Source organism: Sebastes fasciatus, chromosome 17, assembly GCF_043250625.1.
Source record: "Sebastes fasciatus isolate fSebFas1 chromosome 17, fSebFas1.pri, whole genome shotgun sequence".
NCBI lineage: Eukaryota > Metazoa > Chordata > Actinopteri > Perciformes > Sebastidae > Sebastes > Sebastes fasciatus.
In genome coordinates this window covers 1,708,475-1,852,653 of record NC_133811.1, presented here as the reverse complement: position 1 = coordinate 1,852,653, position 144,179 = coordinate 1,708,475, and the positions used below count along the sequence as shown (strand labels likewise).

General features: G+C 41.4%; 2 protein-coding genes and 1 long non-coding RNA gene across 3 annotated transcripts in view; all 3 read left to right on the top strand.

Annotated features, from left to right (window-relative positions):
- Positions 1–40,346, top strand: part of LOC141754572 (uncharacterized) — a 99,486-nt gene extending 59,140 nt beyond the window's left edge. The window contains exons 2-16 of the mRNA XM_074613715.1: positions 5,026–5,091; positions 5,707–5,735; positions 17,727–17,783; positions 20,452–20,721; positions 22,713–23,000; positions 23,190–23,304; positions 23,543–23,634; positions 27,316–27,564; positions 27,654–27,795; positions 28,915–29,063; positions 30,714–30,911; positions 31,032–31,080; positions 31,697–31,838; positions 34,520–34,593; positions 39,226–40,346. Coding sequence (XP_074469816.1) covers positions 5,026–5,091; positions 5,707–5,735; positions 17,727–17,783; positions 20,452–20,721; positions 22,713–23,000; positions 23,190–23,304; positions 23,543–23,634; positions 27,316–27,564; positions 27,654–27,795; positions 28,915–29,063; positions 30,714–30,911; positions 31,032–31,080; positions 31,697–31,838; positions 34,520–34,593; positions 39,226–39,611 — 2,306 coding nt within the window. The 3' untranslated portion in view covers positions 39,612–40,346. The remainder of the gene's footprint in view (positions 1–5,025; positions 5,092–5,706; positions 5,736–17,726; positions 17,784–20,451; positions 20,722–22,712; positions 23,001–23,189; positions 23,305–23,542; positions 23,635–27,315; positions 27,565–27,653; positions 27,796–28,914; positions 29,064–30,713; positions 30,912–31,031; positions 31,081–31,696; positions 31,839–34,519; positions 34,594–39,225) is intronic.
- A 33,330-nt stretch (positions 40,347–73,676) lies between these two features.
- erf (Ets2 repressor factor) lies at positions 73,677–132,917 on the top strand. Its single transcript, XM_074612883.1, has 5 exons — positions 73,677–74,460; positions 106,760–106,994; positions 122,265–122,377; positions 126,365–127,257; positions 127,459–132,917. Exons 1-5 carry the CDS (start codon positions 74,439–74,441, stop codon positions 128,083–128,085), a joined length of 1,890 nt encoding a protein of 629 aa, XP_074468984.1. The 5' UTR covers positions 73,677–74,438; the 3' UTR covers positions 128,086–132,917.
- Positions 132,918–138,872: 5,955 nt separating this feature from the next.
- LOC141754299 (uncharacterized) lies at positions 138,873–143,793 on the top strand. The gene is made up of 4 exons (XR_012590591.1): positions 138,873–140,166; positions 140,537–140,588; positions 142,625–142,963; positions 143,568–143,793. It is a non-coding gene; the product is annotated as an uncharacterized LOC141754299 (long non-coding RNA).
- The last annotated feature ends 386 nt before the right edge of the window (positions 143,794–144,179 follow it).

Here is a 144,179-nt window from a genome sequence, read left to right as displayed (position 1 = left end):
CTAATGTTGGTGTAGTATTAGTATAGTAGTAGATCTAATGTTGGTGTAGTATTAGTATAGTAGTAGATCTAATGTTGGTGTAGTAGTAGTATAGTAGTAGATCTAATGTTGGTGTAGTAGTAGTATAGTAGTAGATCTAATGTTGGTGTAGTATTAGTATAGTAGTAGATCTAATGTTGGTGTAGTAGTAATATAGTAGTAGATCTAATGTTGGTGTAGTATTAGTATAGTAGTAGATCTAATGTTGGTGTAGTAGTAGTATAGTAGTAGATCTAATGTTGGTGTAGTAGTAGTATAGTAGTAGATCTAATGTTGGTGTAGTAGTAATAATACAGTAGACCATTTTCCTTATTACTCACTATTTTAGCTGAATGTTGCCACAGACACTCATATATGAGGTTAGTAGAACTGTAAATACAGTACATCTGTGTGTGTAAAATACAGCTTAGTTAATTCAATATGAAGAAAAGTTAATAACTGAATATTTTTAAAACATAGGGTTCGATGTGTTTTTTTGGTTATTTGATGCCGACAACTAATGACCTAATAAAGAAGATGATTTGATGCTGGAGGTCACAGAAGTGAATTGTGTTTGTAACCAAGGAGGACCTGGTACAGCATAAAATGCCTATTTAAAATGTTTCTGTATTTTGAATCATCTTTCCATCTGAGAGATTAGTGTCTAGAGAATCTGATTACAGTTTTAGTTTAGTTTATTTATGTCTCAACGTACCTGTGACTGCAGCCTTTCACACCCTCCACCACCCAGTTATTTTACTTAAAGGATTCAGATGACTTGTTACTGTGTAAGGTGCTGAGTACAACACACACACACACACACACACACACACACACACACACACACACACACACACACACACACACACTCATAGTTGTGGCTCAGCATTTCCAGGAGGGTGCTGCCACCATCTGGCTGTGTTACGTAACTGCAGCCCTCCACTAACTTAGGGTTTACTCAGGCCTTAAAGAGAAATGGATTTCCCTTTTCATTCTAATAATGCAGGTGGATTTTGATTCATGCATTTTTTATCTCAGACTTACAAACAATTATTTCCATTTAGTTTATTGATGGAGGCTTCTGACGTATAAGACAAATCAAATGAATGAATAAATATGTCACAAGCTGCCATCAGCTACTTTCTACTCATACTGAACAAAGAACAATTATGACCTTGTTTTAATAGCTAATATTGGTGAGGAATTACAACCAAGCTCAACATTCATGTGTATTATTTAGGGCTGTAAATCAATTAAAATAGTTAATCATCCATTTATTGCACATTAATCACACATTTTTTATCTGTTGTATATATTTATTATTGGAAATCAATGAACAACACAAAACAATGACAGATATTGTCCAGAAACCCTCACAGGTACTGCATCTAGCATAAAACAATATGCTCCAATCATAACATGGTAAACTGCAGCCCAACAGGAAACAACAGCTGTCAGTGTGTCAGTGTGCTGACTTGACTATGACTTGCCCCAAACTGCATGTGATTATCATAAAGTGGGCATGTCTGTAAAGGGGAGACTTGTGGGTACCCATAGAACCCATTTATATTCACTGATCTGGAGGTCAGAGGTCAAGGGACCCCTTTGAAAATGGACATTCCAGTTTGACCCTTTCCTTAGCCCAACTTTGAAGCGTTATTTAACTTTCTTCACGACAAGCTAGTATGACCTGGTTGGTATGGATGGATTCATTAGGTTTTTTAGTTTCATATGATATCTTCACTCTAACTTTAAAACTGAGCCCACTACAACCTAAAAATGTCAAGTTGCATTAAAGAAATTAGTGGCGTTATTATCGCGTTAACTTCTACGACACTCCCGGTATTATTATAGAGAAGAAAAAAGAATGAAGTCAATAAACTGAAAAGAGAGAAAAAGAGAAGTATGTGATAAAGTTTGCATCTCATCTTCAGTGCACAAATATTTTCTTCTCTCGTCTTTTTTCTTTCATTTTCATTTTTTCTAAAATATAATCTTTCCCTTTTTTTCCTCTGATTCTAAATGTTTTCCGTCCTTCCGCTGCTCCATCTCTTTCCTCTTTGTCTCTCTTTCTCCTACACCTTTATCCTGCTCCATCCTTCCTTTCCACCTTCTCATCACTCCTTGAACTTGTCTGTGACCCTGATGATAAGATTACCACACACACACACACACACACACACACACACACACACACACACACACACCAAGCTTATATATAATTTGCAGTAAGCCCTTCTTCTTCTTTTGTTTTCAAGTATTTATTCTTTCCTCGTCTCACATTTCCTATATCATACACAAAATGTGGCTTTTCCTGAATGTGTGTGTGTGCGTGTGCGTGTGCGTGTGCATGTGTCCTCCATAGGGTATAAAGGAGGCAGTGAAGCAGCAGGACAGAGGCTGTAGTTGTAATTACAGCGAGGAAGAAGAGGAGAAGGGTAGAGGATGCTAGCTGTGGTTTTATCAGGTGTACTTTGATTATTTCCACAGCTTCAGCCTCCTGTCAGACACATGCACCTCATGCAGACAGAACGTGTGCACTAAATCACACACAGCTTATTTTTTTTTTACCGTGTTTTCTCTGCTCTTGTTGAGCCGGCGCCATAGATGAGCCGTTTTTGGCAAAAGTCCTGAGCTGAAGAGGGAAAATGAGTCATAAAAGCACAAGATAGACAGAAGTTAAGAGCGTAGCGAGGGGGTTGGTGAAGGAGTTTCTCCAAGATGGCGGCGGCGGTAGTGCTGAGTAATGTCTGGTGCTCAGGTAGCAGTTCTTCTGGCGTCGGTCCTCCTCAACCAATTAACTGCTGCAGTCCCAGAAGTGACCACAAACAGGAGGTACAGCGAGGGTAGTTAGCATGATGTCTGCCACGAAAAGCTGATTCTTAATCCCAGTCCCACATCCTGGGTCAATAAAGTTCACATTTAAAGGGCTACAGTAGAGGATGGTATCATCACTTTTGTTGGTCAAGTGAGTTTTTGCTTATCAGGGTTTTCTCTCGGTTGTTTGCAGGTTGTATTTAAGGAAAACAGGATGAAATGCAGAGTAGAAAACTGCATGGTATCTTCTTTTTAGGAACTAAGTAGAGCATATTTGTTTTTTTGTTTATCTCGACGGAGATGTATTTTGGATTTTACCAATACTGGAGTAATAAGATTATTATCACAGTCAGGAAAGTAGCTATATCATATGCACTTCAACAATACTCCAGATAAGTACACTTTTACAAATAGTTTACTGCTTGCAATTATTTGTTGCAGTCACACCAGAATTTGCTCCCTATTCCTGACAGCATTGATCTCGGTTTGAACTTTGACCTGCAAATATAGCGAGATTCACCAGAGACTCACCAGCATCCAGACACTCAGACAGAGGAAGTACTGTAGGACTGACCTCTCATTCAGACACTATCAAGTGTTTGTTCGTGTCTCTGAATGGTGAAAGAGAACCAGCAGCAGATGAGTGTGAGGACAGGGACAGAGTGTGTGTGTGTTTCTTTATCTTTTCATTTCACACAGTAATTACTAAACTTGACTAAAATGTTAAAACTCGAAAGTCAGTCGATTCTCATTGAAAAATTAAATATATATATATATGTACGTATATATATATATATACGTACATATATATATATACGTATATATATATATATATATATATTTCATTGTATGTATATATTTAGTAGTTTGACTCTGAACTGCACCTTTTTTTTGTTGAAACTAGCTTTTAAGGGGATCAAAAGAATTCCTACCATTTCAATTTGTTACCAAATTGAGTGGAATATGAAATTATGAAATATACTACTGCGCAACTATAGGCTTAATGCAATGTGCATTTGAAATATTCATATGTAATCAGAATCACCTTTATTGGCCAAGTATTTGTGCTCATACAAGGAGTTAGGAATTGAACTTTGTTTTTCCATCTCTCTTAGTGTACTTACACAGAATTAGAAATAGCAGCTAGGGACGAGGACAATAAAGCTGGACAAATAAAGACAAATAATAAACAGGACTGTGAAAAATAGGTGTATATAAATATATATATAAAAAGCACCAATGACCAACAATAACATAAGAAAAAAAACGTCTATACAAGTCAAGTCAAGTTGTAAACGATACAAATAGTACAAAGAAATAAATAGTGAATGGATACATATGGGCTGCATTATATACAGTATGTACATGTATACATGTCTACATACTGCATGTACAGCATGTAGGATTTATACTGACAGTGACAGATGATATGTACATATTAAAATATTTAAACTGTCAAATCATTATCCATAACAGCAGCAGTGGATATTTTAGTGTTGGAGGGTTATTGACGGTGTATGACTGATTAAGTGTTCATCCGAGCAACGGCCTGACGGAAGGAACTGTTCTTGTGTCTGGTTGTTAGTGTTGTGTAGCGCCTACCAGAGGGGACAAGTTCAAACATTATGCAAGTTATGATTATTAAAATGCTTGGAGTTATTGCAAATAAGGAAATAATTAACTATGTTAAAAACAGATAACATTATTTTGTTTATTAGCGTTTTATTCAGGATTCGTAATTTTTTCAGTCAGTAACGCTTTCACTGCTACTGGGATGAAAAGATGCAGCATTTGTTTTTATTTCACAATAAAAGCTGAGAAACTGTCTGTCTGTCTGTCTGTCTGTCTTTCTGTCTGTCTGTCCTCCTGATTTATCAGCATTAGAGTGTGTGTGTGTGTGTGTGTGTGTGTGTGTGTGTGTGTGTGTGTGTGTGTGTGTGTGTGTGTGTGTCTGTGTGTCTGTGTGTTGCAGCGTGTACCCAGTCTTCCTCTCGTGACATACCGCATGGTGGTCAAATGTTTCAAGGGCACCTGGACGGTAGCGAGAGTGTGTTTCGGCGTCGGCCAGGAATTTGAACAACAACCCTCTCTGCTTCTCCAACTACGTAGCATCGCCTTATGAACCACTATTATTTCCCTTAACCCTCTCTGATGTGTGTGTGTGTGTGTGTGTGTATGTGTTTCTTGCAGATATCAGGATGTCTAAAGCAGCAGAGGAGGAGAAGCCTGGGGCTGAGTATCCAGGGGACAGTTCAGGTACACACACGCACACACACACACATTTATATATAGTATGTCAAGATATGAATAATAATGACGTTTTATTTACACATTTTCAATCATCATATTTCAATTCAGTGAGAAACGGGAATTAATCTGAGCAGTTTCCTCTGTTTTTGCGTGACGTTACATCCTTTAAGTTATTGATATTATACAATTTCTACAACCCAGTGAACACTCACACACACACACACACACACACACACACACATAGTATACATATACACACACACACACACACACACACACACAAAGTATACATATACACACACACACACACACACACACACACACACACACACATAATATACATATACACACACACACACACACACATAGTATACATATACACACAAACACACACATAGTATACATATACATACACACACACACACACACACACACACACACACACACACACACACACACACACACACACACACACACACACACATAATATAAATACACACCCACACACACACCCACACACCCACACACACACACACACACACACACACACACACACACACACACACACACACAGTATACATATACACACTCTGTCTAATAAGCGCTCCCTCTGTGTTTCAGACTCTGACAGAAACAGCCCTGATGACCAGGTTGGTTTTTTACTTTTATTCTTAACACTGACAATAATAATAATAATAATAATAATAATAATAATAATAATAATAATAATAATAATAATAATAATAATAACAATAATAATAATAATAACAATAATAAGAAAAAGAAGAAGAAGAAGAGTAGCTACAGTCTTGGAAAGAGTCATTGTGAATAAAATAAGCGTAGCACTGTGTTTTATGAACTTTGCTTTTTGTCTCTAAAGTAAATCCAGTTTTATTGTCACATAAACAAGCGTACACAGTACAAGTGTATGGTTGTGAAATTCTTAGATGCTGAGCTCCAGAACAAATCTAACAGATAGATAGAATAATTGGTTATTATGTAAATGATCTCAGTACAGTAAATGTATAGATAAATTAATTAACCACAGCAACACTATCTGCATCAAATCATCACAATAATATTTAATGTTACTTATCTTTTCATTAATCAATCAGTGATTTGATTTTAGTGGGTAGAAAAATATACTTCAAATTCGGGATACCGGGCCGGTACTGACTCACATAGCTGGATCGGGTATTGGTGACAGTGGGGCCAATCTGTTCAATTCAACTTTAGGTTTATATAATATATACATTATATACTGGAATTTAAAGTCCTGTTTAAGTTTTGACCAATTTGTCACTGCGCTGAAAAGTTTTACACTTGAATTGTAATTCTTCTTAATTTTGAAGATTCTTTTACCAAGTTGCTGTTGTATGATTTATTATTTTAATATTAAAAAATACAATTCTGTAAATTTATATCTATGCAGTTATTGATTGCATTTTGTTTTACGTTTTAAGTTTGGAAAGCAATGTTTAAGTCAAGCCTGACACATAAAGAATGATCCCAGTCACTTCCACACAGTGAGGCATACAGCTGATTAATTAAACACTGGTATCAGATCGGTACTCGGTATCGGCCGATACCCAAAGTCCAGGTATCACTATCTGTATCGGGACTGAAAAAGTCGGATCGGTGCATCCCTACTTCAAATCCTGCCACATGATCGTGAACATCAATATTAAAATGAACTACTACTAACTTCTTATGAGCTACAGAACCTTATTGGTGTTATGTGATAGAGCTCCTCTCCTACAGTAGCAGTGTTATGTGATGGATCTCCTCATACAGTAGCAGTGTTATGTGATAGAGCTCCTCTCCTACAGTAGCAGTGTTATGTGATGGATCTCCTCATACAGTAGCAGTGTTATGTGATAGAGCTCCTCTCATACAGTAGCAGTGTTATGTGATAGAGCTCCTCTCATACAGTAGCAGTGTTATGTGATAGAGCTCCTCCCGTACAGTAGCAGTGTTATGTGATAGAGCTCCTCATACAGTAGCAGTGTTATGTGATAGAGCTCCTCATACAGTAGCAGTGTTATGTGATAGAGCTCCTCCCGTACAGTAGCAGTGTTATCTGATAGAGCTTCTCATACAGTAGCAGTGTTATGTGATAGAGCTCCTCTCATACAGTAGCAGTGTTATGTGATAGAGCTCCTCATACAGTAGCAGTGTTATGTGATAGAGCTCCTCCCGTACAGTAGCAGTGTTATGTGATAGAGCTTCTCATACAGTAGCAGTGTTATGTGATAGAGCTCCTCCCGTACAGTAGCAGTGTTATGTGATGGATCTCCTCATTCAGTAGCAGTGTTATGTGATAGAGCTCCTCATACAGTAGCAGTGTTATGTGATAGAGCTCCTCATACAGTAGCAGTGTTATGTGATGGATCTCCTCATTCAGTAGCAGTGTTATGTGATAGAGCTCCTCATACAGTAGCAGTGTTATGTGATGGATCTCCTCCGTACAGTAGCAGTGTTATGTGATAGATCTCCTCTCATACAGTAGCAGTGTTATGTGATGGATCTCCTCCTGTACAGTAGCAGTGTTATGTGATAGAGCTCCTCTCATACAGTAGCAGTGTTATGTGATAGAGCTCCTCTCATACAGTAGCAGTGTTATGTGATAGAGCTCCTCATACAGTAGCAGTGTTATGTGATTGAGCTCCTCTCATACAGTAGCAGTGTTATGTGATAGAGCTCCTCTCATACAGTAGCAGTGTTATGTGATAGAGCTCCTCATACAGTAGGAGTGTTATGTGATAGAGCTCCTCCCGTACAGTAGCAGTGTTATGTGATAGAGCTTCTCATACAGTAGCAGTGTTATGTGATAGAGCTCCTCCCGTACAGTAGCAGTGTTATGTGATGGATCTCCTCATTCAGTAGCAGTGTTATGTGATAGAGCTCCTCATACAGTAGCAGTGTTATGTGATAGAGCTCCTCATACAGTAGCAGTGTTATGTGATGGATCTCCTCATTCAGTAGCAGTGTTATGTGATAGAGCTCCTCATACAGTAGCAGTGTTATGTGATGGATCTCCTCCGTACAGTAGCAGTGTTATGTGATAGATCTCCTCTCATACAGTAGCAGTGTTATGTGATGGATCTCCTCCTGTACAGTAGCAGTGTTATGTGATAGAGCTCCTCTCATACAGTAGCAGTGTTATGTGATAGAGCTCCTCATACAGTAGCAGTGTTATGTGATAGAGCTCCTCTCATACAGTAGCAGTGTTATGTGATAGAGCTCCTCTCATACAGTAGCAGTGTTATGTGATAGAGCTCCTCATACAGTAGCAGTGTTATGTGATAGAGCTCCTCCCGTACAGTAGCAGTGTTATGTGATAGAGCTTCTCATACAGTAGCAGTGTTATGTGATAGAGCTCCTCCCGTACAGTAGCAGTGTTATGTGATGGATCTCCTCATTCAGTAGCAGTGTTATGTGATAGAGCTCCTCATACAGTAGCAGTGTTATGTGATAGAGCTCCTCATACAGTAGCAGTGTTATGTGATAGAGCTCCTCCCGTACAGTAGCAGTGTTATGTGATAGAGCTTCTCATACAGTAGCAGTGTTATGTGATAGAGCTCCTCCCGTACAGTAGCAGTGTTATGTGATGGATCTCCTCATTCAGTAGCAGTGTTATGTGATAGAGCTCCTCATACAGTAGCAGTGTTATGTGATAGAGCTCCTCATACAGTAGCAGTGTTATGTGATGGATCTCCTCATTCAGTAGCAGTGTTATGTGATAGAGCTCCTCATACAGTAGCAGTGTTATGTGATGGATCTCCTCCGTACAGTAGCAGTGTTATGTGATAGATCTCCTCTCATACAGTAGCAGTGTTATGTGATGGATCTCCTCCTGTACAGTAGCAGTGTTATGTGATAGAGCTCCTCTCATACAGTAGCAGTGTTATGTGATAGAGCTCCTCATACAGTAGCAGTGTTATGTGATAGAGCTCCTCTCATACAGTAGCAGTGTTATGTGATAGAGCTCCTCTCATACAGTAGCAGTGTTATGTGATAGAGCTCCTCATACAGTAGCAGTGTTATGTGATAGAGCTCCTCATACAGTAGCAGTGTTATGTGATAGAGCTCCTCATACAGTAGCATTGTTATGTGATAGAGCTCCTCATACAGTAGCAGTGTTATGTGATAGAGCTCCTCATACAGTAACAGTGTTATGTGATAGAGCTCCTCTCATACAGTAGCATTGTTATGTGATAGAGCTCCTCATACAGTAGCAGTGTTATGTGATAGAGCTCCTCATACAGTAGCATTGTTATGTGATAGAGCTCCTCATACAGTAGCATTGTTATGTGATAGAGCTCCTCATACAGTAGCAGTGTTATGTGATGGATCTCCTCATACAGTAACAGTGTTATGTGATAGAGCTCCTCTCATACAGTAGCAGTGTTATGTGATAGAGCTCCTCATACAGTAACAGTGTTATGTGATAGAGCTCCTCTCATACAGTAACAGTGTTATGTGATAGAGCTCCTCTCATACAGTAGCAGTGTTATGTGATAGAGCTCCTCTCATACAGTAGCAGTGTTATGTGATAGAGCTCCTCTCATACAGTAGCAGTGTTATGTGATAGAGCTCCTCATACAGTAGCAGTGTTATGTGATAGAGCTCCTCATACAGTAGCATTGTTATGTGATAGAGCTCCTCATACAGTAGCAGTGTTATGTGATAGAGCTCCTCATACAGTAACAGTGTTATGTGATAGAGCTCCTCTCATACAGTAGCATTGTTATGTGATAAAGCTCCTCATACAGTAGCATTGTTACGTGATAGAGCTCCTCATACAGTAGCAGTGTTATGTGATGGATCTCCTCATACAGTAACAGTGTTATGTGATAGAGCTCCTTTCATACAGTAGCAGTGTTATGTGATAGAGCTCCTCGTACAGTAGCAGTGTTATGTGATAGAGCTCCTCTCATACAGTAGCAGTGTTATGTGATAGAGCTCCTCGTACAGTAACAGTGTTATGTGATAGAGCTCCTCTCATACAGTAGCAGTGTTATGTGATAGAGCTCCTCATACAGTAGCAGTGTTATGTGATAGAGCTCCTCATACAGTAGCATTGTTATGTGTTAGAGCTCCTCATACAGTAGCATTGTTACGTGATAGAGCTCCTCATACAGTAGCAGTGTTATGTGATGGATCTCCTCATACAGTAACAGTGTTATGTGATAGAGCTCCTTTCATACAGTAGCAGTGTTATGTGATAGAGCTCCTCATACAGTAGCAGTGTTATGTGATAGAGCTCCTCTCATACAGTAGCAGTGTTATGTGATAGAGCTCCTCATACAGTAACAGTGTTATGTGATAGAGCTCCTCTCATACAGTAGCAGTGTTATGTGATAGAGCTCCTCATACAGTAGCAGTGTTATGTGATAGAGCTCCTCATACAGTAGCAGTGTTATGTGATAGAGCTCCTCATACAGTAGCAGTGTTATGTGATAGAGCTCCTCTCATACAGTAGCAGTGTTATGTGATAGAGCTCCTCATACAGTAGCAGTGTTATGTGATATAGCTCCTCATACAGTAGCAGTGTTATGTGATAGAGCTCCTCTCATACAGTAGCAGTGTTATGTGATAGAGCTCCTCATACAGTAACAGTGTTATGTGATAGAGCTCCTCTCATACAGTAGCAGTGTTATGTGATAGAGCTCCTCATACAGCAGCAGTGTTATGTGATAGAGCTCCTCTCATACAGTAGCAGTGTTATGTGATAGAGCTCCTCATACAGTAGCAGTGTTATGTGATAGAGCTCCTCATACAGTAGCAGTGTTATGTGATAGAGCTCCTCATACAGTAGCAGTGTTATGTGATAGAGCTCCTCATACAGTAGCAGTGTTATGTGATAGAGCTCCTCTCATACAGTAGCAGTGTTATGTGATAGAGCTCCTCATACAGTAGCATTGTTATGTGATAGAGCTCCTCATACATTAGCAGTGTTATGTGATAGAGCTCCTCATACAGTAGCATTGTTATGTGTTAGAGCTCCTCATACAGTAGCATTGTTACGTGATAGAGCTCCTCATACAGTAGCAGTGTTATGTGATGGATCTCCTCATACAGTAACAGTGTTATGTGATAGAGCTCCTTTCATACAGTAGCAGTGTTATGTGATAGAGCTCCTCATACAGTAGCAGTGTTATGTGATAGAGCTCCTCTCATACAGTAGCAGTGTTATGTGATAGAGCTCCTCATACAGTAACAGTGTTATGTGATAGAGCTACTCTCATACAGTAGCAGTGTTATGTGTTAGAGCTCCTCATACAGTAGCATTGTTACGTGATAGAGCTCCTCATACAGTAGCAGTGTTATGTGATGGATCTCCTCATACAGTAACAGTGTTATGTGATAGAGCTCCTTTCATACAGTAGCAGTGTTATGTGATAGAGCTCCTCATACAGTAGCAGTGTTATGTGATAGAGCTCCTCTCATACAGTAGCAGTGTTATGTGATAGAGCTCCTCATACAGTAACAGTGTTATGTGATAGAGCTCCTCTCATACAGTAGCAGTGTTATGTGATAGAGCTCCTCATACAGTAGCAGTGTTATGTGATAGAGCTCCTCATACAGTAGCAGTGTTATGTGATAGAGCTCCTCATACAGTAACAGTGTTATGTGATAGAGCTCCTCATATAGTAGCATTGTTATGTGATAGAGCTCCTCATACAGTAGCATTGTTATGTGATAGAGCTCCTCATACAGTAGCATTGTTATGTGATAGAGCTCCTCATACAGTAGCAGTGTTATGTGATGGATCTCCTCATACAGTAACAGTGTTATGTGATAGAGCTCCTCATACAGTAACAGTGTTATGTGATAGAGCTCCTCTCATACAGTAGCAGTGTTATGTGATAGAGCTCCTCATACAGTAGCAGTGTTATGTGATAGAGCTCCTCTCATACAGTAGCAGTGTTATGTGATAGAGCTCCTCTCATACAGTAGCAGTGTTATGTGATAGAGCTCCTCATACAGTAGCAGTGTTATGTGATAGAGCTCCTCTCATACAGTAGCAGTGTTATGTGATAGAGCTCCTCTCATACAGTAGCAGTGTTATGTGATAGAGCTCCTCATACAGTAGCAGTGTTATGTGATAGAGCTCCTCTCATACAGTAGCAGTGTTATGTGATAGAGCTCCTCTCATACAGTAGCAGTGTTATGTGATAGAGCTCCTCATACAGTAGCAGTGTTATGTGATAGAGCTCCTCCCGTACAGTAGCAGTGTTATGTGATAGAGCTCCTCCCGTACAGTAGCAGTGTTATGTGATGGATCTCCTCATTCAGTAGCAGTGTTATGTGATAGAGCTCCTCATACAGTAGCAGTGTTATGTGATAGAGCTCCTCATACAGTAGCAGTGTTATGTGATGGATCTCCTCATTCAGTAGCAGTGTTATGTGATAGAGCTCCTCATACAGTAGCAGTGTTATGTGATGGATCTCCTCCGTACAGTAGCAGTGTTATGTGATAGATCTCCTCTCATACAGTAGCAGTGTTATGTGATGGATCTCCTCCTGTACAGTAGCAGTGTTATGTGATAGAGCTCCTCTCATACAGTAGCAGTGTTATGTGATAGAGCTCCTCATACAGTAGCAGTGTTATGTGATAGAGCTCCTCTCATACAGTAGCAGTGTTATGTGATAGAGCTCCTCTCATACAGTAGCAGTGTTATGTGATAGAGCTCCTCATACAGTAGCAGTGTTATGTGATAGAGCTCCTCCCGTACAGTAGCAGTGTTATGTGATAGAGCTTCTCATACAGTAGCAGTGTTATGTGATAGAGCTCCTCCCGTACAGTAGCAGTGTTATGTGATGGATCTCCTCATTCAGTAGCAGTGTTATGTGATAGAGCTCCTCATACAGTAGCAGTGTTATGTGATAGAGCTCCTCATACAGTAGCAGTGTTATGTGATAGAGCTCCTCCCGTACAGTAGCAGTGTTATGTGATAGAGCTTCTCATACAGTAGCAGTGTTATGTGATAGAGCTCCTCCCGTACAGTAGCAGTGTTATGTGATGGATCTCCTCATTCAGTAGCAGTGTTATGTGATAGAGCTCCTCATACAGTAGCAGTGTTATGTGATAGAGCTCCTCATACAGTAGCAGTGTTATGTGATGGATCTCCTCATTCAGTAGCAGTGTTATGTGATAGAGCTCCTCATACAGTAGCAGTGTTATGTGATGGATCTCCTCCGTACAGTAGCAGTGTTATGTGATAGATCTCCTCTCATACAGTAGCAGTGTTATGTGATGGATCTCCTCCTGTACAGTAGCAGTGTTATGTGATAGAGCTCCTCTCATACAGTAGCAGTGTTATGTGATAGAGCTCCTCATACAGTAGCAGTGTTATGTGATAGAGCTCCTCTCATACAGTAGCAGTGTTATGTGATAGAGCTCCTCTCATACAGTAGCAGTGTTATGTGATAGAGCTCCTCATACAGTAGCAGTGTTATGTGATAGAGCTCCTCATACAGTAGCAGTGTTATGTGATAGAGCTCCTCATACAGTAGCATTGTTATGTGATAGAGCTCCTCATACAGTAGCAGTGTTATGTGATAGAGCTCCTCATACAGTAACAGTGTTATGTGATAGAGCTCCTCTCATACAGTAGCATTGTTATGTGATAGAGCTCCTCATACAGTAGCAGTGTTATGTGATAGAGCTCCTCATACAGTAGCATTGTTATGTGATAGAGCTCCTCATACAGTAGCATTGTTATGTGATAGAGCTCCTCATACAGTAGCAGTGTTATGTGATGGATCTCCTCATACAGTAACAGTGTTATGTGATAGAGCTCCTCTCATACAGTAGCAGTGTTATGTGATAGAGCTCCTCATACAGTAACAGTGTTATGTGATAGAGCTCCTCTCATACAGTAACAGTGTTATGTGATAGAGCTCCTCTCATACAGTAGCAGTGTTATGTGATAGAGCTCCTCTCATACAGTAGCAGTGTTATGTGATAGAGCTCCTCTCATACAGTAGCAGTGTTATGTGATAGAGCTCCTCATACAGTAGCAGTGTTATGTGATAGAGCTCCTCATACAGTAGCATTGTTATGTGATAGAGCTCCTCATACAGTAGCAGTGTTATGTGATAGAGCTCCTCATACAGTAACAGTGTTATGTGATAGAGCTCCTCTCATACAGTAGCATTGTTATGTGATAAAGCTCCTCATACAGTAGCATTGTTACGTGATAGAGCTCCTCATACAGTAGCAGTGTTATGTGATGGATCTCCTCATACAGTAACAGTGTTATGTGATAGAGCTCCTTTCATACAGTAGCAGTGTTATGTGATAGAGCTCCTCGTACAGTAGCAGTGTTATGTGATAGAGCTCCTCTCATACAGTAGCAGTGTTATGTGATAGAGCTCCTCGTACAGTAACAGTGTTATGTGATAGAGCTCCTCTCATACAGTAGCAGTGTTATGTGATAGAGCTCCTCATACAGTAGCAGTGTTATGTGATAGAGCTCCTCATACAGTAGCATTGTTATGTGTTAGAGCTCCTCATACAGTAGCATTGTTACGTGATAGAGCTCCTCATACAGTAGCAGTGTTATGTGATGGATCTCCTCATACAGTAACAGTGTTATGTGATAGAGCTCCTTTCATACAGTAGCAGTGTTATGTGATAGAGCTCCTCATACAGTAGCAGTGTTATGTGATAGAGCTCCTCTCATACAGTAGCAGTGTTATGTGATAGAGCTCCTCATACAGTAACAGTGTTATGTGATAGAGCTCCTCTCATACAGTAGCAGTGTTATGTGATAGAGCTCCTCATACAGTAGCAGTGTTATGTGATAGAGCTCCTCATACAGTAGCAGTGTTATGTGATAGAGCTCCTCATACAGTAGCAGTGTTATGTGATAGAGCTCCTCTCATACAGTAGCAGTGTTATGTGATAGAGCTCCTCATACAGTAGCAGTGTTATGTGATATAGCTCCTCATACAGTAGCAGTGTTATGTGATAGAGCTCCTCTCATACAGTAGCAGTGTTATGTGATGGATCTCCTCTCATACAGTAGCAGTGTTATGTGATGGATCTCCTCTCATACAGTAGCAGTGTTATGTGATGGATCTCCTCTCATACAGTAGCAGTGTTATGTGATAGAGCTCCTCATACAGTAACAGTGTTATGTGATAGAGCTCCTCTCATACAGTAGCAGTGTTATGTGATAGAGCTCCTCATACAGTAGCAGTGTTATGTGATAGAGCTCCTCATACAGTAGCAGTGTTATGTGATAGAGCTCCTCATACAGTAGCAGTGTTATGTGATAGAGCTCCTCTCATACAGTAGCAGTGTTATGTGATAGAGCTCCTCATACAGTAGCAGTGTTATGTGATATAGCTCCTCATACAGTAGCAGTGTTATGTGATAGAGCTCCTCTCATACAGTAGCAGTGTTATGTGATAGAGCTCCTCATACAGTAACAGTGTTATGTGATAGAGCTCCTCTCATACAGTAGCAGTGTTATGTGATAGAGCTCCTCATACAGTAGCAGTGTTATGTGATAGAGCTCCTCATACAGTAGCAGTGTTATGTGATAGAGCTCCTCATACAGTAGCAGTGTTATGTGATAGAGCTCCTCATACAGTAGCAGTGTTATGTGATAGAGCTCCTCTCATACAGTAGCAGTGTTATGTGATAGAGCTCCTCATACAGTAGCATTGTTATGTGATAGAGCTCCTCATACATTAGCAGTGTTATGTGATAGAGCTCCTCATACAGTAGCATTGTTATGTGTTAGAGCTCCTCATACAGTAGCATTGTTACGTGATAGAGCTCCTCATACAGTAGCAGTGTTATGTGATGGATCTCCTCATACAGTAACAGTGTTATGTGATAGAGCTCCTTTCATACAGTAGCAGTGTTATGTGATAGAGCTCCTCATACAGTAGCAGTGTTATGTGATAGAGCTCCTCTCATACAGTAGCAGTGTTATGTGATAGAGCTCCTCATACAGTAACAGTGTTATGTGATAGAGCTCCTCTCATACAGTAGCAGTGTTACGTGATAGAGCTCCTCATACAGTAGCAGTGTTATGTGATGGATCTCCTCATACAGTAACAGTGTTATGTGATAGAGCTCCTTTCATACAGTAGCAGTGTTATGTGATAGAGCTCCTCATACAGTAGCAGTGTTATGTGATAGAGCTCCTCTCATACAGTAGCAGTGTTATGTGATAGAGCTCCTCATACAGTAACAGTGTTATGTGATAGAGCTCCTCTCATACAGTAGCAGTGTTATGTGATAGAGCTCCTCATACAGTAGCAGTGTTATGTGATAGAGCTCCTCATACAGTAGCAGTGTTATGTGATAGAGCTCCTCATACAGTAACAGTGTTATGTGATAGAGCTCCTCATATAGTAGCATTGTTATGTGATAGAGCTCCTCATACAGTAGCATTGTTATGTGATAGAGCTCCTCATACAGTAGCATTGTTATGTGATAGAGCTCCTCATACAGTAGCAGTGTTATGTGATGGATCTCCTCATACAGTAACAGTGTTATGTGATAGAGCTCCTCATACAGTAACAGTGTTATGTGATAGAGCTCCTCTCATACAGTAGCAGTGTTATGTGATAGAGCTCCTCATACAGTAGCAGTGTTATGTGATAGAGCTCCTCTCATACAGTAGCAGTGTTATGTGATAGAGCTCCTCTCATACAGTAGCAGTGTTATGTGATAGAGCTCCTCATACAGTAGCAGTGTTATGTGATAGAGCTCCTCTCATACAGTAGCAGTGTTATGTGATAGATCTCCTCTCATACAGTAGCAGTATTATGTGATGGATCTCCTCCTGTACAGTAGCAGTGTTATGTGATAGAGCTCCTCTCATACAGTAGGGCGGCTGTGGCTCAGAGGGTAGAGCAGGTTGTCCACCAATCGGAAGGTCGGTGGTTCGATCCCCGGCTGCTCCGGGTCACATGTCGATGTGTCCTTGAGCAAGACACTTAACCCCAAATTGCTCCCGGAGGCATAGCCATCGGTGTGTGAATGAGTATTTAGATTAAATCCTGATGGGCAAAGTTGGCACCTTAGTAGCCTCTGCCATCAGTGTATGAATGTGTGTGTGAATGGGTGAATACTGACATGTAGTGTAAAGCGCTTTGAGTGGTCGGAAGACTAGAAAAGCGCTATATAAGTCCAAGTCCATACAGTAGCAGTGTTATGTGATAGAGCTCCTCTCATACAGTAGCAGTGTTATGTGATGGATCTCCTCTCATACAGTAGCAGTGTTATGTGATGGATCTCCTCTCATACAGTAGCAGTGTTATGTGATAGAGCTCCTCATACAGTAGCAGTGTTATGTGATGGATCTCCTCCCGTACAGTAGCAGTGTTTTGGGGAAACTTCTTTCATATTGAGCAAATTAACAGGTTTTTTTCTTGACAGAATCTTTGGGAACGTCATGTGTCTCAACAGCTATTTTGGTTTCACATGGATCTCCACTTATGATGTTTGAATACCCATCCCCCCCCCCATCTCCACAGTCCACTGTAGTCTGACAGTAACTGTAACTGTGATTCACTTGGGAGCATGTTGACACAGATTACAGGGCCGCTCTTCATCTGAATCTGTCAGCAGATGATTATATTTGTATTACTTGTATGTGCTGCTGCAGGTCCAGCCGATGAAAACAAGCCCCTTCAGCGTCTCTCCCACACCGGCTGGCAGCAAGGTGAGCCACATCTGACATGCTGCGTGTGTGTGCGTGTTGTTTTGGTCAATCCCAGCTCATAACCTCTCATAAATATTGGCTGTCAGCAGCTTCAATACCAAAAATCTGTATCAGTCAAACCTTTATGTGTGTGTGTGTGTATACACGCTATCAAGAGCCCAGTCATTATTTCTATATCCATTCACCCAAAAAACACTGCAGCTGTTGATGTAACGTAGCTCTAATATGCAACAATACCTTTTGTTGACTATCGCGCACGGTTCTTCATTTTCTTATAAACTTCTTCTTTAAGGACAATCTGTTGTCTGTGCCTGTAGTTTGAAATATTTGTGTGAATATGAACATAACTATTAGAGATTGAAAAAGGTTGCTGTTTAATTTCCATACTCTAATTACCATTTGGAGTAAAGTATTCTATACAGTGTGCTTATAGGTAGTGAATGGTCATGGACATTTTATTATGGGTCCTTGAAAAGTCAGGGGAAGGTTTGGAAATGTTGTCCATGAAGATGTGTTGGAAGCCTAAAGGATGTGAATGAGGTGGCAGTGAGTGATAGACAGGTAAAGATGCAGCACAGTGCAGCGGTGATGGATGGGTAATGACAGGTACTGACAGCTAGAGGTCAGAGGTCAGCAGCTTTAGAACGCTCCTGACAACGTGAAAACGAGGAGGATTGACTCGACCTTCTGGACAGGTGACGGACTAACACTTCAACCTGTGAAGCAGCAGTAGATGGAGGCTCAAGCACACAAAGTCAAACCAACTTGACTTTGTCTTTTTTTTCTTTTCACCTGCACAATCTGGTTTGTCTTCTAACGCTTCTACATTCTGAGGAACCTGTTCCCTGGCTTTATGAGATGGGGTTCAAAACTGGTTAGCACTTTAGCTTTGCAGCACTCATAATTATAATTATAATCATAATTATGCAGCTGCTGAAAGTCGGGTCTCTGTTGTTAAATATTGCATCAGTCTGTACTGTGTGTGTGAGAAAGCAAAATGCAGAGGGAAGGCAGACATATAGCGGAAATGAAGTCTGAAGTTTGCAGGTGCAAAATGGTCCCAAAAATGATGTGTTAAACTAGCTGTGATCACTGTGTGTGTGTGTGTGTGTATGTGTGTGTGTGTGTGTGTGTGTGTGTGTGTGTGTGTGTGTGTGTGTGTGTGTGTGTGTGTGTGTGTGTGTGTGTGTGTGTGTGTGTGCACAAGTTGATTGACATTTTCTCACAGTGACTTGAAATGCAGCCATTTATGCTCACAAGCAGGGTCTGAAATTAGCACCCGCCACTCGCCAAATGCGGGTAAATTGTTGGCAGTGGCGGGTGAAATCATCGGGACATCTGCCACTTTGGCAAACAGGGAAAACGCTAGTGATGGGAATAGAGAACCGTAGTTTTCCGCTTTCTTGGCGTCTCATGCCTCCGTGACTATAGATTCTTCTTATTGATGCTTTTGGACAGTTATGCTGCACAGTGACGCATACGCACGCTGTATGATGTTTCAGTTTGTTTGGGACCAGAGACACAGTGGAAAGAAAAAAAAGCCCTAAATAACGTGGCGCTACTTAACATGAGGGGACGTATCCTATTTTTCCCTGATAAAGAGACACCGTGAACAACAAACCCGTGTTTAAATCAGGAGGAGGAGAGTTAGTAACGTTAGCTGTTAGCAGCCGTTAGCAGCACACTCCTGATTGGATAAACAGCGGAGCTACTAATGTTAATGGAGGTGCCATTTAGTTATTATTATGAGGTGTTCAAAGTCTGCTCAGGAAAAAGGACTATTGGGTGAAGGTAAATTACATTGTTATCATGATGTGTTCAAATGTAATCTGGTAAAATTAAGTTTTTTGGCGATAAACCTGAATAAATCCATTTGTTTGAAGGAGATGTTTTCACATCAATATCAAATAGATATTAGAGAGAGGATTATGACCTGTTTAACTTCATAACACTAGCTCTAAGCAGTTTGCCAAGATTGTTTTTAATCAAAGCAAATATTTAAATAATCAAAATCATTTGAATTGTGTGTTTTTATGGAAATAACCACTATAGACGACAACAACAAAGTACAGTATGGTACTGTGTACAGTACAGTACTGTGTACAGTACCCTCCCTCCACGGTGTAATTTGAACACTGTAATTTACCGCGTATATAATGTTTTTTGTGTAAAATATATCAAACATTGAATGACATCAGATCTAAAATGTTATTGCTTCATTTAGCGCAGAGATGTCAAAAGTCGCAGATAAAATTTCTGAGTGGCAGACAAAAAAAAATACTTGTCTGCCGTCAGTGGCAGGAAGTGAAAAAGTTAATTTCAGACCCTGCTCACCTTGTGCTTCTGGTCCTCCTCTCATTTATAAGATGAATCATTTTTGGGGTCAGACTTGCAGGATTTCAAGAGGATTTGTGCACTTATTTATTTGTTATTTTCTATTTACTTGGACTGTAAAAAAAAAGTTTCACGGTTAACCCCGTGATTTTGAAACTTGGCCATCTAGAGTTGAATGTCTGTAATATTCTTGTTGTGTTTAACAGCAGTTTGATCTTGTGCAGAATCTGAATCATTAGAGTTTACATGAGATTAGACAACCTTTGGCTGCACCAGTCAGGTTGTCAGTAGTAGACGTTGCTAACAGAAAATGTGCCTTTGTGATCTACTTTAGGGAAAGAGCGAGGAGAGCTCTGAGATGTCCCACAGCACCGTCCCTCCTGCTCCTCCTGCTCCTTCTGCACCTCCCTCCCTACAACAACAGCAGCAGCAGCAGCAGCAGCAGCAACAACAGCAGCAACAGCAGCAGCAGCAGCAGCAGCAGCAACAGCAGCAACAGCAGCAACAGCAGCAGCAACAGCAGCAGCAGCAGCAGCAACAGCAGCAGCAGCAGCAGCAGCACCACCACACACAGCTGATGCTGGCTGGCAGTCAGCTGGCAGGGGTGAGACAACACATACACACACACACACACACACACACACACACACATAGACACACACACACACACACACACAAACACATTTAAACTGTGTTTACGTGGAAAGATTTGACCCCCTTCTTGGCCGACATGGTAATTGTCTAATGGATTTCAAAGCTGGACAGTTCTCCTCGGTTCATTTTTTCTGTGTATCAATGATGCTTTTCTGAACTTCACATGAAAACTGCTACTGAGCACAGTTTATACAGAACATTTACATAAAACATGGAGCTGTAATCTACAATCCAGAAGTATTTGATCTTTTAAACATTGAGTGTCATCATAAGGTTCTTTCTGTCATCTGATCTAAAGTGAAAAACAAATTTCTGTTAACTTGACTCAATTACAAGTAAATCACGACTTTAAGCCAAAGTTGCATTTAGCCACATTGTTTATTTGACAGACAGTTAGAGCTGCAATGAGCAGTCAATCAACAGAAAAATAATCATCAGCTATTTGATATTCGTTAAAGTAATTTTTCTGCTCTAGGATTTTAAAAATGACCAACTGCTGGCTACAAGATGTCCACATCTGTCTCTAAAATCTAAAGTAGGGCTCTCAATCATTTAAAATATTTAATTGCCATTAATCGCAAATAAATCACACATTTTTTATCTGTTCAAAATGTACCTTAAACGGAGATTAGTCAAGTATTTAATACTCTTATCAACATGGGAGTGGACAAATATGCTGCTTTATGTAAATGTATGTATATATTTATTATTGGAAATCAATTAACAACACAAATCAATGACAGATATTGATCCAGAAACCCTCACAGGTACTGCATTTAGCATAAAACAATATGCTCCAATCATAACATGGCAAACTGCAGCCCAACAGACAACAACAGCTGTCAGTGTGTCAGTGTGCTGACTTGACTATGACTTGCCCCAAACTGCATGTGATTATCATAAAGTGGGCATGTCTATAAAGGGGAGACTCGTGGGTACCCATAAAACCCATTTTCATTCACTGATCTGGAGGTCAGAGGTCAAGGGATCCCTTTGAAAATGGTCACGCCAGTTTTTCCTCGCCAAAATTTAGCATAAGTTTGGAGAGTTATTTAACCTCCTTCACAACAAGCTAGTGTGACATGGTTGGTACCGATGGATTCAACAGGTTTTTCTAGTTTCATATGATGCCAGTACCTTCATTCTGAGCCCGCTATAAACTCGGAAAGATTGGCGGCCCGTCGGATTTTTAAGAGGTTAATTAAAAATCACAAGTTGTGTTAATGCGTTAAAGAAATTTGCGCCGTTAAAACAAATTTGCGTGAACATGTTGTTATCGCGTTAACTTTGACCGCCCTAATCTAAAGCATTTGTTGTCATTTCAGTTAGTCTGAACTTTAGCATTGCTCTCACCTATTAAAATGAACCAAACTCAATAGTTAAAGGCTCTATGAATATAATAAGCAGCTCCAAACATTCATTTGAGTGAATGTCCCTTTATTTAGTTCTTCATTTGAAGTTCAGAGTAATATCGTGGTAACTGTCATGCACTAGCACACAGGAAAATATTCAGTAGAAGTACATAACTGCCCTGAAGGACAAGAAAACACGTGCACATGTAGAGTAGGAAGAGAAATACCTAAGCTAAATGTTGTCTAAGTTAAGTGGATGGCTTTTCTTGCTTGTCCTGCTCTGGCATGCTTTTACTGTCCGCTAACAGATTCTCCTACACCTCTACTCCTGGAATGTGTAGCTGACACCGCTCTTTCTTCTCTCTCCTGACTTTCTTTATGTCTCCACTTTCGTCTTCATTTCATTCTTCCTTTATGTGATGGTTCTCTCGTCCTTTTGTTGTCATACCTCGACCCGTCCTTCACCTCTCCTTTTCATCCCCTTTCTGCATCTTTACATTTTCATCTCATTTGCCGTCGATGTCCTCGTTTCTTTCTCGCCTCATTGCCATCGCCCCATCCCTCCTCCTCCTCCTGCTCTCCCCCCCAGCTTGCCGCTCTCCTCCCGGCCCAGCAGCAGCTGCTCCTCCAACAGGCTCAGGCCCAGCTCCTGGCGGCCGCCGTTCAGCAGTCCAACGCCGCCCACGCCGCCCACGCCGCTCACGCCGCCCACGCCGCCCACGCCGCCCACGCTGCCGCGCAGCAACAAGCCAACCAGCAGCAGCAGCAGAGCCAATCACAATCCCAGCAGCAACAGCAAACCAAACAGGAACAAACTGTCCATGTCCCGCCTCCACCGCAGCTGGCCCTGTCGCAGCCAATCCAGCTTACCGCCCAGGTATGAGCAGCCAATGATTTAATGAACAGGATGTACCTTTTTACTGAATCACCGCCATAGTTAACAACTTATTGGAACACATGAAGTAAAGCATGTTAGTGTTTTTCAAATCTTCAAATTGACTTCTGTTAGCTTTAAGCCCAGTGTATTTGTGCTGTAAAGTGAAACATGTCTGTGTCTTTGTTGCAGGACATCCAGCAGCTGTTGCAGCTCCAGCAGCTGGTTCTGATGCCGGGTCATCCTCTCCAGTCTCCAGCCCAGTTCCTCCTGTCTCAGCCAGCACAGGCACAGCAATCGCAGCAGGGTGAGGTCAACTTCTGCTCTTCACTTTTCATAATTGCAATGAAACACACACTGGCAAGCACAGAAGAGTTACTCCGAAGAATCCAAAACAGAAGTTTTTAATCAAAAGTAAAGCACACATCATTTAAGGGTCATAAATCACTCTTGTTCTGTTCCTTACCGGTCTGATTGCTTCACTGGTTAACTCATGTAATGATTTGGTTGACCGGTTTGTTAATCGGTTGCTCTTCCTTTCACAGGTTTGCTCTCGACACCAAATCTGATCCAGCTACCTCAGCAAAGCCCAGGGGGACTACTGACAACTCCACCTCGCCTGGGACTCCAAGCACAGGTAGAGAATGTCTTTGTGTGACAGATATGGAGTGGGAGGGAAGAAAGAGAGAAAAAGACACCTTTGGAAACTACAGAACGTAACTACACGACAAGTGGGACTTGTTATTTTCATGCCATTTGAATAGCTGCTGAATCTCTGCACCACAGGGCGTCTGTCAGACGAGGGATGGGTATCGTTAAGATGTTAACGGTACTACTACTCTTACCAATACTGCTTATCCATCCGGCACTTTATGGGTACTCTTAAGCTTTGTTTATACTGGCGCGAGACACCATGTCGTGGGCCTCTGTAGATGGCACGCACACTACGAGCATGCACAGAGGCGTTCATGCTCAGCGTGTTGTTTGTTGCAATATGCTCCGAAACGCCAGGAGGTGTGCAAACAAAATATTCTGTGAATAAGAAAGAAGTAAAGAAGTGATGCATCGCATTTGTGTAGTGTAATTATTACCGTCGCTTACTTCCAAGTCAAAATGACTTTCCGTCTCTCGGTGGTTCCCCTCGGGTCGCCTCTCTTTCTATGAGACCTTTTTTAGCTTTTACAAAACGATTTCACAGATTCTTTCACGGCCTGCAGCAGAAAGCGTCTTCTTTCCCCAGTGTGTTGCCTGTTTCTTTAGAAGTCTTTAATGACATCTGACTGTCCCTGTGCTCTCTCAATGAACAGTTGTAGAGACGTCTGTACAGGCCAACCTGCTCGGCCAGTCTTCCCTCGAAGGCGTCCATGTTGAAATGAAAAGGGCAGCACTCGTAGTTGGAGGTGCATGACAGAGCACCGCAACAACTTGCGGAGCTTTCGCACACCACGCGAATAATATATACAACATTATACACGCATTAATATGACAAATTAATAACAGAATTAACATTGCTTTATTTTTTCATATATACTGTATACAGTATAATTTAACATTTGAGTAGCAACTACAACAGTATTGTTTCTTGATTGTACATGGTATTGTGGAGTGAGGGGTTTAACATAAGTCCCTTTTATACTACTCTATCCTACCAAATGAATACAACTCTATACAGTATATACTGACAGACTTGGACTCCACTGTTGTAAAGTGGTGAGGGCCTTTCACTATGAACTGGGTCACAGCTAGGGGACACTCATTCACCCTCTCCTCAGTCATCCTCCCACTAGCTGCTGTCATGAAGGGGCTTTGGGCTTGTCTTTGGCTTGGACCAACAGTAGTAGAGCGAGGAGTGGGTCGGTTCATTGGAGCTGTAACTTAAACACAGAAAGTTGAGTGTGCTGTTTGAGGACGCTCGGAGCGCTCTGAAACTGCAACTGTGAATTTCTCAACAACAGTTCAGATGATGCTCTGATCATTTTAGGGGGTATTTATGAACACACCTATATTTAGGCTAGAGCTAAATATAGCTGTAACTGGCTAATGGTTACTTTGAATCATTAAGCCATGTTTGTGTAACGTAGTTAACTCCGTGTGGGATCTAGGCTGCTAGCATAACATAGCTGAGGTGGATGGGGCAACGAGGAATGAACAAGCTAGTCTGTGGAAAACGGAGCATTTCTCCACATGTATCTGATGCACTTTGGCCAGATGTTTTGACAGATTGCTCATGTTTCTGCCCTGACAAGCAAAGCACTTTGGACCGTTTTGTTCTCTCCGCCATTGTCGCTAAGAGCAGGATCTCCGGTCTCTGTGTCTGTGTGTGTGGAGAGAGACGCTCACAGATGACAGGCTGAGAGAGAGATCACTCTCTTGACCATGTTTTAAAGCCTCAGTAGGCTGACATTTTTGTTGGCATCATTGGGCAAAGATTCCATAATAACCTTTCAGCATATTGTAATTCAAGTGTTCTGAGAGGAAACTAGACTTCTGCTCCTCCTCATGGCTCTGTTTTCAGACACATTAGACACATTTAGTCTTCAGAAAAATCTAGCCCCATGATGAGAGACTTTGGCCAATCACAGGTCATTTCAGAGAGAGAGCGTTCCTATTGGCTGTGTTCCGGCTGGTGGGCGGTGCTTGGTATTTCCTCGACAGATCTCAACATGGCTGCCGAGTCATAAACTTTCTCATTTTACAGCTAATCCGTGCACTACAAGATGATTCTGAGAACATCTGAGGAGAGAAATAGGCATTAACGTAACAGAATATTGATTCATATTTGATCAGAGCTGCCTGGTTTGACCGTTTGGTCGAAGTTCGCGAGTGATTGACAGCTGCTCATGGCAGCTGGACGGCAGACTCCAGATCAGCTCTGACTGCTTGTTTTTCTCCAGTCTGTGAAATCTTGCAGATGCTGTTAGGAGCACCGGAGGACACAGAGGAACATGATTTTTTTCAGATTACTTGTGTCATGCATTACTGTCAGGATATAGAAACCGTTTTAGAAAAATAACATTTTTTAATCATATTTGCTCCAATCTCGCCTACTGCTGCTTTAATCTTATTACAAATTAGAAACAGAGTTGGTGAGATCAAAGGTGCAAGATGACGTTCATGTAGTCTAAATAATTAGGAAAGTCATTTTCTTAATTGCTCCATTACCGACAGCAGAACGTCGGAGCTTATCGATACCACGGTCTTGAAAAAAACTGCCCGGGGCTCATTTAGTACCGAGTTTCGATACCCATCCATTTGTCAGACTGACATTCACCACTATCAACCGTCATCTGCTGTAAACCACCTGCAGAATGCACAACACACTTGATTGTTGTGGTCTGCTTCAGGAGACACAAGTCCCTTTATAGTTTAAACAAATAGCTGATCTCTGCTGCACCATCTGCCAGAGCACGGGGTATCCGCTTAATACTAAATATATTCCATCTTGAATCTTGATGATATATCCACACAGCTCACACTGTGTCCTCAGCCTTTATCTTCTGTAACATAATGCATGAATGCATCCTCACATATCCCAGAGCCGTTATGGATTTTTCATTAAGCCGTGATGAAGTCATGTCAAACACGACGGCGGACGCTCCCTGCTTGCTCATGTATTTTATGCACAGAGACGATGAATGTGAATGAGGCATGTAGAAGCAGATATCACGCATGATGTCTGCTCAATTAGTTGATACTCCCGAAGCTCGCCGGGTCAAATTCCTGCTTTGACGTGTCGCGTGTGTCGTCTCGTTGTTAGCTGGCCTAGTGGCAGGCTCAGGTTAAACTCTGTCTTCAAATATTACATTCATAGGATTTTTCTCCTGTTTAGAATAAAAGGTGGGCATGTTTTTTTGTGTGCATGATTCCTGGAAAATCTGTATAATTTGTCAATGCACCCAGGGTCAAATTATATATATATATTTTTAGGCACGTTTCCCAGCTGATGTATTCACTAACCAGTTTATTTCAATTCCTGGAAAGTGAAAACACATTTATTTTATAGAATGTTTTTCATTGCCTTTACAGCTTTGTAAAATGTAGTAGTAATAATAATACTATTATTGTTATTATTACAATATTACAATATTACATATTATATTTATATATGTATATATATTACATTATATTTACAATAAGAAAATAAACAATAAAAGTAAATAAAATCCAAAATACACAATATAAAACAAGATAAAATAATTACAATAATACCATCAGTTAAGAAAAAAGTCATTAGATAAAGGTGAATGGGCCATGAAACCAACACCTGCTGGGTTTAGGATTCGTTTCATTTCTTGTTTACATCTTGCTGATATTACAGAGGGAGAAGAGCAGCGATGTTGTGGTCAGTGGAAGCAGCGGCGGCTCTATAGTTGCCACCGGCAGCAGCGGCGTTGGCGTCGTAGGAGCCACCTCAGCGTCTAGCAGTGTCATGCCTTCCTCGTTGACGTCCGGCTTGACTCCTGGAGGTCACGGGGGTCACATGGGGGAAGAGCCCAGCGACCTGGAGGAGCTGGAGCAGTTTGCCCGCACCTTCAAACAACGACGCATCAAGCTGGGATTCACCCAGGTAACAGACGGAGATAAGAGGAAGGTGGAAGAGTGGAGTGTGTGTGAGTCTCAGCTCTGTTTCTGACATTGTTTATGTGTCTCGGTCAGGGAGACGTCGGCGTGGCTATGGGCAAACTGTATGGCAACGACTTCAGCCAGACCACCATCTCCCGATTTGAAGCTCTCAACCTGAGCTTTAAGAACATGTGCAAGCTGAAGCCGCTGCTTGAGAAGTGGCTGAATGATGCAGGTAAACATCCCAAACTTATCAGAGCAGGTACCTGTAACCTGATTGACTGCACACACTGGTCTGTCATAAAGAACAGAGAGACAGCAGAGTTTATCCCTGCAGGCATTCATTTTGCATGACTTTAAAGTTTTAGAAATTACCTGAACTGAACTTAACCAAGCGCTTAAAGAAATCGCCTGGATAGATGAAAGTACGACAGCGTAATAGGGCCATTGTAGGTTAAGAAGGTTAGGAGGGGGGTAATATTCCGTGAAAAAAAGCTCACAATTTCCAAGATTAAAGTGATAAATTTACGAAAAAAAATGTGGATATTCTCTGAGATTAAAGTGGTACATTTATGAGAAAATACTCTAGTGCTAGAGTGACACATTTACGAGAAGTAACCTTGAATACTTTCTGAGATTAAAGTCACAAATTTACAAGAAACAAACTTGACTATCCTCTAAGATTATAAAGTCGTAAATACACAAGAAGAAAACTTGGATATTCTCTGAGATTGAAGTGGTAAATTTATGTGAAGAAACTCACACATTTACGAGAAATAACCTTGAATATTCTCTGAGATTATAAAGTCATAAATTTGGCAGAAAAAAACTTGGAAATACAGTGTTTTTTGTCAATGAACCACATCGGTTCACTTCCCTCAGAATACTACCCTCCTCCCCCGGCTGTACTTTTTTTTTTACCAAAAATGGCCCTAATAAACTGTCATTTTTGCTGGAAATATTGTTAACGGAATACTCTCAATGTCTCTTTCTTTAAAGAATTAGAGTTGTTTAATTTATTTGATAATATGGTATTTTGAACTTTAACACAGACATTTATGAAGAACTTCATCTATTTAGTTATGATTATGATATGATTAGCTTGTTCAATTTCTTTTATTTTGTTTTCACCATATGAGTTCTGTGCTAAAAATCTGTGATGGTTCTTTTCCTTTTCCTTTTTTACCATTCTTGTCTTCATTGCGTGCTTCTTTCTGTGCTTTCTGTGCATGTCTTCATTTCTCGTTTTTAATTATTTCTTTCTCTACTCTCTCTCTCTCTCTCTCTCTCTCTCTCTCTCTCTCTCTCCCTCTCTCTCTATCTCTCTCTGTGTGTCTCTCTCTCTCTCCTACAGAAACCATGGCAATAGACAGCATGCTGCCCAGCCCATCTTCTCTCTCCTCCCCCATGCTGGGCATCGAGGGTCTGTCCGGCCGACGCAGGAAGAAACGCACCAGCATCGAGACCAATGTGCGAGTGGCCTTAGAGCGCAACTTCCACATGGTAGGAGAGAGTCTTATTTACCAAGTATACAGGAGACTGTGTCTGTCAGTCTGCACAGGGAGACACATCCACAAAATGATATCTCTCAAATTCATATCTCAATTAGGGCTGTCAACCGATTAAAATATTTAATCATGATTAACCGGATGATTGTCCATAGTTAATTGCGATTAATCGCAAATTAATCACACATTTTTTGTCTATACAAAATGAACCTTAAAGTTAGATTTGTCAAGTATTTAATCCTCTTATCAACATGGGAGTGGACAAATATGCTGCTTTATGCAAATGTGTGTATATATTTATTATTGGAAATCAATTAACAACACAAAACAATGACAGATATTTTCCAGAAACCCTCACAGGTACTGCATTTAGCATAAAACAATATGCTCCAATCATAACATGGCAAACTGCAGCCCAACAGGCAACAACAGCTGTCAGTGTGTCAGTGTGCTGACTTGACTATGACTTGCCCCAAACTGCATGTGATTATCATAAAGTGGGCATGTCTGTAAAGGGGAGACTCATGGGTACCCATAGAACCCATTTACATTCACATATCTGGAGGTCAGAGGTCAATGGACCCCTTTGAATATGGCCATGACAGTTTTTCTGCCCCAAAATTTAGTGTAACTTCGTAGTGATATTTAGCCTCCTTCCTGACAAGCTAGTACGACATGGTTGGTACCGATGGATTCCTTAGATTTAGTTTCATACGATGCAAATATCTTTACTCTAGCTCTAAAACCTCTTAAGCTCGCTACAACCTCCGAAAGATCGAATTGCGTTAATTCATTAACGCGTTATTATCACGTTAACTTTGACAGCCCTAATCTCTTTAATTTCTAACTGACATTTGAAAGGTATGGTATTTATTGTATGGTGCAGGAACTGAGTCTTAGCTTTCATTTTATGGAAATAATAAATGTGATAATGAAAACAAATTTGAATTTTCGAGCAAGACTCTAGGCGCTCTCAAAACAAAGTGAATTTAAGTGCCATAACGAGACATAAGGTACCATAACAACAGCATTAAAGGCAGAATGAGGAGGATTTGTCGGTTGCGGTTTGTAAACCTAACATTCAAAGTCGGCCCCCCCGCCCTGCAAAGCCCACTATTCAGGTCAGAAGGAGAAACACACATACTTTTAAACATTATGAAAGACTTGGATATCAACAGGTTTTTGGATACCCGCAAATATCACAGTATGCTCAGCTGCATGTAAACAGGAATATTAGTGGAATATTCATTTTCATTAGCCATATAATATTGTCTTTTCTGGAATACGGGCAAAGAACTGAATATGTTGTATACTGTATGTAAATGTAGTCAGTGTTTTATAGGAAAATCCTACTTATGGTGCCTTTAAGATATCAGAGGTGGAAAAAGTATTCAGATCTTTTACTCCAATAAAAGTAGCAATACCACAGTGTAGAAATACTTTGTTCCAGGTAACAGTCATGCATATAAACATTTCAGAGAGAAATTATTTTTTTTATTTTGACACCAGAACATTGTTGAAGACAAATCAGTTGAGGGTATGCATTTAAACCGGTAGAGTCACTCGTGTTCTGACAGAAGTTCTACATTGTTTTCAGTATCCTCATCTGTGTATTTACTCATCAGTCTGATGTTTTCCTCCTCAGAACCAGAAGCCTACCTCGGAGGAGATCCTGCTCATGGCAGATCAGCTCAATATGGAGAAGGAGGTGATCCGCGTTTGGTTCTGCAACCGCAGGCAGAAAGAGAAACGCATCAACCCCTCCAGCAGCACTACCCCTCCCCTGCCTAGCCAGACCCCGCCTGTTGTGACACACAAAGCCTCCTGCTACAGCCCGCACATGGTACGGTCCACCATACATCCACTAACACCTACTTTACCACTTTTTTGGTGTAAGTTGGCCTGATATTTGTCTCACAGATGGATGGAAGTATTTCCTGATTTCTCTCTTCTCCCTCTCCAGATATCGAGTCAGGGTCTGTCCCAGGTCACCACCTGTCTCAGCACAACAGGTGAGCTGTAATTACTGTTTGTGCCCGTGTAGAGTCTCGTCAATGAATTATTAAAGGTTAGAGCAGCGCTTCCCAATTCTGTTTTTGGAACCCTAAGGTCGGCCACAGCAAGATTAAACTGGCCCTGACGTTATTTGGAAGAAGTGGATATTTCTGTTTCGCTGGTTTGATGAAACACTGAAGAATCATCACTTTCAAAAAATGATTTCTGTGAGAGGAAGATTGAAATAGAAAACAATGATGTTTTGTCGACGACAACATGGAAGCACTGGTCCCATCTTGAGTTGTTTACCTCCATGAGTCACGACTTGTCCTTATGATTTATAGACCTTGGCTACAGCGTGAGCTATCCCAGGTTTCACAGATATGACAGATGGCCTGACAGGTAACAAACACAGCTGGAAATTTATTGGCCCGTTGAGCCGAGGCTAATACTTTCCAGTCGCAAACTTCTCTCTCCAACCTGGAGTTAAAGAAGACGCTCCAAAAGCTCAGGATCCTGACTGTTGATGAAGAACTGTGTCGTCCAAGTGTTTATTTAGTAATAACGCCGTCCGCGCAGTGACAGCTAACCCACTACATGGCATCAATATCTCTCTTCTTCTCTTCCCCTCAGCCGCCAGCTCTTCAGCATCCTGCCCCATGACTCCCGTCAGCTCAGCTGCAGTAGGCTCCACCTCTTCTTCTGTGACCCCGCCTCCTCACAGCACGGCTAGCCCCGCCACTTCCAGCCTCGTGGCCCTTGGGCTCAACACCGGGTGAGTGTTTATGTAAATTTAAAAAAAAGAAAGATAGTTATCTTATGTGCAGTGAGTGCAGTTTTCATCCAAGGTCCAAAACAATATACTTATCGTATAAGGCAAAAGCAAAACAATCCAATATTTTTCAGTTTCCACATCTCAAATGGGAGAATCTTGTAAAATTGTATTAAGAAATTAAAATATTTATTTTCTGAACTGTTGGAGCCAGAAATTTGACATTTTATAAATCCAAGTTTTGTAAAATAAATCAATAAATCTGTAACAAAAAAAATCAACTGAATAATTAATAATAAAAATAATCATTAGTTGCAGCCCCAGATCAGAAATCAGAAATACTTTATTGATCCCCGGGGGAACAGTTGCTCTTATATAAACATAAAGAAATGTAAGAAATAAAATAATAAAAAATAGAAATAAAGGAGAATGTAACATGTAAATGATGTACATAATGCTAAAATATAAACACATGTAAAGAAATATAAGTAAGTAACAAATTTAAAAATAAGAAATGAGAATATAAGAAATATGAAATATGTAACATCTTTGCATTAAGACGTGCAATGTACTGTATATCCTATAACCACAGTGCAAATCAATACAAGAAGCTGAGAAGTGGGAGCTATTAAGTGTGTTAAATATAAATGCGAGAATGGTATAAATAAGAATTAAATAAGAATATTTCTTGAAGTGCACAGTATAAATACAGTATTAATGACAGTATTGCACAGTTGAATAATTGCATAAAGTATTGTACAGTTGAGTTAATAATAAAAACTTAGATAAAAGAGAGAAACACGTTTTCTTTCAAAATAAAAGAGAGTCTCATTTACTCTTCTGTATGAAATCACAAATATGGCTACGATACTTTTACAGGTTTGCTATTTGATTTAATTACATCTATGATTATATCTTTTAGAGTTTTTTTTCATACATTTGGGAGTGTTTGAGTTGTTTTTGAATGAGTGAAGCCGTCAACACTCGATGAAATGAAACTTGATACCACCTGATACATACAGTACGTAGCTGAATGCTCCACAGAGATCTGTGCATTCTGCTGCCTGAGGCTCGTCAGACTGCTGCCACACAGGTTCCACTGCAATTCTGTATGTTCACACACACGAGCCGTTTTGTCATATGAAACATTGTCTGGTGTTTCCCGGCTCACACATGCAGCACATGGTGGGACGTATTCTCACCTACTGGAAATACTCTGTTTGGTTCAGGCGAGGGGTGGCGGCTAGGTAGAGCATGGAGGAGGCAGGATTACACCGAGTCTCTTGATGTTCTTGAATTTGTCCACTGATTTCGGCAGAAGTTCTGGAATCTTGTCGTCTCTCCGGTTAAACATTTTCGTTGGTAAAAACAGATCTCCAGCAGTACTCCAGCAGTAATCCACGAAGATTATAAACGCTTGAATATAAAAATGACTCTTTGAAACTGGTTGAGAAATGTAAACTGCAGCTCCCCCGTTCACTCGTATGTGTTTAACAGCCAGTGCTGACCTCCCCAATATGGTTGCGACGTTGGTGTACGATCTAAAGGCAAATGCGGAATCTATATATCTATGCTCCAGACAGTGACGGGTTCAATTGGACATCACACAGACTCAGGTGTCTGTGTAAAGTCTGTTTAACATCCAGTCCAACTGATTCGGACATTTGCGTTCTAAAATACAGCTCCTCTGGGTCACGACTAGATCATTTCAGGGTTGCGTTGCATGTGAGAAAGAGACTATAGAGACGCATGTACAAGCTAAGGAGTGCAGTTTTGACACAGAGAAAATGTCAGATGCTACACAAAAATAGGAGAAGCTGCGGGTGTCTCAACTACACCATCAAAAACAAGACAAGAGTTGGAAGCCTTCAGATCACTGATCAGTACGTTGGCTTTATATCCCTTAAAGCTGCAGTGGGTAGAAGTGGAGCACATACTGAATGATAAAAAAAGGTATTTCTATAAAACAGTTACTATATCCTGTCAGTAGTGCATGAGACCGGTAATCTGAAAAAAATCATGTTCCTCTGTGTCCTCCGGTGCTCCTAACGGCATCTGCAAGATTCCACAGACCGGAGGAAAACAATCAGTCAGATCTGATCTGGAGTCTGCTGCCCAGCTTTCGTCTATGAGAGCCACAAGTCAATCATTCACAGAGCTGATCAAATATTGATCAATATTCAGTTACTCTAATGTCTATTTCTCTCCTCAGATGTTCTCAGAATCATCTTGTAGTGCACGGTTTAGCTGTAAAATGAGAAAGTTTGTGACTCGGCAGCCATGTTGAGGCCAAGTTTAGGAAATACCAAGCACCGCCCACCAGCCGGAGCACAGCCAATAGGAACGCTCTCTCTCTCTGAAATTACCTGTGATTGGTCAAAGTCTCCCGTCACGGGCTAGATGTTCTAAAGTCTGAAAACAGAGCCATGAGGAGGAGAAGAAGTCTAGTTTTCTCTCAGAACACTTGAATTACAATATGCTGAAAGGTTATTATGGGATTTTTGCCCAATGATGCCAAACATATACTGCCTACTGAAGCTTTAACCTGCCAACTGTTTCTCTACATGTGTGAATTTTTGCGCATGTGTGTGTGTGCGTGTGTGCGTGTGTGTGTGTGTGTGTGTGTGTGTGTGTGTGTGTGTGTGTGTGTGTGTGTGTGAATTTGCGGTCCATCCACATTTCAGGAACACAATGATGGGACTAAGCACAGGGATGAACCCGGGCCTCATTGGCAGCAACCCCCTGGCTACCATGCAAGGTGTGTGTGTGCATGTGTGTGTGTGTGTGTGTGTATGTGTGTGTGTGTGTGTGTGTGTGTCAGTGCATGCCGCCTCCAGCCCAGCGAGTCTTCATGAGTCTCCTTTTCTAAAGACCTCTTCCCATTTCACCCTCCATCCATTCTGTCCAAAATGAATTTCCTTGCAGCCTCAGACGGCAGCAGCCCGGCGCACACTCCTCCTCCTCAGCACAAACTTTTTGAATCGTTCAGTATGGTGAAAGATTCAATTTGATTCTCATACAATAGCCTGCTATTATCACAAAGTGACAAGAGCCCCTTATGGCAAAGCTTAGGAGGCCAAGTCAGCTTACAGTAAACAGTTGAACAGGCACAATCCCCTCCCTCTCAATATCTAGGCCTGTTGGCTAAATAACTAGTTTCCACTCAAAATTCCCCTTTTTCAAAGAGGCGATCTGCTGCCAAATCAATTAAGCATCACAAATAAGCTCAGCTTTGAATCCCTCATGTGATCCATCTCCCTATAGCGCCGATTCAGACCTTCCCCTTCTCTCCCGCTCCGTTCGGCGTCATTCAGAGCCGGCCCCCTCCAGGCCAAGTGTTGATGAGAAGGATACAGCCTGTTATGGAAACTGCAGCTCTGGCACTGCCGGCTCTGATAGAGTTATAGGCTGAAGGAAAGAAGAAAGAGGAGCCTCGCTGAAAAGAGGTTGGGGTTGAAATGAAGTGTTGACGTGAAAAGGATTTCTGGTTTGAATCCCTCTGGGCCCACGCACGCTATGAATGTTTACACTCACCATGCTGTAATGGATAAAAGTGTTGACTATTACACCAGAATTCAAAAGTCAGCAGGTGTCACTGTGTTAGAGCAGAGCTCTGACTGATACACGGCTTATTCTGCCATGTTTGCTGCAGTAATTCTGCAGATTCCTTTCAGTGTTGGGGTTTTATTTCTCATTGCAATATAATGTAATCCTCCTCTTCGATCGGTTGCTCCCGTTAGGGGTCACCACAGCGCGTCATCTGACATAATGATGCCTTGAAAATTGTCTTATACAGACGTAGGCAAAGTTGTTGGTAACGTTCCGTTGAAGAGAGAAAAACCCACAATGGTCACTGAAATAACTTGAAACTGACAAAAGTAATAATAAATAAAAATTCACTGAAAATGAACTAATGAAAATCAGATATTGTTTTTGAATTATGGTTCAGCAGAATCATTTAAAAAAACAAACTAATGAAACTGGCCTAGACAAAAATGATGGTAACATTAACTTAATATTTTGTTGCACAACCTTTTGAGGCAATCACTGCAATCAAGTGATTTCTGTAACTCTCAATGAGACTTATGCACCTGTTGACAGGTATGTTGGCCCACTCCTCGTGAGCAAACTGCTCCAGCTGTCTCAGGTTTGAAGGGTGCCTTCTCCAGACTGCATGTTTCAGCTCCTTCCACAGATGTTCAATAGGATTTAGATCAGGGCTCATAGAAGGCCACTTCAGAATAGTCCAATGTTTTGTTCTTAGCCATTCTTGGGTGTTTTTAGCTGTGTTTTGGGTCATTATCCTGTTTGAGGACCCATGACCTGCAACTGAGACCAAGCTTTCTGACACTGGGCAGCACATTTCGCTCCAGAATGCCTTGATAGTCTTGAGATTTCATTGCACCCTGCACAGATTCAAGACACCCTGTGCCAGATGCAACAAAGCAGCCCCATAACATAACCGAGCCTCCTCCATGTTTCACATTAGGTACAGTGTTCTTTTCTTTGGATGCTTCATTTTTGCGTCTGTGAACATAGAGCTGATGTGACTTGCCAAAAAGCTCCAGTTTTGTCTCATCTGTCCAAAGGACATTCTCCCAGAAGCTTTGTGGCTTGTCAATATGCATTTTGGAAAATTCCAGTCTCGCTTTTTTATGATTTGGTGTCCTCCTGGGTCGTCTTCCATTAAGTCCACTTTGGCTCAAACAGTGACGGATGGTGCGATCTGACACTGATGTACCTTGACCTTGGAGTTCACCTCTAATCTCTTTGGAAGTTGTTCTGGGCTCTTTGGTTCCCATTCGTATTATCCGTCTCTTCAATATGTCATCAATTTTCCCCTTGCAGCCACGTCCAGGGAGGTAGGCTACAGTCCCATGGACCTTAAACTTCTGAATAATATGTGCAGCTGTAGTCACAGGAACATCAGGCTGCTTGGAGATGGTCTTATAGCCTTTACCTTTAACATGAAGGTCTATAATGTTCTTTCTGATCTCCTGAGACAACTCTCTCCTTAGCTTTCTGTGGTCCATGTTCAGTGTGGTACACACCATGATGCCAAACAGCACAGTGACTACTTTTCACCCTTTAAATAGGCAGACTGACTGATTACAAGTTTGAAGATACCTGTGATGCTGATTACAGGACACACCTTAGTTTAATATGTCCCTATGGTCACATTATTTTACATCTTTTCTAGGGGTACCATCATTTTTGTCCTGGCCAGTTTCATTAGTTTGTTTTTTAAAATGATTCTGTTGAACCACAATTCAAAAACAATATCTGATTTTCATTAGTTCATTTTCAGTAAATTTTTATTTATTATTACTTTTGTCAGTTTCAAGTTATTTCAGTGACCATTGTGGGTTTTTCTCTCTTTAACGGAACGTTACCAACAACTTTGCCTACGTCTGTAAATGAACCTCTTCAGGTCACTAGGTGTTTTTTATGAGCAGTCTGCAAATGTTAATTTTGGCAGCTATTTTAGATTTAGTCTCAGGCTTAAGACGACAATGTTTATTAGTTTTAGTCACATTTTAGTCATTTTTATCCTTCATAGTTTTAGTCAAAGACAACTGAAAACGTTTCAGTTGCCGGAAATTCATTACTTTTAGTCAACTTTTAGTCAAAGTGTTTCTCTCTTAATTTTGTCAGCTATTTTTTAGAGATGTCAATTGATTCAAATATTTGAAACGCAATTAATAGCACATTTTTAATCTGTTTAAAATGTACCTTAAAGGGAGATTTGTCAAGTATTTAATCCTCTTATCAACATGGGAATGGACAAATATGCTGCTTTATGCAAATGCATGTATATATTAATTATTGTAAATCAATTAACAACACAAAACAATGACAGATATTGTCCAGAAACCCTCACAGGTACTGCATTTAGCATAAAACAATATGCTCCAATCATAACATGGTAAACTGCAGCCCAACAGACAACAACAGCTGTCAGTGTGTTAGTGTGCTGACTTGACTATGACTTGCCCCAAACTGCATGTGATTATCATAAAGTGGGCATGTCTGTAAAGGGGAGACTCGTGGGTACCCATAGAACGCATTTACATTCACATATCTGGAGGTCAGAGGTCAAGGGACCCCTTTGAAAATGGACATGACAGTTTTTCCTCGCCAACATTTAGTGTAAGTTTGGAGCGTTATTTAACCTCCTTCATGACCAGCTAGTATGACATGGTTGGTACCGATGGATTCATCAGGTTTACTGGTTTCATATGATACCTTCACTCACAGCCAAATAATAAATATCGATTGCTTTAATGCATTACAGAAATGAGTGGCAATAAAACGGATTTGCGTTAACACGTTATTATGGCGTTAACTGTGACAGCCCTGTTGATTTGATTTAATTTTTGACCTGGCTGTACTTGGATTTGTGTGCAGACGGTCAACAGGATGAGACAGAAGTTCATTTTCACACTTTCACAAACATCCGCCTCAATCCATTTCGTCATCACGTGGACTAGTGTGCTGGTTGTGTGCATGTGTAGTAAACAACCATCTACATCTTCATCCTTTGGCTGATCGTTTGTCTGCTTGGATCAGAGAGTTGAGTCTTCATCACCTCCAAATGTAAATAGAAACATATTCATGTGTAAAGGTTCAATTCACCCAAATTCCAAAACACAACATCTTTTCTTACTTCCCTCTTGTGGTATCTATCCATGCAGATAGTTTGGTTTTATCTGCCGGACGTCTGCCTCAATACAGTGATATTGTATGAATTTTCATCCGTAGCACTCACAGCATTGAAATATTTCAAAAAGCCATTAACAGGATTACTGTCCTTAGTTAGTTAGTTAACAACCACAACAAGTTGTCAACAGTTTTGAAAGGAATTACTTTTTACCACTGAAATTTGTTTGAGAATAGTTGTGTTGTGAGTTGGGTGAACCGACCCTTTAATCCTTTACGCCTGCCTATCAATCATTTATTTCTGTTCTATAGATAAGACAATGTATATTTGTTATAGTCCCTCATCATCTCTATCTGTAGTTACTGATGTGTCTGATCTGTTCACTGACTTCCTGTTTTCTTCTATGTTCTACATCCTCCTCTTCTCCTCTCTCCATCTTTCCCTTCACCTCTTCTTCTGTCCTTTCTCCTGTCTCTGCTCTCTATATCCTTCACCATCCTGCTCTTCTTTTCACTCTTCTCCCTTCCTCCTTTTTTTTTTACCTCTCTTCATCCTTTGTCACCTTGTATTCACGTCCTCTCTCTGCTTTCTCCTGAGTTTCTTGCATCTTTTTGTCTTTCTTCTCTTTCCCTCCTCCCCCCTCCTGTCTTATCTCTCTTTCCATCTCCCCTCTACTTGTTCTTCCTCCATCACTCTTCCCCTCGTCTTCCTCTCTTCCATCGCGACCAGCCCTGGCAGCCAGCAGCGGTCAGCTGCCTATCTCCAGCCTGGAGGGTGGAGCGGCTCACATGCTCCTGGGTGGACCTGGGGGTCACGCTGTACCTCCCTCTCTCCGCCAATCTCTCTTCCTCAACCGGCCCACCCTCCTCCCCATGGTGACCTGCTCCATGGCGACAGCCTCCTCACCTGCCATGGGACTGGTCAGCAGCGGTGGCGGCGGTGTGGTGTGCGGCCCGAGGCTCTCCTTTTCCCAGTCTCCGCCCCCTGGCGCCAGCGACCTCATGAGCATGACCTCGTGCCCCGAGGAGTCCGCGTCTCCTTGTTCAAGTCCCGCCTCTTTCTGTTCCTTCAGCGAAGCCTCGCCGCCGCCCATGGGAGGGGCCATGGCCGAGTGATTCCTGACTGACGACCAAAGCATCCTATCAGAGGACGGCGAGGAGGAGGAAGTTAAAGGAGCTTTAAAAATCTAAATTTACAACCTCGCCTTTCAACCAAAGCCATCTCTCTGTCTGATCCATCTCTCATTTTGTCTCTCTCTTTCTCCGTCTCCCCACTGAAGTCTTCTGAAGCCAAAAATATACACAGACAGATGAGGGGAGGAAGCGAAGAGAGGGAGGATGGAGAGGATAGAGAGAACTGCCGAACGGAAGGGGGGAATCTGAAACCAAATAATGATCCACAGCTGGAGAGGTGGCACTGAGGAGTGTTTTTGCTCGGCATCGGGAAACGAACAGCACGCTTTTCATCGGCTGGAGAAAATATAAACTCGCTGAGGGCAGGGATGAGAAGCCAACCTGTGTGTGAGAAATGGGAGGCAAGAAGAAAAGACTTGTTCAACAAGCTCGGAAGGTCATGTGGTTGCAACCAAATTTTAAAAAAAGAAAAGAAAAGATGCTAGAAGAGAAACACACACTTACAAAGATGAAAACCAAAATCTCCAAATACCAAAAACTGAAAACCAAAAATGACAACAAAAAAAAACAACAAACGGAGAGAAAAGCTTTAGTTCAAAAAGACTTTTGCATCCTGATCTGTCCAGGTTCACTTCATTCTACTTCATACCAAGCATTTTTCATTTCACTCAGGATTTCCTTTATTCTCATTTTCAGTTTTATAAAACATCTATTTTTCTATTGTTTTGTATTTTTTGCCAAATGCGTAAGTTTAATGTTTTACAGCTGATCCCACATGCAGGATATCTACCTACCTCTCTATTTACAGCTTTACAGTGGTCAACATACCTTACATTAGAACAGACAGTGTTTGTTTTAACCAGCCTGGAGTGACAGACGGGTGGGGTTTACTACTAGAACTACTAGAACATCAGGTAAGATGCCAACCCATACACACAGTAGTATCAAATAGCTTTAAAAAGCTTCCCTGGGAATGCCTGAAAGCTTTCTGCTATTCATTAAACCCCCCCTTCTGGCACGTAAATAGGATCAAACCAACCGTAGGTGTTGGAAAATCTCATTTGATGCAGGTAAAAATTAATATATTGTTAATTTTTTGGTTGTTTTTTGGTTGTTTAAAAGATCCACAGTGATTATTTACATCTTCATTTTCTGTTCAAACAGAACATTTCTATCAGGACTTTCATCGCCATTATCATTATCATTATCAATATTTTCATTGTTATCTTTAATGTTTGCTCAAACTGAAGTATACACACTCACCAGGTCTTGTGCTGCCTACAAAGAGGATACCAGAGGCAGATGTGGACTGTCTTGGGATTTTATTCAGCATTATTTGGCTTCTTTTATTTATCATCGCCCCGTACACACTCATACCATCATCATGTCATCTTCCAGACTGCTCATCTACCACCAGACAGTCACTCTTGGATACCAAAGCATCGCCTCTGGCAGCGTTGTCTCTTGATTCGCCCGGGAGACGAGTGTCCAGACAAAACCTCAGCAGTGTCAAAGGGAAAACACACACACACACACACACACACACACACACTACGAGCATAAGAAAGAGTCCAAACCAAAAAAAAAAAAGAACAAAAGAAAGAGGTGAAGCACCGGCGTTCCCCTTACTGCCCCCAAACCCCTGCCCTCCATCCCTCCGTCCCATCTGCCCCTCTCCTTTGTCTCCAAAGATCAGATCAAAGGGCCAAAAGAAAAGAGGAGAAGAAGAAGAAGAAGAGGAGGAGGAGAAGCGGTCAGAGCGGAGGAGCCAAAGGTATGAAAAGCTGCAGGGGGAAAGCAAGAAGAAGAAGGAAGAGGAGCAGGAGGAGGTGCGCTCGAAGCGGCGGACCAAAAAACCAAAAAGTAACCCAAAACCAAAAGCTACTACTACTGCTACTAATTATGTATGAGTGACTGAACCGTAACGAAACCAAATACAAACAAAGAGGGGGAGGACGAGGGGAGAAAAGGGGGGAGTAAGGCCCTGTCTGTCTGTTTGTCTTTCGCTGTGATTGCTGTTCTTGTATCGACAGACAGAAATCGTTCCCTCCCTCCCTCTGCCAGCGACCTCAGCTTTGTTCTCACTTTCTTTTTTCCTGGATGGATAAAATATGGAATAACCTCAACAAACTGACTTTGAGAATATACAGTATATATATTTTTCTTTTTGCTTTCCATAGTGTGTGTGTTAATGATGTATGGATTTGTCTCATTGCTTTCTACTTATTATGCGGCGGGAAGGAGGGAGGGAGGGAAGGAGGGGAGGGGCGGTGCTGGGTTTTGGCGACGTGTTACCTATTTTCATATCTTCTTGTCTCTTCGGTTGTGCTCCAGGTTTTTATTTCTCTCTATGGTTGGAAATAACTGTGAAAATGTAGCTTCCAAGATAAAAAACAAAAGTTTTTTTTGTTAATCCAGAATGTTGTGAAAAAGCCAAAACTGAAAACCAAAAGCAAACTTTTTAGACATACCACCATACCAAATACCAAATAGAAGAACCAAACCAATGCACAAGTTGTACGAGTGGCTCAGTGGTGTTAGTGTGTGAGTATGTGTGTGGTTGTTTGTGTGCGGGTGTGTGCGGGTGTGAGCATGTGTTGGTATAAAGATAAATTCTCTTGCATACAAACCAAACCGTAAAACACACTGTCATCTAAACATGTCGAACAAAATAATATCCCTTTATTCTTATTTGAGACAATTAACTCTGGTCATTTTCAACCTGGACCTGCTTCCACGTAGCCTTCCATCAAACTTATTGTCTCCAACTCTCTGTCCTGCAGATCATTTTCACTTTTTAAAACCACCTGTCACCAAAAAGATGCTCAAATTCAGTTTTGAGTTTATTTGTAATTAGATAACTTTCTCTAATTATTTTAGCAGTCGGCCTCTGAGGCTTGACTGTACGGTTACCGTCATTTATATCTTTTAACTAGGGCTGACAATCGATTCAAATAGTTAATCGTGATTAATCGCAAATTAATCGCACATTTTTTATCTGTTCAAAATGTACCTTAAAGGGAGATTTGTCAAGTATTTAATCCTCTTATCAACATGGGAGTGGACAAATATGCTGCTTTATACAAATGTATGTATATATTTATTATTGGAAATCAGTTAACAACACAAAACAATGATAAGAAACCCTCACAGGTACTGCATTTAGCATAAAACATTATGCTCAGATCATAACATGGCAAACTGCAGCCCAACAGGCAACAACAGCTGTCAGTGTGTCAGTGTGCTGACTTGACTATGACTTGCCCCAAACTGCATGTGATTATCATAAAGTGGGCATGTCTGTAAAGGGGAGACTCGTGGGTACCCATAGAACCCATTTACATTCACACATCTGGAGGTCAGAGGTCACTGGACCCGTTTGAAATTGCCCATGCCAGTTTTTCCTCTCCAAAATTTAGCCTAACATTGGAGCGTTATTTAACCTCCTTCCCAACAAGCTAGCATGACGTAGTTGGTACCGATGGATTCCTTAAAAAAGGTTTTCTAGTAGCTTCACTCTAGCTTTAAAACTGAGCCTGCTACAGCGGAAATATGTAAGTTGCCCTAAAGAAATTAGTGGCGTTAAAACAAATTTGCATTAACACGTTATTATGACATTAACTTCGACAGCCCTGTTTGTAATCAGATTACTTTTACTGTTTATTTGAGCAGTCGGCTTCTGAGGCTTGACTGTACGGTTGCCGTCATTCGTATCTTTCAACAGATGTCTTTACTGAATACGGGTTGAAGAAGACAAAGACGTGTGTCTTTTTAATGTGACTTTGGCAACATCTTCAGGCCCCGTAGAGCTAAGCTTTAACGCAGCCAGAGAAGGAAAGTCCAGTGTATACACTGGTGGTTTCAAATGACATACATTCATTATCAAACTGCCAACTATGTTCCAGAGTATACCATTTGTTTTGTATTGATTTTTCATACTTTACAGGCAGTCACTGGTTTCAATGGATTTCAGCATGAATGAAAATCAATTTACAGAGACTTCAAATACTTGAGATTGAATCCGTCACCTGAACATCACGTCACAACCAAAGTTATATTATTGTAAGGGTAATGCAGTTAAGAGCAGGGAAACACATATTCACACACAATTTACATCTAAACCAAACCTAGAAATCAAACTGTAAACAAGATAAACAAGCAAATATATACAGCACATCATGATCGCCAGTCAACTCTCATTTTCCTTGAATGCATCACCAAGGAAGAGTTTTTAAAGGAACAGTGATTTTCATATGGTATTGGCTTTAATAATGAAACCAGTGGTTAAGCACGTAAAAGCCAGTGGTACACTTTGATAAATGATCACTTATGAAATATGTTTATGATTTAAGTTAAATACCTTTATAGTGAAGCAGTTGGCGATATTCTTGTGACAGTTGATCACTCAGATGGAAGCAGAACAAAAGGCCCAGGTTGAAAACAGAGTTTAATGTAACACACACAGGTGAGGTGAAGGCAACCAGTGATGAGGGTGATATGGGGAGGGGGGGTGCTGACGTCTGAGACGGACTAAAGGCTAAAAACGTCCACTTTTAGAGGGAATGTATCCATTAGCTCTTCTAGGTTTTTGTAGGGGGAAAATAATCTATGTTCAACCGCTCTTACTAGTTGCTGATGTATAAAAGGACTGGGACTATTATCCTTGGATGATGATGACGACCGAAGACGATGACTTGATTTAACAACCAAAAGCTTTAAAACTCTTTATCTTTCACGGGCTCTTTGTTGGAAAAAAAATATTTGTATTTATTGTATGAGGGAGGTGTGTGCTTTTTTCGGGGATGGGAAAAATGGTCCGTTTGTATTTTATTAGCTTCTTTGTCTCTCACCTTTATTTATTGACTCTTTATTTATGTATTTATTGGATTCTATTTATGTCTTGCTGGATCTTTGTACTAGTTTTTCAGGGGTTGTTGTGAGGCTTGTATCTGCAGAGAGGGGTGTTCTTGAGATCAAGACAAGAAGAGAAGATGCCAAACGAATGTTTCAAAGCAAAACCAAACCTAAAGACTGTTGTAACCTGAGACGGAGAGAGAAAGTAGCAGGGAAACTGTGACGGAGGAAAATGCTGTTTTTAAATTGGCTTTGTGGGAAAAAATCCCATGTTTCCCATCTCGCGCACAACCAGGAGTGTGTGTTACTGTTTTTTTATCTTCAGCCGGTGATGTGTGTTTCCCCTTAACTCTGATTTTCAAAAAAAGAAGCTTTGAAACGTTGAAAAAGTGGAGATTTACACATTACTAAATTAAAATTGTCTGCACCACACAAACTAATTCCCAGGCAGAGATTAGTTGTTACTGATGCTGCCATTTAACTCGGAAGTCGGAGCTGGGAATGAAGTCACACCCGAGTTGACAGCGTTCCAGTACAAGTCGGATGGACACCAGTTCTAACCACTTTAGCCATTGTTAGCAATACCAGTTGATAACAACGCATTACGCATACAAAAACCGTAGCAACATGTCCACAGATAGAATGAGACACAAATAAGACAGAAGTTCTTAGAAACGGTATATTACTACATCTCTGCTGCGCGGAGAAGCCATCTTGGATTTTGAGGTCGGGGTTGGTGAAGTTTGTCTGACTTTCCGAGTCAGAAATCCGTCTTCAGGGGGTGTTCCAGTTGAAATCTCCGACTTGGAGCTCAGAAAGTCCGACTTCCCGGCAGAGATGCACCGATCCGACTTTATCAGTCCCGATACCGATAGCGATACCTGGGCTTTGGGTATCGGCCGATACCGAGTACCGATGTATGCCTCACTGTGTGGAAGTGACTGGATCAGGCTTAACTTAAACATTGCTTTCCTAACATTGTAATACAAAATGTAACAAATAAATACATACTGTAGATATACATTTTACTGAATTGTATTAAAATAATAAATCGTAAATCCGCAACTTCGTTAAAAATCTTCTAAATGAACAGGAATTATAATTGAAGTGTAAACCTTTTTAATGCAGCAACAAATTGGTCAAAACTTCAACATTTGAGCATATAATGCACATTGTATACAAACATAGAATTCAATTCAATTGATTGGCCCAATTGTCACCGATACACAACCCACCTGTTTGAGTCAGTATCGGCCCGGTATCCGATCGGTATCGGTATTGGTGCATCCCTACTTCCCAGTTCAAATGGAATCCACCATTAGTTTTAACTACATAGTCTATCTACATCCAGTAACTTCCAGGTGTTACATTGCTAACAAAACTAACTGACAAAGCTAACGTTAGCTAATGTTAGTGTGCTAATAGACAGTCAGTTTAGACTGACCAGTAAAAGAGCTAATATATCAAATGGTCACCAGAGCTGACCTGACAACCGATCAAAATGTTATTATAAATAATGTCAACTGGAAAATTTGGAATTACATTTCACAAAAATAACACAATATAGCTACTTCTCGTTACAGAATGCTATGCTAACAATGTCAGACTGAATGGCTAGCTAAAGAGATTAGCATAATTGAATATGAATACTATAAAATTCTTTCTTCATGTGCGCACATATAAATGAAACAAAGTCATAGCTCCATTTACAAAGGTATAGCAGATGGGGTTAATGTATCGATAAGAGTCAGTTGTGTCCCAGCATGTGATGCTAACAGTGACTTCCTGGTGAGACAGCGCTGTAGATATGTCTTCACAAGCAAAGTCTTTATTACTTCAGTCTTCACCACGGACACGTTGGTTTTTGATTTAGTAAATCACTTCAGTAGCTTGTGCGAGCCGGTCCTGCTGCTTCAGGACGTTTCACATAGAGAGTCTGGTGCGCTGTCAGTCATTGGAAAGGAAACTAATGTGATGATGGAATACTACTAGCTCCAGCTTTCTCAACGTTCGCTCTGTGTTTTGGTTTAAAATCCCAACATTTCTGTCCCGTTGAGTGTATTTCCTCCGTTCACGTCTCCTCCTCTGCTCTCTAAAAAGCTTTTTGATTCCCTCCGTCCCCTCTTCAGGGACAAGGGGCTTTTAACTCATACCTCTGATGCTCTGATGAAAAAACCAAATAGACATTCAAGCTTTAATGACGACAAAAAAAAAAGAAATACAAATAAAAAAGAGACGTGACTTGTCTGAACTCAGGAGTGAGGGATGTGAAACTGGTCCTAGCGAGTTAGTTTGATGATGGAGAAACAAAGATTTTCAGTTGTTCTTATGGCTTTAACCTGCAGAACGCACCACCAAGTCCTCTGGCGTTCACTGTTTGCAGTGCTGAGGATGTGGCTGTGTTTTGTAGAGAGGAAGGTGTGTGTATATTCATCACTGCTGTCGGAGGAAAACATTTGAACTCCAGGTTTTTATGTAAAATACAAATTTATGTTTTTAATGTGTTGCTTGACCCTTGGGCTGTTAAACATCCACTGCAGAGCTTCAAAACAGCGTGGATGTCAAACTTAAGAACATACAAATGTATATTTTTAAGATTTGTGGGGGGGCCTTGGGGGGGGGGTGGCTCCGACAGCAGTGCAGCTCTGTCTGTATGTGTGCCTGTGTAGTCCGACTCGGCTGTGGTGGACAGAGAATGATACCAAAGTTAAAACTACCACAGTGAGACGCTACACTACCAACACAACACACACACACTCACAGTCATTCCATGTGTACATAGACATTCAGGATTCTTGTTAGGGACTGTAACTGCTAAAATAAAAGCTACCCAGCGCCTGTCGTTAATATAATAACACTGTCAGATAATAAGAGCACTTCAGGCCTTGACAGTTTTCTACTGTAGTTCTTCTGTGGCTGTGAATGTTACTTTTACTACTCTGCTCAACTTTCCAAGTCACCGTGACAACATCAGACTCTTTTTTTGGCCTTGAGAACACAAAATGTAAAACCTGATAACGTAAAAAATGAGAGAATAACTTCAGTCGATATTGTTTGCCCCATTTTATCGTTTATTTATTTAGGAAAAAAGATGAAAAAGAAACGTTTTCCTTTCTATTTTTTCTACAATGCAGCTTAAATCCAAAGGTTAAGAGGACAGCAAAGATAGATTTTACTGCTAAAGAAAAAACCTCAATAGTGAAAACCAAAGAGCTCCACTGTATCTTCTCACCTTGATTTCCTTTTTTCTCCGCATTGTACAACTCCCATGTTTTTTCTGATGGCTGTAAACTCCAGAAGTATTCTTTAATATAGCCTAATGGTGATGATGGTGATGATGGTGGTGGCGATGAACATAAAAGATGAAACGAACACTGCTCTGTAAGCTTTAGTATCTGTTTTTCGGGTCCTTTTTTCTGTTTTGAAGTATGCTTACGATATGCTGTTTTTTGACCTCGAGGCTCTCTCTGTCTGAGTTGATTCTATAACCTGATTCTGTTGGAAAAGTTTGGGTTTGAAACTGTTCTCTACTGTCCCTGAACTCATCGCTATCTGTGTGCCTGTTGTTTTAGGGGCCAGGGAAACGGGGACAAAACCAACCTGTAAGTGTTAGGAATAAAGTGCGAATTTAGACCAAAGTCATCTCCTGTGTCTTTGTTTGTTTGTTTGTTTGTTTGTTTGTTTCGTCATATTCAAGAATGACAATGTCGAAATAGTAAAAGCAAAAATTAGACCAGCCGTATGATAGAAAATGAAAAGCAAGTAGAATACGTCTCCCAGAATAAACACAAATATGATGCACATCTCTAGTGCATATAAGAGTTCAGACACAAGGTACCCGTTGTTTTACATAGGTGAAAAAAAGAAATGAACCGCAGCATTTTCAAAAGGATAGAAATAAATATGTATATTATTTAGTATTTGTGTTATTTACATTTCTATATTAAAGCTGCATTAATCAATATGTTTATTTTAATGAATAAAAAACGACTTCATGGGAAAATTGACATTCGTAAACCCACAGAGAATTATCACCTGACTCCATAGTCCCCCTCAGCTCCATTTTCTCCCAGGTGATTTCATTCTCTCTCCTCTCCCTCATTTCAGCTGCTCTTGTAGCATACACACACACACGCACACACACACACACACACACACACACACACACACACACACACACACACACACACACACACACACACACACACACACACACACACACACACACACACAGACACACACACACACACACACACACACACACACACAGACACAGGCTTTTTGTCCTGCTTCTTCTCTTGCTTTACCCCATTACTGAATAGTATTCCTGGAGCCTTTTGTGGAGCCTTGTATAGGCACATGCCAAGTCAAGTTATTTCAGAGCGGTTTCAATGGAATTACCCCCCAAAATAATCTCCTTTTGCTAATCCATAATAATTCATCATAATTTATTAGTTGATTATATTTTGTATTAATAATCTAAATCTTCAAAGTAACTAGTAACTGAAGCTGTCAGATAAATGTTGTGAACTAAAGTACAAGTAAAGTACAATATTGGCTTCAAAAGCTGTAGTGGAGTAGAAATATAAAGTAGCACAAAAGGAAAATACTAAAGTAAAGTACAAGTACCCTTTCACATCTTGTATGGACATTTTTTGAATCGTTAATATAAACATATTTATTAATGCAGCTTTAATATGGAAATATAACTAGTAAATAACACAAATAATAAATAAATTACATATTAGGGCTGTCAAACGATTTTTTATCTGTTCAAAATGTACCTTAAAGATAGGATCTGATTGGATTTTTCTAAGCGGACCGCAAGGCAGTGATTGGTAGACGTTTCTACAGGATTACAGCAGCTACAGATGACGGCTCTTTTCCGGTCCTTTTTCAGAGCTCATCAGTAATGGATCGCTGTCGGGGTGTAAAGACCATTTCAACCAACATAACAGATATACTGGATACTGGAGAACATCGTCAACCCTGCCTTTAAAAGGAGATTTGTCAAGTATTTAATACTCTTTTCAACATGGGAGTGGACAAATATGCTGCTTTATGTAAATGTATGTATATATTTATTATTGGAAATCAGTTAACAACACAAAACAACGACAGATATTGTCCAGAAACCCTCACAGGTACTGCATTTAGCATAAAACAATATGCTCTAATCATAACATGTCAAACTGCAGCCCAACAGGCAACAACAGCTGTCAGTGTGTCAGTGTGCTGACTTGACTATGACTTGTCCCAAACTGCATGTGATTATCATAAAGTGGGCATGTCTGTAAAGGGGAGACTCGTGGGTACCCATAGAACCCATTTACATTTACACATCTGGAGGTCAGAGGTCAAAGGACCCCTTTATAAAATGGCCACGACAGTTTTTCCTCGCCAAAATTTGGAGCGTTATTTAGCATCCTTTGCGACAAGCTAGTATGACATGTTTGGTACCGATGGACTCATCAGGTTTTCTAGTTTCATATGATGCCAGTATTTTAGTAGCTCCTGTATCTCTAGCTTTAAAACTGAGCCCGTTGGAAACTCGGAAAGATCGATTGCATTAATGAGTTTAAGTAATAAGTGGTGTTAAAACAAACTTGTGTTAATGCGTTATCATGTTAACTTTTAATATGAATCTTCAAAGTCATTTAAGGGAATAAATTAGTGAGGTGGAAAATATTTCCCTCTGAAATGTAGTGTAGTAGAAAATGGAAATACTCAAGTAAAGTACAAGTATAGAAATACAAGTAAAGTTTTCACTCTTTTCTTTCTCTGCACTGTTTCTCCCACTTTGGGGTTGTGGAGAGTTTGCTGACATCGCAGGAGGATTTTTAGCACACATGTGCACTTTGCTTTACATTCTGGCAGTTCCACATGTTCAGGGTGCCGTCTGGGAGGGAAACCCTGAATGATTCAGGGGGCCTGGAGCAGGACAGGAGCCCTGCTACCAGCCAGGGATTATATATTTAATGTGTTGTTGAGCTCGGAAGGTCCAACATTTCTAGCGGCGCCCCTGTACACATTCACAACTTCTTTCTGCCCAGCAGTACCGCCGTCATCCACGCTGTGTTGTTGTTGTTTAGGGAAAGAAGATCGAAGTTGTTTTCTTTCCAAAAACTACCTCTTCTCAGCCAGTCTCTACATGCTTCCTCCTTCTCCTTGCTCTTTTTTTCATGAGATGGATTCAGAGCGGTTTGCAGCTTTGTAATGTCACACATCTGCCAAACCAAAATCCCCACGGCTCCTCCCATCTCCAGTAAATCATACCGGTGCATCCAACTCCACATCCAGATAGCCGCAGGGTGCAAATTAGATTCCTCAGTTCCCTGTCCAGCAAATTACTGGGCGCTGACATATAGAATCCAACCTATTGGATCATACCACAGTCACCCATTTGCACCAGTAACCTGAAAAACACACACTGTTTCATCTGAGCCCAAAAGATCAAATCAGGAGTCAACGCAGACATTTTTCTTTTCTAATGTCACTATATTTTTTTTCTCAAAGACGTAAAACCAGTCGTATGAAATAGTTTCTAGTAGCAGCTTCCAGCTGTGGTGAAATAAAAGGCAGATATGAGGCTTCTGTGTGAAACTGATGATGTGAGTTCCCTCATGAACTGATCTCATGAAATAATGATGCTGCTATTGGTCCTGGGTGGTTCAGATCTGGGTGGCCTGGTGTGTTTCCAGTCAGTCCCAGTCTCTCTTCTGGGAACCAACATGTTGTTACCCACAGGTCCCTCAGGAGCAACCAAGCCTGCTGCAAGGAAGAAACTAACTCTGTCTCTCAACTCCCACTCAGTCCTGACTCCGTCCTCGCTCTGTTGCTCTGTAACCGTGAATGAACCTCTGTGTTTGTACCTGTACACACTCTGAATGCCAGATGTGAATGAGCCACATGTTTGGGAACCAAAATTGAAATACCAGGTGTGAAGCAGCCGTGAAATCGGCAGCTTCGGCCTCACCGCAGCACGGTGGAGAGACCTCAGAGCAGCAGATTAAAGGTTTTAGAATAAATTGATCTGTTTCCTGATCTTGAGGATTTAGTTAAAAAAAAAAACATTTATCATTTGTCAGCCAAAAAACTGTCTTTGTCTTTAAAAGAAATACACAAAAAATACACAAAAAATTCATAAAAAACACAAAAAGAATACACAAAAATACATTTTCGAAATACATATATAAAGCACATACTGTATATCAACCAAGTTTCACAAGATATCTGATTCCACAACAGATTAACAACAGTAATCACACTCTCAAAAAAAGGGAAAAATTGCTTGAATAAAAAAAACAGAACACCCAAAATAGTACTTTAACTTGGTTTGTGTTTTTCTCCTATTAGGGATTTTTATTTAAATTGAACACATTATTTTCACATGGAACAAATGATTCAGAGAGGGATCGCTGTATTTCCAACAACAGCCAAATACTTTAAAATTAATAAGCATTTTAATTCAATATGTTCCCTTCCTTTAAAAGTTTAAAAGGTACACTGGAAAAAAGAAAAGAATAAAATGGGAGAAAAAAATAAAATAAAAGTTACTGCAATTGTAAACTAATTTACCGTAATTTCCATTTTGAATGTGTTTTTGATATTCCATGGCATGTTAAACTACAGTAGTTGTCATGTTTTTAAATGACTGCTAATTCATTTGCATGGAACAGTATGCTGAGTTGCAGTTTATGCTAAACACCACTAGATGGCGCCCGTTCCCTATAGAAACATAATGAAGACACCAGAGACTGAAATACTTCAGTGGGAACATGAACAGGTCAATAAACCCTAGTGATTATCTGGAGTGGCAGAAATGACCCGCTGATCATGTGATTTTTGTCTCTGGAAATCATTTTAAATGTGGTCTTAATTTCTAATAATGATATCAGTTCCTTCTCCTAAACCTTACACCACCACTCCAACACATCTCTGCATTGTGACTGAAGAAAGGGAAATATTTCATTTGTTTACCGCTACTCGTCCTTACTGTCTCATTTGAGACTTGGAGGTCAAATTCAGATGTAAATTAATAAATATATGAAAAGCTTAAAGCTGAAGTAGGCCAGATTGGAGTTAATATGATTAACAAAAAGTTATTTTTATAAAACGGTCGCTATATCGTGACAGTAGTACATGAAACAGATAACCTGAAAAAAATCATGTGCCTCTGTGTCCTTCGGTGTCCTCTGGTGTCCTCCGGTGCTCCTAACGGCATCTGCAAGATTTCACAGACCAGAGGAAAGCCAGCAGTAAGAGCTGATCTGAGGTCTGCTGTCCAGCTGCTGTCTATGAGAGCCGGCTGTCAATCACTCTGAACTCCGACCAAACGGTCAAACTAGGCAGCGCTGATCAAATATGAATCAATATTCTGTTACGTTAATGTCTATTTCTCTCCTCAGATGTTCTCAGAATCATCTTGTAGTGTACTGTTTAGCTGTAAAATGAAAAAGTTTGTGACGCCATGGTGAAATCTGAAATGACCTGTGATTGGTCAAAGTCTCCCGTCACGGGCTAGATGTTCTAAAGCCTGAGAACAGAGCCATGAGGAGGAGAAGAAGTCTAGTTTTCTCTCAGAACACTTGAATTACAATATGCTGGAAGGTTATTATGGAATTTTTGTCCAATGATGCCACAAATATACTGACTACTGAAGCTTCAATTTACCACATTGAAGGGTTGGTTCTTGAGTAGCAGGATTTCATGACAGTGCCAAGGCTTAAACAAACAGGCTGTCAGGATTTTAAAACCAGAGTTGTTTTCTTATCTTATCATCTTATTACAATCACTTTCCATCTTCATCTGAAGGCTGAGAAATCGAAAGAAAACAAACCTTATGTCCCCTGAATCACATTCCTTCTACCACTTTTCTACTAAAGTATTCTCTTCTAGTAAATAATAACCTCCTTTTGAACTTTGTCACAATTATTAGACTCTCAAAGAAATCACAAGAAATCTGCAAATCCAACTGTGGAGCTTCTTAGAACTGTTGTAATTTCAAGGAAATAAATCATCTTTAACTGCCTCCCTTCCAGAAGGTTTTTGGTTAAGAGCATGACATCTCTGCAGAATATTGTTTCCAGTTTAGTAGATTGTTGTACGTCCCTTCAGCTGAAGGCCTTTAAAACTAATTGCGTCTTAAGAAAGGTTTTAATAAGCAGTCAGATGAAGGTGGTCACTGCTTGTTAAAGCTGTCTCTTCTATCTGCTCTCAGTCTCTGTTAGAATAAAGTCAGATGAGCTTGTTTTGAGCTGGAGGTGCACGTTGAAGCAGTTTGCGTGTTTTGCTACATTTCACATGTAAATTCTGTCGCAACAGTTAAACTGTTGTGTGTTGTCAAACCGGTACAAACACGTCACACTGGTTTGAGTTATTTAGAATAAATATTAAAATGAGTGGCCAAACAGCTTCACACTAAATGCTTCCTGAGCCTGGACTGCTGAGGTTGTATTTGTTTAGTTAATGCTGTTTATTTAAGGTATTTGTACTTCATTTGATAGTACTCAGGACCTGTACCAATACATTCATGTTCAAATACTCTATTAGAAGTCAAAGTCCTGGATTCAAAACTCTATACTGTAAGTCAATTTATACAAGTATTATCAGCCAAATGTACTTAAATGATCGACAGTAGAAGTAGTCCTTCTGCAGAAAAATGGCTCTAGTGATATATTATCATATATGACATGATTAATTGTTAATACTGATGCATCAAGCTGCTCGGGGGGGGGGAGCTAGTTTTAACTTCTTTACTACTACTTTTAGTCCAGTGGTTCCCAACCTAGGGGTCGGGCCCCTCCAAAGGGTCACCAGATAAATCTGAAGAGTCGTGAGATGTTTAATGGGAGATAAAAGAAGAAAAACTAAGTTCTGGTACACAAAGTATTCATTCATTTGGACTTTCCTCTAACCTTTTTGTAAAAATAAATGAAGCCATCGAGGAAGTTAAGAGGTGAAATGTCTCTTAGGGTGTTTACTGCTAAAAACTCATAGACATCTGAATCATGACAAGGAGCCCAAACATGTCACGTTTTTCTGTAAGGAGTCAAATGTCAAAAAGAATGACTGGTTTAATCTTCAACAGGTCATTTTGTTTCAATCTTAGCATACATTTCTAAATGTAAAATCTTAATCTGAAAAACAACTACAGCTTTCAAATACATGTAAAGCAGTACAAGTGTAATATTTACCTCCGCCAGGGCCGAAAGCCTCGGAAGGACGTTATGTTTTCACCACCATGTGGTCTTTCTTGCTTTTTATACTGCTGATAGACCCCCTGAAATGCTACACACTCTTCCTTTAAAGTGTCAAAAGTCAAATCATTGTGTGGAAATGTCTCCAGACTCTATCTGTGGATCTGTGCACCATTAGATCAGTGTTCCCCCTCCTGACCGTCAGGATGGATGGATTTGGTGTGACCCAGCCTTCATGTCTCTGCATGAGAGCACATGGCTACACGCCTAATATGTAAATACACAAGCCAACACGACACCACATCTGCTTTCTGACGTTTGACTGTCTCCCACAATCCAGACACAAAGTCCCCTGGTAACCGCGGTGATGCAGACAGTCCCTCTGTAGCTATAGAAACAAAACTGTGCACTCGGGGCGTGTGGTAGGTGGCCGGGTGCTTGCGGTGGGTTGGATGGCTGGTTGGTTGGCGCGTTGTCTTGCTGGCTAATCACCGCGGCCCTGGTGTGATGTCTGTTGCCATCGCGCTCTTTGCTTCAGCCAAAAGGAGCGGGACTCCTGCATATTTCTGGGCCTATAGGCTGCTTCCCACCCGGCCCGGCCAAACCTACACAAACACAGTGCCAGCCAATCTCAACCCGACTCAGACAAACTCAGTCTCAATCCAAAGCCATCCGAGCGTAACTGTGTGCAGCCAAGCCCACCACACTCCACCCTGCCCTAACCCAACATTTGATATTTAATACTGGAGACATCACATAGCCAACGCTCTCCCCCGGAGCGACTTCTAACTGCAAACAGTGGAAGAAATCTCCATAATGGTAGGTGGCAGGATCACCCTGTGGGTAGAGGGGGCGTCTAGTATGTAAAAGGTCAAACACTTGATCATATCGACAAATGATTTGTCTGTCAGTCAGAATGTTTAAGCAAGAATCTAAACCACAAACCACTCAGTAACTGTGGATGAGAGTGGCAGCAAAGAGCCAAAACCACGAATCACAAATAAAAGAAGTGTAAAAGACAATAATTCAAATGCAAATAACTAGAAAATGATAGAGAGGTTTTTGTCTTTGAGCAGAGGGGAAAAACTAAGCAGCCAAACCTTCTATGTGATGCAATTTTTCAGTTTTTATTTCAGCTTTTGTAGGACAGAAACCAGTAGACTCTTGGCTGTGGAACTGGCCAACAAAACACTTAGAAAAGCAAAAAGCAATCTGAGTTAGAGTTCCCTTAATCTCTCAGTACAGCAACTACAATTTGTCTCTGAAACACACAGGTACAGACAAGTGTCAACAGGGCCTCACATGCCTGAATAGTACAAGACAGTAGACTATACATGTCAGTCTAAATATATACATTCTATTCAAACAATAAAAACAGAGAGGATGAGGGGGAAAGGCTGCCGAATCACCGACCTGTTTTCTTTTCAGCAAGACGTGTAGAAAAGGAAACAGAGCAGAGAATGGACAGAGTGACGAAGAACAGGATCAGGAGGAAAAAGGAGAGGATGGTGTAGTAAAGGAAGTGAAGAGGAGAGAGTTGGGAGAGATGAATGCAGGAGATAGTGAGCTTTGCATCCAAGCCACAGGCTGCTACATCAACACTGAACCTGAACTTGAGCCCCTCGTTAGTATTTTCATTGGCCCGTCGCTGAGCTGCTGCTGTCCTCCTTCACATACTTTCTGTAACTGCTGTCAACAGACAGTAAAACGTATGAATGAAGCACTGTGAGATTCTGGAGGGCAAAGAGACTGTTAGCATCACTATCACTACTAAATTCAATTTGACACCTAATTCAGTTTGCTGGGAGAGATTTACAGTCAGTGTGGACGTAGACGGAGCATCCTGAGTAGGAAGCATTTAGCCTCAGAATAATCAAACCGTCTGCAGGGGATGAGGCTCACTGGTCTGTTTCAGGACTCATTTTGTTACCTGATGGCATACTTCTTTTATACTACACATACTCATACCACTTGTTACTTGGTTCATCATTATTATTATCATATCATTCCTATCTCTACATTTTTTACATTTTGTGTGCATTTTTGTGTGCATTTTGTGTGCATTTTGTGTGCATTTTTACTGTTTCTGTCAATGGAGTCTGGTGGCTTTGAGGAGAGCATATTATTTGTTTGTTACATTAATTCATTGCAATAATTGTCCAAATCCCTGTATATTTGATTCATTATATATTTGCTTAAACCCGTGTCACATACAGAAGCATCGCACCGGAAAAAGGGCAAACGTTAGTGTGTGCACTCGGGTATCACGTTTCCATCACTGCCGATCAGAGCTGATAAATACCTGTAGACACTACTGCAGAGTCATTTGTCAGTTTGTGTGATTAAAACCTTTCCCACAAGGAAAAAAGCCAGATGTTGGTGGGTGTTACAGGCTTTTTTGTCTGGTGGGAAAGAGACTTAAATGACTAATGGGGACAACAATTTCTGAAATTGGTCCAGTATCGAGCAAAACCGCTGCAGCCGCTAAACGGGCTGTCATGTAACCTTATCAAGCAAACTCCTCACTGTCAATTTACGTCCACTAAAAGTGTTTGTTGTTGCCGCTGACAGGCTCAGATTGTTCTTAAAAGTGTCTGACAACATTATTGAGAGAACCCTACAGAGAAATAAGGCGTTTTTCTTTACCTTTCACTTGATCATGTCTGTTAGTTAAAACCAAAAACCAAACAGAATATGATGAATGCCTACAAGGTCAGTGTGTCTCGGTTATGTGGTTTTCATTTTAAAATACAAACATTAACATTGAAATACAAGGTGTTTTCTTTATCAGGGTCAAAAGGGATGAACTAAACTTAAAAAAACGGTTGATTGTCATTTTCTATTTCTAAAAACAAAAAATAAAATCACTAGAAGACAGAAACAAAAAAACGCCCGTTTCTTCATATTCTGCGACCGGAAGTTGCGTAAGAGCGCGTATGAGGACGGTGCTGCGTATGAGGACGGTGCTGCGGTGCTGCGTATGAGGATGGTGCTACGGTGCTGCGTATGAGGATGGTGCTATGGTGCTGCGTATGAGGACGGTGCTGCGTATGAGGACGGTGCTACGTATGAGGACGGTGCATCGTATGAGGACGGTGCTGCGTATGAGGACGGTGCTACGTATGAGGACGGTGCATCGTATGAGGACGGTGCATCGTATGAGGACGGTGCTACGTATGAGGACGGTGCTGCGTATGAGGAGGGTGCTACGTATGAGGACGGTGCTGCGTATGTGGACGGTGCTACGGTGCTGCGTATGAGGACGGTGCTGCGTATGAGGACGGTGCTGCGTATGAGGATGGTGCTGCGTATGAGGACGGTGCATCGTATGAGGACGGTGCTGCGTATGAGGACGGTGCTGCGTATGAGGAGGGTGCTATGTATGAGGACGGTGCTGCGTATGTGGACGGTGCTACGGTGCTGCGTATGAGGACGGTGCTGCGTATGAGGAGGGTGCTACGTATGAGGACGGTGCTGCGTATGAGGACGGTGCTACGGTGCTGCGTATGAGGACGGTGCTGCATATGAGGACGGTGCTACGGTGCTGCGTATGAGGACGGTGCTGCGTATGAGGACGGTGCTACGTATGAGGACGGTGCTACGGTGCTGCGTATGAGGACGGTGCTACGTATGAGGACGGTGCTGTGTATGAGGATGGTGCTACGTATGAGGACGGTGCTGCGTATGAGGACGGTGCTACGGTGCTACGTATGAGGACGGTGCTGTGTATGAGGACGGTGCTGCGTATGAGGACGGTGCTACGTATGAGGACGGTGCTGTGTATGAGGACGGTGCTGCGTATGAGGACGGTGCTGTGTATGAGGACGGTGCTGCGTATGAGGACGGTGCTGTGTATGAGGACGGTGCTACGTATGAGGACGGTGCTGTCTATGAGGACGGTGCTGCGTATGAGGACGGTGCTACGTATGAGGACGGTGCTGTCTATGAGGACGGTGCTGTGTATGAGGACGGTGCTGCGTATGAGGACGGTGCTGTCTATGAGGATGGTGCTGCGTACGAGGACGGTGCTACGGTGCTACGTATGAGGACGGTGCTGTCTATGAGGACGGTGCTGTGTATGAGGACGGTGCTGCGTATGAGGACGGTGCTACGTATGAGGACGGTGCTACGGTGCTACGTATGAGGACGGTGCTGTCTATGAGGACGGTGCTGTGTATGAGGACGGTGCTGCTGTGTAACTGAAGGTGATGGACATGGATCAGTACGTAGTTTTTTGAAACAATGAAAGAGTGTCTCAGGGAAAAAGGCATGACTGCAGAAAAACTAACTTCGGTAAAGTGTGAAAGATATTGATAGATTCAAACTTCCCGGATCAATAACTCATAACTTAAACGTTATTAAAACACAAACGACGGCTCTTTCTAACCGTAGCGAGGTAGACGACGAGCTACAACCTCATTATACAGTGTAGTGATACCAGAATCACTTCACACATCAATGGTCTCCTCATGGTTGTACTACAGCACTTAGTTTGGACAAATATATTTTTGCATAATTTTGGTGAATTTTTATTGGGAGAAATATTCAATAACTTCATGGTTATGCAGTATGCAGTATAAAATATAAAGTGTAATGCTAACAGACCGTCTTCACACATCAATGGTCTCTTCCTGGTTAAAGGGGGCGGCAGTATATCAGTCCATAGGGACTTGGCTTGGGAACCTGAGGGTTGCCGGTTCAGGTCCCCGCATGGACCAAGTACTGAGTGTGAACTGGTCGCCATAGAGATGCCAGATGCCTCTTGGGCACTGCCGAGGTGCCCTTGAGCAAGACACCAAACCCCCAACTGACCCCCAAACATCTCTCATTAACGCATGTATATAGGTCCTGTTTGTGCATGTGTGTGTGTCCTGTATATAACAGAGGGAAACAATTCTATACTACAATTGGTTTAGTTTGCCCGCTACAATGCTCTTCATGGCAAGGATACAATAATCCTTTTTTCAAAATAAATATTGTAGCATAGCAGATCAGAGCATGTGAATGGTGAACTTGTTAGCAAACAGTTGTTTCTTTACACATCTAGCAGATACGGAGCAACATAATCATTCATTTTCCCACAAAAGGTGTTTGTGCACCTGATGAATGGAATGAGGCATTCACACCAAACACAAAGCAAACTTTTCACGCAGCGTGATTACATACGAGTCAATGTATACATATATATAATTGTAAACATACAACTCAAGCATGTTCCCTAGGGACAGTTGAAAGTAAGTCTGGGGAATGTGGCAGATCCCTTAAAGGGCCAGGGTGAAGCATTGTGGGGGATCTATTGGCAGAAATGGAATATAATATTCATAACGATGTTTTCATTAGTGTATAATCACCTGAAACTAAGACTCGTTGTGTTTCATTAGCTTAGAATGAGCCCTTCATATCTACATAGGGAGCGGGTCCTCTTCACGTAGTCCGCCATGTTGCTCCGCCATGTTTCTACAGTAGCCCAGAACGGACAAACCAACTCTGGCTCTAGAGAGCCTTTAGCGTTTTTAAGTTACCTGAAGGCCACTGTAGTTCTCTGACATGTTTGTGCAGTAACGTGAGCTGCAGAGTGCAAAACCGTCACAATGCCAGCTGCCAGCTGCCGTCTGACTTCCGTTTCTCCTAAATAAGTGTTATTATGGTATGGATGGCCTCTGAGCGAGGAAAACGGGGTTACCACGGTTTTGCACTTGTTGGTCTTGGAAAGGGAGGAGTAGGCGGAGGGGTATTCAATTGGTTGCAATCTGCAACCACACCACTAGATGGCTCCAAATCACACACACTGCACTTTTAATAAGGTAGACTCAAGGAACACAATTGATAATATGTACTCTTAATACACAAGGTTGCAGTTTTCCTTTGACAAACAGGCCACAGGCGGCGTGTTTCTATATTAACAGAGTTGACAGAGTAGTCTGGCTATTTGGGGGAGTGTATTATGGGAGGAAGCGGTACGTGGTGCCAATAGGAATAGGAAGAGGGAGTTCCTCCAGAGAGGAGGCTGTTAACACATACACACTGAGCTCTATATAGACTGACACCGTTCCACACATACCTCCGTCTGACTGACTGACTGGCTGCTGGCTGCTCCACTCTCTAATCCCCCCCCCCCCTCTCCCGTCCCCTTCTCCCCCTCTCTCCGTCTTTGCCAACTCACACTTCTCTCCTTCAATCGCTGATTCCTCTCGTCTGTGTACTCGGCCTCTCGGGTTTCCCTTACTCATGTTCTTCTTCTACTTCTTCTTCTCTCTCCGTTACAGACTTGGCACAGGGGTGCAAATAGGTCAAATAGGTCAAATATAACTCTCACATTCCTCCCTGCAGTCCCTCTTCCTCTCCGAGGACTCAACTCTATCTTTCTCCACATTAAAGCTTTATTAAACGTGACTGCATCGTCTCTCTGAACAAGAGTTGAACCTAATTAAATGCTCACTTTTTTCACGTTGCCACCACTCTGCCACATGGTGAGTGATGGGATTTATTATGCAGAGCAATAATCCGTGGAGGTTCATTAGCAACAAAACTATTGTGTGAGGGAGCGCAAAACATATTCAAGAGGTAATCATTAGTGTACGTAGGACCGATTTATAAAGATAAAGTCAAATTACATTCCTTATTTTGAATCTTAGATCACTTCCACATTTAGTTAGTTAGTATCAAATGTATAGTTACGTATCAAAACAGCGTGATTTACATTACATATATTGGCTATAATGAGTGATCACAGATAGAAGTTAGAAGTGACAGAAAGCTTACATAAGTTGGGTTTCCTTCAAATGTTCCCGGGACTTTTAGTCCCTGGAATTACTTTGCTAGGAACTAAAAGGTTCTTTCAGCCCGCTGTCTGCGTTTCCACCGCGGTCTGAAGACCTGCGAAGATGACGAAAATTAGTCCACTGTCTAATGAAAAAGCAATATGACGTGGGACGAGGGCTGCTGGTGGTCACAGCGGTAAACACACTCTGCAGCCTGCAGGTCAGGGTGTCGCCTGTTTCATCTAAAAAACGCTGGAAACACATCTGTCTCCACAGTAAATCATCTGTTGAGTGTTTGAGGGTTATTTATTTTTGCTTTAGAGCGTAACGCAGGGAAACAATCAGAAAATAAATGTTCTTTCTCTCATTCACAGCACCGCCATGCTATGTCTCTCTCTCTCTTCTACCGCTCGCCCTCTCTGCTTGCTCACAAAATCTCTCTCTCTTGTTCTCTCTGTCTTTTCTAGAATGAGTCGGGAAGCCGACAGCAGAGCCAAACTTCACAACACTTTTAATGTTCTCAGACAAAGAGAAATGCTCTCCCCTCGTCCTAAAATTGTCCTAATTAGTACTTCCTTGTTTTATGAATGAAATGACAGTAATCCTTGCAAACTCCAACCCGAAAGTTCCGGTACTTTCAGAAAGTACTACCCCCCAACCAGGACCTTTTGGGGGGGTAAAGAGGCCCCAGAAAATGTCCCTGGAACTTAATTTAGACCCTGGTCCCTGCGGTCAAATTGCAATGAGTTCCTCAAAAAGTTCTTAGTTCCGGGGGAAAGTTCCTGCGGTGGAAACGGGGCTTTAGTCATTTTCCACAAACTCTGTTTTCCTTGTCCACACCAAGGCCTATAGAAAGGAGGCTGGGTCGCGCGTCATATCTTTGGGGGTATAATGCATGTGCAGTCAAATCTGATCTGCACTCGCCGAAATTGAGCCAATCGCAACGCACGACTGCAGCTTCAGTTACACTGGGCATGTGTTATACCCCATACCCCAAGACCCATGTCGGCCCGTGACCCAGCCTCCTTTCCATAGGCCTAGGTCCACACTAAACAGGAGGCTTTTCAGATGAGTCCACCATGGTGGCCATTTTCAGGTGTCAAAAAAACACCAGGTCAGTGTAGATGGAGGGTCAGTAATCTGGGTCAAGTCACCCACCTGAAAATGAAGTTAGTCTGGCCATGCAGATAGTTCTAGTTTTCCTTGCCCAGGTTTTGTGATTTTATTTATTTGAATTGTCTTAAACACAACATAACATTGGGCAGTGAGATATGATACACAGATTAAAGTAGCTAATAGCTTAAAAATAACATATCAAAACAATATATACACCCTAACAAAATATAGCAATATCAGCAAGTCATAGCAGAGTCATACAGCCCGAAGAAGAAAAATAAAAATATATAGATAAATAATAAATAAACCAAAACAAAATGAAGAAGAGATAACCATCACCTGTATCAAGGTGGCAGCAGAAATCTTGACATTGATATTTCAAAAACTAAACCGATGCAACCAAAACTATCTGCATGGTAGATTATTAGAAAATAAGTAAGAAAATCATTTGAACTGTCCCTTTAAGCCTGGCAAAAATGACAGCACCTTAAAGTCAATATCAGCTCTGTTCCTTAGTCTAATATAGTGATTCAACAGAACACTTGCATGTTCTTATCATTTGTTTTCCTCTTACCAAATTTCAATTTACAGATTGATCCTAACTCTGATTTGTCTTCTGCTTGCTCAGTTTTGACTTTAATAAACTGCCACTAATGATCATCTCAGGACGATTGATACTTTTAGCTTTTGAGGTGGCTTTTTTATTGTTTTTATTGGTAACTGCAGCTCTTTATTCAGACACTTGTTGGTGTGACTGTATGCAGATAGAGCTTGTCGGGGGCTGTAAATGAGCCTGAAATGTCCCCTGTGACCTCCTGTAGCCTCATAACAAGCTAATGGAAAGAGCTCTGCCACCCCTCTTTCTTTCCTCTATACATTTGTTTTCCTTTTCAGGAACCCTGCTCTCACCTCCCCCTCACCCATCTCCTCCTGCCCCATTTCTTCCATGGCCTCATCCTCCCCTCTTTCCTCCAATTTCTGTCTTCTCTCTCTCCTCCCTGGCGCAGGAGCGTGTTAATCCCATTACACATGTGTGAATACCAGCTGGAGGAGAGCGGGAGAGAGGGAGAGAGAGGGAGAGGGGAGGAGAGGAGAGGAGAGGGGAGGAGAGGGGGAGAAGGGAACAGAGAGTGTTTGTGTCCGAGTGGGACTGACTGCATACTCTACCACTGTGTCTGCCTGATGCAAAATCCCCTAATGCAACATAGTGGTGCTAATATAATGTTGTGTATTATAGTGAAGTGTAATGTAGGAGTTTTTCAGTTTTCAGCTCTAGAAGAGAGCAGAGGAGGACTTCATCAAACATTAATCCTTTTTATATTTGTTATGTAGTGCAATTTATTTTTCGATATTTATTTTTTGGACAAGCACTTAAGTATATGCAGTGTACTGTACTTAAAGCTAGGGTTGGTAATCTTGAGAAACTAGCAAGAGTATGCTAGATTTTTTAAATGACCCGACTGACAAACTCAGCCTAGTGTTGCCATCTCTTTTTCCAATGAAAGTAGCAGCAGCAGCTCCAAAAGTCCTTCAATCTAGAGAGAAAGTCGCAACACTGACAGTCCGTCCCTTCAGGCCTCCCTCCGAAGACACTCCCCCAAAATGATCATAATGAACTCAAACAACGATCACAGCTGACAAGCTAGCCGCTTGTGGAGTGGTGATGCGTAATGAGTGCACGGGCAGGCAGGCAGGCAGGCAGGCAGGCAGGCAGGCAGGCAGGCAGGCAGGCAGGCAGGCAGGCAGGCAGGCAGGCAGGCAGGCAGGCAGGCAGGCAGGCAGGCAGGCAGGCAGGCAGGCAGGCAGGTAGGTAGGTAGGGAGGCAGGTAGGTAGAGAGGCAGGCAGGTAGGTAGGGAGGCAGGTAGGTAGAGAGGCAGGCAGGTAGGTAGGGAGGCAGGCAGGCTGGTAGGTAGGGAGGCAGGTAGGTAGAGAGGCAGGCAGGTAGGGAGGCAGGTAGGCAGGTAGCCCGTCCAATCATTTCATTTGGGCCAAATAAAATGGTTGGCAGTCCTGCGTCAGCCGCGGATATATTGTTTTTAATTTATTTATTTTGTATATATTTATTTGTTTCGTATATATTATTTTTTTTGCATATATATATATAATATATATAGATATATTGTTATTGATGCATGCATTCATTTTGCTCTTGTAGTTGTATTTAATTTGACAACAGTGCATTATATTTTATAAGCCCATCATATCCTTTTTATATCAAATATAGTACTAGTATAGTAGCTATCAGATAAATACAAAAAGTATGAACTGGTATAAAATGGAAAAGTACTCAAGTACAGCACAATTATCTTCAAATGATAGTACAGTAATTGAGTAATACTTCATGTCCACCACCAGAATTTGATGAGGAAAAAGTGAAATACGTCACACGTAATAAGTACTTATTTGAACTCGATTGGGACTGAATATTCTCTTCTGACGCCGTTCAAGTGTCCAGGATGTCATCTTTCAAACCGTTTTAAATGACGTGTTCAGTGTTTGAGGTGCTTGTGTTGGTTCTGACGTGACCTGGCTCCTCTTTGTGATTCAGGGCCAGTCGCTGGGCTGTCGGGGAGGCGATGAGGACGGGAGCTAGACAGTGCAGACAGGCCCAATGTGGCTCCTGAAGAGTTCAAGCGCCAAGAAAATAAACAAGCCTTTTGATCACAAAGGGCCCATTCACTCTCTCTTTCTTTCTCTCCCTCTCTCACCCTCCCCCTCTACTGATCCATGGCACTTTTTCCTCAGCTTTCCTCCTGACCTCTATTTTCTCCTTCTTTTAAAACCTCTCCACGTGTCTCTTCCCTCCATTTTCCATCTTATCTGCACATCCTGCTGCTTTGACCGAAAGACAAGAGCAGCAGAGAGACAGACAGACAGACAGACAGACAGACAGACAGACAGACACATCATCTGACCAGCCAGCAGGCACACAGACAGACACACAGACAAGGGCCTCCTTATTCCACAAACATATGGTCACGGTGCAGAGCAGAGGAACACAACATGGAAAATGTCTTCATCACTCCATCTTTAGCACAAAACACAAAACTTTCCCCTCTGGCCACTCCAGCATTTCTCCTGTCACGAACACACAAGCCGCCTCATTTAGACTCAACTACTGTGTGACAGAGTGTGTTTTCTTATGCATGCAGATGGGCTGGTGTGAAAAGGCCTCTCCCATTACAGTTTTGTTGTCGAGAGCAAGTGCTGCTCACTCTGGGTGTGGCTCAGTTACCATTTGCCCCCTCAGGCCTGTTTTCCATTTTAAAAACACACCACATTTCCTCAGATAGAAACACTTACCTTCAGAACAAACAAAGACAGTTTGGTCGCAGGGAATTCCATTTGGAATGACTTGTTCTCGTTGGTTTGCTAATCTTTTACTGATGATTTTGATTTCTGCATTGATGAGTGCAATGTGGGCTCGTTATTTGGTCGGTGTATTACTGAGATAAGAGCAGTGTTCATATGAGGTGGTAATGAGGTAGTATTTGTGACGTTGTCTACCATTGTGATGAAAAGAGGTGATATAGTTTCCCAAAGTGTTTGTAGAATTCTATAGAGTAGTCATCTGTGCCTGCTGCTTTATTGTTGGGGAACGGTGATAGGGCTTTTTTATATTCTTTTAGAGTAAACGGGGAATCCAGAGCATTGATTTATTTGTTATTCAGTTAAGGTAGTGAGAGAGAGAGAGAGAGAGAGAAGAGAGAGAGAGAGAGAGAGAGAGAGAGAGAGAGAGAGAGAGAGAGAGAGAGAGAGAGAGAGAGAGAGAGAGAGAGAGAGAGAGAGAGAGATGCACAACCACAATAATAGCACAGCAGCTATAAGTAGTAAATAGGACTAATAACAATAATCAATAGCAGTGGATATAATAGAGTGATAATAGAAATAGCAGAAATAATAATAGAAATATGACTACTACTAATGATAAAAAGGCTGATAATAATGATAGTAGTAGTGGTAGTCGAGCAGGGCCACGGCAGCAGACGCAACCATGATCCAGGTGTAACCCCGCTCCATGGATACCTGCGAGACGAGGAAGCACAAAGAGTCCGGGGAAGAAATCCTGTTAGTAACATCCAGATGGAAACACACCACAAAGACTACAGCCAATGGCCAACTAGCACATCCATTCTGCGCCTGCATGAGAGGAACTGCCTACCAGCAGGTGGCGGTAGTCTGTATTCATCATTCAAAAAGGGAAACCAGAAGACCGTGGATGGCAGATAAACCAGCCGTTGTTATGATACGTACATGAAACAAAGCAACGTCTGCCGACCATTTTCACCCCACTCTGAGAAGAACCTTCTGTGTTTTTCCTCTTGACTTTACTGGTCGGCTTGCTTTCCTCACTTCTGTTTCTCTTTCTCATGATCTGATTCATTTAAGCTGAACAGCAAATCAGAGTGATATCTCTCACCGACAGGCGCTGCCGCTGATTCAACATGCTGAATCGGCTGAAAAACCTCCGACACGGGCAGACTAGAGCCGACAGTGAGGAACACACCGCAAAAACTAAACCGACAGCTACTCACGACGGCCTCAAACTGCCAGTCTGCTTGGTGTATCAGGACCTTTATATGCAAGTTACTGTAGTGCAGTCTTTGAAGTAGAAATTGTGTTTTTTGGTTGATAATGTGGTCAAGTTGGAATTTTGTTCCCACTGGGTCAAAATGAGCCCAACATTGGTCAATATAGCACCAATGCAACAAGACTAAACATCGCAGTACCCATGGGTAGAAAACTTTACCCAAACTAAAATATGGTTTGGTTGGGAAATTTTAGATTCTACTCTTTTAAAACATACATGTCACTATTGGTTACTGGTTGTATATAATGTGTTTTATTTGTCATTTACACAATCTTTTGGACAGTTTTAAGGTCAAACTTGAGCTATTGTGTCTAAAACTGGGTGAAAACAACCCATTGCTATTGGGTAAAGTTACTGTGTCAGAGCTATATTGACCCCATCAGCAGTGAAACCAAATAAGATCCTTATCACCTAATCCCCACTGATCACGTTTCACAATATCCTCATTCATTAATCCTTCAATTCATGTATTTCTTCATCATTTACCAATCAGTGGTGATTGATGGCTCCTGTTTACTGATGAGGGTCATTACCACCTCAGTAATGAACTGAGAGTGATTCTGGTGATCAATTAGTCCCAATCACCCCCCCAATTCACACGTATGCAGCCGTCAGATCTCCCGCTGAGCTTTTGTTGCCGTGGCTTTCGCATGCGGACGAGTGTCTGCGTCCCGCTCTGCTCCACGTCCCTCTTGTTTCATCAACACACTATTCTTTCCAGCTTCAAACCAGCCAGCGAGGACAGCGAGGACACTTAAAGTTGTTGTGTTGTGAGTGAAGAAATTGGCTTCAAAATTAAAACTTCAGTGGAATTTATTTAGCGCAATATTTCAACCAGACTCATCACACTTCAGAGTCTTGCTGTGAAACATAAGGCTTTGTGTTTAGGGTGATATTCTTTTCAAAATTTGTGTTTGTTGTTGTATTTTGGAATTGAACCATCTTACAGGAGTCATTTCTACAAAATGTTTCATTTCTTTTTTAGATTTTAAAACACATGAAAAGGCAAACAGTAAATACAGTGACCCATATCTAATAGAGAAGACAAACCAAAAGGAACAAAATCTGAATGATTTTAACAAATGCATACACAAAAACAAGATATTTGTTTCATTAGGCAGACACATTTTCCTCCTTTCTTTTGCTAACAAGGGGGATTTCGCAAATTACTCTTTCAGGTTTAAAGCGGCAGAATGTTTTTGATCCCATAATAACCTTTCAGCATATTGTAATTCAAGTGTTCTGGGAGAAAACTAGACTTCTGCACCTCCTCATGGCTCTGTTTTCAGGCTTTAGAACATCTAGCCCGTGACGGGAGACTTTGACCAATCACAGGTCATTTCAGAGAAAGAGAGCGTTCCTATTGGCTGTTCATTCAACCAAGGCAGCTGTCAATCACTCGCAAACTCTGATCAAGTGGTCAAACTAGGCAGCTCTGATCAAATATGAATCAATATTTGGTTACTGTAATGCCTATTTCTCCCATAACATGTTTTCAGAATCATCTTGTAGTGTACTGTTCAGCTGTAAAATGAGAAGGTTTGTTTGGGCTGGTGGGCGGGGCTTGGTGTTTCTGATCTCAACATGGCTGCCAGGTCACAAACTTTCAGATTTTACAGCTAAACAGTAGACTAATTTTGCAGATGCCATTAGGAGCACTGGAGGACACCGGAGGACACAGAGGCACAGGATTATTTTCAGATTACCTGTCTCATGCACTACTGTCAGGATATAGCGACCGTTTTATAAAAATAACTGTTTTTATTCATATTTGCTCCAATCTCACAGCTAAATCTGTTCTGGTAAACTTGTTGGTTTCTAGTCTGTAGTAGTAGTTGTAGTAACAATATGATCAAGTTTGAAATCTTAGTGAGTATTTGTTCCTCCTTGAGTGCGTCAGACATTCTAATGTTTGAGAAGACCTGGTGGATGCAAAACTCTTGGTCCAAATTAGAGCAGAGTTGAAGCAAACATTGTGATGTTGTCATGCTGAGCAGCAGACCGGACACAACGGGATCTTTCACACTTCACCTTCTCGAGGTGTTTGTCTTGACGTGTCCTCAGGTGGAGCAGAAGGTCAGCAGCAGAGCAGAGAGAGGAGAAAAGAGACAACCCCACAAACGCAGAGCTGAAACACGTAGCCATGGGGCATTTCTCACAGCAGACATTTTGAATCGTAATAGCAGGAAAAGCACAAATAACATTAACAATAGCTCTGTTCCATTAATGTGTCCCCGTATGCACAATGCCAGGGTCCTAAATGGAGTTTAGCATCATTCATTTGATTATTTCCATGGACTTTTCCTATTCTGTGACATGTCAACAGAAGGCCTAGTCATTTATTAGTTGATTTTCTTTTTAAAGCTAAAATTCAACTTCTCAAATGTGAGTATTTGCTTGTATTCTTAGTCTGATATAAATTGAATACTTTTGGGTTTTGTTCTGTTCAACAAAAAAAAAAAATGAAGACGTCACCTTTCATAATATTCAGACCTTTTATTGACCACATGATTAAACGATTAAAGGACAAGTTTGATATTTTAGGAAATACCCTCCCGGTCTCACGGGAAGGCATATAACTACCACGACATTACACAGACATTCTGCGTTTCATGAGTACGCATTTTAGTCTTTTTGCATGTCATTTGTATGCCGCTTTTCGCATGTCGTTTGTACGCCATGCAAACATCTGCAGTTAGGTTTAGGCAAGAAAACCACTTAGTTGGTTGGGCTTAACTTGGTTGGGCTTAAAATAAGTACGTAAGGGCGCCTGGTTAGCTCAGTTGGTAGAGCGGGCGCCCATATATGGCAAAGGCTCAGTCCTAGCCGCGGTGGACCAGGGTTCGAATCCGGCCTGTGGACCTTTCCGCATGTCATCTCTCTCTCCCCCCTTCCTATCAATAAAATGCTTAAAAAATGCCCCCAAAAATAACTTTTAAAAAATAAAATAAAAATAAGTACGTAAACTACTGAAAACACGTACATAAAACACGCCACAAACGTTAATAAAACATCATTAATGTAACTTACAAAACAAAACCCCATTCAACACGGGTCTCCTGGTTGAAAATATGGCGTTTGTTGGGCCCACCTCCACCTTTCTCTCTTTTCATACTACGTCACTAACTCTTACTGAACATTTATACGCAGAAGCGTTTACATTACAGTCAGTACTAGAGAAGTCACGATACCAGACATCTAGTTGTCGATACCAATACCAGTGAATTTGTACTGTAATACAACACCCACTCTTTTATTAAAAACATTTGAACATCACAAAAACAGAGGCATGTAGCCTTTAAGTAATAAATAAAAATAATTTAACCCATTTTGTTCATTTTGGCGTATCAGCGTCATGTTATCAATCGATAGTCAGACGACGGACGCTACATACTGACCCTGAATGCATCTGGTCCGTCAGCTCAGAGTAGTAGCAGTAGGAGGCAGAGGATTTGTTGTCGATGCGAAAAGCAAACGCACCTATTTGGCAATATTTCACGTTTAATCTCAATGCTATAAGGGAACCATAACGTTAATGGCCAGACACACAGCCACCCGACGGTAATGATCAGAGTCAGCGCTCTGCACATGTTGACCGTCATCTTTTCTTGTAAAATGTCCGGTGTAATCGGTGACACCGGTGTTGTCACAAGTTTATTAACCGGTGGGAACATTTTCCTCACTGTCACATCACTACCAACGACCATTACAGGCATCGTACGGTACCTTCGGTACGGTAGAAAGAGTACAGTACCGTCACTATTTTAGAATTTGGGCATCGACTTGGTACCGAACTATCGGTTCTCGTGACATCCCTAGTCAGTACATGATACATGAACACACAAACAGCTGCAGACACACTTGTCAGAGGTTTTGTGGTGAAGGTGTTAACGAAGCATCATATGGAGGAGAAGAACTCAGGTGAAGAGAGGAGGAAGTGAGGTAGGCGAGGAGAAGGAAAAACATGAGGAGGTAGAGAGCAGGAGTAGAGGTGTAGGCGAAAAGAAAGTAGGAGACGGAGTTACAAAACAGAGGAGGATGAAGGATCCACGCAGAGCAGAGGAGTGGAAAAGGAGTAGGAGTGTAATGTATGGGGGCAAGGAGGAGAGGAAGCAGAGGAGAGGAGGAAGACATGTTTTCTGTTCTATTGTTATTGTGCCTATCTGTGTGTGTGATTGTGACAATGTGACAATCACATGGAATACTTCACCCACCGGCTGGCCTTCACCTCCCACACACTGCCACTCAAAGTAAATGAGCAGAGCAGAGGAGGGACGGAGAGGGAGGGATGGAGGGATGGAGGGATGTAGTGGAGGGAACACTGGGACGACTGATTGGGTAAGAAAGAAGGAGAAAGAAAAAACAAGGGCCTACCTACAATCCACACACTTCTTCTTCTCCACTTCATTTCCTTGGCGTCCGCTCTTCAGCTCAGCCCGCTCCTCGCTCTCCAGTTCACGCTCTTGAGTAATTACTGCTACTTTCTTTCAACTACCTCTCTCTCTGCTGCCTCCTCAGAGCTGATGCAAGTGCTGAAGGGCCCTTCATTAGAGGGAAGAAAGGAGTGTGTGTGTGTGTGTGTGTGTGTGTGTGTGTGTGTGTGTGTGTGTAGTGAGCCCATAATGCTAATAGGCGCCCGATAGGCTACAGCCGATGTCCTCTTATAATCATAGTGTATGTAAATGTCGGTCTCACCGGCCACCGTCCGTTCCTGCGGGACAAACACGTTGATGGCCTTTCCTTCCTTCCCCGTGTATAAGTTTACGGATGGCGGCTCCCTGGCTGCCTTGTTGTCGCAGTTAACAGGTAAACACGGCGCCTCTCATCACCCGCAGCTGTAACGGGTCTCCACAGCAACGACGTGACGCGCCAACCGGGAGCGAGCGGGGCGAGAAACTGGAGGCAGCGGCGGAGCGGCGGCAGCTACGGGCAGCAGCAAGCGACTGGTCCTCATCGAAGATCGTGTATTAAGATGATGAGTCAGTCGAAAATTTAAATAAAATAAAATCAGGTCTCCCTTAAAGCATAAGTAGGCAAGTTGGAGCAAATATGATTTCAAGAAGTTATTTTTATAAAACGGTCACTATATCCTGACAGTGGTGCATGAAACAGGTAATCTGAAAAAAAGTGCCTCTGTTTCCCTTCAATGTCCTCCAGTGCAACAACCAATCAGAGGCGAGCTGGAGCCTTGCCCTCTGAGCAGCTGTCAATCACTCACAAACTCCGATCAAACTAGGCAGCGCTGATCAAAATGAATCAATATTATGTTAATGTCTATTTCTCTCCTCAGATGTTCTCAGAATCATCTTGTAGTGTACTGTTTAGCTGTAACATGACAACGTTTGTAACCTGGCCACCATGTTGAGATCAGTTGAGGAAATACCAAGCACTGCCCACCAGCCGGAGCACACTTTCTCATTTTACAGCTGAACAGTACACTACAAAATGATTCTGAAAATATTTTACGTGAGAAATAGGTATTACAATAACAGAATATTAAATCATATTTAACTGCCTAGTTTGACCATTCTATCAGAGTCTGCGAGTGATTGACAGCTGCTTCTGATGAATGAACAGCCAATCGGAACGCTCTCTCTCTGAAATAACCTGTGATTGGCCATAGATTATTTAAAGCCTGAAAACAGAGCCATGAGGAGTTGCTGAAGTCAGCCATAAACAAACTGCAGCAGATATGTTTTTCTCTTTTCATACAGTCTGTTTTATTTATATTATAAATATTATTCATTGAATTAGCCTATATAATATTGAACTGATTGGGTCGTTATTGCCAGCATGTTTGCCACTTATTCACACACAAATAGGCTAGCTGAAACGCCAGCCTACTGAATTACTGAAAATAAGACAGCAACTATTTTGATAATCCATTAATCGTTCCGTAAAGCAAAAACTGGTCCTCTCAAATGTGAATATATGATGGTTTTCTTAATCTTCTATGATATAAAAATGATTATCTTTGGAAACTGAGATATAGATTCCAAAACCATAGTCATCACAAATGGATTTGTTCAGATCTAATAATTGATATTGATAAAATTTGTTTTGTTCCGTGTGTAATGCAATTCAAATAAACCTGGGATATTTTAATGAAGGTTATAGGCACTGTAGCTCCCATTCATTTGCTGTTTTACCTTTATGTTTTCTTGTTTATCCTGATTCTGACGAAACCATATTTCATCTCACCTGTATTAATTATGGTGGAAAAAAATGCTTTAGCTCAGTTGTTTTGTAAATGTGTCTTATTAATTATAGGCTACATAAGCTACTATAGGTTTATAACAAGGATATGATGATGATGATTATTATTATTATTATTATTATTAATACTATCATTATCATTATCATTATTATTATTATAACCTTTGTACACTCCCTGAACTGAACTGGAAGGAAATGTGTATCTTCCATAACATTCACACTGTCATAAACGATCTTTGGCAACAAGTGGGCGTTCAGTTCGTCACCCCCTCCCTCCCTCCGTGGGTCAGCGTGGGCGGCCCCGTGTGGCAGGAGGAGAGCGAAACACGACACCCAACAGAGGGAGGGGGGGCTGAGAGAACACGAAGTGAGTGAGTGGAAAAAGAAAAAGTGTGAGTAGGAGAAAGAGAGGAGAAAGAGAGAAGACAGAGGAAGAGAGGAGCAGAGAAAGAACAGAGTAGACTTTGGCTTGTTTGTTTCTTTCAGAAGAAGCGCCGCTGTTTAGCCTGTTCGGTGAGGAAGATGATGATGAGGATGAAGATGAAGATGTGGAGGAGAACTCGACCAGGCGACACCGTCCCAACGAGCGGGATGAACATTTAGACTGGTCGCATTCCGCCGCTCCGGTCCGACCGACTGCAGCTCGACTCCTCCAAACTTGTCGCTGCGCCATCACACATCAGACATTCCGACCCGGGAGACTGGATCCGGATCCCCCCCCCCCAGAGGCTCAGAGGCTCGGGACAACTCCTGCCATCACACGCTGCGAACTTACAAACTAATACTCCGACACGAAACTTTCTCAACAAACGCTGATGTGTCGAGATCGCACGCAGAAGTGTGTGTGTGAAGTTAGCGGATTTGTATTCAACTTCAGAGCGAGCACATAACCGGGCACGTTGTTTTCTAACAAGCCACTAGTGAGAGCAGCACCAACACCAACACCGGAGGAAGGAGGAAGGAGTGGGGGGGCACTGCTAACTTGGCTAACCGCTAGCTAACTCCAGGGTAAAGTTCGGAGTCGACGGAGAGAGTGAGTGAAGCAGCAGCGGACCGAAGACGACGACAGAGATGAAGACCCCGGCGGACTCTGGTGAGTTGACGAGCACTTTTCACACGCTGCTGTTGTTCTTCACATGAGAACAACAGCGACTAGCCTCGGTGGCTAGCTGGTTAGCAGGTTAGCAGCAGGCTAAGTGCTAACTAGCGCTCCGCTCCGCTCTCTGAGGGGAAAGTGTGACCGAGTTATGGCGCTGGGTGGATCCGTCCCAGACTCTTCTTATTGTTTCAGAAAAGCTGACGACCACGTTGTTTTGCAGATCCAGTGAATCGATGCAACCGCCAATGTTATTTTGAACTTATTTCGAACTTATTTCCACGATATTTAACTTGAAGCTACTGTGCTGAGCTATAGTCAGTGAGGTCAGTAGAGTTAGAATCAGATCAGATCAGTGGTGAGGAGTCTGACCCGGACTGCGATGGTGTTGTTGCACGTGAGCTTTAGTCTATGTCCCAGCTGCCCAGTACAGACGACTCAGACCAATTCAGTGGAACAACAGCTTTAATTTAGCTTTTAACCAACATCACATGGAACAACTAGTGCGTGACTGCAAGTATCAGAGTGCACGTTGATACACAGACAATATTTCTTCTTGCATCTAAAGAAGAAGAGCAGGGTAAATGGGTTAAAAGAGAGATCACTATATGGGTTGCAGAGAATACAGGGAAATGGCCAACTAAAAGAGTGAAGAGTTGCTTTGAGAAGAGAGATGGTACTTTTCTGTGTATGAAATATGTTTTGGATGTTAAATACAGCTGCATGTAAAACTTACTCAGCTATTTATCAGACACATTTGAATGAAGTGACAGAGAAAAGTACACATTCTTCTTGATTTTCATTATTTACAAGTTGGCTATCACTCTTTCATTTATTACTACATCATAGGCGACAGTGAAAGGTAGAAAGTGACCGCATGATTGGATTGGGAACTTAGCTGCTGATAAGTGTGAGGTTGTAGAGGTTATCTGAGATTGGATAACATGCTGCCTGGGTCATTGGTGTGAGATTCTAAAATTAAATTAGGAAACATAGTTTGCCCCTTTTATTTACTAAATTCTGTGTGTTCTTTGTAAGTAAACTTGTTTGACCCTTGACACATACAATAATTGTGACCAAGTGGACTGTTACCAGCTTTACTAAGCTGCTTCAGGAATTTAAACAGATTCCACTCAGAGTTCCTATTTCAAATTCCCCTCATTTTTGGAGCCATTTTTCTTGTCATTCAAATGATTATGGTTTTCCATCCACAACTCATGATTTCTCCTCCACTGTGCCTTTTGGTGCTCTTAAACTCTAGTCAGAAGTCTTGTACGGTAATCTTGGGCAGACAGAGATCCAATACTTATAATGGGTGTTTAAAAGGGGGAATGCCACAACACAACATCATAATTAGAAAGTTCTAGATCGCTGCGCTGCTTCAGATAACTTTTTATATCACAAAACAATTTTTCACTGAGAGAACTTTTGTCAGAGGTTCTGTAGTCACGTGGGTGTATAAATATCTTAAACTGGAGGGAAATACAATGCTGAAATAAGCTTAAATGACCAAAGCCGTCTGTTTGCGGGTGTATTCTTTTGTTTTCACGTTGCTTATGGGTGGCATAGCCCCCAAATATTTGAGCGTAGAAGTAAACGTCATGACCCATGAAACAGCCTTTTTTTGAATTTGACCATAGAGCTCATCATGCAGAAAATTCTTAGCAGGCGTTGAGCAATTATACATCCACGATGTGCACCCAATACTATAAAAAAAAAATTATTTGGGTCATAAACATTCAAATAAAAGTTCTTAACTGTTTTTGTTTTGTGTGGTCTGACCATAATCTCCACAAATTAAATTTAAGGATATTCTGAATCCGAAAAATTTGTAGAGCAGCACTCAGACTAACATGTCACTGCGGCCTATTTCAGACGTCTGAACATTGTATTCTCTCCTAATGACTTCCATTATCCAGAGGATCAGAATAGCAAGGTTATGCTGCACTTCCGTTTAGTAGACAGCCTTGTTTTAGCCGTGTGCCATGCAGCAGAGGATAGCTCCCTTTGTCTATTTATAAACGATTTTCTGCTTTGGTTATGCCGTTGGGCTCAAAAACAGCTTAATGGAGTTTAAACTGTTGTTGGTGTGTCTGTTAAATGAGAGCCAGCCCGGTTTGTAAGTTTTCAGTAGTTCCTATTTTAGTTGTTGGTGATTCATACCAACATCCCTTAAAAAAAGTGAGTGCCAACTCTAAATTCAGCTGCGTAACATTTGCAGTGACATTAGTGTGATGTAGGTCATTTTACTTTGACGAGAAGGTTTTTTTTCTGAGGAGGGCCATGCTAATATCAAAGGATCCCATTGGGTAACCCTGATCTGTATCCACATTACATTATGCATGGAGCTACACAGAGCCTTTGTCCGTATTTCCCTTGGTGTTGGAGCCTGTTGACTACTTTATGTATATATGGGTCAACCTCCACTCCACTCTTCCTATCAGGAAGTCAGCAGTCTGGCCCCACCAGCTCCAATTTTCCACTTGTGTTACTCCTTATATCAACACAGCGCCACATGTGAGACGTCACAGCTGTAGACGGCCAGCAAGCCAGCACGCTTTGTTGCACTCTCTCTCTGTGTCTGTGTGTGCGTGTGTGAGCGTGTGTGTGTTTGTGTGTGTGTGTGTGTGTGTGTGAAAGGAGCCATACATGAGCAATTAGCTGGTGTTAAGTCTGGTAAGGGCTGGGCTGCTGTTTATGGCCGTGAGTGTATTTATGTGTTTGTGAGTGTAAATGTGTGTGTGCCCATATGTCTGTCAATGTGCGTCTCTACCTGACATTGATGTGGTAACAACAAAGTGAGCATTTCACTTTTACCAGCGAGACCAAATTGCCCTTGAGGAAGACCATTTGGTTGTGGGCAGTTGAGTCAGCCTATTGTAATTACAGGAAGAACAATCAGACGTCTTTATGCAGATTCAAATAGCTCTAATAACACTGGTTAGACCAAAGCTAATGAACCACAGGCTCATTCTGTTAGAAGACTGACGCTGTTAGTTTCCTTTGGGAAGGACTCTGTTGTGTTACTGTCTCACCATTATACTGAATTATGCTGTTGGCAGCAGAGACAGCACAATTACACTACAAGTTGAGGCCAAGTTGTTTGTCTCAGGGAAAGTTTGAGAAGAGATCCTGGCGATTTTAAGTGTACAGTGATGTGGCTGTGCAGTCTGTGTTTTAGGACCTGTCACTCTGTGATTTAGTGGAGAGGCTGTAGTGTCGTGCTGCAATTTGTGTAGTATTTATGTCACTAAATATTAGGGGTGGGGAAATAATTTTTTTAGTGGCTTAATCGATATATGTGCTTCATTTGAGTCTATGCGGAGGTAGAAGGAAATTACCGCTTTTATTGTTGTAGTCTGAGTAACGTGACATATCAGTTCCGTATTCGTCAAAAACCAAAACTTACCGCAGTGAGCTGAAACAACAAAGCAGAAAACGGCGGAGGGCCGGTGTGGATACGACCTGCACCCTCACATTTTTAATCCAAAGTGGTAAACCCTACACATCCAGTAAAGTGTGGAAACACTTTGGGTTTCACACATTGCAGGAAAAGCAGAGCTAGACATCATGGCTAAAGCTGCATGCTTTAGCCATGATATCCAAAGCACGGACAGGAAATGTTATCGTATTGCGGTAACGTGCGGTCAAGCCAGCGGTCTCTCTCGACTTCGTGGTCAAATCAGCCGACGATACAACTGCAGACGGGAGAGCTAGAGACCACCTTGGAGAAGTGAGCGGAAGTAGACACGTGTGACTATGTCTGGTTTTCCAAATAAAATGTTAACAAAGGGAACTGTATATACAACATACATATATGGAAACTAGAATGGCACTCGGAGAGCGCAGACCTCCGCCCCCCTCTCTGTTCAGCTTGCGCCATCATCCACGTGTATTTTTGTTTATGTTGAGATCAGCTGTTTGTAGCGGAGCATAGTAAAACACTTCATTCAAACTGGACAGAAACAAAATAAAACTCACCTAAACCGTTGTCGTTACTCTTTCCATCAATCACCAAGTGTGCTTTGGTCCAACTCAACTGTAATTTCACAGAGTTTAATGTGAAAAAAGGCCAAATCCCCCCGCTCTCTCTCTGTCTCTCTCTCTCTGAAGGAAAGAGGCGGGGTCATGCATCATCAGTTACATTGCGCAGAGGTCTTAATGTCTGGCTGGTCGGAATCCTTAAAAAATGTCCTGAATCTGGATCATGATCCGGATTGCCACCAACATCTGATGGATTGTTTATTGTGCCACACCCCACCCCTCCAAAAAAATGTCATTCCAATCCATCGCAGACTTTTGGAGTACTCCTGCTAACAGTCAAACCAACAAACAAACAAACAAACCAACTCGTGAAAACATAACCTAATAAGATTGATTGCATTACATTCACCAGAAGTATAAAACATTATATGTCCCATTTTATAAATAAAAAAAGAATACCACTAATTTGTGAGGGAATAATCTTTATTCTTTCATTTTTTTGGTTGCTGGAAAAAATTAAATAAATAATTCCTGACCGTGACTGATATGTTTGACTTAAGGACATCTCTGACTACATACATGCTGAAAATTAAACATTTTTACTGTATCATTTTCGATCTCTTCCAAAATAAAAGTCCCTAGAAGTGTATGATTCAACTTTTTCCCATGGTTTAGTGTTAAAAAAGTTAACAAAAATCGCAATAAATTCTAATATCAAATCGCAATACATATTGAATCGGCACCTAAATATCGTTATAGTATTGAATTGGGAGATAGGTGTATCGTCCCAGCCCTACTAAACATTAAAGAACATTAAGAATGGATTGTTGGTGATTATTTAGCTTTTTGTTTTCCAAAAGCAAAAGATCTTTGGTCTAATTTTTTCGCAGTACCAGTCAGGCCATAAATATGAGGGTACAGACCAGGTTCAGGTCTCTCCAATAGATAATAAGTCATGACAGAATCCATTTAGGTGGAAAAGGCCACAACCAAAAAGCCCCTAAATACCAGTGTTCCTCACAGGATGTACCCTTTCCCTGATTTTCCTCTCATTATGTGGTTACTGTGGGTGATCAGGTCAAAGCAAAGGTTGACCTGATCACATTCCTGATTATTACTGAGCCGAGCCCGGGCAAGCAGACCCTGGAAAAAGCACCGCAGCAGAGTGACGTCAGCATTTCTCTGGTGTGTTGTCAAGTGGTGGCCCAGGTCAGTGCCGCTACGATCATCTCTCGATGTGACGGCAGGCCTCTTTTCCTGGAAGTGTGTATGTACAGTGGCTTTGGTGACCCATACAAAGCTAAGAGAATAGACAACAGGTTGCACGAGCTGGGACATGCTGGCCAAACAAACAGTGGGGCCTCACGCACAGGAAAGCCTGGCAGTCAGTCTGGGAGGTGAGTGTTGATGGACATCCATGGCTGCAGTTTTATTGTTTATTAATATATAGTAGTTCCATTTTGTGAAAGTGGTGTAATCAGCTAAAGAGTTGCATTGCTAGCTGTCCTGAAAAAAGTGGATTAAATTTAGTGTCATTTTGTGATTGTGGGTCTCACTGATGTTGGGTTATGGATATCTAATTATACCATCACACACACAGATTAAGGCAAATGTGAGGTATTTTATTTAGCAACACTGAAAAAGTCTTGAGCTGCATACAAGCTCTATTTTTAGACTGTTTGGATGTTTTCTCAAGATGCTCTCATATCTGCTGGAAATATGGTACATTGAATCATTTTGACATTAGGAAATTCATGTTACCCCAATTTCTTAAAAGAAGCTTTGTTGTATATCATATCAACCTGTAGATGTATGATATTTTAACATAAATCTCAGCAGGCACACTTGGAGGTTTTAGGATTTCAAGTGCCATGTCTAAGGGCACTATGGTGGTTGTTGTGTAGCAGCTCAGATATTAAAAGCATATAGCTCTTATAGTGTGAAACCATTAGGAATCATCAATTTGTAATATTGCACCACAGTTATTTTTGGAACACACTTTACATCTACATATTGTAGCTCATCTGCTCCTACTGCAATTGGAGGGACTGCTAATGAAATTTAGCTACCTAGCTAACTCTGAGACAAAATTAAATAAACAAATAAAATAATTGGTCATCTCCATCTCCCAGGATGACTTTTAATAATACACATAGACTGCTTGAACTTGTAAAATTCAGCTGCGGGGCTGAACATGTAGATAGAAAAGCAATAACAACAGAGAGCCTGTTTTCCTGTGGAGAATAAATGATTGTTGCACCCCCTTACTCTAATTGGAATAGATCTTTAGATCTTGAGGCTGTACTGTATTATGGTCTGTTGAGGCTACTGTTTGGGGAGAAATTGTTCTCTTCTATGATTAATTTCTCTCTGAATGGTTGTTGAACATCTATATAAAGGGTTGAGTTTAGAGTAGAAGCTCTTGCTTTTTGATTTGAGATGCTGACACCAAAACCTGACGATTATGTTGATATTTTAGATAGCTGTCTACATTTGGCCAGTTATTCGCAGGAATGATAAAAATACAGTATCAAAAAAGGGCACACAACCAATTTTCTGACTGTTTTTGAGTTTTTTGAAGCTACATTGTTCATGTGAAATGGTAACTTCTTCCTTTGCCCAACGGAATTGAAAATAATCTTTCTTTGTAATTTTCACTACGAGGAATTCAGTTTTGGAGCTCTCAAAAAGCAGAAATACAGGCCTGGCTTAGACAAAGTGCTTTTTGTCTGCACAGTATGTGCAGCACTACTTTTTTTACTCCAAAGAATGTCCTCATCATCTTAAATGTCTTTGTCAGCCATCCTGCTTGCTTTGGTATCTGTAAGTATGTATGATTGAGTGAATCTGTGTGTGCTCCATGACAGTCGACCCCCAGCAGGGCAGATGAAAGCACAGAGCAGGTCAAGTGGAACCAACGAATCGCTTCACTGAGTAGATAAGGAAGGCTTCTGCAGCAGGACAGATATCTCTGAAACACCTGACAGGATACTTGGGTTCCGGTGTCAGTAGTGTTCAGTCACACATTTACAAATCTCTTTTGCATAAACTTGCCCTCTTGGCCCATTTAATCAATAGTTACAGCTTGTAGCACTGTGTATTGGCAATAATCTGGCAATGCAATACGTATCATGATACAGGGGTAACGATTCAGTATATTGTGATATATTGCGATACTGTCAGCAAGGAGATATATTGCAATTTCTTTCAAATCTAATTTTAGGAAAACTGTCAGTATAAAGAACACTACCATATGTATAAAGTCTGAGTTAAAAAAAAGTGATACAATGGGACTCATTGGATCCACAAGAGTCTCAGCTTTTCAGTCATATCCAATTTATGTAATTCCAAGACAGTTTAGGGACCCCAGTATGCAGAAATATTCAAATACACCATTTTTAGTATTGGCGAAAATAACACATTTATACTGCATGCAAAAACCTACTTGTTTTTTGCCCAAAACTGCATGTAATTAGCATAAAGCGTCTGTAAAGTGGAGACTCGTGGGTAGTACCCATACTGAACCCATTTTCATTCACATATCTTGAGGTCAGAGGTCAAGGAACCCCTTTGAAAATGGCCATGCCAGTCTTTCCTCGACAAAATTTAGCATAACAGCGTTATTTAGCTTCCTTTGCGACATGCAAGTATGACATGGTTAGTACCAATGGATTCCTTAGATTTTCTTATTTCATATGATGCCAATACCTTCTAGCTTTAAAACTCAGCCCGCTACAACTTCCAAAAGACCGAATAGCAGCCGGGTCCATCGTAAGGTCATTGGATTGATACAGTATCGCAAAACATATTGCAAGGCTTGTGTATCGCTATGTTCTTGCACCCCTAATAGCTAAAGGCTAAACAAAATCCAGATATTGTTGGGATATTTTAGTAATAAAATATTGAATAAAAACTCTGTCCTCAACCATTTTCCTCAAAGAGGACAAGGAGAGCCAGAGATTTATCAAGTAAGCCTTCTAAGTGAAGCTTGCAAAGCCTTTGTTCATCTAAAAATGCAGACAGCCAGTTTTTTTTTGTGCCCTTGGAGCTCTTTTGAAGGTTTTTGAATCAAACCAAGGCTGAGAGAGACCGAAGGTGTAGAGGTAGGATTGTGCTTTGTCTGTGGCTGTTTTGGCTGGAGTCATCCTAACTGAAGGAGTGTGCTCTGTGTTATGGCTATCATCTGTGGTTTGTGGAGAATGAGCTGGTTGGTTTGGCGTCGTTTATGGCCAGAAGGAGGTAGGCCTCCACCAACATGTGAGTCTGTCGTCTACACACTGCAGAAAGGATAAGGGACAGACTAGGTGTGGTCCCGTATGGCTCTGTATAATACTGCCCACATTACCACGGTCAATGCCAGTGCTAAAGTAGTTACAACCTAGTTGTTGTCAGAGCAGAATATCTACCAAACGCCATATGTTTTTAGGGAGTCTGTTTTTGCTTAGAGGAGCAGTCAGATGTAGTCTGCCAGGTTATGTTCTGGCAATTAGAGACCTACAGTAGGTGGCAACATCTAGGTTATAATGTGTTATACAATTTACAATGACACGCACTAAATCCAATAAAAACTGTGGCATTCATTGGCAATTTATTACGATACCAGTGGAAAGTCTTCAGCAAGAAACACATCTGTTGATTTAGAAACCAGTTGTAAATTGATGCAAAATAAATTGGATGTGTTTTCTTAAAAGGGACCACCTTAAGAGCAACTGAGGAAAAAACGCTGCCAACAGGTTGCAGGGAGAAAACAGTTTGGGTATTTAGTGGTTATACGGACTGAGTTGATCCAACCCAGACTCTTCCTGCCCATACACTTGTTGGCGATGCACCTGCATTTTTAGCCCACACTGCTTGATTGAAAATGTGAGATGTCCAGCTTTCAGAAATGCCACGCACATTTTTTTATTCATTTTCTCACAAATATGAACCTTGGTACTTCTGTAAATAGTCATTTCTACAAACCCAGCTCTATTGGACATGTAGCCACCCAAACGGTCATGAAAAGGCTGCAGTAAGCCAAGCTAAGAGCATCATTGAAGCCAAACTTTTGGAATATACAGCAGCTTTTAAACCTCACCAGACATTCATTGCAAGTGTTTAAATTTCTCAGGTCTGTGTGGTGCTTTGCTGGGTTCAATAATAAGCACTGCCCAAGGCCTCAGTGCCAGTAAAAGGTTTTATTTGATGGGGCCAGAACTGAATCAGGTGGCAGCTGATTTCTGCTGAAGTAACTTGCTTTATTGTACATGCACATGCTTAAATGAGCCTCTAAAGGAGTTTTTACAAGAATGCATGTGCATGACAAAAAGAGTCAAGAGTCAGTGTGGCAGCAGTCTGCGGGTTGAAAGGAAAGATCATTACTTGTTAAAGTGTCCTTGTATTCAAAATAATTAAATCCAAAGCCAAGACACATCCAGGCCGGCTCTTACATATAAAACAGACAGTTTCCTCGCTCTGATTTTAAAGCACCACCAAACAAGATGGTTACCCGGGAGTTACCCTGAACTCACACTTTATGCCCATGACAAGAGGCAGCTGCAAGTTGCCTGCAAATTGGCATGTATTTTATGACTTTTCATGAAATCCCATACACGGTTACACGGTGTCTGGGCATACACCGATTGCATTACTTGTCCACTGCCCCCAACGTTGTTTTGCTTATTTTTTTTATAGAAATAAAACCCATTTTCGTTAATTTTCACATATCAGCACCCACGTTCATAAAAACATAATTTGTAAAATAATAAGCGTGTTATTAATACATCGTTGGATGATGGACGCTACAGTTCACAGCACAGTGTAGCAGGAGTGATTTCACACACGTATCATGGGATGATAGTGAGTTGACAGACAACACAATGGCGAAGGATTTGATGTCAAAGCAAAAGCGCCTATTTGGCAATATTTTGGATTTAGACCCAATGCTGATAGAGAACCATGACTTTAATGAGGCAATCTGTAAACCTTTGGTATGAAGCCCTGCTGAGGACGGAGCGGTCACAGCTGGTGAGTGTGGCACAGCAGCGCTGGGTGGAAACCTGTGGTCCCACAGCGATAGAGAGGCCAGAGAGGCCAGACACACAGCCATCCAACGTTAAGGATCAAAGTAAGCGCTCTACAGATATTGAGCGTCATCTTTTCTTGTAAAATGTCTGGCGTAATCAATAACACCAGCGTTGTCACTAGTTTTCAAGAAGATTTCCTCATCGTGGCATCCCTAGTGTCAGTGAGATAAAGATGTCTGTCGTCTTATGTATTATGCATTATCTTAAGTATTATCATCAAATATACAAAAGGGTGCCCAACATTTACTCAGGGCTCATCCATGCTTTAAACAAGTACAGCAATGACAGGTTTATATAGTAATTGACAGATGTTAACGCCATAAATAAACTAAAGATATATTTTGTAAATCATTTTGAATCATTTGTGTATTACCCGGCCTGTGTTAAACAATGCAAAATTTCCTTTTAGAATGTTTGCCTGCAGTGGTCACATAGTTTAGTTTAATATTGTTAAAGCAGCAGGGTCTCATGTGGATAAAAGACACTGCCTTGTAACAGAATGTTACAGGTTTGATCCAATCCATGCAGTGTCTCCATGAGATGCTGCAAATGAAAACAATATAAAGACAAATTATGGAATGTTTTGACTAGATTAAATTAAAACGAGCCGAAGAAAGAATCTTCTGGCAGTTTTTGTCTTGTCTGGGACCTTCAGAGTGGAGAAAACCTGTCGGGGTCTGTGGAGAGAAAAGAGCGAGAAATAGCTCGATTCAGCAGAGCACGGTCTCTCTTGTCTGTTGTGTTTGCTCCAGTCATTGGTCTTTTGGGAACCCTGTGTTTTTTCTGTCTTTTATGGCTGTCACAACTTCTCCTAGGCCTCTGTGTCTGGTGTGTTTATATTTGATGTGACTACACATTTGAGGGTGTTTTATACCTAAAATACATGAAGTTAGCCAAAAGCTAATTGCCTAAAAAGTTTTTTCCCATCCCAAACCACACAAGTGTGTACAGGCAGAATTCACACCCTCTCTCTTCACCTTCTCACCCACCCACGTTCAGACAAGCACAAAAGTTCACTGAACTCTTTTCTCCCCATAACAAATATATATACACTTGCATCTTTTCTCCATCTGCAGCTTAAGTACACACACATAGTGTACAGCTGACAGGCTGCAGCACATCATATCTCATAGGGATGTCACGAGAATCAATACTTCGGTACCAAGTTGATGCTAAAATTGTGGAAACATGACAGTACTCGTTTTTCTACGGCACCACATGTACCGTCAGGGCTCAAGACGGACCGCGTCCCATCATCCCGGGGATGATAGAAAATGTTTATGGGATGCAGTAAACTCACCTCGACACACCCTATTTTTTCCCTGACAATGCAACACTGTTAACAAGAAATCTGTGGCAGGACGAGAGCTAGTTAACGTTAGCTGTTAGCAGCCGGTGGGCAGCACAGTCCTGAGCTGGGCGAACAGCTAACGGTAACGGGAGGTGCCATTGATTTACATTATGATGCATTCAGGCTCTATTCAGTAACAATTTGTATTTTGTGAAGGTAAATTGAAGTACATGAGATTCATTGTTTTACTTTTGTTTTTTACCGTGGTATAGAGAATTGTGGAATTTCACTGGTATTGACATCACCTACTAAATTTCTGGTATCGTGACATCGCCAGATAACATTGTTGGATAGTTGCAGAAGACTGTTTGGTTTTGGTGAACCTGATCCAACTGCAGTGATAAAAGCCAAACACAGCTTTTCATTTTTGGTCTAGAATCCACCATTTCGCCAGTCCAGACGTGCCACATTTGATTTTATTTATTCCTAGCCATATCTCCCACCACCAATAGCCAGACATGCAGACAAACATGAAACCACAACGGTGTTCTGATGGTGTACATTTACTTTGTGGCTCTACAAATTTGGCCTCTATTCAAATCAATTCACACCAGGTATATGTACTTGAGAATAACTTCAAACAGCTGCCGGAACTGTTAAAGGGTTTGGGTTTGTCTTGTTAGCTGCTTCAAAGGTAGCTCATAAATTACATTACATTAATGATAAGAATGGCACCATCAGTCGGCCATAAAGTTGCTGTCTCTCCTCGTCTGTCTTTTATCACCTACAGCACACAAACTTTGCTAATGTTCTTCATTATAACATCAACTTACAGATTAATTCTTTAAAAATATTGGCTATTTAAACCTTTAATAGAGTATATACAGTACTTGAATGCTATGATGATGAATGAGCTGATTGAATCAAATGATGTGAATGAGAAAGAATGCTGAATCATTAACCACTGAATAGGAGTATCACTTTACATGTTGAATTTGTTAAGTTGAAAGCGCTGCCCTCGTTCATTTGTTAACTCCATCCCTGTTGGTTGTTTGAAAGCCCCGGGCCAGTGGCAGTGATGAATGAGTCTCTGTTTTATTGAAACGTGAAAGTCAGTTAGTCCCTCAGACACTCACTCACTCATCTCACCCACTCACAGCATGCACACTTTATTAGGGGACCCGGACCCCCCACATGCCATGAAAACGGGTGATGTCTGTCTTGCATTAACACACGCACACACACAGACACACTCTTTTAATTTTCTCACTACAGCTAGCGAGCGTGGCTTGCTCATTTGGGCTGCCATCTCCCTGCGGTGACGCCGTCGTGCCTCCGTCTTTAATGTTTTAACACAGGGAGCGAGCCACTCAGTCTAGAGACTGAAACATCCAGCTTTAATGCAATAGACTGAGGAATTAAGACTGCGGTGGCTCTGCCAATGAGGAAAGGCTGACTAACGCACCCAGACATCACACATGTAGAAAGTCCCTCGCAGGCTGTTTTACATTTGAAGAATTTCACGGACACAGTCATCCAGAGCGAGTTACTGCCACTGAGATTGTACTAGAAGCTACAAGTGGTGCATCAACAACATTATGAGCCAGCGTTGAAAAGTGGTAGCTCAGAACCACAGTGTTCTGGCAGTTATAACAAATATTCATGTGGAGTTCAGGAGAAAATGTAGAGAGAGAGAGAGAGAGAGAGTTTCTTTTCTATTCAGTGACGACCTTCAGCATTGGCATGCAGTAGGGGTGTAACAATTCATCTACTACATCGCTGTATCGATTTATATTCCCACGATCTAACTACATCAATAGGTACTCGGCAAGTTGTCCTTCACGGGGGACGTATATCGTTATAAAATCGTTTTGAAACCCAAACATTGTATGGATATTAAGGATTTGTGTTTGTTGTAAATATTTAAGGACGACAAACGTTCTATGAAAGTGTTTTTTGCACTTTTATTAGTAAAGAAATGTTAAACGTTACTCCGTTTCACTCTCCAGACATGTGCCAGCTTGCCAGCTTCGCCCTCTGCAGGTCCTGCAGTTGCACTTTTTATTATTTTCTAATAAAAGGTGTATGTATTTGCCATTAATCGTTGTTTACTTGTTTATATCCATAATTAATTTATCCCTGATTCCCTTACAAGAAAAACTTTGAGGAATCACATATTTATTTCACAGTCACACTGACTGAAATTTTGGCAAAAAAAGTTACTGCTCGATTACAAATCATTGAATCGTATCGTATCGTATCGTATCGTATCGTATCGTATCACTCTAGATGAGCCAAATATTGTCCTGGATCGTATCGGAACCATGGAAATCGTATCGTATCGTTGTAAAAACGTATCATTGCACCCCTAGCATGCAGAGCTAAAAGTTTGGGATTGTACGAGGTGATAGTTGATGTTCAGGAGCAGTTAAAGAGGTAAATGGGTATGGGTTTCTTCTAAGTTGATCTAATCAACAAGAATTCCCAGCAAAGTGAAAAGAGTTCCACGCAGTGAGGTATACAGATTTTAAATCAGCATAAGGAAAGAAGTTAGATGTGTGTGCTTTATTTTGTATGTACATTCTGTTTCTCCATAATGTAATTGAGCTACTGCTAAGTCTGTGTATCATATGTTGTAAAGTTTTTTAAGCCCTCTGAGGCAAAAACTATACAGTAAAAATTGACTTGCCTTCTTATAGCCAAGAGTGTTAATCAGTGCACAAATATGCACATTCCTGTCTGATATTTGCTCTTGACACACTCTGGTTACTCTGCTCGCTATGACTGAAGTTTTATGACTTCAGGAGAATTCAGATACATTTGCAACTTATTTTAAATGTAAATGCAGAAAGGATTGGGTTGTTTGATTCATTACTCTCACCCTGTTTTGTCACGTCCCTGAACTCTAGCATTGTCGTGCTGGTTGTCCTACTAGTTGTAATCAACAGTGGAGCCTCTTTGTCTGTGTGGAAAGATGCTGAAAGGAAAGCGGCTTTCTGGGAAAGAAGGAGGGGGAGGCGAGAGGAGGAGATGAAATTTGATTGGCAGGGAGTATGAGAATGATTCACTCATCCAGCTCCCTGGATTTGGAGCGACGGGCCTATTCTGGGCTGTGGTGACCACGTGTGTGTGTGTGGTTGTGTGCGTGTACGCGTACACACCAACAGCTGAAGTAACCAAATTTTCGTTGTTGGCCAGGCCTACACACCACGATGCGTATGTGTGTGCGTTGAAGGAAAATGAAAGTCGTCTGGCGACCAGACCACAACACAGAAGCCAGATTTAAATGCAGATATTTGTCTTCTCTGCTGCTCTGAAGTCACCCCTACGACACCACCACTCTGCAAATTACTCCACTTTCATGACGGCCTCCATCAGTTTCTGACAACTTCTCCTCTAAGTAGTTTGTATGGATTATTTCCCATTGATAGTCAGTCTAGTAAGAGTAAAGTTTGTCTATGGATTACTGAATTCAGGGTATGTCTGTCAGAATGTTCTTTTCTCATTACTGGGAAATCATTTAGTCATTTAGTCTTCATGTAAATGCTTCTGTTGGAAAGCCTTTGAGATTGATTTAATCTATTTCCCTTAGTGAAAAGAGTTTCACTTTGGTTCATAGTTCCTCTTCCCAGATATATTGGTATTTCCTTTCCACCTGAAACAAGGGCTTCAATAGCCGTGTTTCCATTCACATATTTTTATTTGCATTTTGTAGTATTGCGTTAGAAAAGCCGTATGGAAATGGCATAATTCGATAAAACTCAATTGCGGGAAAACGTTTTTATGCTACTTTGAAGTGGTTTTTGTCTTTGTGAAAATAGAGTTGATGCTCTAAATGGACTATGGAAACTACTTTTTTTTTAAAAATTCTGACTTGGTGAAAATTTAAGCTGTTTCCGCTGTCGGCGTCTTTCGATATTCCCATAATGTGTGAATGCTTGTCGTCATCTCCGTACAGCATGAAACATGGTCAATATTAGCTGACATGAAAGAACAGTTAAAACTTTCCCCGACCTTTCCATTTTTCTATCGTAGATGTGTTAGATATACATTGGGGATGTTATTAATTAACCGTTAACCGGCATTAAGAATTTTACCGATTAATGCTATCGGTTACACGGTTAAAAGAAATATAAAAAAATTGCTAAAACGCTGAGTAAAACTCAGAGGAGCAGCTTATCACTTAAAGGAGAAAAGCTGGTCCACCATAACAGCCCACCTTAAGAGAGTTTGAGGCGGTGTTGCAGGATACAGGAGCTTGCCTTGGAGGAGTTGTAGCCTTTATTCCCCGACAATGAAACTACACACACTGCACTGCTACGTTCACAGCTACAACGCCACCGACAACCCCACACTCGCTAACGTTACGCCACGCTGACAGACCGTATGCGTGTGACAACGGCGAGCACAAAGCCACCAGCAACGCTACAGCTCTGAATGTAGCACAAACACACGGTTTGTCGGACTGACACTCGCTATCGTTCCGTCGAGGAGACAGAGTAGCCAGTTAGACACACAGCTGACAACCTCGCAGCTAAACTAAATGATGCAGGACAATACACGCAGCATCGTGGCTGCTACAGTAACTCGGGGCGGCTGTAGCTCAGTGGGTAGAGCAGACTTTTTTGTTTCCAGTTCGCAACTTCTACTTCTTCTACTTCTTCTACTCTGTTTACTGGCAGATTACAGCCATGCGCAGCCTATAGCGCCAACTTCTAACTGAACTAAGCTGTAGCTGAGTTTATTTGCTCCAAACGAGTTGATTTTTTTTTTTGCGACATTGCAAAAGTTTGCTTAAAATTCGCTTGACAATTGAATAGAAACACAGCTACAATCTGCTTGATGGCTCTTCAGGAGGCAGGGCACTCGGGTGGTGGTCTTCTTGTTGAGACCCTAGTGATGTTATTAATCAGCAATTGCCTGACTGGAACTGGCTGTTTTGTTGAGCTTAACATTGCTGACTTTGCTCTGCATGGTGTCAGCCCGCCTTATTTCCTGCAGAAAATCTGTCCCAAACATGTACAAGTTAGGTATGTTTTTGTGTGTGCACATGTACGACAGTGTGTGTGTCACTGTGCAACAGATAAACTGAATCAATGCTGCCTCACTGCACCTCTGCATGGAGTCATATCTCACTCCCTCTCCTGTCTTTATTTCTGTCAGTCTGTCTCTATTTCCCACTCACTATTATTCACATGCGCCCACAGATTTGTGCACACACACACACAGAGTGCCTTCCAACCAAATTGTGCCCCTACTATAGGAAGAAAGAAATCTCCAGCAAGGTTGTCAAGTAGCCAGGAGCTCATTACAGCTGAATGTTTTACAGGGTTGTCATTTTCTGGAAGGAAAGCATGCTCAGACGGGTTTCAGGGCACGTGTACATACATGTATGTACACTTCTTCCTCTCTGGGAATATAGGCCTCCAACCTTGGCTCAAGTGCTGCAGATTAGGAGACAGAAGTTTGAGCTCTGAGATCGGCACTGATGTGATTGTTTATTTAGTATCTCATTACTCAGGGTTTTTCCTGCATAGAGAATTACGAGGCGGCCGCCTCCTTCAAATTTCGCCCTGCCTCCAGCAATCGACAACACTCTGACGGGTGTCTTCATGGAAAACACTGTTTTCTAATATGCATTGCACTTGATGGATTTCTGTCATTTGTAACTGCAGTTGCGGCATTACGCCGTTGTGTTGGCGCTGTGACATAATCAGCACAGTGAACCAGGAAAGGCGCTGGCAAAACTGCCAAAGAAGAAGAAACGAGCCGTCTGTTTTTGGTTTTCAGCTGGACCGCTGCAAAGCGGGAGCGACAGTGTTTCCGCTGGTAACTTTTTCGCCACCACAGCAAAAAACATCACTAAACTAAACAAAACTCCTTTCCCCTCCCGTTTGATGTTTTAATATCATTTTATATAGGCGTTTATAAATGTCGTTGCAAGCGGCAGTCTGCGTTTGTGAACCGCTCTATCCGCCTCTTTACATGTGTGCAATGAACAGTTTAATAATGAAGCGAAAATACTTTTACACTTCTCAGCGGGTTGGCTTGCTGGCCCTCACCGGGCGCATTTCCTCCACGACGGGCCGCACACCGCTCTAGTTCGGCTCGAAAAGGCCCGGGGCCGGGGGTGAAAATGGCTCGTGGCTCCGCGTGGCTCGCTGTGCCGTCTCGCTGTGCCGTCTCTCAGTGCGGGGAGGGGCGGTCCTCTGCTGCGGGTGCGACTCTCAACCAAGGCGGACTGTCCTCAGTGTGTCAGGGGTCTGTGGTGATGTCCCCAACCCACCCGTCTTAAAAAAAACAGGCCCGTCTCATTTACCGTGCTTTGTGGGTGTGACAACCAACGCGTTCATGATTAAATTGTTTACTAGAGCACAGTGATGGAAGATATTTTCAGATCTTTTACTAAAAGTAAAAGTAATACCACAGTGTAAAAATACTCTGTCGTAAATGTCCTACATTCAAAATGTTACTGAAGTACAAAAGTATTAGCATCAAATATATACTTAAAGTACCAAAAGTAAAAGTAGCCTACTCACTGTGCAGGATGGCCCATTTCACAATAATATATATTATGCTATATCATTGTTATATAATTATTGATGTATTAATGTGTTCATCACTTAAATGTTGCAGCTGGTACAGGTGTTCATTTTAACTCCTTTATATGCGTAATAATGATATACTACTTAATAATACACCGCAGTTTATTAGTTGATTTTTATTTAGTATTAAAGCAGAAGTAGGCGAGATTGGAGCAAATATGATTAGTACATTAAAATAACAACATTTCCCTCTGAGATGTAGTGGAGTAGAAGTGGGCTATAAAGTTACGTAAAATAGAAATACTCAAGTAAAGTACAAGTACCTCAAAATTGTACTTAAGTACAGTACTTGAGTAGCATACAGTTCACCACTGCTACAGCACAAAATTGTTTACAAGAGCACAAGATCTAGTCTCCCAATTTTGCTTTCAAAGTGCACCAGATTGATGCATTTAACTTTAAAATGCATAAAACTTTCTTCCCCACCCCCCTAGAGGGTCCGAGGTCAGGATGATGGTACCACCTCCACCTCATTTTGAGCAGGGAAAAATCCTGTTACCACGGTAATAAATCCTTTCCCGTGAAGACTGCCAGCTTCTCCTGCATTTAATCTGCCATTTTGTCTTCCTTTAGGGGCCACCAGTAACGTCAATCATATATCTAAATGAGATTAAAAGTTGCACCCATTAATTTATAAGGGCAAGTGACCACAGATTCAGGATTTTGACATCATTAAATCATCCCTGCCGAATGCAACAGGAGCTTCTCCTCATATCTGAGTATAATAAGTGACTCTTGAATGTGCACACTCATAGACACACACTCACACCAAGACAGGGCTGGCTCAATCACAGCCTTGGCTGCCTCCGAGGTGCTGCAGAGTTCTCCAGGACGCGACAGGTTTCTGTCTGGCGAGGTTTAGGCGGTCGCCATGTCACAGATTAGAGGGGCTTTGCTGTCTCAGTTGTAGCAGAGATGGTTTATACACTTAAGATAAGATATTCCTTTATTCGTCCCACAGTGGGGACATTTGCAAATTACAGTATATATATAAAAATCTTTCCCAATTTAAGTCTATGGGAAAATGTCTTTTGGGCCAAATGGCATCACGTGACGGACACAGAAGTTGTAGCACCGCCGTTTGGCCGCTATGAAAATTGGCATCAACGACCGGCGCTCTTCCTTGGGGCTTGGTCTCTATCTGTAGTCACCACTTTGTAGCCTCACTCAATGTCCCGCCCACAGCACTATTTGATTGGTTACACTTCACAAGTAATAGCCTATCAACACCACTGAAGGCCACTGTGCCACATATGGATAAAGCTGCTCCGGTGAGCGAGCTTAGACGTGTTGAATGTAAGGCAGCAGATATAACTGAAGCTGCAATAAACATCACAATCCTCTAAGCTAATGTAGCACAACACTCGCTGATAACGTTTTGTGATCACAGCAACAAAAAAAATCACAAAAGGAAAATGGTAATTACTGGATGTTCAGTTCAGAGTACGAGAACAACAAGGAGAGGAAGAGGGAGTGAGACGGTGCCTGGACGCTGCCGAGAGATGTGACCCATGACCAGATTACCATTATCATTTATAGAAATGCAGCGCAGTGACGATGCAGATATTTCATACACCAGGCGTATATAGCGCAGACCTGCCCGTCATTCAAGCCACGTTGGATCCATTCATATGAGTCAGCCGTCACTCTGTTTGTCACTGTTCGTAGAGAATCCAGTCTGCAGTGGAGTTCACACACTTAACTGATCAACCAGAGATTGTACAGAATTACATTAGGCTTCACGATCAAAGAACGTTTTTGTATCACGTCTACACTTCAGTCCATACTCGCTCCCGCCCTGCGTCCATCTCTCTCTCTCTCTCCCTCTCTCTTTTTTGATGGATACACTAAAGAAAATGTCTAAAAGTTCTCTTTTGCTTCATTTAATTAAACATATGTTTAAAGGCATTTAAGCTAAGTTTTGTGTTGAAGTTTATTCTAAATTTTGACACTAAGATTTTCATTTTCACTGCAAATGTCAGTTATCGGCCTCCTTGATTACTAATAAGTGGTCCATTGATCCTTACTTTCTACTGTGTTTTAACTCTTTTTCTGCAGACTTGAGAACACAGCAGTGCAGCTGCCTGTGCTCTATAAAATGATGAGGCTTTGTTTAGTTTGGATTGCTCCCAGTCTACGGGAAACATCGTTCACAGCACAAGCTATTTGGAAGATGGATTACTGGGATGGAAAGCAACCACATCATCCCCAAAGAGAAGCAGTGGGCTGATTTAAGCCATACAATGCCACTTCATTGATGTCTACTTGAAGCTCTAGTGGTGTTGTTACCAAGTCTGCCAACAAGACTAGTGTTACTCATTATTATCTGTACAAATTTAAGGCATTAATAACAAATTGTCTCCTGGCAGCTCAGGTCATAAAAAATGGAGCATCTAGGCTTTAGCCTTAAGCTATGTTCACACTACGAGCAACAAAACGGCCAAGCGTGGCCAGCTACATTGTGTTGCTCATTGACCTAGTTATGTTGTTAAATAGCACTAGGACCTGGCTAACAGCATTTTTTTTTTTTAGATGGAACGGAACAGGTTGAAACAAAAATATATGATTGGTTGACCGCGTCACTGGAGCGCTGAAAAAGTTGAGACTTGCTGAACTTTATTTGTAGCGTGTCTAGTCAGTCACGCAGCGACATGTGTCTGACGTCATTTGTAGCTTCATGTCCTTGAAAATGACTGGAAGTCTGTTGCTGTGCCACTTGTAGTGTGAGCACAGCATTAGACTTCAGCCATTAAAACTTTACACACTCCCAGCAAAGTTATGTATCATGACCGCTGTTAAAATGATCATATGTAAAGTGGCAGTCTCGAAGATTTTCATTTCAATAAATATCTGTTAAGTCACTATCGCTGGAGGAGGTTACACACTGGTGACTGAGCCTATGGCCCACTGATGAAAGTATTGCAGTATTGATAGATGTGCAGTATTATGAAATGGATGTCTCTGATGACATTCCTGGAAAAACTGCTGTTGTATACACACAAAAAAGGCAACAATTCTGAAAACGTGAAGCTTATGTACATAGAAATTGAGTTTTCTATTCTATTTCTATGCTCATGTATCAACAAAAAGGTTGCGTCCATGCTAACATGCCATTTAGTACGCTAAAGTATGTGAGGTATTTTATATGTCCAAAACCTTGGTATGAAACCAAGTATGTGAATTGAATACTATTTCCAGTGAAATATTACAGTATGCAACGCTGGACACTACGGCGGTATAAACATCCCACAATGCAATGCAGTAGTGACGACAACGTTCATAAGGGACGTTGCCTGACAGCTCTGTTACATCAATAACATTTCAATTGAATTGTAAGTATACGATTTCACTTTGCTAGGCATAGTATAGTTTTTAAATGATTTCAGACTTTGATTCTCACAAACCGTCATTTTAGTCACATGAGGTTGGCACGAGTTACCATGGTGACACATCTCCCACCGGCAAGGAGGCTCTCAGGAATTGACGACGTAAATTACAGCTCAGTGCGTCCGAAGATATACACGCTACTGTTTATTCTAGGGATGCTAATTTTGAAAACGTTTCTTAACCGATAACCGACCCTCGTTAACCGATTATTAACCGTTTACCGACAAGATTTGTGCCTCGCATGCAGCGGTGTACCAGCTGCAGGAGCACAACAGATATTCGTTGACGGGAAACCCCAGTTCCCAGTAACTTATTGGGTATGTAGTGCATAGTATGCGATTTCTGATGGAGCCAAAGACTCCAGACTGCTAAACTCTAAGCACAATTCCATTGTTTTCACTCAAATAGAAATTCTAAATCAACCAGGACTGAAATCTTAATGATTGCCATTTTAAGCTGAGCTAGTTTTTGTAGACTTTATCTGCTGTTTGTATTTGGGCATCTTTTCTTCCTGTCTCTCTCCTCGTACACTTCTCAGTTCCTCCTTTGAAAACATTAATTCACACATACATTTCTGTAGTTTGCCTTATTTTCTGTCTCCTTATGTGTTTCTTTCTCTTTTCCCTTGGCCTCATATAGTATGACTGTCAGTGTTTGTTCCTTCGTTGGGAAATGGACATGCAACCACACGTTTCAGCCTACATCTCATACCTCCAGTTTAAGGATTTTGTTTTTTAGCAAGACACTTATTTCTGTCTGTATCACTCCTCCCTGAATCTCACCCTGTCTGCCCTCCTTCCTCCCAGTCTGTCTCTGTCAGTCTGTCCATCTGTGTAAGCTTTACGTAATGGAGGAGGGATCATGTGAGAAGCGAGGTGATGGTTCACGCCATGCACCTGCAGAAAGCCATCCTCCTTTTCCCTTTGATCTCTGCTGGATCCTGTTTCTTTTCCTCCTTCTGCCCTTCTCTTCCACTTTTCTTCCTCCTCCTCTTCTCTACCTTTCCACCTGATTTCCTCCTCGTCCCGTCTGTTTCTCCGACTCCTCCCTGGCTCTAAGCCACTGGCTCCTCGAATCTAAAACTCCATCCTTTAACGGTAATTATGAGATCAGCACAATGAGGAGCAGAGGGTTTTTAAACAGTAGTTTGAGGCTCAGGACTCCTCGATGAAGCTGTGTAGATTGTCTGTTGTAGACGAGTTGTTTATGCAGCAAACCAAAACTAGGAACCCAGACGACCAAGTCTGCACGATCAATAGTTCATCATCTTAAACTTAAAATTGACCTTCCACTACATACAGATTAAATAAAGTGCAGGATTTCAACCGGAATCCATGACAAAATTATGAGTAGAGATTTTATTTTAAAGTTCTTAAACAAGTTTTGCATTTAAACTAGGGCTGTCGATCGATTAAAACATTTAATCATGATTAATCGCATGATTGTCCACAGTTAATCGTGATTAATAAAAAATTTATCACACGTTTTTTCATCTGTTCAAAATGTACCTTAAAGGGAGATTTGTCTCGTAATTAATACTCTTATCAACATGGGAGTGGGTAAATATGCTTTCTTTATGTAAATGTATGTATATATGTATTATTGGAAATCAATTAACAACAGAAGCCCTCACAGGTACTGCATTTAGCATATCAAATCTGCTCAAATCACAGTGGTAAACATGGTAAAGTGCAGCCCAACAGGCAACAACAGCTGTCAGTGTGTCAGTGTGCTGACTTGACTATGACTTGACCCAAACTGCATGTGATTATCATAAAGTGGGCATGTCTGTAAAGGGGAGACTCGTGGGTACCCATAGAACCCATTTACATTCACTGATCTGGAGGTCAGAGGTCAAGGGACCTCTTTGAAAATGGCCATGCCAGTTTTTTCTCGCCAAAATTTTGCGTAAATTTGGAGCGTTATTTAGCGTTCTTCGCGACAAGCTAGTATGACATGGTTGGTACCGATGGAGTCCTTAGGTTTTCAATTTCATATGAGGCCAGTATCTTCACTCTAGCCTTAAAACTGACCCCGTTACAACCTAAAAACCGCAAGTTGCGATAATGTGTTAAAGAAATTAGTGGTGTTAAACACATTTGCATTCCCTAACTTTAGCTTTGGCAGCCTGAATTTAAACATTTAAGTAAGGTTGGAGCCTTTTCAGATTTATTTTTTTTCAATTTGTTTTTTATTTGTGTGGTTTTCCCCTAGAATTTGACTTTCTGCACATGCCAGTACCGTTTACGCCCAACAGAGATTCCTCTTTTCCTGCTCTGTACCCATTTATTTCCTGCCTTTCTGTGTTGTCCTGATCCCATCCCTGATAAACCCCATCCAGATTTCAGTAGTCAGCCAGCCCCCGGCCATTTAGCCTGGCCTGTTACCTCTATGCGTCGCTCTCCGTGCCCCTGAATCATTACCCTGCAGAAAGACACTCACCGACCTTTGCAACGGCTAAATATAGACCCACTAAAGAATAGGAGGAAGGGAGGGAAAAATAAACGGGGGGATGGATGGATAAGTGGAACAGCATGTTAAAGAAAGTTGTTGGGGGAGAGCACGTAGAGTAGGAGGCCGTTTGTGTTTAGTCTTCTAGCCTTCTGGACAATACCCCAATGATGGCTATCGTATCGGTTATTAAGAGCACTATTACAACTGTGGTGACGTCAGCGTCCCTAAGAAAAGCAGACCTGCGTGTTAAACCCCCTCAACCGTTGACTGTGGCTGCACAGATCCTGTGTTTCTCTTGGAAAGGAGAACGCAGGTGGCTTGGGACTGCAGGCTAATAGTAAATGAGTTTTCCTACCCTGTACTTGGCTATATATAGAATCCAATGAGGCCTGAAATGGTGTGTTTCACCTCCGCCTGACAATCAGAAATTCTTCCTGTCTGGAGTTGGGCTTGCCAGATAGTACAAAGGGCTTTGGGCTTGTTAGTCTATTTCAGTTTTCCCTGACTTGTAGCTCTGTATCCAGATCTCTTGTGCTGTCGACCAGTGCCATTGACTCATTTAAAGTAGCTGCAAAACAAGCATTGATCGGCGCAAACGCTTAACTGGATGCTGATGGGGACCAATTCAAGTGACATCCCCTGTAGTCTGTAAAAGCGTTGCCAGTGTTACATGTTGGCATTATGTTTGAAAAGATTAAAATACTTTCTTTCTTTTTTTCTACACACCCCAAGTGCGACTGAAAACAGCTACAATGCCAGTGAAATCAAAAGATTATTATATTTTTAAGCATTTTTATATGTATGTATGTTTTTGACATGCAAATCTAATCCAAGAGACTAGAAATACTAGTTAAATGTGCCTTAATCTCAGATTTCCTTTTGAAGCTGGAGCAGGAGCTTCACTACATTTGTAAAAATGGTTGGAAATTGGTCCGACCCAAAACAAGAACTGCTCTCCCTCCACCCTTAGGACAAGATAAAAAATCAGCAATCTCTCGCCTCATACGTTATACGTACATTCCTGTGTTGCCTAGTCTCACGTGTCAAGCTTTGAGGCCTTTTCGCTAATGGGCCTGCCATGTTTGAATTAGCAGAAAATCATTCATGAAGGAGGCTTATGTATAGAAGCTAGTTACTACAGATACTCAGGACATTTAGAGATTTCATTACAGGAGGGCTTCTGCCTGAAAGGGAATGAGGGCAACTTGTGTCTCAGTTTGTGCAAAAAAAATAAAAATAGCCATAAGCAGTGAACTGCTTGCAGTGTAAACATATGGTAAAATGCAGGCTGATCTAGACTGGTGTCCCGTCCTCCTTGGCTGAGAGCTGAGATTGCAAAACATTATAGATTTCTTTTAGTTATGATGTGTTATGAGTTTGTATACAACAAGTTTGTTCAGCCTTGCTGCTCTTTTTCTGTCCTTGTCCTTCTCCCACTCTCTCTGGCTTACTGTCTCTTCATGCTTCTTCTTATCTGTTAATCTCTGATTTGACTCACATTAACCACAAGCTGTAGCAGATGCACCTCAGTTGTGCATCTGTCACACCCTCAGTTGTGCTGTCTGATTTTCTCTATCTTTCTGTATTGCCATCAGTGTGTTGCATCTAAATCATTTCATCAAAAGAAAGAAATACCTTGTATGAATGGAAGCAAAATGCTATTAATGTACATTAATTTAGGCTTAAATTGATCTGGATGGTTGTGAAAACTTGCTCCCCCATTGCTTACCTGACAGAACAAAATGTTCTTTTTGTTGTACACAAAGTGTGACAGTGTTGTAGCTGGAGGTTCCGCTGGTCAGGCAGCCTTAGGCTACATCCACTCTTATACGTTTTAGTTTTAAAACGATCTCCGTCCATACTACCACAGCCTGAAAACGCATATCACATGACCTTTCGCGTACACTGGGCATGCGCGTGCCGGTGTAAACCGGAAGCAGCGCGGTTGGTTGTTCAGTTGCAGAAAATACTACGAACGACATACAGCAATGGCGAAATGTAAGACCAGAGAATTCTTTGCTTGGACAGACGACGAGGTGGAGCTTTTACAGAAAGTAACACACAAGAATAAGGTGTTCAACGCAGTGGAAAACACAACAGATATGAAGGCCCCTATGTGATAGAGACGGGACGAATCATGGAAGGACACATCATGACTGATAAGACCCAATCAGGAAGCAAATGTGGGTGTCTGCGTTATCGTTTTCAACGGTCTCCGTTTCTGCCCATCCAGACTAAAACACAACCCCGTAGTTTTGAAACTAAAATGAAAAGTCTCCATTTTAGGGGCTCAAAAACACCGGAGTAGTTTGAACGCTAGGCATAAACGTAGCAAAAGTTCTGTGTTTTAAAACAAAATCGTATTAGTGTGGAAGTAGCCTTAGATATGGTTGGGTACCGAAGTCGGTACTTTCAAAGGTATTGATTGAATTACATCGGTACTACCGAGTCCCAATTCAATCAATAGCGCCAAATTTCGGTACCTGAGAGCACATCTGAGTTAGAAAGGCTAAGCCGCAATGGAGCGTGTCCGCGGCAGAGCAACTCGAGTGTCACAGTGACTGGCGAGCTGAAAGCGGTCACAAGTATGGTTAACGTTGTAGGGACGGGTTTGGGGCGAGAGAGGACGAAGAGGTTTTATTTTGTGTGGTGTGTAAAATGTTTTAAATAAATAACAATGTTGAAATTGAGAAGTTAAAACTTATTTTTACAACTTAAATTACATCTTTGTCATTACACAGAGAGAGAAAAGTACTGTTGGGTACTGGTACCAAATTCCAGGTACCGGTAGGGCTGAGCGATATGGAGAAAATCTAAAATCATGATATTTTCGACCAAATACCTCTATTGATATTGCGATGATATTGCAGGGTTGACCATTGGTACTTTTACAAAATATTTACACAATGAGATTTTCCCTGAATAATCATCAGTAATGTGGATATAATGACTAAGTAGGTAAAGGCAAATAATGGAACAGCTACAGTACGGTTAGTTCAGAAAATGACATCACTTTACTGTAATGCAGCCTTTAAAACCAGGAAAAGACAACACTTATGCCATATTACGGTATACAAAATCGAAGACAATATCTAGTCTCGTATCACGATATTGATATGATATTGATATATTGCTCAGCCCTAGGTACCGGTTCAAATGTGAATGGTACCCAACCCTAGCCTTAGACCGATCACACTCAATCTGTAGCTCTCTGGATCTGCGCCCAAACTCTAAACTCTTTTGGCAAGTTTCTGTAATTGAATCATATTTTGTCTTGTCCGTCGTGACTCGGACATTTATTTTTAGAGCTAAAAGCTTTTGTTGCTAGGAGACGGCGTGTCTTAGGAGAGGCTGAGCGAGCGAGGGAGGGACAGAATGAAAGAGAAAAGAAAGAGAAAGAAAGAGATGGCAGTGGTGTTGAGGGGGAGAAAGGCGGAATCTGTGAAAGCTGAACGACGAACGTACAAGCTATGAGTCAGCAGGGACATCTGCAACACACACACACACACACACACACATGCGGTGGGCATGGTTGCTATTCCTGTGTTCTTTGTCTGTGTGCTCTGTGCACCCACGCATGAACCCACTTACCTCTCCCCAATAACCTGAGTTGTGTGTCTGCACTTCGTGTGTGTGAGGGAGATATTAGCTCGCCCACTTTGATTTAATCCACTCCTGCTGTGTGTTGCATGCGTCAGCCTGTGTCCCTGCATGTGCGTATAGGGAAGTGTGCACATGTGTATTTTTCTCCGGCAATCACCAATGTGTACCCCATTATACAGCAGTGTGTTGTGTCTGTGTCACAACGCCTGACCTGTCCCCACTGACAAGAGCCTTATTGTCTGCTTTATGAATCATATGCTCGTACCCCATTAGTAATCTGCCTTCAAATGGCCATTATCAACTATCACAGCCAGCCTGTCTGTCTTTTGGCTCCCTCTTCGAGCACCATAGGAGATCAGATAGCAGCATGTGGTTTATTAGTCACCAGGAGCGGGTCTGTTTTTCAGGATATTTTTTTCTCCTCCTTAATATGACTTTTGTAAGGTTTTTTTGAGAGTGTTAGTTGCGGCATTCAGAAAAAAAGGAGCGCTAGATTGTGAAACTAACGGGCCACCATGTTTATTTTTTAAAGACTATTTTTTCGAGTTTTTTGAAGAGGCGACATGCAGCAAAGGGCCACAGGTCGGATTGGAACCCGGGCCGCTGCAATAAGGACTCAGCCTTGGTATATGGGCGACCATGTTTGTCACTCATCACTCTCTTACTGTATATTTAAAATGATCAACGTTAGTCTGTTTCCGTTAAATTCTCCTGGTCATAGAAGTTCCCAAAACGCTGCACATACACTAAATACAAAGACACGCCCCACACGCCTTACAGGTCATGTTAATCACTTGATTGATTTCTTATATGCAGACATCCCAGTGTGGAAACAAGCATAATCATTGTAGCTCATGGAGGAGACATTTCCCAGCACGGACACACACTTTGCGAATCACATACAAAATTTAACAGAATTCTATAAATAGAAAGCACAATTTGAGTTAACTTTATGCCCTTGTATTAAGAGTTGGCTCAGTCAGATTCAAATCAAGAATCAATTCCATTGTGAAATGCCAATAAAAAGGATATGCTTGGGGGGCTAATGAATTGTGCTTTTTTAAATATTTGTGTATCTCTAAAATATTCCCGACTTGCAAGCGATCAGTGAATGAAGTGATCAGTATTTTTCATTGGGAAGTTGTGAAAAATGGAAAGAAAGTTGAGAAAAGAAAGGATGCAACTCTGCCCCACTGGAAATCTTGCAAAAATGTAGTGTCTGTTGGACGCTAAAACGTCACAGCTTGAATCTCTTAAATCTATCATAAATGGGGAAGCAGATTGCAGTTACCCAACTCTCCATTATTTAGCCAGATGTTGGTCACAAGGGACTTCGATGCAACACTTAGGAGTTGGGTTGCTTGCTAAGTTTAAACTCCGGTGACAATATGGACAGTTTTTCATGCACTAAAAAAATTCACTTGAGTTGTACTGGACCTTTTGTTGTAGTGTGACAACATTGTAATGTAAACACAAGGTATTACAATTGCAAGTGCATTTATGTGGCTTCCTGTCTCTGAGTGGCATTCTCATAGGTCTCATAGTGTACAAACTGTCATTTGTTGAGGTAAGATTTTCCCACTTTTAGTCAGTTATGTATTACTACAATAACTACTAATACTGCTACTTCTGCCAGGACTTCCTCTACTACTATTACTACTACTAATACTACTACCACTATGGATTAATGACTTCTGCCGACACGTAGCTGCACTTTGCACACCTGATAGTGGACTTTGGTTTCACCATGTCTGACTTGGGTGGTTTTTCCATGACTCACTTCATTTACACCTGCTATTAAAATGTCATCTGTATCTCGATAAGGTAAAAGACACGTTAAGACCTGGTGTAAATGCACGGACCATTGTGGTCAGAATTTGATCGAACATCAGCTGAGTCAGCTATTTGTTAATGCAGTTCACAAGAATTCAGTTTTTTTTGTTTTTGTTTTTTTGAGAAAGCACCACCCATGTCGGTAGGAATGTCGTGACTCACTCCAGAGTGTGTCGTCTCCGCTTCAGAAAAAGACTGATCTTTAGCACCAGTTGTTGCTGCTTTAAGTGATCCACTGTGAAGGAGTCCCTGAGCTTTCAGAGCAGCTACAAACACTGCTGCAGCGAAAATGACCTGTTGGCACGTGTGTTGTTCCTGACCAAAAGAAAGCTGTAAAAAGACTCTTTCCTGCGTTGAAAAGTAAATATCAGGCACACCATATCTTTTTCAATAACCTGACATTTTTGTTTTGTTAACTGTTTCCCAACCTATTTATAAATGAGCACATAGTGCTGACAATGAGAACAAATATTGTGTAAATGGAAAAGTTTCGTGGTTTAATTACCATCTGGGCACCATATCCAGATACAGTTTACCCTGGGATTTAGTTGCCAGGTGTGTCTTCTTTTTTTATACTCATTTACAACTCCTTTTTTCTGGGGGGGTTTTATGTGGTCTTATCTGTTTTTTCATCCATTGTTCTTTTGTGTGGTTGTGTTTTGTGGGTTATTGTCTGCTTTCATGGAGCTGCCCCAAAGCAATTTCCTATCGAAACATTGACAAGGCAATAAAGTACTGAAGAAGTTTAACAATTAATAAATCAGTTTAGTGGGCCTGTACACGGATACATTAGATGGTGTTTTCAGACCCTCATCACATACAGTGTGATACAACAACTTCCATATTCATATCACCAAGATTGTGTCATGTGCCGCCGCTGCAACTTGGGTCAATAGGCCACATCACGCCAGTGTTCTAGTCTGTCTGCCTTGAGCATGTCATTGTTAAAGGTTCACTGTCACTGCTATATAGATAGGACAGACTTTGTAGAGTGTGGGAAACTGATAGTAACCTTGGTATTTAGGATACTGTGTTTCTTTACACTTACATAAACACACACACACAAAATACAGCATTGTTATATTGTGCCCACATGTTTCCCACCCTCTGCTTTCTCAGCCTGATTGCCAAGACGCATCTGGTCCTAATGAGGGTGTGTGTGTGTGTGTGTGTGTGTGTGTGTGTGTGTGTGTGTGTGTGTGTCACTATGTCTTTGCTATGCAGCCTTTCAGCCTGGCCTTGTGTTGAAGTGGTGTTGAGTCTTTTATTGCCACCCACTGCTTTACAACTCAAAGCCTATACTTTTAACTGTTGGATAATAGTGTGTGTGTGAGTGTGTGTTCTGATTGTAGTTATAAAAGCATAGCTTATATTTTGTCTGCACGTATCTCAAGGCCTGTTAATCTGTTATAACAGTGCTGATTTTCCAGCTTTGATGGTGATAGCAGTGAAGTGAAGTGACTGCGGTCTCTGGGAACAGATTTAGTCCAAATGCTCATCACAGAGTTCCTGGAGGCACTAGATCCACTCTGCACCAAAGCCAGAGACCAAACTGTGTTAAGGATTAGGGCTGCAGCTATTGATTACTTTAGTAAACGAGTATTCTGCTGATTATTCCATCGATTAATCGAGTAATTGGATACAAAAATATTTTTGTTTGTTAGAGAGCAATAGTAAATATACAAAAGAGGAAATAAGACGGGTTTCATAAAATGAACAACTCCTTAGTTTCCTTTTTAGAAAAATCTACATTTGTATTGCTTAAATTGCATACAATAATATTATCGGTCAAAACTAAACCCATTTAAGTGCCATATTAACTTCTTGGTTTTAAATGAAGCCTTGATGAAAAGAATTTGCATCGATTTTATCAATGGAATTTCTTGGGGAATCGTTTCAGCCCTCTTAAGGATTTTAACATGCAAGTTTCATCCTTGAACCTGTGAATCCTGACAGTTTCGTGTCTTGCATCCTTTCACAAATGCTCAGACTGTTTTCATTTTGTCTGCATGTACCATCTCTCTTCCACCTGATTTAAGTGCCTGTGGAGTCAAACCAAACAACCTTTTTGCTGTTTTTGTGCTCCTGCTCGCCTCCTCAAGTATTTCAAATAGGTGGAACTAGGGCTGGATGGGGGCGGAGTCTGTGACGTGTGTGTGTGTGTGTGTGTGTGTGTGTGTGTCTGTGTGTGTGTGTGTGTGTGTGTCTGTGTGTCTGTGAGACTGTGAGAGAAGGAAATGCTAAAGGTCTCATGCTGGTGGGGTGGCTTAAAAACATTACATGACAATTTGTAGTCGATGTTCGCGATATAGACATTTTACACACCGCGCGTGGTACAAGCCGCGATACATCCACTATATTCTATGTATCGCCCACCCCTAGGTGAAACACAATTTTCAATTATTTTGGTTGAAAGAGGGCAGGCAGTTTAGCAAGGCCACAGGGAAGATGTGTAAAAAAAAAAAAAAAAAAACATTGGACATGACAAATATTTATTTTTGTTCATCCTGGCTCAAAGTGCTTCAGACATAAAATCACTGAAGTGAAACATCAGAAACCAGTCCTTCAGATCCATGACTTAAATGTAAATACAACAGTGTATACATACTCCATTTCAGGTGAAAATCCTGCATTCAAAACATTACTTAAGTAAAAGAACAGAAGTATTATTAGTACAAAAAAGTACACTCTGCCACTCTCTTTTCTCCATGTTTATCTCCAAAGACACAAAAACCACTTTCACACACAAAAACTGGATGCTAGTTGACTGGTTTCTTGCTAAATGTAACATGCCTTTTAGTGCCTGCCAAACACATAGTATAAAGTCCTGACTTATTAGCTGTAAACACACATTTATTCACCTGTTGTGTTGAGCCAAAGCAGCTGCTGTCAAAGAGATAATTAACAACTTTAGAAGTATAATGGTTTATCACATGCATTGTGCCAACAATTTAAGACTAGACGGCGTTAAAGAGCTGGAATAACCCACATTTTCTTGTTGTGGCCATCTTTTCTTTAAACTGTTCATGATCATCCAGCTGTAACGCCCCTCTTCCGTCTCCTCTGTCCCCCAGGGTTTGCCTACCCAGATTGGGCCTACAAGCCAGAGTCGAGCCCAGGCTCCAGACAGATCCAGCTGTGGCACTTCATCCTGGAGCTGCTGAGGAAAGAGGAGTACCACGACGTCATCGCCTGGCAGGGAGACTATGGAGAGTTTGTCATCAAGGACCCAGACGAGGTGGCCCGCTTGTGGGGGGCCAGGAAGTGTAAACCGCAGATGAACTATGACAAGCTCAGCCGAGCTCTAAGGTGAGACTAAAGTGGATAAAAAAAGAGTGAAGGAAAAGAAGGATGACGTCTCCACACTTAAGCCCAAATTGTACTAATCAAATTCACATAGCTGTGACATTAATTCTGCTCATGTCTGTGTCTGTCACAGTTTTGATTCTAAATCGATTAAAATTAGCTTCCGATCTCAATCATCGTAAACAAAAGATCAGCAATTATTTTATTTCGCCCCGCTCCGCTTACATGTGTGCGTCTTAAGAAAAATAGAGCTTGTCTCAAAGAAATGTAACAGCCAACTCACTCACTCATGGTTACAACTATAAACCAGCACAAAAATCACAATTCCCAACATAGCCACCATGTTCTGAACAGACACATTACATTACAAACACTAACTAAAGTAACATTTGCATTTTGGAACATAAAACAGCAAACTTAACCTACTCAGTCCAGCACTCGGGACTAGGCCGGCATGATGGGAAATGTGGGCCGTCCCTGTCGTTCCTGCAGGCCTTGGGCATTTTACACTGCATGAATTAGCCTAGCGGCTAGCAGACTTTAGGAAGTTATTTAGTTTGTTTTTTTGCTCATAGCTCTTCTACTCATCTACGCATCTCCTGACAGAACAACACCACAGTTGATTTTCGGCCTACATGCACGTTTTTTTTTGCTCAACACTGTTGAATCAGAGCAGGGGATATTGGTAGCAAGAGCAACAAGCTAGCAGGATTGTCGGGTGCCGTCTCTCAGCGCATACAGACTGTTCGAAAGTCAAATCAAATCATGGATTTGGAGAATCGTCACGTGCCCAGAAACAATTTGACTATATCCACCCATTAAGCATGTTTTTAACTTTAGTTATTTCAGGGGCAAAGCCAGGTCCGATGACACTTGTTGATATATTTACACCAATGACAAACAGTGGCTTTTCTCTGGCCCCTGCTTTAGTCTGAAAGGTATCACCCATCATATTTAAGTCATATGTTCTTGATAGGTATCAACACCAGAGGAGTCAGATAATGGCAGAGAGCCCAGACGGGTCTATCTTAAGTTACAGGAACTGGAATTGTGTTGTTTTGAACTCCAGATGAACTGTGAACTCAGTGAAGCATAAAAGACTGATTTTAAAATAAATCACATTTGTTCGGGGTAAGATAACAGTAAAGCAGGGGTTAAGGATAACAGTGCGTCCATTCACACACACCAGAATTGGAACAAAACTTCTTTTCAAAAGTATTCTCAGCTTTTTTCTCTCTCTATTCTGTTCTGTTAAAAAGGTGGAAGCTGAAGAATAGAAGGAGGAGGAAAGTAGTGATGAATCCTGTCATCTTATTATACCCCCGCGACAACGTAGTCAGGGGGTATATAGCGCTCCGTCTGTCCGCGTCTCACACTTTCGTTTCCGGAGCAGAACTCAAAACTATTTCACTTAGAAACTGTCTGATGGTTGACAGTGTGGTCTAGTTGGCCGTTTGGGGGTTAGAAGTCCAGGGTGCCCGAATCTTTTGAAATTTTGGCCAAAATCTTTAATTTTTTTCGACTTCTATTTAGTTTCCGGAGTATAACTTGAACTCTTGTCTTCTACTGACTTTATCCTGAGGAAGGTGAGCTAATAACAAGCTGCATTGTGCTCAATAGACTAATTCCTTTAGTTCCTAAAGGGTAAAACCTTTGGCCCTACTTCAGTAGGGGTCAAGCAGTGAGTGGGGGTATGTGAGCCATGCTGACTTTTGCCTTGTTTATTTATCTTCTTATTTAGACTCTGTTAAATTTCAAGGCTAACCGACTGTAAGCTGGGAAAAGACGCTCTACCTCATCTTCATCTTCTGTTCCAGTTTCTTTTCTTTGTTAAATAAGGATTCACAGGAACATTTTAAGACCTTTAAGCTTCATTTCTCCCATTGGTTTTGGTTGTGTATAAGGATGGTGTCCTTGACGTTTGATCTTATTTCTCTTATTTTTTAATCTCTTATTTCGCTGGTAAATTTGATCTTAATTACAACAGCGTCAAACGTGAGAAAAAAAGATTTGGTGTTTTGTCGTGAATGAGCATCTGCGCTTCGTGCACAAACTCCAGGGTGGCAGCAGATTTAGAAACACACACCTTCACCCTCCACGGAGCACATGTGGGATGCTGCAGAGTTTTATTTAGCTGCCAGTCTGTTCATGTACACAGACACACACACACACACACACGCAGACACACACACACACACATGCAGACACACACACACACACACACACACACACACACACACACTGCTAGTCATCAATGTCGCCTCCTGTTTTGTAGGTTGGTGTGGGTTATAGTTTGCCATGGTGATGACTAGTTACACTGCCTCATCACGACACACACACACACACACACAAACACACACATACACACACACACACACACACATGCACACACATACACTTAACACCTTGTTATATGTCAGCCCTCCTCCAGCCCATCTGTGTCTTGTTTGTTGCTTAAACCTTTTTTTGTCTTTGACTTAGCCTCATATGACTGCGTATTTAAAGACACACAACTTTCTCTGAACTATAGGAATATATGTTAACACATAAAAGAGTTATGTACGGTGCTGGTGTAACACATTGATTTTGCAGTAATGTTTATTTTTAGTTCATTTAACAGGGACCAAACAGATAAACATTGTTACACAGGGAGAAACTATGCAACAGATGTAATGTGTATATAGGACGTCTTGCTGAAGGGATGAAATGATTTATTTCATTTTCTATAGACCTACTTAACATTATTATCATAACAAAAGTTGAAGTATATCATACAACATACAATTTATATAGCTCAATAGAAGCACCTTTACAGTAAAACAAAGATTTTAAATTGACAGATTTAAAATGTGTGCTTAGGGCTGTCGCAATAACTGCAATATTGCAATATTGACAAGCCAACCGCAGGGGATGACAAGCGACCGCCACAACCGCTATGTTCACGTTTTTAAATTCTTTGCAATGGGAGTGCCGCATTTTTACACTTTGCTACAAATGGCAGCAGCATAACGAGGCGCTGAGCGCCTACTCTAAGCTGAGCGCTGCACGTATGGTGTTTTTGTCGAAAGTGGGTTCATCCAGATCAAGTTCTCTACCTTGTGCAGACATTTTGATATTCTATATCATAGCAACCAGACGCAACAAAAGTATATCGGCTGAAAAAAACGCTGCACCTCATTGTCCTTCTTTGTTCTACATTTAACAATAAACTAGTATTTAATTTGTTTTTAAAATGTCATCTTTGTCATTTAAAAAGCAACCGTTTCCGGATTATTTAGTGGAAAAATTGGGAGTCCTTGGTGCTATTCACAGTTGATTGAAACATATCAAACTAGGGATGTTCATTTTGAAAAATGTTCTTAACCAATAACCGACCCTCGTTTACTGATTATTAACCGTTAACCAACAAGATTTATGCCTTGCATGCAGTGGTGCGCCAGCTGCAGGAGCACAACAGATATTGGTTGACGGGAGTCCCCAGTTCACCGTCCGGGAGCGTTAACTTAGCAGCTACGATGCTGCGTGTAGTGTCGCGGACATGCAGCCACTTCCCATTAAAACTCTCCACCGCACATTTAGTTTAGTTTAGCAGGTTGTCAGCTGTGTGTCTGCCCGGTGGAACTTTAGCGATTGTCCGACAAACAGTGTGTGTATTTGTGCTACGTTAGCAGCTCTAGCATTGCCGGAGGCTTCGTGCTCGCCGCCGCCGCACACATAGTCTGGGTAACTTTAGCGAGTTTCCAACAGACCGTGTGTGTGTGTGTTGGCGGTGAGGTTGTTGGTGACGTTCTAGGTGTGAACGTAGGTGTAGCAGTGTGTGTACAGTTAATTTGTCGGTGAATAAATGCTACGAAACTACAACTCCTCCGCTCCGCTAAAGCGAGCTGGAGAGACCGGAGCCGACTTCCTGTATCCTGCAACTCCGGCTCCGCCTCTTAAGGTTGACCAGCTTTTCTCCTTAAAGTCACGAGCCGCTCCTCTGAGCCGCTCAGCCTTTTCATTTATTATTAAAATTTCTTTTAACCGATAGCATTAATCGGTTAAAATGCTTAATGTCGGTTAAAGGTTAAACGGTAAATTATTAACATCCATATATCAAACTTGTCACTAATACTCAGAAACTGACCAAAAACTTCGATCTCCAAATTAACACTAAATGGCTCCTAAAGGGAAAATTCACCAGCTTTTTATGTGGATGTCCAATCAGTGTTGTTGGTAAATGTAGGCCATTGAAGCATTAAATTCCTCAGTGCTTGCTATATTGACCACGAAAGCTGAGTTCCTCTGCTTTAGGAGCCACAATGTGCACGACCTTCTGACGTACTGAGGGTCCCCACTGGCCATATCCTGTTGCGTGGCTAATGTAGCTGCAGCCTCTGCCTCTCTCCGCTGCATTTCTTTGACCGTATCAATATATGGATGAATATTGAAATCAGCCAAAACACTTTCAAAATAATGTCACTAGTTTGCAATACAAACAAAGAGATGAAGGAAGTTCTGTTTTTGAGCTGCATCTAGAGCACGGAGACGGAGAGAGGCAGAGACTAGAATCCAAGCTGCAAATGTCTCCGCTGATGTATGAGAAAACAACATGACGTGGGACGAGGGCTGCTTGTGGTCACAGCAGTAAAGACACTCTGCAGCCTGCAATTCAGTGTGCCCACCTGTTTCATCTAAAAAGTTTTGTCTCACTGCCACAATATTTACTGCTGCATATATTTACTGATGCACTTTGGATGTAATGAATGCAATGCAGCGGAGGGAAATTAAGCTAAGAGCGTCTGTCTCCACAGCAAATCATCTGTTGAGGGTTGTTTTTTGTGCTTTAGAATGTTAACGCTGTGAAACAATCAGAAAATAACTTTTCTTTCACCCGTTCACAGCACCGCCGCGATACGTCTCTCTCTCTTCTACCACTCGTCCTCTCAGCTCGGTCACACGATCTCTCTCTCCTTTTCTCTCTGTCTTTTTTTTTTTTAAATGAGTCGGGAAAATGTTCCCGGAACTTAATTTAGACCCTGGTCCCTGCAGTCAAGTTCCTCAAATGTTCTTCGATACGGGGGAAAGTTCCTGCGGTCGAAAGAGGGCTTAAGAGATTTTAACGTTTTGTTCTCCGACATAAAATTCGTCAGTAAATACCCCAGTCATGAATTTTTGATGTCTTATAAAAGGAGGTTGCTCACAAGTGGCTAAATGAGACTACTAAACGTCATCACGCTGACTCGTCCGCCTCTACAGCCTCGTTGTGTATACTCACGCGACCCTGTTGTAGCTGGTTTATAGCCCAACGTTAGCTTTCAAAAATGATAAAATTTGTGGAGATTATCTTGCTGAACAACACGTGTAGGTATCATAAACGTTTGTTTGCCACAGAGCTTATTTTCTACGATAATCCAAAACCCAACGGAACAATCCCATTGGCTTTTAGTCCAGGGAACCCAGAGCAATGCTAACTTCCTGGTTGGCCAACAAAAATGTGTCATCCCTGCAGCACTCTATTAAGCCCACACAGGTGTAACAGTAAATAAACAGGAGTAGTTACTTTCTCTTTGGTCTCAGAGAGTGTTTTATATCAAGGATTAACTGGAGCCAAACTTAGTTGTGAATGTCTTTTCTGTGGTTTGTAAACCCTTTATAGGAATGAACGGCTGTTAATTAATACCAAAGTTCTCTCTCTGTTAGATGGGAAGTCTTTGATTGATGCTTCGATGTATCTTTGAAGTGCACATGTGTGTGTTCATTCATACACACACAGTACGTGTGTGTAAAGACGTGTGTGTGTGTGTGTGTGTGTGTGTGTGTGTGTGTGTGTGTGTGTGTGTGTGTGTGAGTTTGTATCTCGCACACATCTACGTGTGTGTTCAACACATAGAGGCCGAGTCTATACAGTCAAAGTCCTTTCTAGTTTATTTGAAGGAAGTTCAAATGGTCTTCAAAGAGCAGCAGGCCTGGAGCGAGCCTGGGCCCGTATGTGAGACAGGCTGTCCCATATTGACTCATTGCTGTTTGAGTGTGTGTGTGTGTGTTTGTTCCTTTCACACGTATGTTCCTGGCCTTTTCCACCCCAACTCGTTCAAAGTGCCATCCATCTATCCACACGTCCGTGAACATTATGTCCTTCCAGTTTTTACGGCACATACAGGCCTGATATTGTTAACACCTACTCACAAATACTGCTGTTGACTTCCTAGAGCATGTGTGTGGAGTATATGTTGTTTTGATTCTTTTTTTTTCTGTATGCAGTGTGTATTGCGTGTATACCTGCTTGCCATGTACTTGTTAAATTTCCACTTGTACAAACTATTCAAGTACTGAATCTCAGCACCGATATAAGGGCCTGACATTATTCTGGAGTTTTTGCCTTTTGGTTTTTATAGATATTACTACTCTTTTTCTCCTTATCTGTTCAGTTCTTTATTAATACTCTTATTGGTTCTTATTCATTACTAAATAATTGCTTATTAATATATTATATATATTCTTAATATATTAAGAATAAAATTCAGAACAGGATTAGAATTTATTTATATTTTAAATTCAATGTTTCTAGAGCAGCAACAGTAATGTTTACAACAGCAAATCACTATAGGAACTCAATATCTTACTGGGAACTAATCTAGAATGAGAGAAGTATAGAAAGAATGAAGAACACAAACATCAGTCAGTATCGCTCCTTCATCCTTCCGCTGTCCTCCTCCCTCTGCTGATGGGAATCAATGGCTGCAGGTAACGTTTACCGCTGGTAGAGGGAGGAGGGGCTGCTTCGTCTCAGCCAGCTGATAAATTAGTTTACAAGAATTTTAAGATACGTGGCAAACTAAGATAAACCGTTAGTTATTTAAGCGTCTTTGAGATTAATATAAAGCGCTATATAAATCCAATATATTATTATTACATACAGACTGCTTTTGTTTTAGCTTGTATGTAGTACTACTACATCAAACATTTAAATACTCTTTTACTTTATGAATCATTTCACACAGAAATTGTAAATGCAGGAATTTCTCCTTTTAATGGAGTATTATTCCATTATAGTATTGTATGTTTACCTAACTTAGTAGTAGTTTTGTCATTACTTGGATGTGTTTTCTGCATGCATGGTATGTTTGAGCCTGTGTGGCAGCTGCTGCTGTTTTGTTTGTTTGTATTTTTGTGTGTGTGTCTGTATTACATGCGAGGGTGTGGGTGTGCGTAGTAGTCGTCTCTCTCAGAAGAGGCCCTTCACTCATTGAGTCATTGAGAGGCTGGGTGAACTCCTGGTTCACACACACTCGTGCTCTACTTTGTTCTGTATTGTACCAAACTCCAGTGACTAACACTGTGGTCACAGTGAATCAGGGATACAGCCGGGCACGGCTTCATCACTGTGAACAATATTCCATCTGTGATTATTGTATTTACTACTAGTGTCACTGGTTTTAGGACACTAATATTTTACTGTACTGTAAGAATATTATCTTATTTACATATTTCTAGGCCTGTTATGGTTATGGTAACATTTTGTTTGATATTTGTCATCCATCATTTTTGTAGCTCTGTGGAAAGGCAAATAAAGGTCCAGTATGAAGGACTTTGACTTGGCAAAGTTAAATATCATTTTGGAAATACTTCCTTGAATTAGTTTTATCACACAAAAGGGTGGGTTTTAATGTTCCTTGTGTTTTATATCATGTAGCCCAAATTAAACTATTGATCGCAATGGATGGATGTATAGAGAGTAGGGCTGTCAAAGTTAACGTGATAATAACGCGTTAACTTAAATTCATTTTAACGCCACTAATTTCTTTAACGCAACTTGCGAACAGATAAAAAGTGGGCAATTAATTTGCGATTAATTACGTGCAAATGTTGAATCAATTGACAGCCCTAATAAAGAGAAATGGATCGACGGATAAATAGTTGCCCCACCTGGTATGATTTTATATTCAGCCTTCTCTGCTGCTGGAGAACAGCTCAGTTCTAACTTATTGACAACGAGAGACATGTTTACAACTTTGTGTTCAAGCAAATCCTTATTTTTATGTTCAAATTGAACCACTGATCTCGTCTCGGCTCCATCCTACTGGAAATGATGAATAATGTATTACAGTTCCCAGAATGAAGAGGCCAGTCTCCGCTGAATGAGACACTGATTTATAAGTTTTTTTATGTAAAGAAATATGAATGTGGTTTGGTCCTGAGGCTATCGGTGAGTCACAAGGAGCCATTTTATCTTTTAGATGAGCTGTCAGCAGCTTGCTATTCACTCCTCTACATCGCTCTGTGTATTGACGGTGACTAATGCAGTCTTACTAATGGAGCCGCCTGGTAAAGACTAAATCACAACGGCTGTCTCACTTCCTTAAGTAATCACGGTGAGATTTTGAATCTAACCGTGTGTTCACATTGTGAGCAGCTTGTTTAATTATGGGCTGTACAGTGAGTAATGTAGAATTGCCATGCAGGCCAGGCAGTGCTTTGTACAGCAACATTGTGGTTTCTGTAACATTACATAATTGTTTTTATATCTTTTTTAATATACTGAAGCCAACTAGCAAACTCCAATTCAGTATTAATAAGCATGAATATCTCAGTGAGTTGTGCATGAAAGCTTCGCAAGTACAACCTCGTGTGACAGCTGACGTTAGCTCAATATAGCCGATAGCGATCTTTGAGAAGCTTTGGAAGAAGCTTTGGACGCATCTTACAGTCTTCTTCCTGTATGAAAATAATGAAATGAAAGTCATTTATTGACCAATGTCACTGGTTAAATGTTTATTGGAAAAGCATAAGTTGGTGTGTGTGTTCTGGAGTAGGGATGCACCCAGGGTCTGAAATTAGCACCCGCCACGCGCCAAATGTGGGTAAATTGTTGGCAGTGGCAGATAAAATCATCAGGCCACCCGCCACTTTGGCAGGCAGGGAAATCGCTAAGGACGTCCCGTCCCGGGGCCAGAAAAAATATGATGGGGGAGGATGAAAATTGTGAAAATGACTGCACGTTTTTGTGTAGCGCACCGTTATTATTAAACATCCGTGACAACATAAACACACACGCATACACACTGTATGCACCCAATCCGTCCCGCACGTACAAACACACACATATATACCACCGGCCTCTGACCTCACGACAGCTGGAGCGTTAACGGGGAATTATTCCCAAGTTAGTGAAGTAAACTTTCTAGTATTAACGGTACCAGTTAGCTAACGTTAGACTGTTTGATGTTAACGGTAACATTACAGTTAGCTAACGTTAGACTGTTTGATGTTAACGGTAACATTACAGTTAGCTAACGTTAGACTGTTTGATGTTAACGGTAATGTTACCAGTTAGCTAACGTTAGACTGTTTGATGTTAACAGTAACGATACCAGTTAGCTAACGTTAGACTGTTTGATGTTAACGGTAACGTTACCAGTTAGCTAACGTTAGACTGTTTGATGTTAACGGTAACGTTACCAGTTAGCTAACGTTACTGTTTGATGTTAACGGTAACGTTACAGTTAGCTAACGTTAGACTGTTTGATGTTAACGGTAACGTTACAGTTAGCTAACGTTAGACTGATGTTAACGGTAACGTTACCAGTTAGCTAACGTTAGACTATTTGATGTTAACGGTAACGTTACCAGTTAGCTAACGTTAGACTGTTTGATGTTAACGGTAACGTTACCAGTTAGCTAACGTTAGACTGTTTGATGTTAACGGTAACGTTACAGTTAGCTAACGTTAGACTGTTTGATGCTAACGTTAGACTGTTTGATGTTAACTCTAACGATACCAGTTAGCTAACGTTAGACTGTTTGATGTTAACTCTAACGATACCAGTTAGCTAACGTTAGACTGTTTGATGTTAACGGTAACGTTACCAGTTAGCTAACGTTAGACTGTTTGATGTTAACGGTAACGTTATAGTTAGCTAACGTTAGACTGTTTGATGCTAACGTTAGACTGTTTGATGTTAACTCTAACGATACCAGTTAGCTAACGTTAGACTGTTTGATGTTAACTCTAACGATACCAGTTAGCTAACGTTAGACTGTTTGATGTTAACGGTAACGTTACCAGTTAGCTAACGTTAGACTGTTTGATGTTAACGGTAACGTTACCAGTTAGCTAACGTTAGACTGTTTGATGTTAACGGTAACGTTACCAGTTAGCTAACGTTAGACTGTTTGATGTTAACAGTAACGATACCAGTTAGCTAACGTTAGACTGTTCGATGTTAACGGTAACGTTACCAGTTAGCTAACATTAGAGTGTTCGATGTTAACGGTAATGTTACAGTTATCGCTCGCTAACGAGCCGGCAGCCGACGTGAGCTGATGATAACGTTACGTTAACGAGGAGTCAAAACTCTGCAACTGCTCAAATCATGTTACTAATGTTAACCACTTATTTACTGACTTCCTGCTCTCTTTGTCCTCTTTGGGTAATAAGGCTGCAATGAATGAATTTAGTCTGACAACATGCTGCGTCTCTCCTCATGACAGGAGCATCTTGTTGCAGCAGCTCCTCCAACTTTAGGATGCTTAGGCTAATAGAAAGGGAATTATGTCCTGATTATAAATATTATATTTAAATAATCATTATCTTTTGAATTGTGTTTTTATGACAATAACCACTACAGATGTCAATAACAGTACAGTACAGTACTGTGTTGGCTACAGTACTCTCCCACCCCTCAGAAACAGAAGCTACGATGTAATTTGAACACTGTAATTTACCATGTATATAATGTTTTTCATGTAAAATAAATTGAACATTGAATTACATCAGATCTAAAATGTTATTCCTTCATTTAGCGCAGAGATTTCAAAAGTGGCAGATAAAATTTCTGAGTGGCAGATAAAATAAAATACTTACCTGCCACAGTGACAGGAAATGAAAAGGTTCATTTCAGACCCTGGATGTACCGATATCAGATCGGATATCAGGCCAATACTGACTCAAATAGCTGGATCGGATATTGGTGATAATGGGGCCGATCTATTCAATTGAGTTTTATATTTATATTCTATGCTAGGGATGGAACGGTTCACAAAATTCATGGTTGGGTTCATATCAGCGAGGAGGTCATGTTCTGATTGCAACATGCTTTTCATTTATTTGGCAAAAATCAGTTAAATGTTTGCCTTAACAAAAGTATGGCTTCCATAAGGAACATAAACACTTCTTCATTGTCAAATCTTAACTGAAAGAATAGGTCTTCTACAATCATTAGTGCAAACAAAAAATGCAGCTTTGTTATTTTCATATAAATATGATGAAATTATAGACTAAGGCTATCAACATAAATTGAAGCATAAGCTCTATGCTAATATATAAAAAAAAATATAAAATATATTTCCGAACTTCTGCTGTGTTATGAACCATCCAGACCTCTCAGGTCATCTGGATCAGGTCTGCTTAGTGTCCCCAGAGTCAGAACTAAACATGCAGAAGCAGCATTCAGTTTTTATGCACCAAATATCTGGAACAAGCTCCCAGAAACCTGCAGGACCGCTCCAACTCTCACTTCTTTTAAAACAAAGCTTAAAACTTTCCTGTTTGCGGGTGCCTTTTCTTAAACCAGATAATGATCTGATACTGCACTAGAGCTTTTACTCTTTGGTGTTTTACGCTATTTTAGTTTCTATCCTAGCTTTTATTTTTAGCTTGTTTTTATTTTCTAATTTTTAATGTTTTAATGTTTTTATAACTGTTTTAATTATGTCTTAATGATCTTTTGCACTTTGTCGCAATGTTCTTGAATGTTTCTGTAAAGCACTTTGAATTGCCCTGTTGTTGAAATGTGCTATACAAATAAAGCTGCCTTGCCTTGCCTTGCCTATGCTCCAGAACTATACTAAAAAAAACAACAGTATAACAGTATGTCTCATTCCCCGATTATCAGCTCTTAATTGAAAGCTTATTTTTTCCACTCACAAAGTGCAGTATTTGGAGGAATACGGTTTGATTTCTGTGCCACTGTGTTATTTAAAAATAATGAATAAATATAAAACACATTACAGGGATTGTGCTGTTGCCCCTCTCCAGTGTCCAATCCGTCACTGCTTGTGTCTGTGCTTCAGAGAGATGCTCACTGTGTTGCTTTATAAAGGCGGCACGTCTGCAAAACATCACTTTTTATCTCCCACTCTGAAGTGATGTGGTGGCCAGTCACAGTTCAGTAACTTTTAGTAGCTCTGGATGTCCATCCGTCTGTAGTAAGAGGCTGTGTTGGACAATTCTTTCACAATTCCTAGTCGTGTCTATTCGGCAATTACTGTGTTGCTTAAGTATCGGCGAGAGGGAATATTATAGTAACGTTACGTTAATCATATGCTGAAATCCAGCGTCCTCCACGACTGCATAAGGCTGCATATCTTTCACTATAAACCTCCCCGATGCTGTAGTTGTGTTTTTTGCCCTGTCTGAGTCTGCATGTAGAGGCTGTTTAAATGCTGCGGGGAGAAGGAGTTGCACTTTCCTACCCGACTCTCTTCTCCTTACGCTATCGACGGCCATACCGGAGTGAGTCTCCATAAATGGTTCATCATATTGGAAGTGTTGTCGCTACAACAACCACACGTGTTGTACAGTGCTTACACACAGTCGGCGTTTTATCCACCACTTTTTCTTGTCATTTTCCTGGTAACACTAAATCCGTAATGCTCCCATACAGCAGAGCCAAGCGACGCTGGTGGATCCTCTAACTGGACTTTATCGTGTCCATTCGCCATTTCCTAAACTGACTGTCAGCCGCACTCTGGACTTCATCCGTGTCAACCGAGAAGTCAAACTCTACATGAAAAACAGCACAAAATGGGCCTCATTTCAAATGAACCGTACAATACATACACGCCCCGAACCGTGACTAGCGAACCGAACGGGTCGGATTTTTTACTTGAACCGTTTCAACCCTGTTCCATACACATTATATACTGGAATTTTAATTCCTGTTTAAGTTTTGACCAATTTGTTGCTGCATTAAAAAGGTTTTAACTTGAATTGTAATTCCTGTTCATTTTGAAGATTGTTGCTTGTATACAATTAATTATTTAAAAAATAAGTAAGGAAATGAATATATAATATATTAATATAATAACTACATGTATTTATTTTGTTTTACAAAGTAAAGAAAGCAATGTTTAAGTCAAGCCTGATGCTGCCTTACACATAACAGAACTATTCCAGTCACGTCCACACAGTGAGACATACAGCTTATTCATTTAACGCTGGTATCGGATCGGTACTCGGTATACCCAAAGACCAGTTATCGCGCTAGTACCGGAGAAAGCCATAGCTATCCAAAAAGCTGCATGGGCACAAGGCCTATGCACAGTTATTTTCTTTGCCCCTCCAGAGTAATAAAGTGTGTGTTGGTCAGCAGGTTCATTTGTTAGCGCTTGAGTCTGATACTCTGCTAGCATTAGTCTGTAGGTGATGGGGTACAAAGTACTCACAAAATATTACTAATTATTAAAGCGGCAGTAGGCAGAATATTTTTGCATCATTGGGCAACAAATTCCATAATAACCTTTCAGCATATTGTAATTCAAGTGTTCTGAGAGATAACTAGACTTCTGCTCCTCCTCATGGCTGTTTTCAGGCTTTAGAACATCTAGCCTGTGACAGGAGACTTTGACCAATCACAGGTCATTTCAGAGAGAGAGAGCTTCTATTGGCTGTTCATTCAACGGAGGCAGCTGTCAATCACTCGCAAACTCCGATCAAACGGTCAAACTAGACAGCGCTGATCAAATATGAATTAATAATCTGTTACTTGACAGCTGGTCAGAGACGGCAAGGCTCCAGATCAGCTCTGATTGATTGTTTTCCTCCGGTCTGTGAAATACTGTCAGGATATAAAGACCATGTTATAAAAATTACTTTTTTTGAATCATATTTGCTCCAACCTGCTTACTCCAGCTTTAAGTTATTAAATTCATAAAGTTGTTAACTAACATTAATCGATTAACAATCACATTCTGGCGTTTGTGAATCAAAGGAAGATTCAGAATGGCAATCCTTATGCTAATTGCTTTTGTTCACCCTCCCCTGGAGTTCAGATCTTACCGGTGACTCCAGGCTTGAATGCAGCAGTCGTCCATGTGTCCGGGACATGTTATTCATTGAAATAAAAGTTCCATTTTCAAAAATGAAAACCCTTCTAAAGGCTGTTAGTATCGTTTCATCCATTTCACACGGCTATGCAGAACTGCTCACGTACAGTAATTACTTCACATTGGTAGGGATGCAAGAAAATGCAGGTTTGATTGGCTGTTGATGATTAGTGACCCTAAAAGCTGTGGCCAAGAATACTGAATGTCCACACATGAACCAACTGTCTCACTTTATTCAGGTCTATGGGAAAATAGTGGACTATGGTGGTTTGTTGATCATTTCAGATGCACTGTGAATAATCGCTGGCTGACTATGCAGCTGTGAGTCAGGAGAAATCTTACTTCACTTCATAGTTTCAGCTGGAAAAATGTTTCACACTTAATGGCCCAATCCCAATGTCCCCCCTAATGCCTTCAACCCTCAACCCTCAGGGACTAAACTGACGTCATCTGGTAAATGGTTGAGTGGGAGAGGCTGCAATGACTTGAAATGGTATGAATATGAATGGGACAGTACTTTGAGGCGACATCACGCTACCTTGACAATGCCAATTGTTGGTTTTTATTTAACGTTTTTTACTGCCTATTTGAACGTCTTTCAGGCTCTTGCCTTACGAGAGGAGAGGTAACTCTAAAAAAATCAATTTACTTGTTTTTGTCAAACTTCATTAAGCAAAATGGAAAGAAACGGTTGCTGAATAAACCAGGTGTGTAATATAGTCATGTGTTTTTATGTAACATCTTAAATCCTTAATGTAAATGTTTCTGTGTAAATTTAAATATGCCTGGCTGAACACACGTGCCGTCCTCTTTGTTCACCTTTTTTTTACGCCTGCGGGCTTCCCCTGGTAACCGTGGTAACACTGTGTTTAACATCACAACACTATGAATTGTGGGTAATTCCCTCAGGCAAAGTCTGCAGAAATGCAGACTTACGGAAGGTGTTCAGAAAGTGCTCAAAATTTCTGCTAGAGAGCCCTCAAGGACTTGATGATTTGAACCCTCACGGACTTTGAGGGAACGCACCTCAAACTCTGAGTCTGAGTGTGGACATTGGGAATGAGCCAATAAATGTTCAGCTAATGTGGCCACGATCAGAGGTTAACTGCATGTTGCTAATGATAACAGTATTTAAAAATGGTAATTCACGGGAAGATAACACTCTGTCTGTCCTTTTTTCTTTAGATACTACTACAACAAGAGGATCCTCCACAAGACTAAAGGGAAGAGGTTCACCTACAAGTTCAACTTCAACAAACTAGTGCTGGTCAACTACCCCTTCATCGACATGGGCTCTGGTACGCAATGCTCTCTTTTTCAGGAAGGCCCTGATCACATTCACACAGTTACACATTCACAGCTGGAAGATGCCCAGTACAACCACAGTCTGATCTGCTGGCCACTGAGCAGCTCCACTGGAGCGGTTGATTTATCCTGCTGGTCCAGGGGATTGAACCCCTTCTGGTCTCAAGCTCGCTTCTCTAACCTTTAGGCCACCACTGCCCCTATATACCTGTTATCCCAGGCTAGTATACTGAAGAGTAGACGTCTCACTGGAAAAGTGTCTTAAAGCTTCAGTAGTCAGTATATTTTTGGCATCATTGGGCAAAAATTCCATAATAACCTTTCATCATATTGTAATTCAAGTGTTCTGAGAGAAAACTAGACTTCTGCTCCTCCTCATGGCTCTGTTTTCAGGCTTTAGAACATCTAGCCTGTGACGGGAGACCTTGACCAATCACAGGTCATTTCAGAGAGAGAGAGCGTTCCTATTGGCTGTGCTCCGGTCATGTGACCGGAACTTGGCGTTCCTTCACCAGATTTCACAATGGCGGAGGCGTCATAAACTTTCTTATTTTACAGCTAAACGGTACACTACAAGATGATTCTGAGAACATCTGAGGAGAGAAATAGACAGTACAGTAACAGAATATTGATTCATATTTGATCAGCGCTGCCTAGTTTGACGGTTTGATCAGAGTTCAGAGTTATTGACAGCCGGCTCTCATAGACGTCAGCTGGACAGCAGACCACAGATCAGCTCTTACTGCCTGTTTTCCTCCGTAATGTTAAATCTCGCCTACTTCAGCTTTAAGATGTATTTAACAAGCACTTAACCAGGCTGTTGCTGGTTACACCTGCAACACACATACAGAACAATATAGGGTTGTGTTCACAGGCAAAACAAGGCGGTGTGCTTTCGTTTTGGGATTGTTTCCTCAGTTTTTGTACTTCTCTCAACTCTTCTCAACTTCTCTCTCAACTGCCAATACGCTCATTGGAATTGTCATTAAGTAATATCCTTTATATAGGTAGTTTAATTTTAAAAATATAGACATTTTGTTACCCATTTCTGTGTAAAAGGGCAGCGCACACATTGCGTAAAAAATATAAATAGAAGACTGGCCTATATTTACATTTGTAGAGCGGATTACTGTGGCACTTGCGCACTGCTCTCACGCCTGGTGGAGCTAGTTTCATTAATTATAATGGAAGCGCAGTGTTGCAGCATCCGCTCTGCGACCATTCTGCTTGTGTTACGTGTTCGATATAGCCTGCCTGCTAGTGTTTTTCACTACCAGTTGTGGAAACCGCAGAGTTTTAACCTTGTGTCGCGTCCGACCAATATCTTTCTATTTCTGCCCTGATAACATCCCTTTTGCAAGAGAAATTCATTGTTATTTTCAATGAAAAGAATGAAATTACACTTGACAGCGAGGACCTGTTCGAGGAGTGTTAGCTCTAAGGACAGAGAAAACATTTTTGGCCTCCAGGTGACTGGTTAATTTGAGGTCCGTATGTGTGAATTTCTGACATTGATTGCTGAAAGCTGTGACAAATGAAAAACCTGTGACGCATCATTTTAATCTGCTAAACACAACTGGTGTAGACGCTCCTTTTCCCATTTAGATGCTGTTTACTTGTTAGGAGAGAACAAGAGTTTTAGATGCTACCACACTTATTTGATGTATTTTATTACAGAGAACCAATCATAATGGGATATTTTGCTCTGCTTTGTTTCAAGGTCTGTTTTGTGCAGTTGTCTGCAAAGATATCTTTTGAGAAAATATCCAAAGATTGTATATGACTGAGACATTCAAATGTTATTGTCTGATCCATTTTCCAGTCAGTGTGGTGGGTGACCTACCAGTAAATCTTACCAGTACAGACTTGGAGCAGTTTTCTAATCTAAATACGGCTTTTAATATAATCGAATCATATTCATGTGTGTTCCCCCCTAGAAAACATCAGACACCATCCTAGCAGAAGTACAAATTATATACTGTGTGTGTGTGTGTGTGTGTGTGTGTGTGTGTGTGTGTGTGTGTGTGTGTGTGTGTGTGTGTGTGTGTGTGTGTGTGTGTGTGTGTGTGTGTGTGTGTGTGGTTAGTTAGTTAGTTACTCAGTGTCTGTCTCTCTGTCTTTGTGTCTTCTAAGACATAAGTGTGCCACGTCCCAGTTTCTTCCTCTCCACCCTCCTCTGAAGTCGTCTCTCGTTCTGGTCCCGGCCACCCAGTGTAAACACAGCCCATATGGAGCGTTGGATACTGGGTGACATAAGTGCAGCACGAAACTTTAATTATAGCCTCCGTGTGATGTGGCCCACACACTGACATGTTGTGATATGATGGTTTCATACGACGGTTACACACATGCCCACGTCAATCTGGATTGATAGGCAAGCACAGACGCTCCCAAACATACACACTAGATAAACACACACACAGTTTTATTCTCCTCATCGTCTCAGAAACACACGGCTGTGAGATTTGTGCTTTTTCAAAAAGAGAAACCCACACACACTCAGCGGTACTGGAAAAAACAGAGGAACCCAACCCATGTTTGTGATGGCAGTAAGAGCGACTTTTCCAATATTTAATTCTGGCACGTGCGTGGATGCCAAGAATTTATTGCAGTGCCACAGTCTCCCTGGCAGGAGAGAGAGAGGAGGGGCTGAAAGAGAAGGGAACTTGTGGCTTTGTGTAACCCAGTGTTTTCTCTCTGTGTGCCTGTGACCCTCTGGGTAAAATAGTTGGAGTTATGGGAAACATGTGACCTGCTCTCATTAGTTACTTAGTAACACATTTTCTAGAGCTGGAAAAAAAATCCATTAACCTATAAATTGCAATTTTTTTTTTTACGATTTTGAAATATATTTTTTAAAGCCAGAATCAATATATTCTCTTCATTTGAGTCTATGTGGAGGTAGAAGAAAGTTACTGTTTTTATTGTGGTAGTCTGAGTAACGTGACGTCATATCCGTTCCGTATCCGTCACCAAAACAAACCGCAGCGAGCCGAAACGAGAAAGTAGAAAATGGCGGAGGGTCTGCGTGGATACGACCTGCACCCTCACATGTTAAATCCACACTTTGGGACACGTTGGGTTTCACACATTGACAGGAAAAGCAGAGCTAGACATCACGGCTAAAGCTGCACGCTAACTCTGTCACGGACAGGAAACGTTATCGTATCGCGGTAACGTGGCGGTGGAGCCGGCCGTCTCTCTCATCTCCGTGGTCAAATGGGCCGACGCTACAACTGTAGAGCACCCATATACTGACATTATGTTCTCTGCATTCAAACGGCCCCGATGGAGCTGACCATGGATGGATAAAGAGAACGGAGCTGACGGGAGAGCTAGAGACCACCTTGGAGAAGTTAGAGGAAGTAGACACATGGGACTACGTCGGGTTTTCAAAATAAGGTTTTATCAAAGGGAACAATATATACAAAATACATCTATGGAAATCAGATTGATTGGATTATATTCACCAGAAGTATAAAACATTACATGTCCCTTATAAATTAAAAAGAAAATACCACTAATCTGTGAGGGAAATGTCTTTATTCCTGACAGTGACTGATATATTGGACATCAGGACATCTCTGACTACATACATGCTGAAAATCAAACATGTTTGCTTTATCAATTTAGAGATTTTCCAAAGTAAACATTTTTCCCATGGTCTAGTCACGACTTGATTACAATTTATTGTGATTTTTGTTAACTTTTAACACTAGTGTTATAAAAAAATCGCAATAAATTGTAATATTGAATCGCAATACTTTAAAATTGCTACACATATTGAATCTGCACCCAAGTATCAGGATAGTATTGAATCGGGGGATAGGTGTATCTTCCCAGCCTTACTGTCTTTAGGTGTCAATGGAGTTCCAGTAGCATCTCAGAAGCACTGTCCTTTGGCTTTCTGTAAGACTTTTCTTTTTTTTTTTTATAATTTACATTACAATCTCACCCCTCCCCTCTTTTCCTCCTCACAGGTCGAGTCCCTCAGAGTGCCCCTCCAGTGCCAACTGGAGGCAGCCACTTCCGTTTCCCCCCCTCCACGCCGTCAGAGGTCCTCTCCTCCAGTGAGGAGCTGCGCAGCCCGGGCATGTTCAGCAGCGTGGCTCGCCGCATGGCCCGCGGCTCTGTGAGCGACTGCAGTGACGGCACCTCCACCAACTCGGAGCTGGAGGAGGCGGTGGGGGCCGACGAGCGAGGCGTGGGGCCTGACAGGGCTTACAGGGGCCTGCTTCCTCCACGTCTGTCTCACGATTCTCTCTTCAGGATCTACCCCAACCCAGGAGGGCTGGCCAGGCACGGCCCCAGGGTCCACCCAGACTCTCTGTCTCCATTCCCTGTCTCCCCCCTGCCTGGCCCCGGGGGTCTCCTGGCCCCAACTCTGTCCCCGGCCCTGTCCATGACCCCTACCCCCCACCTGCCCTACACCCCCTCTCCCTCCATGTCCTCCCCCATGTTGGGTTCCCACTTCTCCTTCAACCCGGAGGACATGAAGCACTACCTGCAGGCCCACCACCAGTCCGTCTACAACTACCACCTCAGCCCCCGAGCCTTCTTCCACTACCCCAACATCATCATCCCTCAGCCCCACCGCCCCACCCCGGAGAAGCCAGCCGCCCATCACCTCCACGGCCCGCCCCTGCCGCTCTCTCATTCGCTCAGCCAGCAGCCAGGAGGCGGGGAGGAGGGGCAGCAGCACCCGTCACCGTTCAAGTTCAAGCTGCAGCCGCCGCCGCTTGGTCGCAAACAGAGGGAATCTGGGAGCTCAATGGCTTCTGCTTCCTCCTCTTCCTCCAGCCAGTCCTCCTCATTCACAGGGTCTAGTCAGATAATCAACTCGACCTTGGCTGCAGGGCCTCCTAAGATCAAGGTGAGACTGCTACCCCCCCCCCCACACACACACACACACACACACACACACACACACACACACACACACACACACAGGATGTGGTGTTTCCACTTAGGGATGGTTCATGGTTTCAGATATGCCTCTCAAGCATTTCAAGCATGAATAACATCTGGCTGGAGCCATAAATGAAATGTCATGTGAAATATTCTTCCTCTCCAGGTGGAGCCCATATCAGACATCGAGTCAGAAGAAGAGGTGGAGGTGACTGACATCAGTGAGGAAGATGAGCTCAATCACAATGAGGAGGATGACGAAGGCGACATCTTCACCCCGACAGCTCACCACCGTCACCATCAGCTCAGTAACCATCACCGAGCTAACGGAAACGGGAGCAGCCTCTCCGCCCCCCCACACAGCAACCCTGATGATGACCCCGATGACGACGAGGAGGTCTTCAAGACTCCCGCCACTCCTTCCGTCGGCAGCAGCAGCCTGGCCTTCCCTCTCATCACCCTGAAGAGCGAGCCGGGTCAGGTGGCTCCCATCAGCCCCGGGGGCACGCTCTGCATCCCGCTCAAACTCCGCTTCAAACGCCGCTGGAGCGAAGACCAGAAGATGGAGGCGGACGGAGAGAGGGACGAGGCGGAGGACAAGAAAGTGCGGGCTGAGGGAGAGGAGGAGGTGGAGGGGAAGAGAGCGGGGGAGGTGGAGAATGGGGGAGGAAGAGGAGGAGCAGGAGGTGTTATTTTGGGGTTGATGCTGCCGCCGCCTCCCACCCAGCGCAGAGCGAGCTCGGAGCTGCAGAGGGCTACAGCGCAGCTGTCTCTGGAAAACACTGGCTGCTGAGCTTCACGTGCACACACACACACACGCACACGCACACACACACACAGAGGATCCTACTTGGATAGAAAACACACACCTCTCTGAGTCTTGCCTACAAACTAGTTTTAGACCATAATGCCTTGTGGTTTCTTGACAGCAGTAGTGAAGGTTTTGTGTGATTACGGTGAGAAATGGAGACAGTAACTGAAAGGCGATTATATAAACACACTTATATGTGAATATGTACGTGTATCATATGGGGAATTATGTTTTTTGTGCATTAATTAAAGGAGTTGTTGGGCACTTTTTACTGACCTCACAGCCCCACAAGCTTCTTTAATTACGAACATAAAACCAAACATTTTCCCTGTGTTACATCTACATGTTCACAATGTAGTGAAGAACAAGATGTCACCAAAATGACCTCTCAGGTTCTCACTGTTTGCAGCGTCAACACCTTTTCCTTTGCAAGCAGCTACTAGACATTATGGCCTGTGTAAAACCATTAAACATATAAGGGCCTGTGTAACCTCTAATGTGCTTCTAGACGAGACATCTCTGTGCCCCTAGTACCCGGTCACACATGAACACAGCCGGCAGAGTAGTTTTGCCGCGACCAACAACATTAAGAACCAAACTCAACCCGTTTTTAACATTAGTGCCCCACAGAGAGGGAGTCTACTCTTAATATCTCTTAGGAATTGCACATTTCAATGTCTCCTCGCCCTCACAGCGCCAGTTCAATTTGCCAGGAATCACCTCACATCACACCTAAAGCCCAGATTATGTCATCAATGGGTCTGTGTGTTCATCTGGTGCAGTGAAACAAATCACAGTCCACCCTAAAGAGTACAAAGGCAGCCTGAATTGTACAGCAGGAGACTGATTTCCTCACCCACACCTGGCTCACTTGAAGGCGGTGAGCCCCCCCCCCCTCGTCTCCTCATGTGTACTCACCATAACAGACAGACAGATCCTAATGTTACTAAAAACACTTTGAACAGCCCTGATAGAGATTACAGAAGTGCCTCTCGGTGTGCACCCGTCGCCAAGCAGTCGTTTACAAGACGGAAAGCAGTGGAAATAAGAAGTTGCTCCGATGGATCTCAAAGACTGAGGAGGGCGATTACAAAGAGCTCTCCAATCAGTCTTTTTCTCCAGGAAACAGTTCGGACACTATGAGACTGCATCAGGACCGGACTAAGTGGCCTCTTTATCCTCAGCTCATTTACTACAGTGTATAAAGACATGAAGCGAAGCTGGAAGTGTACATCTCGAGGACAGTCAAACTAAGCCCGGGAGGGAGAGGAAGATTGTGATGAACTGACTTTGACCCCTCGACCTCTGACCTGCCACACAAGACATAGTTCCCACTGTACAGAAAACGCCACCTGGATCTCTGAGGAAAGAGCTGGATCTTTCTCTCCCTTTTCCTCTTCACTTGTTGAGGAAATGAGGAAGCAACTACTAGAAAGGCTGTAATTGCAGACACGCTTGTTTCTGAATGTGTGTGCGTGGGCTCAAAGCTGATGTAAAAAGCCATCAGGCCTCGAGGCTACGGAGGGTGACTTCACACACTCTTTGGAGGTTTGAGGGCATTCGTAGTGTTATTTCCCTCAAACAGCTCTCTTCTGCATTCCCCCTCTTTGTTGTTTTAAGACTGTATTCTATCTGTCAGAGGAGACTTGTGTCTCTTCCAGACACGGACAGTATTTTAGGGCATTTGCAGTGATCTGAGGACGTTCTGTATCTTTGAGATAACAGCCCAATCAGTTCATGTCATGTTTTGAGAAGGCGACGATCGAAGCGAACTGATTTGTCTAGCGGGAAACCGTGTAATGAATGTCAAGCATCGAGGTTAACTCAGGCAAACCTTCACTGAGATATCGAGAAACAACTTATTTTTGATGATGTTTTATTCATATAGTTTGAAAAGAAGAAAAAAACATTGCGCCCATTTTAACGAACAAACAATTCCAAATGCGATCGTGCCTTTTTTAAGCCAACTAGAGTTTGATAACGTTACCCCCAGCAAAATGTTTGATCACACACACGCACACACACAGTACCACCATGCCTTCTGTTTTTTGTAAAAGAGAGATACAGAATAAGTAAATTTACACATATATATTTTATTCAAATATATATTGAATTCAAATATTATATTTCAATATGGTCATTTGATACAAATCAGGAAAATCCTACTATTTTTAATGGTAAAGATATGTATATATTCTAATGGGCATATTATTACCAGTATAATTCAGCCTTTGCCTTCTCACCCTTGCCTTCTCTTGACCGTTGAGCTGCAGTGACAAAGGCCACCGGTATCAGAGTTTTATATTTCTATTGTACAAATAAAAGAAAGGTTGTGTATTCAGGGGACGGACGGTGTGACGGGACGAGGATACATGAGGGAGCAGACACTTTTAACCAAACCTGGGTCGCCTTGTTGGAGGGCGTGTTTGTTTTAACATCCCTGGAGTAGCCGATAGGGGGGGTTTACCACATCTGGACACAGAATGGAGGATTCAATTTCTTTTTTTGTCTCCCCTCACTTTGGCCCTGTTCAGACCTGGTATTAACCCCGGGGACCTCCGCGCTGCCGACACCGCTGCTTTTGCCAGACAACAGCCTGTAGGGGTACGGAGCTCCAGAGAGCCGGGGAGGAGAGAGAACAAGCAGGCGGGCGGGTGTCAGCTCCGGAATAAATACACCGACACATGTCCGACAGTATGATAATAATGCACTCTGCGTGCCTAGTCTGATAGTCTGTAGATGTGGAGCCTATAGATAAGAGTTATTTTAATAAAATACAGTTGTACCTACAGGATACAGTAGAGCACAGGAGCCGTTTCCATGCTGCGAGGCAGACAGGCGCTCACATCTGCCTGTCTATTCCCATGAGGAGCTCAGTGATCCCAGCGGGACATCAAATGAGTAGGAGGTCCTTAATGTGGCCAGGACACATTCACTACACACTGCTAACAGAATGTGGTCATATGTGGCCCAGACCACCTCTGAATGTGGTCTGAGTGATCAGATCTCAATGCGTCTTGAGTGCGTTCACACCTGTACTTAGAGCTGTCCACTTGTGATCCGATCACCCAGGACGCATGTTGATACCAGGTGTGAACAGGGCCTTTGTCTAGCATGGTAAACCTCATCCACTGGCAACTAGAACACCTCAAGTATTTAAAAGCCACTGTTTGACCCCGATCTGCTTAAAACCCGCAGAGGCTCAGGTTGTAAAGGGGAGCCGGTGACGGACTCACACGTTCAGAACTGACGTGATGATCCTGATTGGACGACAGCAGGCTCTCAGCTCGGCGTCACCTCGCACAGCCAGCAGCACCGCAGCTGCTGATAGGACTGGACTTTGGTTTGAGCGCGGACTCTGGACTCAAGCGGCTTTGTGTGAACCAAGTGTGTACGGGCTGGTCTGAACCCTGCCCATACACACACACACACACACACACATACACACACACACACTCACCCTGTCCTGGTTGGAGTGAGGCTTTACTGTAGGTAGAATAAAGGGAAACATGACATCACATGTGACATCACACGTGACATCAGACACCCCCGCAGTCTCTCTGGAGTAGACGGAAAACCATAGAAACCACACACACTCACACACACACACACACACACACACAAAGGAAATGGCATCATAAAACCTCAGAGCGGAGTGGAGAGAGAGGGACTTCCCATAACCTGACTCGCTCATTTTGCTCGATGTGTACGTGCACTTGTGTATGTGAATGTGTGGTTTCTATGGAAATGCCAGCTACACACACACACACACACACACACACATGCAAGGCTTCAACACAGCTTAGAAAAGACTGGCCAGATGAAGGCTTGGCCCGGGTTATTTAGTCCCTCTTTTCCCGTCCAGATTGTCCAACTAGCTCCAGTCTCTTATTTTGAAATGGTTCTTTTCCTTCACCAGGCACAAAGAGGCTCCTACATCTGTCCTTCTGATTGGCTTGTTTACATTATCAGCATTAAAAAGGTCATTGATTTTCAGTCGCTAAAAGTGCCAGCAGAGAAAAACCCATTTTAGGGAACTTTTAAGGACAGATGTGTCAGTTTGAAAGTGTCTGGTAAAGAGGACTAGAAACACGGAGCAGTACCTGAACTGTTGCACCTGTGCTGCCTTACCTGTCGTGGCTTCAAACACAAAACACAAGAGAATAACTGTTTCCCCACCGGGTCGATATTTTCACCCCTCGTCTTCATCGATGCTGTTCGTATCATTTTCTCCTGTATTTTTTCAGACGTATTACTGTTACTCTTGTAATTATTATATTATTAACATGACTATTTTTGATTATTCTTTTGTACCCTCTTGCCCATGGACTGGTCTCTTCTCCATGACTTCCTGGTTCTCTGTGAGTTTTTGTTCCAGTTTGCACTCTTTCCCATCAACTAGTTGGCTTCAGTGCAGTCTTTTTTTAGTACTCACGCTGATTTTATAACCACGTTACCATGGACAAGAGGAGGGTCACATAATCCCCACATGATATACAGCAGGGGAAGAAACTATTGTTTTCATTTTTTGATGTTGTATATATATTTTTTTTCCATTTTGGAGGTTTCTGTAAGAAAAAAAAGCTTTGTACTGTTTAACCATTGTATTATTTGAAATGCGTCCCCCTGTCCTCTCTCTGGTCGTCTCTGTCTCTCCTCTCACGTCCACCTCGACGGTGAGCTGTCACTCCAGGGGAGGGACGGAGACTTTTAGTTTTTATCATGGAGGAACCACCTGTACTTCAGTTTCTCTTCTCTCTATTCATCTTCATTTGTAACAATAATCAGGGTTCATTAAAAAAGGTAAAAATGGATTTCACTTTTTTCCGCATTTCTTCTTTCATTTCTTCACCTTCTTCCAGCGGTGGAATGGAACTACATTTGCTCAAATACTGTACTTAAGTACAATTTTGAGGTACTTGTACAATTTTGTATTTCTACTCTACTACACTTCAGAGGCAAATACTATGTACTTTTTATTTGATAACTTTAGTTACTTTGCTGATTTAGATTATGATTACAAAATGTAAATAAACTAATAAAGTGACATTATAGGTTAAGCTAAGTGTAACTAATTCCAGTAATATATAATATTCTGAAATTGAACATTCTGCATAATGATGACTTACTTTTGGTACTCAAGGTTTATTTTGATGCTAATATTTTTATACGATTTAGCAAGATTCTGAATGCAGGTCTTTTATTTATAACAGAGTATTTTTATACTATAGTATCTCTACTTTTTATTAGCCAAAGGCTTATTTTACAATTCAATTCCAACGTGTATCAACATTTCTTTTTGTTTTTAAAACAAATATTGAAACCAGAAAAATTAAATAAAGTAACATAAGAAATTAATAATTATAGAAAAAAATAATGTAATGATATATTATTGATAATGAATATATCCTTGTATCAAATATACTACTACATACTACATAATAATAATTCTATAATAAATAAATAATAAAAAATAACGAGTAAATGAAAATATTAAATTATAAGATAAATTCAAAGTAATGACTGAAATAATGAAACATTATTAGAAAATAAAAAAACGTAAAAAAAAAGAATACATTGAATAAAATATAAATTATATAAATAATAAAGACACATATCTAGTGCACGTACATGTTTATAAATCTGAATGCGTCAGTAGCAATCATTGTTTGAAGAAATAATAGTAGAAAACAAAACTGCCTAAAATTCCCCCCACCATCTCCCACCCGCCTCCCCAGTATAGCTCTCTCATTGCTTTCATTTACTTTTATGTACATGCACACACACACACACACACACATCTCCGAGGGTTAACCTTGGGTTGCTCCAGGAGGAGCTGTACATTTGTGCCATCTAGTTCCAAAGAGGGCAACATGTTAAGAAAAGGTCCCCAAATGTTATTGCAGCTTTTTTTCTTACATTATACAATATCTTTTCAGGTGGCCAGTAAGTAGTATCGCTACTTTTACTTAAGTAAACGATCGGAGTACTTCTTTCACATCCGCCTTTTTCACTCCTTCATTTGAAAAACATTTAGGGGAAATTCTTCACATTCATGTTCTTAGTTTGCTACTTCCTCCTGGATGTTACTTTGAGCTTTAGGTTGCATTTTACTGACTCAAGAAGACATTAAATTGTACACCTATCTACACAAAAATTTTATTATTAGACATAGAGCTGAAACAATTAGTCCATTAATCTAATTGTCAACTATATTGATAATCAATTAGTCATTAAAATAGTTTTTTTTAACACAATTGCCAGATTTGCTGCTTTCCTATGTCCTAGAGGAACAGTGTGTAGCATTTAGGGGATCTATTGGCAGAAATGATAAATGATATTGTGTTTTCTTTAGTGTATAATCACCAGAAAATAAGAATAGTTGTGTTTTTGTTACCTTAGAATGAGCCGTTTATATCTTCATACAGTAGGGAGCGGGTCCTCTTCATGGAGTCACCATGTTTCTACAGTAGCCCAGTACGGACAAACCAAACACCGGCTCTAGAGAGGGACATTCACGTTTTTGCATCGGCCACCGTAGTTCTCCGACACACTTGGCACATGGGAGAAGTTTCAGTTGGCTGCAATCTGCAACCGCTCGATGCCACATCCTACACACTGACCCTTTAAGTGGAGTATTTTAGGGTTTTGGTCTGTTGGTAAGTTCAAGATTCAATTCAATTCAATTCAATTCATTTTAGTTTTATATAGCATCAAATCATAACAGAAGTTATCTCGAGACGCTTTATATAAAGAGCAGGTCTTACACCGTACACCATAGTTTAGAGACCAAACAAGATCCACCGAGCGTTGGATCCCACAGCACCAGCATGCTTGCTGGGAGTTCTTGATGTCTTTGGCAGTGACCGACAAGTCTCATTCTCCAGGCTGCCACTTTGTCACTTAGCCTTGGTAGTCCCTCGTTAGCCTTGGTAGTCCCTCGTTAGCCTTGGTAGTCCCTCGTTAGCCTTGGTAGTCCCTCGTACAGACGGAATTAATTAATGATGGTAGCAGTTGGTGTCAAGCAGGCAGCAGACGCGGCAGCAGATGCAACCACCATCCAGGTGACATCCAGATCCAGGTGTAACCCCGCTCCAGGTGTAAACCCGCTCCAGGTGAAAACCCGCTCCAGGTGAAACCCCGCTCCAGGTGAAACCCCGCTCCAGGTGAAACTCCGCTCCAGGTGTAACCCCGATCCAGGTGTAACCCCAATCCAGGTGTAACCCCGCTCCATGGTTACCTGCGAGACAAGAAAGCGCAAGGACTCCGGGGAAGAAATGAAGTTAGTAACAATGAATGGGACATGAATATATACAGAAGGAGAAAGGAGCTCAGTGTGTCATAGGAATCGTCTAGGCCTATAGCAGCTTAACTAGGGGCTGGTCAAAGACAGCCCTAACTATAAGCATTATCAAAGAGCAAAGTCTTTAGCCTACTCTTAAATGTGGAGATGCCACCTTGGGCTTCAGGAAATTGTAATGGATTTTTTTTCCCTACATTTTTACAATGCATTATAGACTAAACAATTATTATTATTACTAAACAACAAAAATAATCATTATTCAAAGCCCTTATTAGTCACCCAGAGGAGAATTTTGGTTTAGTTATCAATTATTCTGGGAAAAAATAACTTTTACACACACACACACACACACACACACACACACACACACTTATTGGCCAGCCTGTATCACTGAGTCACATCTTCCTTTATTCTGTTGTTTTTGTATTCAACAACCTGCATCCTCGTCATGCCAGCCCGCCTCGCTCCTTCTCTCTGAACGCTTCATGACTCAAGTCATCATGTCAACAGCAAGTCAAGTACTTTGTACTTGTCAAAGTCCTGGCTCGTTTTCTGAAAGAGAAGCCATCCAGGGATAAGCATTCTCCCTTCTGTTCACAATAGGCCTTTGATGGATTGTTTTTGTCCCGTCTGGGAGGCAGCTGCAACAAAAAAAGACCTTGATTGGAGAGATTTGGTTATGACAATGGGAATGATGAGGAGGAAGGAGAGGTGTTTGTGTGAGGAAGATCTTGTTACCTTCAGTTCAGGTGCAGGAACGTATTTGAAAGAGATTGTTGAACTGACAGAGTTTTTATTGTGTATACTTTCAGATGACAGAAATGTTTTTGTAGTTGTCCAGTAAAAGGCTTTGGGTTAGATGTGTCAATGTAAAAATGAATGTGTTCATTTTTATTGATGTTTTTTAGTTTTTTTCAACATGTTATACCAGGTGTTAAAGCAGCAGTAGGTGGAATATTTTTGGCATCGCTGGGAAAAAATACTATAATAGCCTTTCAGCATATTGTAATTCAAGTGTTCTAAGAGAAAACTAGACTTCTGCTCCTCCTCATGGCTCTGTTTTCAGGCTTTAGAACATTTAGCACAGGCCAATCACAGGTCATCTCAGGGAGAGAGCATTCCTATTGGCTGTTCATTCAACGGAGGCAGCTGTCAGTCATTTGCAAACTCCAATCAAACGGTCAAACTAGGCAGCGCTGATCAAATATGAATCAATATTCTGTTACTGTAATGTCTATTTCTCTCCTCAGATGTTGTCAGAAACATCTTTAGTGTTCTGTTCAGCTGTAAAATGAGAAAGTTTTCTTTGGCTGGTGGGCGGTGCTTGGTATTTCCTCAACTGATCTCAACATGGCTGCATGGTCACAAACTTTCTCCTTTTACAGCTAAACAGTACACTACAAGATGATTCTGAAAACATTTAATGTGAGAAATAGGCATTACAGTAACATAATATTGATTCATATTTGATCAGGGCTGCCTAGTTTGACCATTCGATCGGAGATCGCGAGTGATTGACAGCTGCTCAGAGACGGCAAGGCTCCAGCTCGGCTCGGATTGGTTGTTTTCCTAGATGATGTTCTTGAGTACAGCAGCAGAACATATTAGTCATGATTGCCCTGACAACTTACTACTAATAAATGATGCTAATTGTGTCCCAGATGACACCTCAGCGATCCACCCACCCCGTTGGACGTTTTAGTTCCTCTCCAGACTGGCAAATCTCTTCCATCCACGATATGGGTTCATCTTCTGCTCCATCTCATGATATGAATCAGACCCATGACTGTGCCGTCTCTTTGGGTGCTGGTTGGTCCCTGGTTTGATTAGAAGATTAGAAGGTCGGTGTTTTGTTTTGTTTTGGGTTTTTTACCGAAAGTGCTGAAAATAGTGATTTTTTAAAAGTTTTTATAAGGGTTGCAATTAAAGCTTAATTGCATTATCGATAAATCAAAGGTTCATTAGGTCTATAAAATGTCAGAAAGTAGTGAAAAATTCCTGTCACGACTTCCCACAAGGCAAGGTGATGTCTGAAGTCTAAACATAGTTCTAGTTGGAGGAAATATGCAGAAATAAGTAGCCTAGCATGAAATCAGCCAGGTGCATATCTGTAAAATACGGTCTTGCCAATAAAGCTTTTTGGTTTCCATATAAAACCGTTTTGGGCTAAATGTAAATTCTGTATGAAAGTAGGACTATAAAACTGACACATACAGAAGCAGCAAAATCTGTCAGTTCATATCACAGCCTGAGTGGAAACCAGCGCAACAACACATGAAAGTTGAGATGAGCTCCATAAAATCTGCCTCTACTTTTCATCTCTTTTCTTCTGAGTTTTTCAATTAACTCTAGCCCATATTTAATCATCATATTAATTTGTCATCAGAAAATATGGGCTTTAATGTTAAATTAAATGGAATTTCATTAGTTTTGTCCTGCAACCTTTGTTGATTAGGTTGTTTAACTAAATTATTCAGCCTATATTCCCATATTGCTCGGCTCTACAGGTGTGTGGGCCTGTTCATGGCAGAGCCTGTTAGCATAGTCAACTTTGTGCTGATGGTAAAATACATAGAAAACTCTGTACACTTTCATATTTTCCATGATAGAAGTTAATTTTGTGGCTTTCGTCCGTCTCTGGGAGTCTTTGGTTCTCGTCAGGATGTAAGAAGTCCTCAGTTGAAACGATAATGTCGAAGAAATTGTCAAGTGAAACTTGAGAAACAACTTTTCTTGACCATTTGAGGACCTGTTTTTATGTTTAAATGATGAGCTTATAGAAATGATGCACCTGGAGACGAACCATAGCAACCACATCTCACCTCTGTGATCTAAAGTTTGATCAATCAGCCTGAGATCAGGTCCATATCTTACTCTGAATCTACAGATGCGACTGCATCCTTAGAACACTTGTTTGTTATAAAATGTGTTTTTGGTGTTCTGCTGTAATGTCCCTGCAATAATTATATAGAATATAATCTTGAATGTGTTTTTGCTGCTCATATAGTGAGATAATTTGTTATAATAATAATTTGCCTAGTTTGACATTTTTTTAATCAAACCAGCCAGAACCATCCTCCATATGAGTTGCATAAGATGTGCAAGCTGTACCTGTTCATAGCATGTAGTCCCTTGGCACTTTATGAATTCATGTAGGAGTGAGACATTCATCTTTATTCATTATTATTTATTCCTATATTATATACACAATTCTATAAAAAAAATCAATCCAAAATAATCCTCCTCTTGTTTTGATGGGAACTTGTGGGCAGCAGAGGGCAGGACATGGGGGTCAACCTGGGCCCAGCAGTAAACTCTCAGCAGGTTAATGTGACCATGACTATTAAAACAATAGATCGCTGAGAGAATGGAGCAGAGTGGACATTCAGCTCAAGTCTTTTTTGTATTAATGACATGCAAGTGATTAAGGAAGGTCATTTCCCTTTAAAGGTCCCATATTGTAAAAAATTTGATTCCCAAATTAGATTCCCATTTATATTATAAAACAGGTTTAAGTGCTTTATAAATACTGTTAAACTATCAAAACGCTCAATATACGGAGAAACACACAGAAAATTGCGATTTTGAAACAAGCCGTTAGGATTTCTGTCCATTTGTGATGTCACAAATATACAATATTTAGACCATTTCATGGTTTTAAACGTAAACATTCTAAATGTGTCCCAGTTTATTTCCTGTTGCAGTGGATGTTAATGACATCAGCTGACAGGAAGTAAACATGGACCCAAGCTGTTGCCTAGCAACGCAATTCCGTTGAAATGTGTTTCAGACAGAGGGTAAATACAGGTATATTCAGGCTGACAGTATGAGGAAAATAACGTTGTTTTTTTTAACATTACAGCATGTAAACATGTTCTAGTAGAAACACAAAATACAAATATGATCCTGAAAATGAGCACAATATGGGACCTTTAACAATGATGCCCCCTGTTTGGAGACGCTGTACCGTGTACTCCATCAGGATGTCATCCACCACCTGAGGGGGCAGCAGAACAACATATGTCAAGGAGAGAATCACAGTTTGATAGTAGGATAAGGAAAAGAAGAGTAAAACCTGGAGGTGGTCATTGACCTCCATGAGAGCAGATGCATACCATAACCCTCTCTGAACATGAATTATTATTTTTTGGGGGAAACATTTTTTTTGGGAGCTTGGTGGTCCCTGAAAATATATCCACCATAAAAATTCTTGTTTAAAATGACTTCAATGATATATAATGATGTCTTAGGCTGCAGGTTAAGATGTGAGACTGAATTTGAACAACACAGTACAATAAGTTCATGTATAAAGTTGACCTTTTTACCCAAATCTCGCCCCTACTTCTGCAGTCACATGGACAGAGTTTGGACCTTGTCTAACTAAAGAACTGCAACAAGGCCTCTTTCTGTTTCTCCGGCCGTGTTAATGGAGAATCATCACTAGACTGCTGGAGCAGAAGCCTCCAGGTGATGTCTGTCCTGGTGTCTCACTGACACTCTGCCTCCCCCTGCTGTCTCTTTACAGTAGCACATGTTCCAGGTACACCTCTCCTTTCCAGCATCTGCTCTGGAAACTCTCGCGAGACTTGTCCGGGAATCGTTGGATAGCGTGGGATTTGTCATGACTCGAAAATTGAATGTTTGACTGAAGTTGGGTTTTTTTTTGTTTGCACTTTAGCTTAGCTGTCATTAGCATAGTTAGCTCCCAGAGTTCAGTAGGTCCACTGAGCATCTAATCCACTGCACACAACATGATCCAGGTGTTGTTCAACACTGGGTTGGCTTGTTGAATAGAACAGCTCTCCTTCATGCTATCTTAGTGAGTAGTTGAGCCTGGAAACAGCTAGCCTGGCAGCACTTCTTCTTCACTCAATGGCCTGTTAATGATGAGATATCTGGTTTGTTGTTCCACAAACTAAAGCAATGCTAGAATGGAACGAAGTACATTTACTCAAGTACTGTTTTTGAAGTACTTGTACTTTACTTGAGTATTTTCTTCTCATGCCTCTTTCTACTCATACTTAACTACATTTCAGAAGGAAATATTGTACTTTTTAATCAACTACATTTATTTGACAACTTGAGTTAGTAACGTTGATTACTTAACAAATACGATTTTTGCATTTAAAGGGACTATTTGTAAGAATCAGAAATGTCTTGTCAACAGCTTCACCTGTGGCCGGTAAGTCAACGAAAGTCAGCGTCCTGTTGCTCGCGCTTGTGCTCGCTCTAAATAGACATGAACGAGCATGCACATGTAGAGGTGGAGCTAGGTGTGAGTGAAGGCAAGCAGGCAGAGGAGCAGAGTACAGCAGAGACTCCGGTCCTGGAGACCAAAGCTACGGTCTCCCCTGCGTCCTCCGACCGCGGCCAACACTGTTTAACAGACGGGCTTCACTAGATACAACCAAGAGGTTTTGGTGCTTCACAGTAGTTTGTGTTGGAGTCTGAGTCTGAACAGCGTAGCCACACGCAAGCGTGCATGAGACACCAACCCAAAATGATTTATACGTGTAAGAAGTTACAAACAGTCTCATTAAAACACACAAATGATTAGTCAATTAATTAATTGGCAGGAAATTAATTACCAACTTTTTTGATAATCGTTTAGTCATTTTTCATGTAAAAACATTTTAATGGTTCCAGCTTCACAAAAGTCAGAATTTGCTGATTTCCCTATTTTAACAATTTTAATGTTTTTTTTTAAAGTCATTTTGAGGTTTGTACTGTTGGTTGGACAAAACAAACATTGTGAAGGTGTCACTTTGGGTTCTGAGAACTTGTGACAGCATTTCTCACTATTTTCAGAATTTGTACAAATAGAACAATCAATCGATTAATGATGAAAATAAACAGCAGTTAATAGTTCAAAATGAGCTCCACCTCAAACAATTACAATAGCAAATCCTGCTTTTACATTAATGCATGAGTAATAATAATCTAATCTAATAGCCTAATACTATAGGCTGCTAGACAGAACAGTCACAGGAGACATGTTGTTGTATTGGGTACTTTTAATATAGTAGGCTACTTTAAGTACACATACTTTTACTAAAATAACATTTTCAATGCAGGACTTCTACTTGTAACAGAGAATATTTACAATGTGGTATTAGATCTGAATACTTTCTCCACTACTGAATTAAAGTGTAGAAATGATAATTGAGTGGTACTTTCTGCTTCTACAGTGAACTATCACTCTTACACCTTGGTTTTTGTACTTATCAAGCAAACAAGATATAATGTGTGACTGAGTGAGCTTTATAAATGCTGGAGTTTGGGATTCTGTAGACTGGACAGAGCCAGGCCAGCTGTTTCCTCCTGTTTCCAGTCTTTATGCTAAGCTAAGCCAACCGGCTGCTGGCTATAACGTTAGCTGTTTACCTCTCAGAGACATCTACTCATCTATATTAATTCTCTATTTCCAAATATGCTGAACCATTCTATTCCTTTATCTTGTATAAAACAAAATTGTGATATTTGCCCACTTTATATGGCAGTTTTGAATGGTTTTGACTTAGTTTAACCCTGCATCATGAGGCAGTTAAGATGTGAAAAGTGCCATATAAAATAGACTTAGTACTCAGTACTCAGATCTTTGAGTAAAAGTAGCAATACTACCTTAAAAATGCTCTGTTGCAAGTAAAAATCCTGCATTCGAAATCTTACTCAAGCAAAAGTATAAAAATATCAGCATCAAAATATACTTAGAGTACCAAAAGTAAAAGTACTCATGCAGAATGGTCGATTTTAGAAGCATTTATGTATTATATTGCTGGATTAGTCATGCATGAATGTGTTCATCATTTGAATGTTGCAGCTGGTGAAGGTGTAGCTCATTTTAATTACTTTATATACTGCTGGATAGCGTTATCTGTTATATTGTATCATCATTTATTTGTTGATTTATCAAATAAATGTAGTGGAGTAGAAGTGTAAAGTAGCATAAAATGGAAATACTGTACTCAAGTGAAGTACAAGTATGGCCAAATTGTACTTAAGTACAGTACTTGTGTAAATGTTCTTAGTTACATTCCACCAGTCTGGCCAAATGCTATTCATGTTCAGCTATTTGACCCATGACTAACTGCAGTACCACCTCTCTGTACCTACACATGTCATGTTCTATACTTTCCTCACTCTCACAGTCTCTTTGTGTTCTCATTTTTAAAGTCCTGTTAATCATCCCAGTGTTTGTTTCATCTCTCTGACCACCAGCTCTCGTCCTCCCCTCCACCTCTCCACCTCTCGGCCTCCCCCCTCTCCCCTCTCCCCTGCAATCTGATTTGGAGCATTCACTGGCTGCTGATCTCAACAGGGGACGGGCCGTATTAATAGGAGGCTGATTGACGGGCTGTTTGGCCTCCAGCGGAGAGGGATTGTTGTCTGGCTGTGGGACGTGGTCAGAGGTCACAGTCCAGAGAGCCCGAGACAGAAACCAGATCACAACAGAAGGCTAATTATCATGCATTGTTGCTGAGCTCCTGCTGGGACTCCGCCTTCACTTTCAGCAGCAGGTCACAGTGAAAACCCTGGACCTCCAACACTTGAAACCTGGTGAGACACATGATTAATATAACATTTCTTATTATAGGAGTTATACACTGACTTTATGTGTTTGTGTGTATGAGTGTGAAGGGGTGGCAGACAATAGATTAGCTGACGTTTTGCTTAAAAACAACATTATAGTAACTGAAATTTTTTTTTGAATATCTAAATAAGTAAATAAGAATAATTGAAAATAAAGTATATTGTGTTAAATATTGATTTATTATAAATTAAATTCAGTTTTGATGAGAAGCTATTGAAGAAATTATGCAGATCATTTTGAAAGGAAAAAAAATTCGGCTACTATTGATAAACTTGGATTTTATTATTAATATATTAGTATTTGGTCTGAAAAAAAGAAGATCTGTACAACTTCTTTTGGCAATTATATTTATATTTGCATGTTATGTAATATTTACTATCCCTTCACTAGTATCCATGTTGTAATATGCGAAAATAGTGAGCTTAAATAAGTTAAATAAGTTCTCTCTCTCTCTCTCTCTCTCTCTCTCTCTCTCTCTCTCTCTCTCTCTCTCTCTCTCTCTCTCTCTCTCTCTCTCTCTCTCTCTCTCTCTCTCTCTCTCTCTCTCTCTCTCTCTCTCTCTCTCTACAGTATATATATAAAAAAGTTTGGAAACTTGTGTTTGGTGGATTATTTCTCTGTTGTTACAATGCTAATTGGCATTGTATTTTACATCGTTGGAAAGCCTGTTTATTTACCTTCACAATGATGTCCCACTCGGTGACCAGCATGAGGAGGAGGTGCCAGGCTGTTGTGGCTGCATATGGATCTTCCAACGCTACTGAGTCTCCTGACGGTGTATTAAATGAATAAAGTGTAAAATAGCCAATATGTCTTGTTTGTTCCTTGTTACTGATAGAGAGTTCAACCATCCAATCCACCAAACAACTCAAAACAAGAGTCAACACCAACAGGAGAATACACTGTTTACCATTGGCAGAGCATTTTGGCAAATTTCACTTGGTCGCTACCCACATAATCAGCTGTGCTGCTCATCCCACAAATGCATGATCCTTACAAGTTGGACATCATTGTGAAGGTAAATAAACAGGCTTTCCAACTATGTAAAATACAATGACCATTAGCATTGTAACAACAAGAAATAATCGAGCAAACACAAATTTCCCCCCAAAATTTTATGAGTTTATATATATATATATATATTTATATACAGTACACCGTATATGTACATTGAGTTGACCT

What these genes read in the sequence shown, in the direction of transcription:
- erf (XM_074612883.1), top strand. Translation starts at nt 74,439, where the DNA reads ATGAAGACCCCGGCGGACTCTG. An exon ending in CTTCATCGACATGGGCTCTG is followed by an intron (nt 122,378 to 126,364) that starts GTACGCAATGCT and finishes TCCTCCTCACAG; the next exon opens with GTCGAGTCCCTCAGAGTGCC. An exon ending in CAGGGCCTCCTAAGATCAAG is followed by an intron (nt 127,258 to 127,458) that starts GTGAGACTGCTA and finishes CTTCCTCTCCAG; the next exon opens with GTGGAGCCCATATCAGACAT.